The 144,179-nt window shown below is 41.6% G+C and overlaps 2 protein-coding genes across 4 annotated transcripts; both read left to right on the top strand.

Annotated features, from left to right (window-relative positions):
• Window positions 1-14,711: 14,711 nt before the first annotated feature.
• LOC311046889 (E3 ubiquitin-protein ligase TRIM39-like) lies at window positions 14,712-15,884 on the top strand (the record flags this gene model as incomplete). The annotated part of the gene is made up of 1 exon (XM_084059469.1): window positions 14,712-15,884. One exon carries the CDS (start codon window positions 14,712-14,714, stop codon window positions 15,882-15,884), a length of 1,173 nt encoding a protein of 390 aa, XP_083915595.1.
• A 12,426-nt stretch (window positions 15,885-28,310) lies between these two features.
• Window positions 28,311-94,108, top strand: ppip5k1b (diphosphoinositol pentakisphosphate kinase 1b). 3 transcript variants are annotated; one of them, XM_084060490.1, is made up of 29 exons: window positions 28,311-28,433; window positions 44,222-44,868; window positions 46,977-47,172; window positions 47,902-47,992; window positions 48,431-48,516; window positions 50,501-50,655; window positions 51,046-51,147; window positions 51,402-51,563; window positions 51,774-51,895; window positions 53,164-53,265; window positions 55,309-55,395; window positions 55,849-55,924; window positions 56,742-56,851; window positions 59,380-59,465; window positions 61,609-61,734; window positions 66,709-66,830; window positions 67,080-67,262; window positions 67,393-67,534; window positions 68,074-68,297; window positions 69,150-69,277; window positions 69,438-69,552; window positions 70,912-71,019; window positions 71,231-71,347; window positions 71,602-71,742; window positions 72,600-72,726; window positions 80,918-80,980; window positions 90,524-90,661; window positions 91,176-91,289; window positions 93,320-94,108. In XM_084060490.1, exons 2-29 carry the CDS (start codon window positions 44,686-44,688, stop codon window positions 93,409-93,411), a joined length of 3,498 nt encoding a protein of 1,165 aa, XP_083916616.1. In that variant the 5' UTR covers window positions 28,311-28,433; window positions 44,222-44,685; the 3' UTR covers window positions 93,412-94,108. The 3 variants fall into 3 exon arrangements, with proteins under 3 accessions (XP_083916616.1, XP_083916615.1, XP_083916617.1); XM_084060489.1 differs by lacking the exon at window positions 80,918-80,980 and adding an exon at window positions 76,564-76,716; XM_084060491.1 differs by lacking the exon at window positions 80,918-80,980.
• Window positions 94,109-144,179: the final 50,071 nt, after the last annotated feature.

The raw sequence follows: 144,179 nt of genomic DNA, 5'->3' as shown, positions 1-144,179 counted from the left end.
CTTTTTAATTATGGGTTTTACTTAATCTTAGCTTTTGCTCTTGCTTACACGTCCTTCCAGTATGGACAACGCAAGTGTTTCACTTGAAATCTCTTCTCTCTTTCAGTCTCTCAGTTTGGACTCAGTGATGCTTGCCCTCTTCCATCACCTTAGCAAAGATTTAACTAACTGAATGTTGAGGACCTGCAGTATACTGTAGTATGCACATTAGCCAAGTGACCTACTAGGTCAGTGTGAATGTTGGTGTGAATGTTGGTATAAACTGACTGTTAGATAACAAATGAATGTTGTCGTGCATGTTTAGTGTATCACAAGTGTCAGTCGAAAGTCATGTGATTTGACTATACGGGCTGGGAATGTGCAGCATATGTTGCCTGCTTTAAGTCAGCGACATCAAGACATATTAGGCGTGTGTGTGTGTGTGTGTGTGTGTGTGTGTGTGTGTGTGTGTGTGTGTGTGTGTGTGTGTGTGTGTGCGTGTGTGCGTGTGCGTGTGTGTGTGTGTGTGTGTGTGTGTGTGTGTGCGTGCGTGCGTGTGCGTGTGCGTGTGCGAGTGTGTGTGCGCGTGTACTGTGTGTGTGTGTGTGTGTGTGTGTGTGTGTGTGTGTGTGTGTGTGTGTGTGTGTGTGTGTGTGTGTGTGTGTGTGTGTGTGTGTGTGTGTGTGTGTGTGTGTGCGCGCGTGCGTGTGTGTGTGTGCATGAGATTTAAATTAGGCATGTATATTTTTGTGTGCAAAAGCTTTATCTGGAGTCGACAAACGCGTGTGAGTGCGTGCGTGCATGCACGTGTGTGTTTATGCTTGTGCATGCGTGTGTGTACGCACACATCTACCCTCTGTGTCTACGTGCGTTGAGTTCAGAGTTATGTGAACTAACATTGGGCTGAGGTTAAGGAAAACTCGCCGTTTCTAATGGTACCCACTCTGCTCTATTCACAAGCCTTCCATACTGGCTGTGTTCTCCTCTCTGACGCACACTTAACCTTCTGCATCTCTATAAGGAAGCTTGTTAAAAGTCCTGCCACACTAATTTGGTTCTTATTTACCGAGCTCGTAGCTCCACAGTGTTTGTCCAGTAGTTATTCCTGAGAGAAATAGCATCTCGATGGTTTACTCTCCGTCACATGGGTCAACAAACTGTTTCCTCATGTGACATCAAAGGTTTGAAGAAATAATAACCTTTATTTGCACAGGTTTGTCGTTTGATAGATACGTATATATACACGTATAAATGCAAGAATACCGATGTTGGACTATAAATATTACTTCCTCTGTTGAACTGCATTCTGGGTATTTGTGTATACGCGTGAGATGACCAGCACGGAATTTGGTCGGGAATGAGCATTTGGTGTGTATGATATATGAGAGCCATGCATGTCAGCCCATTCAGCAGACTTCCTCCGTGAATGTGAGAATGTACTGTGTACTGTGTGTGTGTGTGTGTGTGTGTGTGTGTGTGTGTGTGTGTGTGTGTGTGTGTGTGTGTGTGTGTGTGTGTGTGTGTGTGTGTGTGTGTGTGTGTGTGTGTGTGTGTGTGTGTGTGTGTGCGCGCGCGTGTGCGTGTGCACAGGAGCCACACAGGGTGGCTCCCTCACCCCACAGAGACGCAGATTACGTAAATAGAAGCTGAGGTCATCATCAGATACTGAAACATAGTCTGTCCTATGTCCATCACAGCACAATACACTGAATGTTGTACCAGTTCATACAGTATGTTTCTTTCAAATAGAACCCACACAGTGCATTATAATAGCACTGAGGTGTCCCATAGTGAACCTTTATGCATGCTAACCATAACCCCCCATGAGTGTCACCGGTATTATTATAGCAGTATTCACAGCAGACGTGTAAGTTAACTGAAACACTAATGTTCTTTGTCTGCAGGCAGAGAACTGAACATTATTACAGTGTTGAAGGCGAGACATTTCATTGAGGCAGTTAAAAGTGCAGAGTGGACGGGCTTTATGGGTGGGGGACGGTTTGTGTGTACTTATGTGTACTGCATAAGTGCATGTATATGTGTGTGTATGTGTATGGAGGTGTCAGTCTTATATACCTAGGCCCCTGGGAACCTAGACAGACAGACAGACAGGCAGTATTGTTCTCATAGTCTGCACTTTAAATAGAGGGTACTGTGTTAAAAATAAATCAATAAATGTCAAGGATGTTGTTTTATTGATTTGGTTTAGATGTTCAAGTGAGTTAGTTTGACAGTGAAGTTCTGTTAAAGACGTTGGAGCTGTCAACACATACTGTAGATAGTATGGTACTGTAGCATGTTCATTTGGATTTTGTTAATTAAGCGTGTGTGTCTGTGTGTGAGTGCATGCGTGTGTGCGTGAGTGTGTGCATTCGTGCGTGTGTGTTGTATGTAGAATTTCACCTCTGACCTATCTGCAATTCTCCATGAATCCAGTTAGAAACAGCCTGATAGCATTACACAACACAGACTCCACCCGAATGCGCTCTCAGAGTGGGCGAGAGAGGTAAACACAAAGCTACCTGTGTCTTCTCTCTCTCTCCCAGACTCTAAATTATCCAAATATAAGCAGCCGCATGCTGGAAACCAGCAGGAATACTGCTGAGTCTGCCGGCTGTTGGGATCAACAGGAACTACACACAGACACTGATTTTCTTCACTGGGACAAATTGCAAGCTGAAGAAAAAGTGCTGAGGCAACTTATGTTGTATGGGTGGATAAACACACACTTTAAATGCTTTATTTGAAATGTATGATTTAAAATAGCTAATCTGTTTGCATGATATTCAGATGTGAAAGAGGTTCATTCAAATATTGAGGTTAGTTAAATGTTTGGTAAGTTTACAGATACAGAGAGATACAGATACCTGTACGCACACACATACACACTAAGCAACATCCCTGCAGTCAGAATCAGCCCCAAGAGCCTTATGTAATAACCGGGCCGAGAGAGGGGTTATTAATAAAACTACTTCAATACGCTTTTATACCAACAAGCCAATTAAGGCTTAACTTTAAAAAGAAGGTTCATACTAGAACTTTAAGAAATGGGTAGGGGGTGCAGCAAAGACACGAGAGGTTGCAACATTTTTATTTCCCTTTAAAACCACAAACAATCATATTTTAGGCCACCTACTGTTACAGTTAATAGAATTATGCATGTCCTCCTCGATAGGATACCATACTAAAGATTTAACCCAGTAGACCATCAAAGAAAAGAAATTATACGCAGGACACAGAATGAGCTTTTCACCCATTACTAGTAAGTTAAAGAGTCACGTCGACTTCAAACGATTTTAAGAATTGTATAAGAAAATGAATAGAAGATTAAAACCTGTATGGAATAAAAGGAATGAAGGATGAGGGGATGAAGGGATGAAAGGGTGAGGTCAGGGTATATGAACAGAGGGAAGAATGATGAGGAAGAATGGAGGTGGGGTGAAGACAATAGCGATCATATATTATGACATTTTGCATAGAGGACTATTTCCAGACCTCAGTACCGGTATGTTAGACTGAAGAAGAATCATATGGCCTCAGACAGGTGCTCCATAAGGCACTCATATGTCTGTGTTTATTTACATTGCATACAGGTGAGTATAAGAATAGGGAGGAGTCCTGTTACTGACTCTGTCCTTACTGGCCTCATATCAAATGACAGTGACTCGGCTTATATAAGTCTGAGGTTGAGAACTTTGTCACATGGTGTTAAACCTTAACATTAAAACAAAGAAACTAGTCACCCCTGTTTTAATCAAAAGCCACCAGGTGTAGATTGACGACCAGTCCTTACAAGTGCCTGGGTGTTTAAGTGGATAAACTGAACTGGAAAGAGAATACAATTCAACATTTTTAAGAAGGCTCGGTAGGTTAATAATATTTTTCCTTGAATGTACGCCTTTTAACATGGGTAGGAAACTTTTTATCATATTTTGTGACTAGTGATTTATGTCCTCTGAAGTATACTCAGGGAAAGTGGTGTAGCCTCCTGAAATGGTTTCAGATGCTGAGCTTGTGGGAGAACAGACCAGATCTAACAGACCATGATGGATTGAGTGACATTGCAGTCCAGCCAGTTTCTAAGGTGGGGAGATGGGACTAGAGTGGTGGAAGAAGTACACAATGTAAAAACAGTAAAAGTCCTGTATACAACTTTTTACAAAAGTACAAAAGTATTTGTATCAAAATATGCTTACAGAACTAAAGGTAAAAGTACTCCTTATGACTGCCAGGCTCCTATACAGACGGGACTGTGATGCCTTTGCCAATGACGAAAATGAGCAAATGAGGCTACTCGCCTTCAAATCCCACAATGCACAGGGGGCCCCTGCAAATTCAAGAAAAACATGGAGCCGAAGAGAGGCCGTCCAAGCGGTGGAATTGAAGCTGGCAGTGAAAAAAAGACCTGAGCCTGAAAATAGCAAATTTACAAGCTCACAGTGCGTCACATGATCACATCGTGGCCCATTGTGAGCTTGTAGATCTACTATTTTTGATGTGTGACACTATCGTTCACCATAAACTGAACCATTATTTCATTTGACAAAGAAAAGACAAGAGAAATAAATTACGAAATTATTTAAAATATCATAATAACCATAATAAGTGTGAGATATTCTTTTAAAAAACAACAACTAAATATTAGAATTATGAGAAAACAGTATCGTCATCCCCGTATCGTGATTCGTATAGAATCATGAGTTGGTTGAATCGCTACATCCCTTGTGACTGTGAGTGTGAGTGTGTGTGCGTGCGTGTGCGTGCGTGCGTTTGAATGTGTGCGTGTGCGTGTGTATGCGTGCGTGCGTGTGTGTATGTCCATCCTGTCATAAGCCTCCTTTCACACATGCCTGGCTGACCATCTCCCCCTCCTCCAGGTGTACGTGTGTGTGTGTGTGTGTGTGTGTGTGTGTGTGTGCGTGCGTGCGTGCGTGCGTGCGTGCGTGCGTGCGTGCGTGCGTGCGTGCGCGTGTGTGTGCGCGTGTGTTTCTGCGTATTCTGTTGACACAACCTCTTACTGTCTATCAGGGGAAAGGGGCCTTTCTACAGCTCCTCTCCATATAAATGAAAGGGAGCTTTATGGCCACCAGTGGGCTAAATATGTTCCTGTATATCGGTGTACATGTGTATGCATATGTGTATGTATACTGTATAGTGTGATCCCAGCTAGCAGCACTGGGGAGTCTGGACAACCTGGATGTGCAGGACTCTCATCACTCTTGACAGACTTCAACTACAACACCATAAGCAGCTATTATGAATGTTTCTGTCCCAGTTGTTGCACAGTAGATAGTCCTGTACACTTCAAATCATTGTGAATATGGATATGAACACATGGCCCCCTGCAGACACATTGTTATAGCTGCACTAATATCGCAGCCTGGGGAGAATTCAAGTACAAGTACTTACAAGTACTTAATTGTCACATTTATGATACTAGCTGGTAGCAACATTGTAGGCAGTGGTATTCTTGAACATCAGCATTCCTCAAATGTGTGAAGTGAAGAAATAACTACTGTACAGCCTTGCGGCCATGGTTGAAGCATCTTCCTTATCAGGCATTGATGCAGCCAGTCAGGATACCTTCTGGTGCACCTGTAGAAGCTGCAGAGAATCCATGTTGAACCCCTTCAGTTTGTGGAGGAAGAAGAGCCATGGTCTCAGCGCCTTGACAGCGGTGCCCTTATTAGACCCTCCAGAAATGTGAATGGGTGCGTGTGTTGCCTACAGCCTCCTATTGTCCACGATCGTCTCGTTTGTTTTGCTGAAGCCCTTATCTTAGGCGTTGCCTTACCTTTATACCTAAACCTTTTAGAACGTTTAAAACGTCTAGGCCATACGTCATTACACACCGGCGACAAAATTCGGACTCGCTCCGAATAAATAAAGGACGCTTTTTCGCTTTGCTTTCTCGCTCCGTGGAAGCTTGCATTGACTTTATAAGGTTTTTTTTTTAAACGTATTATTTGCGTGAAAAAAACACCCCCGGTGTGTAAGGGCCTTTAGGGGTAAGGCGACTCACAAGAAGATAGGGCCCTAGTTCCTCCCTGCACTCTTCCTCATCCAAGCTGTCTGTAATCAAGTCGATTACAGTGATGATGTCATCAACAAACTTTGTGATAGGGTTGGAGCCGTGTTTGGCCACACAGTTGTGAGTTAACGGGGAATACAAGCAGAGGCAGAGCACCCATACTTGGGTGGCCCTGGTTGTCAGTGCAGGAGGTACTGGCGACAGTCTGTACCACCTGGGAACGGCCTGTCAGGAAGTCCATCATCAAGTTGCACAGGGTGCTGTTGAGTCCTACAAGTAGGTCTATCTGTGAGCTTGATGACAAGCTTTGAGGGCACAATAGTGAACTGCAGTCAATGAACGGCATTGACAGTGGACGGTGGATCTGAGAAGAGTTCTCAGTGGGACTTTTTTCTTTTCATCATCTCCGCTAGACTGAAGGCAGGGGGAGATTATGTTTTTGACCCTGTGTACCTGTGTGTCTGTCCATGGCTAATCTCACAAACCACTACACCGATCAGTGTTAGATTTCTTGTACACACTGCCAGTTTTCCTATACATGTAGGCAATCCTGAATATTTTTCACATCAGTCATCCATTTTTTTGTGTGAATATAAAATCTCAGATCCAAGCTTATGGTCAGTCGGGAGCCATAATTCATGTGGGACTCCATATTTAGGCATGACTGACTCCTAGCGGAGATTTACACTCCACTGAGTGCACCTTTACGGTAGTGCTTGTACATGTAGGTGAAAACCTACCTATACAAGGATTCTGAAATGATGGTGTTGAGGAATTCTGTATCAATTAGTAATTGTTGAGGCAAACAGAGTTGGAGAGGGAGACACTTCACGTTACAAGATAGACGTTTAATACATGAGCCCTAGGGAGGAGTACATTAAACATTCAGGGTGGTGGTAAAGTAGTTATTTGAGGAAAGCAGGAAGGAAGCCCAGTTGTATACAAAGATAAGCGAGGAACTCGCTTGTGTCACGCGACCAAGCTGTACCCAAAACTACCACACCAGTCCTCTGCCGTGGTATATGGACTCTATGATACTCAGATGACCAGAATATCAAGAGGCAAAAGGTGAACAACATACTGTAATAACAATTTGCGGTGTAATTCTACCATGATTATTGTATAATCCTTATATTTTTCATGTACTTTAGGCTGTTTGGTTTTAGCTCATGTGGATGCTGACTCACCAGTTTCATTCATTACTTTCACTGAGTGCTGCCAGTGTGTTTTCCTGACTCAGCAACCATAGTTGACTCACATTCATAACTCAGTACTTCTATGATCATTATGAACCTCAACCACAGTCACATAACAGACACGTCTATGTGCTGTAGTTAATGCATCATGGCAACTGATCACATTCTGCCCCTTTCTGGGCATCTCTCTCTCTTTCTTTCTCTCTCTCTCTCTCTCTCTCTCTCTCTCTCTCTCTCTCTCTCTCTCTCTCACACACACACACACACACACACACACACACACACACACACACACACACACACACACACACACACACACACACACACACACACACACACACACACACACACACACACACACACACACACACACACACACACACACACACACACACACACACGCACACACACACACACACACACACATTGAACATGCACTGCCCTTTTAATCCACCATTAGTGACTAAGTACACATCACTCCCATCAGTGGAAAGTCTGTGAGGGAAGTTTCCTGTTTAACGGTTTTTATTTGGCAATGAAGTTAATTTAGTAACAGGACACATTTTTTAACAGTCTTCACTACCGCCACACACACACACACACACACACACACACACACACACACACACACACACACACACACACACACACACACACACACACACACACACACACACACACACACACACACACACACACACACACGCACACACAGTCCTGTCTGTCATCTCTGTATTTTGTTGTGAGGCATATCAAGATTTTATATTTTTAAAGATGCTTTCTGCTAACAGCCGAATGAATGAACAAACCAAATAAAAATAGAAATACCGCATACAAACACAAATCTATCATTTACAAACATTTGCTAATAAATCAGTTGTATACAAAACTATTCACCCCGGGTTTCCTCTCTGCTTCTCGCTGTCGAGATTAGCACTATAAATCTCAGACAAAGGCCCGTTTTCTTCACAGACTGTCCAAATCCAAGACGGCTACTAACTCAATCTGCTGCCAAGGGTGCAGCACCATGGGAGCCACTTTTATTCATACTCATATTCATGGGTGAGACACAATTAATTTCAGTTGATGCTATATTGTACCCATCAATGGTTACTAGAGTTGTTAGAGTTGAATAGTATCTAATGCAAAAAAGCAACACACATTTTTATTTAACCAATCCACATGCAGGAAGGAGACACTTTGTCTGGTACAATGCCTTCTTAGATAAGACAAATCAATAAAGCTGATTAATTATCTATTCCAATGACATGTTAGTTGATTTAAGAACCCTGAGCCATATGGCTTGTCATCTTAAGACTTTTAAGAGAAAATGATTTCCAGCTTTGCAACTTCAATCAGTCGGTCTTACTGAGGAACCCGTCGACCCGACGAACTCTGAAGGAGAAGAAGAAAGAGCTTCTCAGAGATGTTTCATCACATTCATTTTTTTTTCAGTCACATTACATAATTTCTAATGAATCCTTAAAGAGGCTTGAATGTTGCCAGAGATGCTGTGTGTGTGTGTGTGTGTGTGTGTGTGTGTGTGTGTGTGTGTGTGTGTGTGTGTGTGTGTGCGTGTGCGTGCGTGTGTGCATGCGTGCGTGCGTGCGTGTGCGGGCGCGCGCGAGAGAGAGAGAGAGAGAGAGAGAGAGAGAGAGAGACAGACAGAGACAGACAGAGACAGACAGAGACAGACAGAAACAGACAGAGACAGACAGAGAGACAGACAGACAGACAGACAGACAGACAGACAGACAGACAGACAGACAGACAGACAGACAGACAGACAGACAGACAGACAGACAGAGTCAGGGAGAAGAGGAAGAAAAGAGGAAAGGAGCAGAACAGAAGAGCAGATGGATGGTGAAGAGATGAAAGGCAGGAGAGGGTGAGGAGGAGGAAGGAGGGGGAGTGGATATCAGGGAGAGAGACCGGATTAGAGTAAGAGAGGAAGTGAAGCTGGGGAGAGGAGAGAGAGAAGAGGAGAGAAGAGTCGCTTATTGGCTTTTAGGGAACACTAATTCCTTATGCCACTGCACAGACTGGGCACTCATTCCCCTGTTACATGATGGGATTGGGAGCCTCCTCTCCACATTCTCCTGTCAGACTGCCAGGCCCACATTAGCCACAGCAGCCAGTCCGTCTGGCTACCCAGCAGAGACCGACAACGGACATGGCCTTATAAGTTGCTGCAGACCGACTACAGACACAGCCTTTTAGCCGTCTATAAGCTCTGTTCCATCACAGACCGACTAAAGTCACGGCCTTATACGTTGCCATCTATAGGAGAATGGGAGTCCACTGCCACGCCTCAGCCACCTTATAAGTTGCCAATAGGCTCTGTGCCACCAGAGACCGACTTATAAGAGGCTGTTTATAGTCTCATGTTTAAAACCAGAGACCGACTATGGAGTGGACACAGCCTTATAAGAGGCTATAGACACTCTCTAGCCAGAGACTGACTAGTATGTACTGTACGTCTTATAGGGATAGGGAAATTCATGCGGCAGAGACAGCATAGCAGTTCAAGTTACAAGTATAGATACAGATACATGTAGTTCATAGTAGTTAATAAATAACAGCCTGACATATCCCCCATCCGTGTTGTATTCTAGGTGGGAGAGGGTGGCATGCAATACCTTGGAGATAGAGTCATCGGTAGCGACTGACAATGGACACAGCCTTATCAGAGGCTGTCTATAGATTCAGTCCCACCGGAGACTGTCTATGTGCAGTATGTTCCATCCTAGAGACTCAATGCAGCACCACTAGTATCAATTTGTTATAGAACACTTGTTATTGGACACTAGTACAAGTCTAGTATAGAACACTAGTAGAAATCGGTTATAGAACATTAGGAACAATTAGTACAATCTGTTATAACAGTAGTGCTACCGGTCTTGCATGGGATAAGGAGTGTGGAAATCAGACATGGGAGAAGACCTCAAGAGGCGGCTGTTCGTAGCTACAGTGGAGTCAAAGCAAAGCAAAGTTTGTTGTTTACCCAGGGTGTCGGACTAAGCACGAAGCTTGTTTCCAGCCGGACCCTGCATGGAAGCCTTGCTCAAGGGCTATTCAGCGGTGATTCATGATTGATGTGATGAATTGGGGAATCGAACTAGGGACCTTCCGGTATCAAGGCCGCCCCTCTAACCACTAGGCCACCGCTGCCACAGTACTGCTGTATGGGGCTGAGACGACATGGACCCTCACAGCAAAACAGGAATTGGATGGAGTCCACACAAGAATGCTACGAATGGCACTAGGTTGTGTCACATGGACGGAACACATTAGAAATGTGGTTCTCTACAGGGACTGTGACCTCGGGTCACAGACAAAGTCAGAGAGAGAAGGAGGAGGCTGGCAGGGCACTGCGTCAGGCACCCAGTGGCAAGCAAACCGAAACCAACCCAGGGCAAAGCCAGGAAAGGCAAGAAGCGCACCGCCTACGTAGATGCACTGCTGTGCGATATCTTAGCTAACAACACTGTAGAGCTCAAGACCCTGATGTTAGATAGGAGAGTGTGGAGGGCAGCTATTCAGGAGTCCCAAGATGGTGTTGGCTAGAACGCACTCTCACATCGTAGAGCATCACACTACCATTCTGTTATAGAAAACTAGTACAATCTGTTAAATAACAGTAGTACCAATGTGTTATAGAACACTAGTAACAGAGAACACTAGTACAAGTTAAACAGTATGTTTAATGCCAAGTTTAGTGCCAAACAGCTATACTAATAGGGAGGATACAGATTTAACTTGTGCCAATTGGTCAGTTGCCATATAACCCCTAGTGCAGTGTTTCCCAACCCTGGCTTCCGAGACCCCTTTGAGGGGGCGCCAAAGATCTCATCATAATAGAATTTTCTGAAAACATTTTAAATTTGTCAAATTAGCCCATCTACATCAATGCGTTGTGAACTTTGTAGATCGGTTATTTTCACTATTTTAAAATGTTTTCCAAAAATGTAAATAAAAGCCTAATAAGATTAGACATAAGGGATAAGGCCCGAGGTTTTCACCTATAGTGTATGCTTTCATTTCAGCACCTTGGTACAATGAACGATGAGTGGCTCCCTCATCTGGATGGTCAGGAATTACACAGAAATGTGAGGACATGCAGGTCATAAAACTAAAACTCTGTTTGTATTCAAAAGACCATTGAATTCTATTCTATTCTATTCTTCATCTTCACTGACCTTCTTGTTTTCTGGATGTCAGACAGTCGATTAGTTATTAGTTATTTGATGAGTTCATTAATTAGTAAACAGAGAGAAAGCAACACGATAGATGGCAGATGCAATCTTTGTGAAGATGTTTCATAGGGTAGGCCTATACATATCGAGGTTTGACACATCTGCTCCATGTTTATTTAGTGTGAGTTTATTTTTATCTGGGAAATATTCTGTTCTCATACCAGTGTTATTCCACAGACTGGAGGCACACACACACACACACACACACACACACACACACACACACACACACACACACACACACACACACACACACACACAGACACACACACACACACACACACACACACACACACACACACACACACACACACACACACACACACACACACACACACACACACACACACACACACACACACACACACACACCAGCTGACATTGTTTGATCTGATTAAGTGTGGTTGTTAATTCATTGCAAAGATTACATATTTTTCTCATTCCCAACAGTCTGTAAAGATTCTGAAATGTGGGAGCTATTAATGGACATTGATCACGAGGATGTCCCACACAAACGTACATGCATGGATATGCCACTGGAGGAGGGCTCGACCAATAGACTGTAAAAAGGAAAGACCCTGGAGAGTATCATTTGGGAAGGAAAAAATATGCAGAATTCTGAAACAGTGAAATCGTTCAATCGTACCGCCAGGTGGCAACGACAAATCACTTTCTGAACTTTAAACGGCTGTTTCCTGTTACACCAAACTTTGTGACTTACAGTACAGTATAAAATGGTGTTTGACTTTCAGATTATTTCAACCAAGTGTTGAATGCACAAAAAAACTTCAGTCATTTAGAAATAGTTGATTTGTTTTCCTCAGCATTCATATTGAATGTTATACTGTGATTCATGAAATGCAAGTGTACCAGAGATTATTTCAACATGTTGATGTCTGGGATATTAAATCCCTGACTTTATCCTGTCCTGTCCCTATAGACATATATAGTCTAGGTCCTAGAGGTCAATGACCGATTGGTTGCAGTTGCAGACCTGATGGATTACCCCCGGATGGGGCCGACACACATGTTGAGAACCAACAAACTAGTACATGAATCACACACACACACACACACACACACACACACACACACACACACACACACACACACACACACACACACACACACACACACACACACACACACACACACACACACACACACACACACACACACACACACACACACACACACACACACACACACACACACACACACACACACACACACACCTCACAATTACATCCCAGAATATTGAACAACATTGACATCTTGTGGTCATTCTGGCTAACTTCACCACACTACCACAGCCAAAGTTCTTCTCATGGGAAGGTAAACGCGCAGCTAAAAGTTAATTGTGGGTGTGTTTCATTTACATGTTCTGTGTGCCAGCAAGAAGATAACAGTACAGGAGCCATGCATGCTGGCACACATTAAAGGACGACTTCACCACTTTTCAACATATCTTCATATGATAGGTCCTCACTAATGCTCATCATAAAATGGTAAAACATTTTTCAAATCAGTCTCAGAGGAGGGCTGTAGACAGTTCAGAAATCCGTCTACCAGTGACATCATCGATGGGGAATCCAAGCTAATAGAAACTGCCGGCTTTGTATTCCTGGAAAGTTGCAATGCAATAATAGAAGCCATAGACCCCTTAACAGACGACGTCACACTGATAAGAACCAGTATGCGTGCAACCAGTATGCGCTAAATGAAACCCATTCTATCAGGTCTCGCCAGGACGTGCCACACTAGCCAACACACAAGAGGGGGTTGGGTTGTGCTGAAACTAGCGCACCCCGAAACAACAGGTTGGAAATTGATTGCGTGAAACAATCACCTGCGCATCCAGTCTCAATGTTAGTAAACAATTAATTGGTCTATTGTTCTCGCCTTAATACAAATCAGAATAAAAAAATTGTAATCTTTTTGGAAAAAAAAATCCTGCCTAACGATGATGTCACTGGTAGACGGGTTTCTGGACTGTCCACAGCCCTCCTATGAGACAGACCAAGTAGAAAAAAATTGTATCTTTTTTTCATGAGCATTAGTGAGGACCTATTATATGAAGATATGTTGAAAAGTGGTGAAGTTGTCCTTTAACACCTAAATGAAACACACCCGCAATTAATGTGATTACTTTCAGCTGTGTTTACTTGTCAAAAAGCTTAGAGAACTGTCCATAGGTTAGACTTCAACTACATCCACCCTGCCTGAACCCGCCTGTTGAGGGAATTCTTATTTTGAAACTTGCACCACAGTTCGAGGAAAGAGAAGGTATTCATTCATTCATTCATTAATAATCTAATGTCATTCTTCACTTGTTTACACTAAGTCTTTTCAAACTGTGTGCTATGGGAAAACGCATGTTAGATTAACCACTTGAAGCCTAGTGTTTCTCTTCTGGGGCAAACATTCTGCAAAACTAACAGATCTACAAGCTCACAAGGCATAGTTGCGAGTAGAACTGCTATTTTCAACAGAGGTTTAGTGCAGATGGAAATACTAGCCCTGGGGTACCCTGGTCCAGTGGTGGAAAAAGTACTCAAAGCAAAAGTATCAATACTGCAATGTAGAAATACTCTAAGTAAAAATCTGTTTCAAAATGTACTTAGTAAAAGTACTTAAGTACTTAAGTATTGGTATCAAAATGTACTTAAAGTAGAAAGTACTCCTGCAAAACGTCCTATTTCACCAGTTTAAAAAAATATGTTTTGAAAATGGCAGATCTACAAGCTCACAATACATGGCTTTGTGAGCTATCTAAATGGCCAAGTTTTATACAGGGCTGAAGTGGTTAATGTATGTTTTGTAATAATGGTAACTAAGTTTTCACATAATTGTAGTGCAGTAAAAGTACAATATTTGCCTCTGAGGTGTAGTGGAGTAGAAGTAAACTGTGAAAGTACTGAAAATTGGAAATGCTCCAGTAAAATAAAAACTACCAAAACATTGTACTTGAGTAAATTTACTTTACACCACCTGGTTTAACCACTTAAACCTTATACTTGGTTGACCAGATTCCAAAGGGCTCTGTACTAGATCCCCTCCTGTTTATTCTCTAAACTAAATATTGTTGCTGAAAATGGCCGATCTACAAGCTCTTAAAGTGTTGTGAGTTTTAGAGTGGCTATTTTCACTGAATGTTGGCCCCGTAATAGGGACACTAAAGGTAAATGAATAGAAATGGCTTTAAGATTCATATGACAAATGCTTTGTTTGTCTTTTCTCTTTCCAGATATGGCAACTGCCAGGTTTCTTGTATCAGACGAGCACCACACTGCTCCTGTATCAGGTCTTGAAGACAGTTTGTGCAAGAACCATCACAGGCTCCCTGACCTCTATTGTAAGACAGACCAGACTTGTGTTTGCATGAAAACGGACCACAAAGATCACCTTATTATACCACTTGAGAGAGAATATGAATCCAAACTTGCAGAAGTGCAGAGTGTGATAAATGCACGGTCACAGAGGATCAGTAAGATCAAACGCTCCACCAAGAGAGCACGACTCTTCAATGAGCAGCTGATCCACTCCAGGCCAGACCTGGTTGAGGTGATTGAGGACCGGTATAAAACAGCAGAGCGACAAGCGGAGGGTTTTATTAAAGAACTGAACATGGAAATCGCTGAGCTCAACAAGAAATGTGTTGACTTGGAGCATCACCATCGCCTTGATGATCACCATCACCTTGTCCTGTTCCTGTCAAGCCTGCCCGCTCTGCTAAACAAGGACCAGAAGAACACCATGGTTGACTTCAATCTGCCTGACACCACCTGCGTGAGAAGATGTGCAGCTCTTCTGGATAAGGAAATCCAGAAGAGCTGCAAAAGGCTGAAGGCTTATTCAGTGGATGTGACTCTTGACCCAGACACTGCACACTGTGACCTCATCGTGTCCCCGGATGGGAAATCGGTGATTCTTGGGGCAACGCCTCAGAATGTTCCTGATACTAAAAAGAGATTTAAACATCACGCAGTGTTGTCAAAGAAAGGGTTCTCATCAGGGTTTTACTCAAAGTTTTACTTTGAGGTTCAGGTAAAGGGAAAGACTAGTTGGGCTGTAGGAGTGGCAAGAGTGTCTGTTAACAGAAAGACTCCTGTCAGCATGTCTGTTAGGAACGGATGCTGGGTCATGGTGCTGGTTGCTGGCCAATATCGAGCATATGGCTCAGTGTCTTCTGAATTCAGTCTGTTTGTGAAGGAGAGACCACAGGCAGTGGGGTTTTTTGTAGACTTGAATGTGGGACAGGTCTCTTTTTATAATGTGGATGCGAACTCTCACATCTACACGTTCTTTGGCCAGTGCTTTAATCAGAGTCTGCATCCATACCTGTGCACTCGATCTGATCGCTCTCAATCTGATCTGAAGCCTCTGACTATCTCTCCTCTACGACTACGTCTCCCAAATTGACTCCAGTCAATGTGATTCCCAACCTCAACCTATTTTGGTGTTTCCCCTGCACACCAAAACACAAGAGACCCTAAAATTGTTGTCAGCTGACCTTGTGGCTTAGTGAGTTCTCCCTAACAAAATGATACTCAAAATGTAACTGACATTCAGTTTTGAGTATATTATGTTGACACTTTTAGAAAGTCTAGGTTTTAGTGCTGATTCTGTCTTTTAACTGAGTTTTTATCTTATAGTTGTCTTTTAATTGTATTTGGTGTTTTGTTGTGAGTGTTATAATAAATACTTTAACCCTAAACATGAGTGTTTTCCTTATTGAAACCACCACAGCTTACAAGGAGGAGTCAGCGGTTTCACACTATGGTCCTGGGTGCGCACTCGAGACCGCTTGGAAGGTTTCGCGCTAGTGTGAATGTTGCGCATCGTTCCCCGAAACGGATCGCCGTTCCGTACCCGAAACCACCTCGGGAGGTAGTCTCGGGTGCGATTCTTGCGTCCTCGGGGACGGTACACTGCAATGTGAAAGCAAGCGTATCGTTTGACGGAAGTGGCCCGCTATTTGTAAAAGGTGACGGTATATAAACTCGACAAAAACAGTCAACAAAAACACGTCGCAGATCAATCCACAGGGGTTCAACCATGGCCGGATCCCGCGGGTTAATTTCATCATTAAATTATAAAATGAACTCGCGGGATGATGAAAGATTTAGTATCATCCCGTGGGTTAATTTTATCATTAAATGACCAAATGAACCCGCGGGATGATGCGCTAAAACCCGCAATATTTATATATAAAACTTATTTATTTATTTATATAAAACATTACATACAGAAATAGAATGAGAGCGCGAGATAGAAAGAGAGGCCGTGTCATGGCCATATAATGACAGCAACAATATATATATATATATATAATAGTATATCTTGTGGATATCTTGTGGAGTTTCAACTACTATGCATCCCAGAAATATATAGCTTGTAAGGCTTTGTAATTTGAAATTTGTAAGTAAATATGGTAACTCATTTAGATGTAGGCCTACGTAGGTTTATGGTTTCCCATGGACTATAGCCGTTTCACTCATGATGCAATTTCTCTTTCATAACAGATACATACATGTGCCAGATAATCCCCACACAAAGAGAGTAAAAAAAGAAAAGATGTTACTTTATTTAGTAAGACATGAGAAACAGTACATGGAAGTACAATTCACAATACAAGGTTTCAGTCATTCAGTCCGACTTCACTGTATAGGCTAGTTGCCTTTTCATAAATGATATATTTTTGTACTTAAGCTGTCGTGAAATTTTATAATATTTAGAGAAATGTAAGGTTTCAAATACAAAAGTAGTAGTTGTTGTGAAGGTTAGCAAACTGGACATTTAGACTGAATGTTTCCTGTATCCTCATCTTGCGCGTTGTGTTTCACCAGGTTTTATTTGTGTTGTTTCTCATAAGCGTGTGTGACGGTGGCCAGGCTGTCACATGTAACTTTGCCACTTCTTTTCAGAATGCTGACCTTTTCCAATAAGTAATTTATCATCCACATTTAAGCTCACAACAATAAAATATAGAGTGCACAATAAAGTGCGGGGTGCGTAATTATTGTGAGGATAATAATGGTGATTCTACTGCAAGACTACGCCACCCTTTTATTTAAGAGGTAGGGTCCTCTATAACAATGTCTTAGGCTATTCACAGGTTCAGTTTTGCCCAGGTAAGAACAACACTTTGCAACATCCCACAAGAGAATTGGACGGACACAGGTTTGTATAAAAAGGTAACGGATTTTATTAAGCTAAAACATTGGCATCTATAAGCCTTAAAACTGAAAAACATAAACACAATATAACACTACACTAAAACCCTCAACCTCCTAATGCGCCCACTAACTAACTAAAATACAGGAATACAGACAATCACAAAATACTTAAAACAAACAGGGCTTGTGCAACCTATAGCAAATAAATAATGAATTTAGCGTTAAAGTGCCAACTATTACTGAAGCAGTAAAGTGCCAAGTGCCAATTCAAATGCTATATCATATACTCATCACGGTTCAATGCAAAAGGTGGGAATGTCCTTGTATGGGGTTTAACTGGAGCGGGGGTTTAGGCCAAGAATCACTGTCTCTTCTTGTCTTCGTGCGTATTGCCTGCAATCATAGAAACTAGAACCAGTTCATCTGTTCAGGTATATTTCACATATGGGGTTTAGGACCGTGGGTTTGTAAAGGTAACGTTGCATAGAAGAACACTTACTCGCAAGCCAGACAGGTGTCTGGCTATGAGTGTATGAAGCGCGCAACGTTATCGCCAACTGGACCTCTCCTCCGTTCCTGGGTTCGTCTGTCTGTCCTCCCCGTCTCTGCTGCTACTGCGCCGTCTGCTCACCGTCCGCTGCTGGTGGCTTGGTACGTGCCGCGATCGCTGTATTCTCCACCTCTGCTCCGTGGTATGTCTGCTCCTCCTGTGCACAACCGTCCCTTCTGGCTGTCACTTCCACACTGCCCCTGTGTGCCTGTCTCTCTCCTGTTCGAATGGCCCGCGCCTACTTTTGTATTTGTGGCGGCCACACCCTACTCCGCCCTCATTTGCTCTGCCACCAGCGTGACCTGGGGACATTGGCCGTCTGGAGTCACAAGGTCAATGTCACGCAGCCTATAGGGGAGTCCAATGTCAAGTGGCTCGGGGACCGGGGGGAAATACATTGTCAACCATAAAACATGCAGTGCAAAAATACATTTAAGAGAATGATGTTTTTAAGTGCATAATACAGGTTTTTCATCATCAATAAAAAATGTTACAAAATGGTTTCACCCCCCTGCTTTGACCCTGTCACATCCCCCCCCACTTTTCCGTTGCCAGTCCCTGCAACTGTCCCTAATCATGTCCATACCTCTGGGGTGGCTGGCCTATATTTGCTCTTCCCGAGCGCCGTGGCTCGTCTGGTGCTCTCGGGACGGAGAAAAACCCATAGTACTGCGGCGTTGTTGCTTCTACCTGCTCGGGCTGCACTACAGCTGGGGGGTCCTCGTGGGACGACCTGGGGGCTACACACACTTTCAACGCATTTCTATGTATGGTCTTTTCTCGCCCCCCCTTCTCGGGTCTAACTCGGTACACCAACCCCGTAGCTCCCACCTGTTCCATCACTGCGTAAGGCTCGGGGTCCCACCACGTACTCAATTTCCCCTGCCCGTCCCTCTTCCGATTCCTAATCCACACTCGTTCTCCTGGTAATAACGGCGTAATACCGGCCCTACGGTCATAAACCTGTTTTCTCCTCGTCGCTGCTTCCTCCATCCTCTCCCCTGCTGTCCTATAGGCGGTCGCCATTCGCTGCTGGTGGTCCCGTACCCAACCACCCACCTCCATGCGATTTTGCGCCGTCTGCACCCCTAACTGGACATCTACAGGGCGCCTCAAGTGTCGGCCAAACATCAAATAAGCGGGGGCATAACCCGTAGCGCTGTGGATCGTGTTGTTATATGCGTGAACTAGTTCGGGCAAGTGCTCATTCCATCTTCCCTGTTTATCAGTGTCTAGCGAGCGTAACATGTTCAATAACGTCTGATTAAACCGTTCCACCGCACCGTTCCCAGCCGGGTGGTACGGAGTGGTGCGACTTTTTGCAATACCATAAGTCTGACATAAATGGTGCATTAACTCGGACTCGAAGTTGGGGCCTCGATCCGAGTGGAACCGGGCCGGGCACCCGAACGGCTGGATGATGTGCGTCCATAACGCGCGGACAGTGGTTTGCGCAGTCTGGTCACGGGTGGCAATAGCCCAACTAAACCGGGTGAATAAGTCAGTAGCCACCAGAATATTCTGCCACGCATCAGCAGGCCTACCTAGTGTGAGGAAATCAATAGCTATTACTTCTAAGGGATATGAGACTTCAAAGGGTTGTAAGGGGGCCCGGGGCTCTGACCTGTTCCTCTGCAGGCTGCAGGCGACACAACCCTGTTGTAACTGACGCACCGCTCCCTCCATGCCTGGCCAATAGAACCGACGCCGCAGCTGGGCCAAGGTCCTCTCCAACCCAGCATGCGCCGCGGCCGCGTGGATCCCTTTCCACACCTCCTCTCTGCGTGAACCTGGACAAATGATCTGTGAGTATTGTTCTTTGGTATAGGGATCGGTCACTTTCCTATATAACACATGATTTTGTATGATCAATTTGTTCCACTGGCGTAACAGTTGCCGCGCTCCTCTAGTCCAATTCTTCCTCTCCACCATATTAGGAGCTCTCCCTCGTTCCACACACCTCTTCACTACGCGCACATCTGGATCCCGATCCTGCGTCTCTCTCCACTCATCCTCCCTCGCTGCTGGTGTCAGCTGTACAGCCGCCACGTCTACAGGCTGTATTGGGAACCGCGATAGGGCGTCAGCGTTTGCGTTGTTTTTGCCCGGTCGGTACTTAATGTCGAACGTGAAGGACGCAAGCTGAGCAGCCCACCGTTGTTCCACAGCTCCCAATCTAGCCGTTTGGAGATGCGCAACGGGGTTATTATCCGTGAATATAGTGAACTGCGCGCCAGTGAGGTAATCTTTAAACTTCTCGGTCACGGCCCACTTAAGGGCCAAAAGCTCCAGTTTGAAGGAGCTGTAGTTCGCATCGTTTTGCTCAGTTGGGTGTAAACTACGGCTCGCATACGCTATTACACGTTCATGACCATCTTGGACCTGCGCTAAAACCGCCCCCAATCCACGGCCACTTGCATCGGTGTAAACCACGAAAGGCTTGGTATAATCGGCATAGGCTAACACCGGAGCTTGTGTGAGGGCACTCTTTAACGCATCAAACGCCCGCTGGCACTCTAAAGTCCACTCTACTTTACACTGGTGTGATTTTACATCGTTCTGGATTCCTATCAATAGGTTGTTTAAGGGCCGTGCCATGGCGGCAAAAGAGGACACGAAACGCCTATAGTAGCCCGCTAAACCTAGAAAAGCGCGGACCTCGCGGACCGTAGAGGGGGGTGTCCAGTCTCGCACCGCTGCCACTTTCTCCGGATCAGGTCGCACTCCCTCTTGGTCTACTACATGGCCCAGGAACTTCACTTCCCTCCGCAGAAGTTTGCATTTGTCTAACCGCAGCTTCAGTCCATGTCTCCACAGGCGCTGGAATACGAGCTCGAGGTGCTGTAGGTGAGAAGAGAAGTCAGGTGAATATACTATAATGTCATCAAGATACACTAGCAAGGATTCCGTCACCTGACCACTCAAACACTGCTGCATCAGTCTCTGAAAGGTCGCGGGGGCATTACACAGCCCAAACGGCATACGCTGAAATTCGAATAGCCCCAGGGGGGTCGTAAAGGCGGTCTTCTCCCGGTCCCGGGGATCCATTCCTACTTGCCAGTAGCCACTGGCCAGGTCCAAAGTGGAGAACCACTGCGCTTTCGTCAGGCTGGTGAGCGTCTCTTCTATTCGGGGTAGGGGGAAGGCATCCTTGTGCGTCACGGCGTTCAGCTTTCTGTAGTCAACACAGAACCTCCAGCTGCCATCTTTCTTCTTAACCAGTACTATAGGTGCTGCCCACGGACTGCAACTCTCCTTGATGACTCCCTTCTCCAACATCTCGTTCAGCAGGGTCTTCATCTCCCGGTACATGGAGGGCGGCAGCGGCCGGTGCCTCTCTCGTATGGGCGCAGCGTCTCCGGTCGGTATCTGGTGCTGCACGGCATCCGTCTGTCCGAAGTCTTCATCATGGATGGCGAACACCTTCTTCCACCTGCATAACATCTCGTGCAGCTCCTTTTTCTGCGCCTCCGGCAGGTCATCACGCTCCGTCAACACCTCCATCTCTTCTGGCAGGGTCTTCGGTGGTCCATCATCCTCCACACTAATTACGGCCACTTCCACCTCTCCGTCGGTCCCCAGGGACAGGCTCAGGTCCCTGCCGCCTCGGACATCGGCTTCTTCTACTGGGTACAGCCTCCCCAGTTTCTGGTGGCGGTCCAGGACCAGACTATAGGCGTGTGGATTACATACTCGTATGGGAACGCGTCCGTGGCGCACCGTGACGAGGGCACGGGCCACTCCCAAATCCTTTCCATCTGGCAAGGCTTCCATCAAGGCCTCGTAGTCCGCTCCTTTTGGTCCTCTCCAAGCGCGGCCCCAGATCATCACTTCACTCTGCGCGGGGATTCGAATCCTCCGCCGGCCGACAGGCCATACGTAACCTATGGACCCATCTCCATTCGTCACTGCCTCCACCCTCCTACAGGTGGCGAATGCGTCCTTCCACAGCGTCCTTCCCTGCTGACATGAGGACACAGGCCTCCCAGGCCGTTTAAAGAGGGCATGCCATACAGCGTTCACGACATTCATCCCAATAATCAGTGGCTGCGTACAATGTTCATCTTTAACAATTACGACCCCTCTCCCTGGTATCTTCCTTCCTTCCAGTTCTAGGTCCAATATGGCATAGCCAGTGTAAGGTAAGTCAAGACCGTTAGCGGCGCGTAATTTAAATACAAGGGGTTCGTTCCCCAATGTCAGGTGCGAGAATCTTTTCTCAAATAAGCTCTGCTGCATTAAAGTAACTTGTGACCCAGTATCCAGTAACCCCCTTAATTGGACTCCTCCCATGGTGATCCCAATTGTCGGACAATCTCCGATAAATACATCATTAGCCCTTGATCTGGCGAGTGTGCGCTGTACCCCTGTCCCCCGGACCTCGGCGACAGGGTGTGCTAGTTTAAATGGTTGGAGTCGGATTTACAAAACCGGGCAATGTGCCCGGACTGCCTACAGTTCCTACATATCGGCCTACCTCCCTCATCCCACTCGTTGCGTTGGTAAGGCGCCCGGCGTCGTTCAGGTGGGGGTGAAGCGCGGGTTCGTGGATCGGTGGTGTCGGGTCGAAGGAGCGGTCGAATCTCCTTCATCAGCTCCTGCGTAAACCCCTGCATTTGTGATTTGACGTCCGCCATAATCTCCTGTTTCAGTTTTTCTCTCCATTCAGGTTCCTGTGAGGTGTGTGGGATAGAGACAGGTTTAACAGCATGGCACAAGATGTCAGTAGCTCCTTCTCGTCTATGTTCGGTGTCTAGTAGGAAGGCCTCGTCTTTTAGAGCTGCGAAGTCTTCGGTGGGGTTTCGACGGGCATATATTCTCAAGGCTTGGCCCAGAGGGCCTTCAGACAGCCCCACAAGCAACTGCTCTCGCAGAATGGCATCGGAGGGAGCGGTGTCTGGGTCGAGCCGCCGCAGCCCGCAGAACAACTCCCTAAGCCTCAGAATATAAGCCTGCACATTTTCGCCTGCGCGCTGCGCACAGCCATAAAACAAGGCACGAGCTTGGGAAGCAGAGATGGATGATTTATATAGGTTATCTAGACATTTGAAAACTTTAGCCACTGTGTTTCGGTCTTCCCTGTCAATCACACTAATTTGTCGTTTAGCTTCTTCCGTAAGGGTTTGCACTACAAAAGCAACTTTTTTCTCTTCCGTCAATTCTTGAGTGCCCAATAATCCTTTAATCTGTTCTTTCCAATCTCTATATTTCTCCTCACCTTCTGTGCCCGAAAATTTGGGTAACCACGGGGCCCCTGGATACACTGGCATCATCATCATTACTTTTCCCAAAAACAAAAACAAAAAGCAGCAAAACAGCAAAATATCAGTACAATTTCTCTTAGGGATTTGTTTGTGTTGTTCTCTACCCAGTCCTGCCGCGCTACGCCAAATATGTGACGGTGGCCAGGCTGTCACATGTAACTTTGCCACTTCTTTTCAGAATGCTGACCTTTTCCAATAAGTAATTTATCATCCACATTTAAGCTCACAACAATAAAATATAGAGTGCACAATAAAGTGCGGGGTGCGTAATTATTGTGAGGATAATAATGGTGATTCTACTGCAAGACTACGCCACCCTTTTATTTAAGAGGTAGGGTCCTCTATAACAATGTCTTAGGCTATTCACAGGTTCAGTTTTGCCCAGGTAAGAACAACACTTTGCAACATCCCACAAGAGAATTGGACGGACACAGGTTTGTATAAAAAGGTAACGGATTTTATTAAGCTAAAACATTGGCATCTATAAGCCTTAAAACTGAAAAACATAAACACAATATAACACTACACTAAAACCCTCAACCTCCTAATGCGCCCACTAACTAACTAAAATACAGGAATACAGACAATCACAAAATACTTAAAACAAACAGGGCTTGTGCAACCTATAGCAAATAAATAATGAATTTAGCGTTAAAGTGCCAACTATTACTGAAGCAGTAAAGTGCCAAGTGCCAATTCAAATGCTATATCATATACTCATCACGGTTCAATGCAAAAGGTGGGAATGTCCTTGTATGGGGTTTAACTGGAGCGGGGGTTTAGGCCAAGAATCACTGTCTCTTCTTGTCTTCGTGCGTATTGCCTGCAATCATAGAAACTAGAACCAGTTCATCTGTTCAGGTATATTTCACATATGGGGTTTAGGACCGTGGGTTTGTAAAGGTAACGTTGCATAGAAGAACACTTACTCGCAAGCCAGACAGGTGTCTGGCTATGAGTGTATGAAGCGCGCAACGTTATCGCCAACTGGACCTCTCCTCCGTTCCTGGGTTCGTCTGTCTGTCCTCCCCGTCTCTGCTGCTACTGCGCCGTCTGCTCACCGTCCGCTGCTGGTGGCTTGGTACGTGCCGCGATCGCTGTATTCTCCACCTCTGCTCCGTGGTATGTCTGCTCCTCCTGTGCACAACCGTCCCTTCTGGCTGTCACTTCCACACTGCCCCTGTGTGCCTGTCTCTCTCCTGTTCGAATGGCCCGCGCCTACTTTTGTATTTGTGGCGGCCACACCCTACTCCGCCCTCATTTGCTCTGCCACCAGCGTGACCTGGGGACATTGGCCGTCTGGAGTCACAAGGTCAATGTCACGCAGCCTATAGGGGAGTCCAATGTCAAGTGGCTCGGGGACCGGGGGGAAATACATTGTCAACCATAAAACATGCAGTGCAAAAATACATTTAAGAGAATGATGTTTTTAAGTGCATAATACAGGTTTTTCATCATCAATAAAAAATGTTACAAAATGGTTTCACCCCCCTGCTTTGACCCTGTCACACGTGCATCCGTTGTCTGTCAACAACACGCGCGCCAACAACACCGCAGTCTGTGCCTTGACTTCTGTGCGCTCAGTGCGCTCCTGACCTTCTCCTCAGCGGTAATATTTATGCGCGACCAGCACAAACATTGTCGCATAGTTGATGACGTCTGTGTCCACTGGCGAAGCACTATGTGCATGCCGCCACCTATAGGATCGGGGGTATATATGCAAGTGTTCTCGGGCGCGTTAGAGCCTTGGCCAGTGTGAATGCGGGCCAGCCAAGCGCACTCGGAAACGGACCGGTCTGGAGTGCGCACGCGAAACCATAGTGAGAAACGGCCCTTATTTACCTGAGTGTGGTCATTGCAACTACAGTACATTGCGACACCTACCAGCAGAGGGCATCAAATTTTGTTAACATCTTTACATGTACCTATACAATTTCTTATGGCTTCTCAGCTCATTGCAGCAGTAAACTGATAACATCACTATAAGAAATCGTAGGGCTGGGCAATTAACAAAATATATGACTATAACAACTGACTTTAAAAATAATATTCTTATATCTACGCAAATAGTTTTTGACTACTACATTGGTTAGTCTGGTTAACTGCTATTTATACTTTGTTGTGCAGTAATGGTGTGGGTGAAACGATGGCAAAATTGCTCATCTAAAAGCTCTCAACATGTGATGTATTGTGAGTTAATAGATCGACTATGTGTAATCTTTGAAATCAAGGCAGGTTTGAAATGACTTGATATTGATGCCCACCTCTGGGGGGGGGGGGTACAAACATGCACTATGAGTGTAGTAGCGACAGCAAATGGAGACTTAAGTGTCTGTCTGCACCTGTAAACATTGTCAGCCTCTGTACTTGACTGTGCATATAGTAGAGACATCTATACAATATACATGCATATTGTCAGTCAGTGTACAGCAGCTGCGACAAATGTCCAGGGGGGGGTGTACTTGTACATCAGGCCATCTCACGCTATAGAAACAGCAGACAGTCTCCTGCCCCTATGGGCTACTTGTGCATGTAAAAACAATTAGAATCAAACTTGATATACGTATATTCCTTGTAGTTGGCTCACAACGACAGTGATCACCCCACATGTTACTGTCACCTTTTTGTTCCTCATTTGGATATTCTTGTTTAATAAACCCATCCTTTGTCTTTTGAGGGTGGCTAGTAAAGGATAAAAGTGACAAATATATTTTCTTATCAAGTCATCTTCAGATGCGTAACATTAAGGCAGCACAAAGTTAGGAATGACTGAGGAAGTAAAGACATTAACTGCTAATGAAATCATTCACCCTCAAATAACCCTGCAACTTTATTTAGTCAGGCAAGTTTTAGCTTTAGTCTGACTGGAAACATTATTTCTCACTATTTATAAATACCAGCTCAGTGCAGTGGCCTTATGGTTAGAGTGTCCTTCCTGAGACTGGGAGTCATTCCAAAGTCTATAAAATGGTACCTAATGCCTCCCTGCTTGGCACTCAGCATCAAGGGTCGGACTGGGGGTAAGTCCCTGTGACATACTACAGTAGCGTCATGTCCAGGGTTGTGACATGGAAATCTTAAAGTAACGAGTAGTTTAATAAATGTGATTAGCTCTGTTAAAACCGTTTCCCAGTGGTTTTGCCTAAAAGTAGATGTGTCAAAAGATTATCCTATCTTATCAAAATTGGCTAATGGGAGGGCAGGCCTCACTATGGCCGGCCTGCGGGCGGGCGGATGGACCTCTGACGTCACTCTGACTCAGCCATATAAGGAGTTCCCAATGCAGCTACTGTACGCCCAAATAGTGTTGTCATGGCATCAGGTGCAACCAAATCAGTCAGCTCCATATATGGGCACAAAAGGGGGCAACGTAGGTGTGAGGGCCGAACTCTAGAACCTCTAGTAGAATCAAATTAAAGGATGCTAAATGCATGCAATGCATACACTGTGATGAGACATGACAATCAACCATGGTGCTACAGCCAACTGTGCCTCACTCAAATGACGGTGAGGCTCCCATTACCCAACAACAATGGTTAACTGAACACAATAATAACGTTGATTGTGTTCAGTTTACCATTATTTGTTGTACATATAGAAAAACGTACATATTGATATTTAGTTATGTCTCGCCATAAGTAAGTTAATAATTACACATATATTCAAACAATGAAAATTGTAAAACATGAACTGTCCTCATTTGTTATTCCTTTTATAACTACAACTCAATATTTAATCACAAGATTATCCTTGTTTTCATGTATTCGTTTGAATTTAAAAGAGGGAGCTTACAAATTGTACATTGTGCATAAGACTTATACGATACAGTATCACATACTGTTTCAGTATCAATCAATCAATCAATCAATAAATCAATTTTGATTGGAAGATAACATGCTGCATAAACACTGCTAGAATGAAAGGTAAAATGACTGGATCTATTTTTCAAAACTATGTATAGATGTAATAACATACTGTATAACCCTGTTGTAGACATAACAGGACAATACAATTTGTAGATCATGAACACTTAGGAAGGAAGTTTACAGTACTGGAAAGATATTTGGATGCCATTAAATTGCATTTCCCTTACTATCTTTCTCAAAGACACTGCTGATCTAATGTGACTGAATTGATCTAAAAAAGACTGAACACTGACTTACTGCATCACCGGGAACTGCGGGAAGGTCACGACTTTTTTGTTCACTCAAATCCTCCAGTGACCCTTTTATTTATGCATTCTGAAAATAAGGAACCATAGCGGTAGCGACCTCTGTAGTCACCCATTTGAATGGGGTCACCAAGTTCTTTTTAACACCCTCTAAGAGGAAGGAGAAACCATGGGAGAAAGTTGCTGCCAGGCGTGAACTTTGGCTCTGCGTCAAATAATGAAACACAGTAGTTTCGGAATTGGATCGTCTTATATCTTCGATTATTGCATTGTGTTAAATTTGGTGTCATACGTAAAGCTACTTTAAAACGGCATTTGGTTTAAAACATTATTCACGTATAGATTTTACTACAGGTGGTTGTACTGGTAACTGGAAGACTCGCCCCAAAACACACTCGCCCCCATTTATTTTATCGCGGACCGCTCGCCCCGGGCGCCCCGGAGGTTCTTGTACTCTTGTGTTCATTTTTACTGAGGTTAGGTTTAGGCATAGATTTACTGAGGTTACGTAATTTACGTTTTAGGAGTAGAAAAAGGTGGTGACCGTTCCGATGTCACCGGATTAGACCCGCGGTGAGCGTGTTTTGGGGCGAGCATACTTGTAATTCGTTGTGTGTACATTTTATTGTGAAACGTGCACCCGGAAGCCGTGTCTTTGTTTGTGACGATGCAATTGACAGCAGTAAGTTTGGTGTGTTGTACTCATGTGTGCCAGTCAGTCTGCCACAGACAGAGCTGCAGCCCACAGACACAGTATAGTAACAAAGCACAACGATAAGGAAGTTGACAGCTGATCGTATTCAGCCGGTGAGTTTAGCACACTTTCTAAGTTTTCACTGTCGTCTTGCTGGGGTTGTGTTGTGTTGCTTGAAAGTGACTTAAAAGTTGACTTCCTCAGGATATGAAGGAAGATGGTTTCAGTGTCAGAAAGAATAATATTTTGACAGGTTATAGGCCGACGAGATTTTATGTTTTAATTGTTTTGTTAGCTTTGTGTGGTCTGGGGCGTACACTTTACTACTTTGGGATGTGCCTTCCTTAAACAATCTGTAGTGTTGTGGCTTGATACATACATCATTTGATTGCTACACTCGCGCTTTGTTGATGATGCCACCTGTAGATCGTATAGATAGGGCATTATTCAATGTACCCAATTCAATTTGTCTGCTTTCCATCCTATGGACAAATACTTGTGTTAAACTCCCTCCCTACTGAGTTAGATAACTAGAATGTTTCATTCTGTGATAATAAAACGTACAGCTTGTCTCCGCAGTAAATGAATGGTCAACCAGCTAGTGGTCAAAGCGTCGTGCCTGCATGTCAGCAGTGGTGGGAAAAATAACTCAAATTTTTACTTAAGTCAAAGTATCAATACTGCAATATAGAAATACTCTGTTACAAGAGTCTGGATTTCAACATTTGCTTGAGTAAAAGTACAAAGGTATTGGTATCAAAATGTACTTAAAAGTACCAAAAGTATAAAGTACTACACTACACTAAGTATTGTGCAGAATGTCCCATGGGAATGTCCCATTTCAAATTTATAAAATGTATAACAATCTTTTGAAAATAGCAGATCTTCAAGCTCACATAGCTTAGATCGGCTATTTTCAAATGGCCGAAATGTATAGGGCTGAAGTGGTTAATGTATATTTTGTAATAATCTACAAAGTAACTAGTAACTAAAGTTTTCAAATAATTGTAGTGGAGTAAAAGTGCAATGTTTGCCTCTGAGATGTAGTGGAGTAGAAGTAAAAGTACAGCAAATTGGAAAAAGTAAAAATACCTCAAAATTGTACTTAAGTACAGTACTTGAGTAAATGTACTTGTTTCTTTACACCACTGTTAATGGTCAATGGTTGTGCCTGTCTTGTGCTGTCATATTATGTTCTAGTTCTGAATCTATAGGAGATATTACTTTGTAATGTAACTTTGTTTTTGCCAATTCTGCACGCACGGGGATTCGCATTGTCTCATTGTCATGTTCTCTTCTTTATGTGGACAGACAGAGGTATACGCATCGTCTTCTCCATGACTCACGTTTCACTGTTCACTCAGTCACAGTCATGCAGGGTGATTTATTGCTTTACTTACTGTTAGTGTTTCCTCTTTTAAGGCGGTGTCAGAATGTCTGAACAGCTGTGACCTGGGGAACCCTGCATGGTTCTCATCAGAATAGGCCAGTAACCTGGCATACAGACTTCTTAACCACTTAAAACCCCATATGGTTGACCAGAGTCCCTCAGCAGGGCTCTGTACTAGTGTCTTTTTATGCTTTCTGTTATTGTGGAGAAAGCTTTCGCTGAAAATAGCCGATTGACAAGCTCACAACGCGATCTGCTATTTTCTGCGAAAGCCTTCCCCACAATAAGGATGCTGGGGTTTAAGTGGTTTAAACAACAGAGGACAATATACCTGTACACTAGTGTGTGTGTGTGTGTGTGTGTGTGTGTGTGTGTGTGTGTGTGTGTGTGTGTGTGTGTGTGTGTGTGTGCACGCGCTGGCGTGGTAGAAGATCTCAGCAGCTTCAGTGATCACGTGACAGTGTCTGTATTTATCCATATATTTGTGGCCTCAAGACAAGTCTGTAATGTGTTGCATTCCCTTTCGCTAGAGGCTTATGAGATGTGCATGTTGTCTTAGCCAGTGCGACCAGTTCAAATTCCTGTACTGTAAATTCCCTGTTCTTTGTCAAAGTGGATTCTTATAGCACAAATATGCACTTGGCTTATCACTGTGGCCCTCTGGGGTAAAAGGTACACCTGTTGCCTAGTTACATACTGGTGAAGTATTGTCAACATTATTGGAAATAATGTCAGAGCAATGTACTGTCAGCATCATTAGTCTATTGACTATTGTAGTAGAAGTTGCATCTGTGGTGGGCTCGCATTTAGCTATCCAGCATCGCTTAAAATGAACTGAATAGTAAAGCTGGAATTCTTGCATACGATAGATCACCAACATTGTACACACTTTAAGTATTTAGTTAAATCTCATGATTATCCAGAGTGTCTTACAGTGAGTGCAACTTAGTGTGTTTTAACGTCATGAGTAACAGTTACTGTACAATTAGTAAGACAATAAGCTGTTGCTCTTACACAAAGCAGCTAGCTGTCAGTGGAATAATCTTCAACACCATAAACAATAACAACCAACCAAGGGCAAGGTCATAGGCCTCCTAATTCCTAGATTATTTTAGTACACTGACATCATCTTTGTCTTGATGTTTTACACTTGGAGCACCTAGAGTAGGCAGCTGTAATAAATTCCGGAATAGAGGGCCATGGTCAAAGTCACAGTAGGCAGACAAGTCCATGTAAAGTCCCTAGACATTTTCATTTATATTAGAGGTACATGGTACATGGTAAAGACAATATATTTTGTATATCCCGGTAGCTAATTTATTCTCCCATTTAGGCTATATTCTTCCTATTCTATATTCTGTATTTCTTTGGGCTGCAACTATCGATAATTGTATTTATTATATAGAAACTCTTATCGGCTGATTCGTTAACCGGATCCGAAGGCCACTATGAGAATATGCTTTAGGCTCTGTTAGTGGTTAACCTCTCTCGGAGTCGCTGCTGGGACTGATCTGAACCAAGGCATGCCGAGCCTTTTATACGTTTTAGCGGTGGCCCTAGTGTCCCTCTGATGATGTCAGGTAGTGTCAGACATCTCCGTTAATGGGTCGGCCCACGTCGGTTATGCCCGAATATGGGACTATGCTGTCAGTCCTGGACGTGACGTTTATCTCTATATATGGAGATCTGAGCAGAGGTTGCTGATGTCAGACTTCGTATATATGACACGCGTTCAGGTATCTATGACGACTTTGCAAGTTGATAATCTCCATTTATGGGGATCTCCATATATAGGCTAGTGCTGGCAAATATGCCCTGACTGTTTTCTACAGTATTGTTATTCTATCGATTCATTTTAATTAATTGAATAATCAAGAAGCACAAGAAGCAGTTTTTGATATTTTTATTAATGAATCAATGCCAACTAATCTTCTTTTTATCGAATATTCTGATTAACTGTGAAGTTTATGGGGCACCTGATAGCCGAATGGTTAGGGCCCGTACCACATAGGCTCTGATGCCTAATATTCTCTTATTTCCTTGAGTCTATTATATGAATCAGGGTGTACGTGCATTCCTACTCTATAGGGTGTCTTCTGCGACCCTATAAGGATTATTGAATCTAATCATTAACAGGTTTGTTAATGATTTGGACTCATGGCTCCTCATACTGCTTACATGGCGGTTAGATAAGGATTTCAGACCATTCAATTCTAATGACCTTAGACCATTTCACAATAAATGCTCCTTGTCATTCTATATTTTGATCTTGATCTGCTCCGTTGTATATGTGTTATTTATACCCGTGACTTTAGCATTTCGGTGGCTAAAACACTGAGTGTATACAGTCACTGTGCAGCAGGTGACGGCCTATTTATGAAGACATAACCCCAGTGTCTTCGATGACAGCTTAAGGAGGAGAGAGAGTCGAGTAGCATTTAAACAGCTTATCCATAGTTCAGACAGATCAAACTCCATAACTAAAACATTTGATTTGGGGGTTTATAGCAAAACATTTGCGGCCCTATGTAGTCCTGGAGGAATGCAGGATTTCTGCATTATTAAAGTGAGCTGAGCTTTCCGCTCTTCCTCTGACATTTCAGCAAATTATTATTATAACTATATAAACAGACATGTTTAGGAATTGTCAAGTAAACACGTATACTATACTTAAATAAAGCCTTGCATTTTTTCAACTTTGACTTGGAAACATGGCTTAGCAGAAAATTTCAAACATGATGGTGGCAGTTAAAGGGTAGGGTAAGTGATATTTGTTTGTTAAAATAAGAGTTAAATTGCTTTATATTCTGATAGTATTCATTGGTGTAGAGTGTTTGTTCAGTAACAAGGGTCTCCCTGTCCCTCCAGCTCTTGATTAAACGGAAAATGTATTTTCAGGTCAGGATAACAATTTCATCCAATCAGGAGAAAGAACTCACACAAAACACAGGATAGTGTTTGAAGTGAATTTGGAGGAGATGATGACACAAAGAAATGAGCAGACAAAATTGGAACTGGAACACTATAACATTGAAGCAGATAAATGGGTACTTTCTCCTGATTGGCTGAAGATTGGCCACCCACCTGAAAATGTATTTTCTGTTTATAAAGAGCTGGAGAGGTGCAGACCCCTGCTACTGAACAAACACTCTATAGACGACGAATCCACAGAAGCGCTGCCTGTAGGCAGCCATAGCTGCGGTGTCCGTACTGCGACACCGCAGCTATGGCTGTGTCTGTGGATTCGTGTATAGCAATGATTACTATCAAAATATAGTGCTTTAACCTTTTAACAAAAACATTTTCTTTTAACCTAGAAATATCACTTATCCTACCTTTTTTAATTGAAAATAAATGAATAATAAAACTATATTATTCTTGATACTGCCGTCAAATAATCAATCTGCAAAACCCTAATTGGTCACATATCTAGTCAGAATCATTAATTTCTGAAGACAGAAGTGACCATATTTGGCCAAGAGGGTGGAGCTGGGGATACGCATTGCTATGCTTCTATCCTGATCGCCGTCGTCTATTGTGGTGACAATCACAATGTAGCAATGTCCTAAGCATACCCTGCTTTGTCTGTTTTACTCTAAATGGGACCATCATTTACAAAATGGACATCATGTTGTATTGAAGAAGACTTGAAATTAGTGATTGAGAACATAAACCCATTAGGAGCATCTTTACTGAGTTAATAATTCTCGAATTGTTGTCATTTTCTCATAGACTTCTTTTTGCAGCCAGTGGAGTCGCCCCTTGCTGGTCTTTAGATAGAATGCAGGTTAAGGCACTTCCACAATTATTTTTCAGACCGGGAGCTCAGCATATAAAGATCATCAGTAACCTGGAGGCAGACTCACAAAATCGGCACAAAGGTGTGCTAGGGTTTAGTTCCCATTTATGTTCTTTTTGTTTTCCAATTAAAAAAAAGAAGAATGGGGGGGAATTTATTTTGATTTAACAGTTTAGATTGACAGGAAATGGGGAGAGAGTGTCGGGGAGTGACACGCGGCAAAGGTTCGTCAGGCTCGGGAAACGAACCCGGTACTCGGTGTCAGGCTGCATCAGAGCCTCAGCCTATATGTGGTATGCACCTTAACTACTCATCAGTGATCACCGTCCCTCATTTACGTCCTTTTTACAAGAAAAGCCCCAGATATTCCATACCTTGTGTAATCTGTAATTTCATAGAAAGATTACGATATAATTGAATTCATCCACACTGTTTAATCATTTCACAACAAAAGCACAATATCTTGCCTATATACATCTGTTTTAATGAACCAAAGGGACACTATGTGAACCTTTTTATGGTCAATAAAAAACCTATTTGCACTGCCACCCATCTCTCCTAATGGCTTTTGCTTTCAATGTAAACGGCAAAAAAAAAACACCTCACCAACCCAACTATCTGTTATAAAATGTCTGTTTTAAAGGCAGAAGAAGAAGTGAATAATAACAACCTTACTGACTGTATATCCTTTCATAAACCACAGTATATTAGTTAATATGTATGTTTTGACTGGAAGCTGTTTCACCCATCGACACTAATGACCATTATTGTCAAATGTCAATACGAAAGTCCCCAAAAACATTGCATCTAATTCACAAACGCCTCATATTGCAGCGTCCCTTACTTTTATTACTTCATCTTGTTGTCTTGTTTCAATGCATCTACAGATTAAGATTATACACCCTAATGGATAGATAGGCATTAGGCAAGCTAGCTTATCATTTGCACAGCGCTCCACAGCAGTTCTATTTTGCCATCTTATCAGTGACACAGCGATAGTGCGAAAAAGAGCTAATGACCTCTGTCATACAACCAGCAGACTTCCTACAGCAGACGGACTCAAAGGTTAAAAGCCTTTTTATAGGAGCTGTCGTGTTGATCTGTTTGGCTTGCATTTGTGACAGAGGTGACTCATTGAGGGCCGATGACATGGGAGGGGATGTTTTCAATCAGCCTCCTTTCATGTTATTTCAGGCAGTTAAGGAACTCCTTGTTGCTTGTGGATTGTTTGTGTCCTTGTTCTTTGTTCCAGATCAGCTCTAAGTACAGCTCATTTTACATTTTAGGCTGATGTTCTTCACCAAACCTTTTTTTATAATGAGCGCAACAGTAGAATATTGGCTTCAGTGTGCTGAGACAACACTACACATACATACAACATACATGTACTGACATGGATAAAAGCACATGCAGCGGTAGTGCAAGTGCAATCATTAACTATAATATCTCTTCATATTCAGCATTGAACACACACACACACACACACACACACACACACACACACACACACACACACACACACACACACACACACACACACACACACACACACACACACACACACACACACACACACAGTTTAACAATTTACACAAATATTTTAGATGCAGTAAAGGTTACATTCACAAACTCATGGATATGTCCTCATGATACAACACTCAGCAGTCCAAGTAGCGGCGGCTCCGCCACATATGGCAGCAGAGACAGCACAATACTTTGCCAGCCTTTCTGCCTCGTCTTTGGGCATCCCAAGTTGTTCGAAACCCTCCAACAACCAGTCCGTGGGTATAATGTCCTTGGCTGGATCACCAGAGGAAACAAACTGCTTAGTCTTGCACTGATGCTTGGTGTTAAAGCGCTCTCTGTAGTTGTTCTCATGGGCCTGGAGGTCCACCCGTTGCTATTCCGACAGCAGACGGACCCACCACGGGAAGGCCGCCGGGTCTGTTGCCTCTCTTCCCGGTAGCTGTTCACGGGAAGGAGGGGCCGTCAGGTAGCGTCGGCTGTTGGTAGAGTCCATCGGTGAGAAGTGCCTTCTTGTATGCAAGCTACATAGTCCACAGAAATTGCAAATGCATCCACTGCACCTACTACATTGATGGAGAAGATTCCGAAAATGATAATAGGCCAGTCATTCATCCATATGGTTCCCCAAAACATACATTGTAACGCCCCCTGACTTCAAATTCTCATCTTCTTTTTTTGTTTAAGTTATTTTTGGGGGCTTTTCTGCCTTTATTGATAGTACAGTGGCGATTATACAGGAAACAAGGCGGGAGACTAGGGAAGTGACATGCAGCAAATGGTCTCCCTCCTCCCGGCCCGGGAATCAAACCGGGGACTTGCTGTCAGGCATCAGAACCTGTGTGGTACACGCCTTAACCATTCAGCTATTGGCGCTCCAGCATCCTCGTTTTCAAATTAGTCCAAGGCTGTACTTTTTACTCAGGAGTTTGTTCAAGTATTTGTCGTTTTTAAATACAAATACATTATTTTGTAAAGTAGATAGAAGTAAATAGCTCTTTTTATTTAATTATTTCATATTACGTATTAAAAATAAAACCCTCCCCAACAAGGCAAGGAAAATGTATTCGTATAGCACAGTCAACAAGGGAATTAAATATTTGGATGTGTTGTCAGTTTTTTCAGGTCAGAATATGGGCTCATATTGTAAATCATCCCAAAAGAATAGCCAAGCCTCGTTGGTACTGGTTTTAAAATAAACAAAAAACACGAATGTTGAACTAGACTGAGATTGGGGTGTGGAGATAGCATTCATACTTGTGGTTTATTATAGTGTAGCGGAAAGATGATCTCCCTGACTCTACAGCACACTAAAAGTTTCACTTTCTTCTGCCAGTCCTATTAAAAACCTCAACAGCTCTTTCATAATACTACATTTTAGCTGATACAAACATACGAGAGATTTGTTTTTTCTGTAGCAGTCCTTCAAGTATCAGTGAGCTTTCTCTTTTTTATTTTTTTATTTAGATTAGGCAATTCTTTTTTACCCCTTTTTCTTCCCAATTTAGTCATTACGCCAATTGATTCCTCCCCACACACATTTCTGTGTTGTCACTGCTGTCGTATCCTACTGACTCACCTGCCAGTGAGGAGCCCCCACCGGGAGGACGTAGAGCCATCGTCCTACTCCTCCAGCCCAACACTCCCCGCTGACAGGTGCCGCCCCAGCCCGTAGGAGTATGTGCAATGACCATTATCGCCCTCCCCCGAACACGGGCCAATTGTGTTCGTGTAGACGCTCGACAAAGCCGGATGCACCACAGTGGATTCGAACCCACAACCTCCGTGGTGGTGGGCAGTGACTTTACCACTTCGCCACCCGAGCACCATCAGTGAGCTTTCAGTTACATTTGTATTATACATTACTGTAGAGAGTAAAAAGTCAGAGTGTTTATTGTATTGTTCTGGACAATATCCCCCAGCTTCTAGAAAGCATGGAAATGGCTCAGGCAGGGTTGTTGCATAACTGTTTTTTTTATGAGTTTGTTTATAAGTGTTGGTGTTACTGGGTGATCCCCCCCCCCAGCACCGAGAGAGGAGCTTCCTCTGGGTTTAGTGAGGCCTGTCAACACCTGCCGGGCTCAAAGCTGATGAGTTATCACTGGGTCACTACCGTAATTTTCGCACTATAAGCCGCACCTGAATATAAGCCGCAGCAGCTAAATTGAATGATTTGTACATATATAAGCCGCACTGGACTATAAGCCGCGGGTGTAAAATCCCTAGATTTAGGAGGTCCCCTAGTGGCCGTTAGCTATAAAAATCCATAGATAAACCGCACCGTTATATAAGCCGCAGGGTCGAAAAATTGGAAAAAAGTCGCGGCTTATAGTCCGAAATTTACGGTATATCCCCAGCAAACGATACCTGACACCTCAACCCCGGCTACCCTATGTTACACACACACACACACACACACACACACACACACACACACACACACACACACACACACACACACACACACACACACACACACACACACACACACACACACACACACACACACACACACACACACACACACACACACACACACACACACACACACACACACACACACTATCTCTTATGTTCACTGTGGGGGTGCCGGACAGGGCTATTCTAGGTTCCAAGATTACGTGAGGCCACAGTGAGACTGAGTTGAGATCTAAGTTGTCAGTAAGTGTCCGTGTTAAAGGAATACATCAAAGACTGCACTTTCAGCTTTACTTCTGAGACTGCGTAATGTTGTACGTACCGCTACCCATATACTGTATAGGGCTGGGATGGTATGGAATTTATTTTAGCTAAACCCCCTGTCTTTTTTGTATGTGCCTTGTGTATGTATATTCAATTAAATAATATCTGTAGAAGTACTCACGCCGAAACTTGATTAATTATTGGATACACACAAACCCGACCCCCATAACCTCTCCCCTTAGTGTGAAGTGACTTTTAAATGTTGTTTAATCCCAAAAGCCCTTGAACATATAGGATGAAAGACAGTGATGATAACTAATTTACATTTCATATCACACGCCATATGCACTCATGAAACCTTCATCTACAAAAAATAAATGCAAATAAAAGTGAAAAATTGCAGTAATGACTTCAACCCCTTGATATTGTGCGGTGCAGTATATGCATCACATAACTGTGGTAATGCAGTTATTGTCCCAGCGCTAGTCATATACTGTTCACCATTTTTTTCACAATTTCCACAATTAACAGTACGAATAGAATATTGGCAAATAATTAACATAGTTTATTTTATAATGTAGTAGTTAACCTACAGTACGCTGCTGAAACAACAATAAAGACTGATGCATTTGTATTTTTGTACATTGTGGCTAATAATCAGCATTACTAATAAAGGTAATGATATGTATGAGAAATGAATCATTCTGTTTTTGCATGTCGTCATGCACTCCTAGCCATGTGTGTTCTGTGTTTACCAGGAACGTTAGTTAACTGATCTCCAGCCAACTTGTTCATTTAATACCAGTGGTGCATAAGGGTATACAGTATCACGCTACTGTATGTCATAGTGGGAGTGGCCACCTTCCCACAGGCATTCAAACACTGCATGGAGTTCAGTATTTGGCTTGTAGAGGAAGAAACATGGGATTCGGTTGTAAGAAGAAGCATGGGTGTACAATTTATCTTGTATACCGTAGTTGTCATTTTAGTTATAGTTTTCTTTCCAACAATTGCCTAATACAGAAGTATTGTCAATACTATTAACATAGCCTATTTAATCAAAATGATTATTATAATAATTTATAATTATCTGTTATTTATGTGGTTGTGGTTTTGCAGTAAACACATTGATAAAACATTCCAAAAATATTCCAAGAGTAATCTTTTTTTTTACAAGAAAATGAATCCACTTTATCTGTAGATGTGTTTGAATACCACTTAATTTCCTAATGGCTTCACTACCAACACTAAAAGCGATAATCAACGAGTGCCCAGTATCTGCGTCTGTTGAAGAGCTGTTTAATGCATCATGCATGTCTTTTGGTGCGTGAGGAAACCGGAGCACACGGGTGAACATGCAACCTCTACATAGAAAGACCCCCTTCAGGTTTCAAACACTGAGCCACCCCAGAGCAGTGTTGCCATGTCTGCTTATTATAAGCGACTTTGGCCTTGTTTCTTTGTAAAGTTACTTGTAAAAATTGGTGCTAGTTTTTTTTGGGGCTTGTTTCTAAAGTGCATAGTTGCTTATTTGGCCTTGCTTCCTAATGTTGTTTAAACCAGTGGTTCTCAAACATTCTCATGTCAAGGACGCCCAATTTAACATGTATTTGTCCACACACTGCCATTTGAAAATATTTTGTGCCAGGGACCCACGTACCAGATTTGTGTTGTTACAATATAAAAAAAAAAAAATCCACATTTGTCACTTTTTTCAAGATTTTCTTTTGAAAATAGCAGATCTACAAGCTCACAATACGTCACATCGCAACATGTTGTGAGCTTGTAGATCGGCCATTAGCCTCGGAAACCCAGCCCTTTTTTTTGTAATCGGCCATTGGCTATAAATAGCCAATGTACTGTATATAGGTTTGTGCTCATGTGGCCTATAGTCGCTTATTTTGGGCTTGTTTTCATAGACCTGGTTGCTTATAATCTCTCCCAAAATCTGGCAACACCGCCGCAGAGTTTTGCAGTTGTGAAGCACCTCATGAACCTCTGCTATATCATGTTTAATGTGCAAACAAACAATATTGTGATTAAAAAAAAGTGTTTCTGATGTGTCCACTTGCTTTTCCAGGTGGCTGGTTAGCTACAAACATGATCCACATGAGCTAACTTTAGCTGTGTTGAACCGATGCCAAAGCATCCTAACACTAAACACTGTCAGATAGCATCGTTTTTTACAATGTCAATGTCATGCATCCAATCAGGAGATGTACTGTAACATTAGCTAATCAGATGTCATTATCTCTTTTTAATGTCCCTGTTACCAATTACCTACAGTGCAGTCCCTAGGGTCCAAATGTGCAACTCCTTGATCATATCTACTATGATCATGTGTGTAATTGATGACATTGAAACATCTGAAACCACAACTGAACTTGTGCCCAAATTCTTCTCCAATAATGATGCTGTGTGCTTAATTAAATGTGCACATGTCATATAATTAAATTAAAAGCACGGCCACAAGGGTAGTACAGAATCTCCTTGGAGGACACACAAATGGAGGACAGTAAAAACCTGGATGCTTTCATATATGCTGTAAGTTTGATCCACTGAATTTGAGAAATGCTCAGTTTAATTTGCCATCATTCTTTAGTTTTTTATTTGAGATATCTGATCATTTACAAAATGTTCCAATGTCTCACACTGCTGGACCATCAACACATCTGAAGGACATGCTTAAATTAACTCATGAATTGTTGTCTCAGTCCCCCCCTAATGTTCATCTGCGCCCTTGACCTAGATCGTGGACAGAAACACTGGTGGAGTGCCAGGCGTGAGAGTTGAGTCAAAGGCACTAATGGTGTGTATATGAAAGACACTGTTCTGTATGTGACAGCAGGGGAAGCGCACAAACGCTTTTTTTCCGGCTTTGTTATTTAAAAAAAATATTTTTTTACTTCCGTTCGGTTGATTCGGTTAATTCGGTACAAAAAAAATGTACTCCATGAAGCGTAGATGTCGGAGGTTTTTTCTTTTTCTTTTTTCTTCATCCCAAAAGTGGGGGGAACCCCCCCCCCCAATGGAACTGAGTATGTTCAAACCCCCCCGCCCCCCCCCTCCTGCGTCCCTGCTTCAGCATCCCAGCATCCCAGGACTGCTTGGACTGTGCGTTTGGCTTATAGGACTGTGTTAGCTGTCATATGAGCTTGTGTCTCTTTCTGGAGACTTTCCTCTGAAGTCAGCTGTTTGGATTGAGGATCAGGACACACTGCTGAGCTGACACACTCTGTTTGTGTGGGGGTGGGGTGTGTGTGTATACTATACACGTGTATGTGAGAGATGTGTGTCTGTGTTCGTATGAGGATGTGAGAGAGAACCTGACTGTGTGCATATATGCATACGCAGTTACGCACGCACCCAAGTTTATACTGTAGACTGTGTGTGCATCTGTGCATGCATCTGTGTTATGTGTTTACTACTTTGTGTGTGTGCTTGACATGTCTGTGTACAACTACTTTATTGTCACATCACAGGTTTACAGGTGTAAGTGGATCCATTCGCAGTTTTGGGAATGGGTAGACGAGTAGAGATACGGGTCAGATAGTCAAAATATTCCTGACATGAGTAGACTAAAATATACATACATACATAAGGTGCATGGTTACAAGAAATGGAAATGGAATGAGGCAGTTAAAATAGCAGCAGGTATACACTACGGTATGGTAACAGCCTTTGACCTTTGCTTTCTGCATATAGTCTCACATGCAGGCTAGACATCATTTAGCAGCATATATCAGACATGTCAGTGTAAACCTAGGTGAAAGTTTGAGTATGTGTCAATACGTCTTACTGTCAATGTGTGTCACTCAGACTGCAGTGCACATGTGTCCGTGTTCTTTCACATCCGTGTTTTTTTGCTTGCGCGTGCGCGACATGTCTGTGTGTACAACATGTGTTATACTGTGTGTGCTCTTTCACGTCCATGTTCTTTCGCTTTCATGTGTGTACTGTACGTACTGTATGTACAGTATGTGGCTATATTGCATTGGTACTTAGAAAACCTCCCTCAGAGCAGCACCCTGCCAGCTGCCATGCTATGCCATATCACAGCAAATTCAGCAAATTCAGCAAATCCAGCCAATAGTTATGAAAAAATGTTGTTCAGGAGTCAGGACGAGTATTGCATTGAACGGATGGTCTGACATTGCCATCCCTTTAGCCCCACTGCCAGCAAGGCTAAATATACTGTTGTTGTGTTTGGACGTGGTTAAATTTAAGTTATGTGGTTATGGTCTGGTTAAGGATCGGGGAGGGCATCTGAGAGCTGCAGTTCTACTAATGTGACTGCTAGTGAGTCTATCCTGTATCCTGTTTGGCTGCAGTTTGTTCAGTCCCTGTATTGCTGTTGGGCTGGTCTGAGAGGGAACAGCATTGTTAATGGTGATGCTTAGGCTATGTGCTTCTGTATTATGTGGAAGCAGACCATATTCAAGATTTTATTCACATGCTCACAAGTGTGTGTGCAGTCAAATGTTGGCTACAAGTAATGACGGTGCTGTCCAACATAATAGTACACAAGATATAGACTAATACAAGTAAGGTAATAACACACATAATATAGGCTAATACAAGTAAGGTAATAACACATAATATAGACTAATACAAGTAAGGTAATAACACACATAATATAGACTAATACAAGTAAGGTAATAACACACATAATATAGACTAATACAAGTAAGGTAATAACACACATAATATAGGCAAATACAAGTAAGGTAATAACACACATAATATATAGACTAATACAAGTAAGGAGTAATAACACACACACAAGTATACGCGGGCGCGCAAGCAGCCACGCATGAATACACACACACACACACACACACACACACACACACACACACACACACACACACACACACACACACACCTCTTTCAGGCAGGTCGTAACCAAACACACCCAGTTTATTGTTAAAGGATGTAATTATGCACACAAAGGAACACGAAAACAATAATATTCCAATATGAAAGGGAGCCACAAGATCGTGAGAAAGTTTAGAAATTCAACAACACTGATTGTTACCTTAAACACTGGGCTTCAAATGTTTTGAGTAAATATTCTGTAGCTCACGCTTGGGACTACAGCTGTTTCAAGTCCTTTTTTAAAAATATTTTTTATCCCACGATTTTGTAACCCATTTTTTCACCCAGTATAAATTGATTGCCTATGTAATCCTGGGCACTACTCTCCCTCTGCCAGCCTAGGGAGAGCCCAGAACTGACCAGGGGGAGGCAGTATAGAGACCAGGATTACTGTGTTTTTTGTGAGGGTACCTATCCTAGGGGACACGGGGAGCACATGCAAACTCCACACAGGAAGCTAAATATTCTATAATGTGTTTTTGTCAAGATTTATCAGCCGGACTCAGAACAGTGGTTCACAAATACTTTAATGTCAAACACCTCCAAATTGATATGTATTAGGCCGCAGACCCCCATTTGAAGACCTTTTATTTTTATTATTTGAATAGATTTAACCTATTAGATAATTCTACAACTGTCTGTACTGTATGTATGGAGATAATAGTGAAGAGTGTGAAACCTATGATCTGAATAGTTATTCTTAAAGACATAGTACAGTATGTAACTTTGCCCTGTGTTAGTTAACAAAACGATACATATTTATTTTGCCAATCATTTCCCACTATACCAGCAGTTATGAACTACTGGAATAGTGCGGTCAGTGGTGTTTACCTGCAGAAACAAGCCCTCTGGCCTTTTCTGGTGAAAACACCAAAATACAGTGAGAGGGCAATGTGTTTCTGCAGGCAAACACCACCACACTACTCCAGTGACTGATAACTGCTGATATAGAGGGAAATGATGAATAAAAATGTTTTTTATTGTTTTGTTATGTAAATACAGGGAAAAGTTACATACTATGCCTTTAAACATTTTCTCATTGGGCTAACTTCAAGCATATTATGAAATAATAGTGAAATCAAACTGTTTTTTTTTGCAAACCACTGAGATAGTACAGAGTGAGGAAAGTGTCAGCCAACAGGAGAGATGATTTGCAGCTTACAGATTGGCTATATTCACTACTTTCTTAAAAGTGTATTTTCTTTTCTAATTTATGGAATTATATTTGAAAAATGTTTGAATTCATTTTAAATTAGTTTTTGAACATTTTTGAAAAATCTTTTGAAATAATAATAATTAAAAACAAAATGTAAGAAACCAGAAATGAATGGATATTTACTTGCGTCCCATAAAAATGGGTCCTTGACCCAAACTTGGGTCCCGACCCAGTGTTTGGGAAACACTGACACAGACCCTCGTTGATTGATTACTTCCTCTTTTTTGTACTTTTCTAAGACTCCAACTCTGACATTCTGGCTATGTTATGGCCTGTAGTTGGAATATGTTTAACTGTCCTCTTCCTTGCTTGTTTTCACAGGAGATAAGAAACACAAGACATCTCACCTGCAATCACTTTACCCCTTTCATCAACAGAATTAAACGCTTTTTTCTTTTTTAATCTCTTTCAGGGCCTATACTTTCAAGTCAGATCCTGGCTTTGATTCTCCTCTCTGCTTGGACCATGTCGGCCTGGAGGACTAGAAAAACCCTACCCTGATACTGACTACCTCAAAACAAACACGCACTCTCTCTCTCTTTAGTGGGAGTGTGTGTGTGGTTGCTATTCTACCTCTCAGGACATTATCATATGTTGTGCTACCTCAGCGCACACACACATTCAAGTGTCTAGTGTCTACCCCCTGCAGTGTAACCAAACACAGCCTGAATCAGCCAGCTTAATTACACTCTCCATCGCCACCCACCACGACCAGCTAGCATAGCATCGTCCAGTCAGTCAGTAAGCCAGCCACCCGACCAGTAAGTGGTCCCCGGAGTGAGAGTCCCACCATAGACTAGAGTATAGTCTGCGTTCCTCTGTACCACTTGTTGGGAGGAGCCAGTCTGCAGCAGCCATGTGCCCGAGAGCCTGGTGATGTCAGAGGCGCTCGCAGGAGGAGGAGGCACACGGGGGCGGAATCCGAGAGACCTTCCAAGGTTTGTGATTGGCAGTGAGGATGAGGACCATCATCACACAGGACCAATGGAGGACAACATGAAGAACGAGGTGTTCCGAGAAGACGACGACGATGTGGAGGATGACGACGACGACTACTCGGTGAGGGTTAAGATTGAAATGAATAGTTTATTGATGATGTGCTTAATAGTTGTTGTACTTAGGATATTTACCTATTTAACTATTTTTTAACAACACCCGGGGAGCAGTTCGGGGTTAAGTGTCTCACTTAGGGTCACTTAACTTGGGATCAAACCGCGACCTCACGATTCCCTCTCACGATTCCCTCTCTACCTTTACGGCCGTCCAGCTTGACCCCAGGAAGAGTAGCTACTGCTTAGCTAGTAGCTAATGGGGATCCAAATAAACAATAAACAAGAGCTGAAAATAAATGAATAGATAGCAATTGCTTTAGTTTCTGAAATCACCAGGCCGTGATTTCTTAAATAGATGGACAATTCAGATGACAGCAAACTATATTGTCTGACCTACAGATCAGAAGTTTAAAGTTGGAGAACATTCAACATTTCTTTCGGTGGTTCTACGGTCATTGTTGTTGATGTTATTTATTGTTTTACGTTTTTTTATTAACCTTTTTAAGATCCATTAATGTGAAGAGGGGTGAGGGGAGGAGTTGGAGAGCAGATTCCCTGAATCTGAATCACTAGATCAAGGAAGTACGTTCAGCTGATCATCTGACTGGATGGAATGAAGAGACAGAAATGAGAATCATACCGAGAGAGTTGAAGGGGGTGAAGAACGATTAGAGGAAGAGAAAAACGGGCGTGGAATGAGGAAAGTTGCTAAAGTCTCTGGTTAGATCACAGTGTCTGTGCAATAAGGAAGTCATGTTTGAGGTTACACTTAAAGACTGAGGCCATCTTCAGGGTTTGTCTCGGCACTAAAGAGATCACAGGGAAGTACAGATATATAAATAGGTATTTATTAAAAACGACAGGATTGCAGTAGGGACACTCAGATCCTCAGGCTAACAGAGGGAAGTACAGTTATTGGTATGATGGTATGTATGATACATTAATATGGTTCTGTAGAGCTACTACAGTCTTCCACAGTTGAAATAGCATTTTAAAAGGCTTAACCTGGTGGTTTAGAGTTAAGTCTGTATTTGTCTGCATTACCTGACATTCATTCAGGTAATGAATGTCAACCTGACTTTGAACTTGGTTCTTGGTGGGTTTCTTGTCTGTTTATGTCGTGTTTTTTTTCCAGACTGAGGTTTAGGAGCTGGGAAGAGAAGAATTGGTGTTTTAGGTCTGTTGGAAATTAGGAGATTTGAAAGCTATAGATAAATGGATGGAGGATGGTGTGTTGGAGGTAATAGATAAAGAATGTGATGTTGTTTCTATGTTTGATACAATGTGATTGATTATAATATTGGCATTAAATTGAGCCCATACTGGACACACAATAGACAAATAGTCTATAGCCTACATATCAGTCAACAAGGCTTTATTCATAAATCACTTAATGACATAACAATAGACCGCCACGATAGTGGGAGTCCATATCATGAACCTTCTTTATGCAAGAATAATCTTAATCCATTTAATTTACAGAATTACCGTACATTAAATGTTATAATAGTAGACTTCCTGGGTGACATTATTGTGTTTGTGAACACTGTACATACTAGTTCAGGTAATAACTAGTAGTTAGGTACTTCTATGGTCATTAACAACTTTCAGGTGTAATTCCTTACCAAGAAAATACATGCTGTAAATTCCCTACAGTCATATCACCATGTCCCATAGTGACATACTTGTATGTAAAGACGTCTCAGTGGTCTGTCCATACTGTCACATCAGTACAAGGAGGAGAGTGTAGGATTACAATAGAGAGCAGTTGCTTTATTATCCCCGGCGAGGGATTATGTTTTCACTCCTGTGAGTCTGTCTTTCTGTCCATCTGTCTGTCAGTCTCCAAGCAGCTAACGGAAGCTAGCCCTCTCATAGATCCTCTCAGCTTTTTTACTGTCTGTCTCTTCTACGCCATCTCTCTCTCAGCTTTCGTACTGTCTGTCTCTCCTGCAGTACACTGCAGCACACTATCTCCCTCTCAGCCATCCTACTGTCTCTCTCCTAGACTGTCTACCTCTCTACTATCCTACTGTCTGTGGGAATTGAAATGCAGTGTACTGTAAATGCTAAAACTATGCATGCAACCACGTCTAACGACTTCCCGTCCTGCAGCCGGCAGAGCGTCAGATCGTTGTGGGAATCTGCTGCATGATGAAGAAGTCCAAGTCCAAACCCATGACTCAGATCCTGGAGCGTCTGTGTCGCTTTGACTACATTGATGTGGTGATCTTCCCTGAGGAGGTGATCCTGGAGGAACCCGTGGAGAACTGGCCTCTCTGCCACTGCCTCATCTCCTTTCACTCCAAAGGTACAGCAACATCTATAGTCAGACAAAGGTCTGAAGAACAACAATAGAATAGCAATAGAACAACATTGAAACAATGTAGCATCAGAACACACACACACACACACACACACACACACACACACACACACACACACACACACACACACACACACACACACACACACACACACACATTTATTTCTTGTTTTTAGTTAGATTATAGTGATTGTAAAGTTGACGTTATTAATGTTTTTGGTACAATGTTTCTCTGTGTTGGACCCCAGGAAGACTTTTCCTAATAAACAATAAAACAATAAATAAAACACACTTACAGTATGTGTTCAGATGTTCAGTGAGTTAGGCTTACGTAGCATTAAGCTGTTACTTCTTGACAAGGATTCTTAGTGGTGTAATTCAGCAAATCTCAAACATGAGTGAAATGAAAATATGCATTCACATGTGATGGCCATATAATGGGATTCTAAACATGTTCTATAAATGTGTCTAAATATGTACGTATCAGAAGTATTCATTCATATTCTTATTCTCTTGCATTGTTTTGCTCTTCACTCATGTGTCTCTCACACATAATGTGTTTGTTACCCAGACTTCATTGTGATGTGTTTTCAGAAAGGTTCAACTGTGATTACTCCACATTGTATCTGTGTATGGATACAGTACTGACTATACTTTATGTTTGTGTGAACTGTGTGTACTGAATACCTTCAAACATTGATGGTTGTATTTCAGGGTTTCCTCTGGATAAAGCTGCAGAGTATGTCAAACTAAGAAACCCTTTGCTCATCAACGACCTCAACATGCAGTACTTCATACAGGACAGGTACCATACAACACGCACACACACAAATGCATGCTGCTATGCACTCATACCTGTACATTCATTTTTTTAATTGTATTCACATGTTTTTGAATACAATACATGTTTTTATAATGTGTTTCTTTTGCACTTAATGCTCTGTGTCTTAATGTCTCTAATATGCTTAATGTTTTGTGTAAAGCCTTTTAATTTGCCTTATTGTAGAAATGTTCTGTACAAATAAGCTTGCCTTGCCTTACATACACACATGCTGGATTCCCCTCCCTGTTATGACATACGTGTGTGTGTGTGTGTGTGTGTGTGTGTGTGTGTGTGTGTGTGTGTGTGTGTGTGTGTGTGTGTGTGTGTGTGTGTGTGTGTGTGTGTGTGTGTGTGTGTGTGTGTGTGTGTGTGTGTGTGTGTGTGTGTGTGTGTGTGTGTGCACATGTGATTTCCTGTCAGGAGGGAAGTGTATCGTATCCTGAAGGAAGAGGGCATTGACCTACCTCGTTACGGCATTTTGAACAGAGACCCTGATAGACCTGAGGGTCAGTTCTACTCTCCTACTGTCTGTCTCTCCTACACTGTCTCCCTCTCAGCTGTCCTACTGTCTGTCTCTCCTACAGTGTCTCCCTCTCAGCTGTCGTACTGTCTGTCTCTCCTACACTGTCTGTCTCCTACACTGTCTCCCTCTCAGCTGTCCTACTGTCTGTCTCTCCTACACTGTCTTCCTCACAGCTTTCCTACTGTCTGTCTCTTACACTGTCTCCCTCTCAGCTGTCCTACTGTCTGTCTCTCCTACACTGTCTCCCTCTCAGCTGTCCTACTGTCTGTCTCTCCTACACTGTCTTCCTCACAGCTTTCCTACTGTCTGTCACTCTCTCAGCTTTCCTAATGTCTGTCTCCTACACTGTCTCCCTCTCAGCTTTCCTACCATCTGTCTCTCTCTCAGCTTTCCTAATGTCTGTCTCTCCTACACTGTCTCCCTCTCAGCTTTCCTACTGTCAGTCTCTCATACACTGTCTCCCTCTCAGCTTTCCTACTGTCTGTCCCTCGTACACTGTCTTGCTCCCAGCTTCCCTACTGTCTGTCTCCTCCACTGTGTCCCTCCCAGCTTCCTTACTGTCTGTCTCCTCCACTGTGTCCCTCCCAGCTTCCCTACTGTCTGTCTCCTCCACTGTGTCCCTCCCAGCTTTCCTACTGTCTCTTTCCTACACTCTCCCTCTCAGCTTTCCTACTGTCTGTCTCTTCTACACTGTCTTCATCTCAGCTTTCCTACTGTCTGTCTCTCCTACTCTGACTCCCTCTAAGATTGTCCTACTGTCTGTCTCTCCTACTCTGACTCCCTCTAAGATTGTCTGTCACTTCTACACGTCATAATTACATACAAAGTCAACTTCCTCATCTTCACGCAAGTTGAAATATTTCAACATAAGCATCAAAACAGCCTTTTCAGATGTATTGATTTTGACACACCAATAATGAAATTGCAACTCACTGAAGACATATAGACAAGCGCTCCGCAGCTGGGATCGCCGACCTTAGCCAATAGCCCACCGAACTTGTTTGCCTTTGTGCTGAGTCTTGGTAGACTACAGTTACAACAGGTGCTATAACATGGTTGATGGCGGAAAAGAAGGGGCTTGGTACTTTCTTGAAGTAAAGGGTGAGAGTTAGGGGCAGGGGGAGAGTTAAATAGTAACTGGTAAATGAACGCTGGAGGGGTCCTGTGTATAGTTTCTCTCTGCTTTTATGTGCCTGCAAACAAAACAAGCCCCTGAGTAGTCTTTGAGTCAACAAACCGCTTTGTATTTACTCCCGACATCCGACATCTCACCTAGCAGGAGCTCCACAATCAGTCGTTCTGCGTAGGAGAGCTGACGGTTGGAGGAGAAAAACACACACTTGGTGTGCGTCTTTGACAGCTTCACTGTAAGCTTCATGGCTGCGGTGGGGTAACTAGTAGCTACTGCAGTAGACGTTTATGTTTAATTTGGGCTTCTCACAGTACTGTCTAGTGTCTACTCTGTATTAAATGATTAATAAGTTGTGTTCACGCGGATGGGGAACTGTATATCGAAGAAATAATTAATTTGTGTGGATGGTGGAAGGATGATTTATGTGTACATGCATATTCGAGTCACATCAGTGCCGATCCATGCATCTTTATTGCCTAGTACTAGGAAGACCCTACTCTATTCTGTGTCTCCTCGTAGCTTTCCTACTGTCTGTCTCTCTCCTACGCCTTACTTGTGTGTTTCCCACAAACAATGAATAAAAACAACAAATAAAAGCAAAAACATTAAATAATACATACATACAAAAGTATTAATGATAATACAACTAATATAAGCCAGTGACTATTACACAAGTGAATAGACAAGCAAGTGACTATTCCAGTTGATAGTAATGTATGTAAATACCATGGATGTATTGAAAATAGAATTCAAGTGCATCATGCTGTATAATGACAGATGATGAAGAAAACATCTCGTAAGTGTTATCTGATTGGCTGTCTCTGCTGTCACTCAGACTGTAGTCTGGTGGAAGGGGAGGACCATGTTGAGGTGAATGGAGTGGCCTTTCCCAAACCATTTGTGGAGAAACCTGTGTGCGCTGAAGACCACAATGTGTACATCTACTACCCTACCTCAGCTGGAGGAGGCAGCCAGAGACTCTTCAGGAAGGTAGGATTCCCAAACCATAAAGGTCATGTTAATTATTAAAATGCTTTATTTGTACACTCCTACGGACTGGGGCAGCACCTAAATGTTGAACGGGAGGAGTAGGACGAAGGCTCTATGTCCTCCCGATGGGGGCTCCTCACTGGCAGGTGTGCCAGTAGGATACAGCAGCAGTGGGAGGAATTAATTGGTATAATGACTAAATTGGGGATAAATAATTGGTTACCTCAAAAAAACATTAATACACACACTGTTAAATTAACACTGTGTATTCTACCGGAGGGAGCAGTTTGAGGCTCTTTAGAAAGATTTCCCAAACCCATTTCTGCACAGAAACAATAAGTTTCTCTCTCGCTCTCTCCCCCTCCATATTTTCTTCTCTCTCTGCTGTAGATAGGAAGTCGTAGCAGTGTTTATTCTCCAGAGAGCAACGTGAGGAAGACAGGATCCTACATCTACGAGGAGTTCATGCCTACAGACGGTACTGACGTCAAGGTACTGTGTTTACTAGTTGTTTAGTGCTGGTCTTTTATCGTCTCTCGCTGCCAAGGCGAACGGCCGAAGGCCGGAGACTGTTTTTGCCCCTGTCCGTTTGTCTGTTTGTCTATCTGTCTGCGAACATTTAATCTCCAAAACCACAGAATCGATCGGAATGAAATTTGGAGCAACTAATCCGATCTGCCCCAAATTTTTATCCCACATTGAGGGGCCTCTAAATGTGTGTGTCTGGTGGTTGTTTTGGGCACCAGGTATACACGGTGGGTCCAGATTATGCCCATGCTGAGGCACGGAAATCCCCGGCTCTGGATGGGAAGGTTGAGCGGGACAGCGAGGGGAAGGAGATCCGGTACCCCGTCATGCTCACAGCCATGGAGAAGCTTGTAGCACGCAAGGTCTGCCTCGCCTTTAAGGTAACTTCATCAGCTTTGCCATATGACATGATTCATGCACTGTTTGAACAGATCAAAAGCTCAGCCAGTAAAAGTCGTATTGAAAATAGGGTACCAAACTGTAGATATAACCTTTTTATTATTTTCACGAAGCATTGATTTACACTTAGCAAATATCATGAAGCATTGATTAACATTTAGCAAATATCATTATTTTCTGTCTTCCTGCAGCAAACGGTGTGTGGCTTTGACCTTCTCAGAGCTAATGGACACTCGTTCGTCTGTGACGTCAATGGCTTCTCCTTTGTCAAAAACTCCATGAAATACTATGATGACTGTGCCAAAGTACTAGGGTGGGTGTTGAGTTTATTCATTTAGGTACAAAATGGTAGGCAGGGAGGAAATAGAAAATAATAAAATGGAGATAAAAAATTACATAATCTTTGCTTTGAAAAATCTGATTTCCTGAGGTAAGCATTGTTTTTTTTTTTACAGTAATACAGTAGGATGCTATAAAATTGCATAGAACAACAGACCCATTGTCTGCAGGTTATGGTTAGGTTATTACACACTTGATAAGAACATTGTTTCTTTTGCACTAGATGGATTGATTAAAAGATAATACAGTTGGTAATCTTTCTTCACAAATTAAATGGGAATTTTACTTTGGCCTGAAATTTTGGCATAATTTTGCCCAGCTATTCCTTGTATCTTTATAAACTCTCAGCTTTCCAAGAGCTTCTCTTCACGGTTTCGTTTAGTCAACATCATGTCAAATATGTTGTTGTACTTAGGATGAGTACTAGCATAGCTGTAATTTAGCCTTGTATCACTTTGAAGTGTAAGGATAGAGATATCACCGTAACATCTCAATTAGCCCCATGATTTATCTCCCGTACCACAGAGTAACTGAACCTTTACGACCTCAGCTCTCAGTCTCTCTACACACTAATGCAAACCAAGTGAAAACTTAGCTGTTCCTGTGCATGCAGTTATGGATATTAATAAACTAGTTCATGATACTCTTGTCCATGATGACTTGTCACATACTGAGAACATGCATGTGTTTCAACATATATAAAGCATGACCAAATTATGAATTGAAAAACGTTTTGAGATGTTTTGCTGTTTTTCTTTTACTTTTTTTGTGGTTTTTTTCTCACTCATTTTCTCCCCAATCTACTTTGTCGACTATCCCTTGTGTGTAACGTGGTCCCTTGTCTCTGCCAATGCCACTCACAGTCCATTTGTTTTTAATTCATGAACAATTGGGGGAATTTGTTTTTTTAATGTTTTAAATAATAATAATAAAAGACGAAATGTAGGAAACAAAAAATAAAGGGATATTTACTCTACGCCCTTAAATGGGTCCCGACCCATTTGATCCTTTCTGAACGGTTGCCCCAAGAAGTGAAAATGTTATGATCCCTCGCTCCCCGGTCAAGCCAGAGGCACTGATGCCGGGAATTGAACCTGAGTCTCTGGTGTGAATTTGTTTTTTTCTTTCTCTACGCCTCCCGCATCTCTCAAAAAAATGTATCATCGAAGCTGGTTAGCATTCCTTTTTGACTGTTTATAATTCAAGGATTGTGAGTATGTTGTTGTTGTACTATCCTACCAGGAACATGGTGATGAGAGAATTGGCTCCTCAGTTCCATATCCCCTGGTCCATCCCCATGGAGGCTGAAGACATCCCCATTGTCCCCACAACCTCAGGAACCATGTAAGTACCTTTCCATCAGGAATCAATGTGCTGAGGCTACCTTAAGTTAGCATAATACAGCATTGTAATAACAATTTACAATTCAGGCATTTAGCAGATGGTAAACATGTGGTAAACATGTGGTAATGCATCCAATGCATAGAAAATTAGAAATGGTAATAGCTACGGCAAATGCTACGGGCTAAGTTTAAGGTGAGTCTTCAAATTACGGTGGAAGATTGGGAGTGAGTCTGCAGTTCTAACTGCAATGGGGAGTTCGTTCCACAGTTTGGGAGCCAGAAGGTAGAAGAGTCGTGTGGAGCAATGTTTTAGGGAAGGTTCTAATAGCTTCCCTATGTTAGCTGATCTGAGTGAGCAGGAGGGGTTGTAGGGTTGGAGCCAATGGAGGGAGCGTAGAAGGGGGGAGACGTGTGAAAGATTTTGTCTGGTTGAAGACCAAGCGTGCTGCAGCTTTCATTCGGGGATCATTTGGAGGGAATTAAGTGCTCATGCCGGGAGGCCAGTAAGAAGTGAGTTACAGTAGTCAAGTTTTGATTATGACTGAGGTCTGGATAAGGAGCTGGGCTGACTCCTGGGTGAGGAAGGGTCTGATCCTTCAAATGTTATAGTGTGTAAACCTACAGGATCGAGTGACCGCTGCAATGTGTGCCTTGAATAAGAGCTGACTGTCCAGGACAACACCAAGGTTCTTGGCTGTTGGAACCGAAGTCACCGGGGCATTGTCTATGGAAATAGTTAGATCCTGCATGGGGCAGGACTTACCTGGGAAGAAGAGAAGCTCTGTCTTGTCTGGGTTCAGCTTGAGGTATTGAGAACTGAGAAGAGTCAGAGAGGGGGGGGTGTCATCGGCATAGCAGTGATAAGATAGATTGAGAGCAGAGATAACGGAGCCAAGAGATTTTGTGTGCTGGGAGAAAAGGTGGGGGCCAAGTACAGATCCCTGGGGGATCCCGATCAGGAGGGTGCGGGCGGATGAAAGCAAACCTTTCCACAAGAAACCTGGTACAGTAGGTGCGGTCAGTCCGGTAGGAGGAGAAACACTTTAGTGCCGTCCCAGCGATGCCTAGGTCAGCAAGGGTGTCCAGGAGTAGCTGGTGGTGCGTCAAATGCTGCTGATATATCCAGAAGAATTAGGACTGCAGAGTGGGAGGCAGCATGTACAGTAGTGCTTCTGTGACTGCAAGGAGTGCAGTTTCTGTGGAGTGGGCCGGTTCAAATCCTGACTGGTTAGGATCCAGCAGGTTGTTCTGTGAGAGATGGAGAGAAAGCTGATTGGAAACGATACGTTCAAGAATTTGGAAAGAAAGGAAAGGAGTAATACCAGTCTGTAGTTCTTGACGTTCGAGGAGTCAAGAGTTGGTTTCTTTAGCAGCGGCGTGACTTTGGCTGATGGGACACAGCCTGAAGTTACAGATATGTTTATGATGAAGGTAATGAAGGGAAGCAGATCATGTGCAATGGTCTACAATAGTTATACAGTATACTTACATTTATTTTAACTTGGTTGAAGCCATAGTGTGTAACAAAAGTTAGTTGTTACAATTTCAGGAAGAGGAAAGTTCCCATTGCCATTGGTCATGTCATGCAACCTTGGATTGTCGCACAAGATATGTCCCAGCAAAATGTCTTAAAATGTGCTGTCTAGGGAAGGGCACTAAGAGTGGTGTCATATTCTCATGACTTTAGAACTCCAGCTCATGGCTGTAGCAACAGCTGACATGTTGTTAGGTAGTAGGATGGTTTGGAATTGTTAGTCCAGATTTAGTTATTTAAGGCTGTTCTGTCTTTTCCTCACCTTCTCCTTCTGGCTCTTCCTCTACTTGATCCACCTTGTATTTGTATTACATAGTTTGATTGTGTTTATTAGATGTATATTAGCTAGTCGTGTTTTACCACTAGCTTACCAACCTTATGCCTAGGACATTTTATTCTGCCGTGAGTTCTGTTCTGTTATATTCTACTATGTTTTATGATTTTACGTTACACACATAACATAACGTTACAGGTAACGTTATGTTCCGCTCCGTTCCTCCCCTCCTTCAGGATGGAGCTGCGTTGTGTCATCGCTGTCATGCGTCATGGCGACCGCACACCCAAGCAGAAGATGAAAATGGAAGTCAGACACCCTTTGTAAGTCCAATTCCTTGTTACTCTTTTTATTTTATTACTATTTGATTTATTTGTTTTGTGTTTAGCTGTTGTACAGTGTTATAGCTGTTGTATTGATCTGCTGTCTTGGCACCATTTCGTTTTTGATGGATTTTTCATCTCAGCATAACAGGTGGTTTCAAGGAGGTTGTTTTTCTTGGAACAGACTGCCGAGGATTGTCCCTCCTCAACCATCTTAGCCCAATAAGTCACTATTAGTTTAGTTTTGTGACTTAAATTTTTGCTTTGATGATGAAGTCATGACCACATGTATTAATGCCTTTGACCTGGACAGAACATCTTAATGAACCTTTAGGTCTTTAGGTCAAGATCTGGTTGTGGAGAAACACTGATCTGTCCTTGTGGATTCATAATGCTGCTGTGTCTCTGTCATATGTGTCTGTCTGTCTGTCCCTGTCTCTGTGTGTTGTCCAGATTCTTTGAGTTGTTTGAGAAGTGTGGAGGCTACAAGTCAGGAAAGCTAAAGCTTAAAAAACCAAAACAACTACAGGTCTGTTTCCGTCCGTTTCTCCCTGTCCGTGTTTTTCAGTGTCATCTTTCACTTCGAATCTATTTGATCATATATCTGTTCAAACTGTATAGTAAAGTGATTTAGATTATCTTCCTTTTTGACCTTCTGCTCTTATTATTAAATATTTGCAGTCCAGAATCAGAAATAGTTTAGAGATTCATACAAGATTAGACACAGGATCACAGACTGAAACTGTGCAGCAGACATACTGTAGACTCAATGACATGGGAACATTTTATCCAACGTTGGTAAAAGTTTGTGAAAATGTACCTCAATAATTGAGTCCATGTAATGGACATCTGAATTTTTTTCAAAATAATTATGATATAATAATTATAATAAATGTGTTAAAATGCAACGTTAACTTAAATATCTGCACTGAAGTTGAGTGTATTACATTACCTATCTCAAGCAAGTTTTCCTATCTCAAGCAAGTTAATCATAGTGTACTGAAAGGAATGGAATGCAATGGCTTCCTCAAAATTATTTAGTATACAGTGAGTCATAGTCAAACAGACTAAACATGCAAGACCATCAGTGTGGTCCTTCAACATTTAAAAGTAGGTTCCATGGACAGCTATCAGCTGTAGGTTTACTAATAACACACTAGTGCCAGTTAATGCTGCCATGAAAATAGTGAGTTGTTGCAGGCAGAGGAACACAGATAGACAAAAATAGACATACTGTATACACAGTGATTAAAATACGCTAAATCTACTGAAATCTATTCCCCAAACGTCAGTGTCATTATTCTGTCTGCTCATGCAGTTGCATGGTAACTTCCTGTGTGTTTCAGGAAGTGCTGGACATTGCCCGTCTGTTATTGGTGGAGCTGGTTCAACACAACGACTGTGAGATCGAAGAGAAGAAATCGAAACTGGAACAACTCAAGACTGTCCTGGAGATGTAAGACAACACACATGCACAATTATGCACACAATGATTCACACATGCACACACACACACACACACACACACACACACACACACACACACACACACACACACACACACACACACACACACACACACACACACACACACACACACTTCTTTAAAACGCTGCTTTTCTCCAGAGTCTAACTCCCTTTTTTATTTTCTGTTTTCTCTATCCCTCTCTTTTCCTACTTCTTCCTCTCCATTCCTCCATACATTTCTCTCCATCATCCCCCTTTCTTCCTCTGACTCTCTCTCCCTCGTCTATTGTCTGGTCCCTCACACGTCTCTTTCAACTCCACTCACACTGATTTCTCTTCTACCTCCATCCATCTCTTCCTGTTCTCTCTCTCTCTCTCTCCCCCTTCTCTGTCTCTCTTGAAGGGAGTCCAGTTTGAATGACACTCAGTGAGTCAGTGACTCAGTCAGTCTGTGTATAAATAATGCGGTTACACTCTGTACCAGACATTAGGAACATTTCACTCACTTCACAGTGACTTATGAGTGAGCAGGATTGTAGGGTACAGTGTCTTGCTCAAGGACACTTTGACAGGATTCAAAGACTAGGGTTCAGACTTGGGAATGTTCCTTTACTGGGCAGCCTCGACCACTTGATGCAACTAGTCTTCTCTATTAAACAGAAAGACCGGGCAAGAAGTGTTCAGTCATGAGAGAGGTACTTTTTAACGTTTCAGATGTATTTTATAGATTTATATTAAGCCTATTTTTAAGTCAGTTGAGACATTAGATTTGCAAAAAAGATTTACAACGTTCGCAAAGTGTTCCTAATGTTTAGTACGCTGTGTATTAGTCCCATTAACAACAGTAGTCATTAACCTAGCTGTACACACAGGGGAAAATGATTACATGACTTATGTTTCTGCTGCGTGCGTGCGTGTGCGTGCGTGCGTGGCTGTTTTTGCCACTTTATAGCCATGATTACTTTGCATGTCATTCTTACCACTCAGTAACTGACTGTCTTTCTCACCTTACCTCCCTCTGTTATATTCTGTTCCCTCCACCTGTTACTGTAAGAACCCATCAACTATACTGAAATATTTAGTATTGACCATCATTCTGACAATAACCTGTGTTATTCACAACTCTGAATCCACTAAATAAGCACAGAAACATAGAGGTGCATTGTGGTTCCAGCAGTAAATGCTGTACTGGACTTCCTTATTTTTTGTTTTATCACACTAGAGATACAAAATCCTGAGTCTATATTTAACTCTGAGAATGTACAAATGGAACAAAATGGGCATACGCGTGTGTCTTTACTGTATATAGAACACAATAAAATTATGTGAAACTAATATTTACTGTTTATTAGTTGTCACAGACAAATCAAAAATCTATCTGATATCTGTGGCAAACACCCCCTGTCTAGTTCTCCAAGTAGGCCTGTCATAATTATTATATAATCACCTGAACACAATTATTGGAGATTATCACAATTCTTTTTTCATAATTGTCCTAATCGTCATTATAGTTTCCATGTTGAATAAAAGGTTCATACATGTTCAAGCATTTTCAAAAGAATCGTGGAAATAGCCAATCTACAAGCCAATCGACACATTGTGAGCTTGTACGACAATTAATCGTCCAATAAAATGTTGTGATCGTGACAGCCCTAACTCCAAGTAGTATTAAACCAACACTTTTCCTAATGCCACTTAATCCAGGTCTTGCAATGTGAGGGTTGATGTAGGGTCATGAACCTTCACAGGGCTTCGTGTGTTTTTAATGAGGGGTCCATCATCAGGTAGTTTCTCTGAACAGATGTCTGTTCTATTACAGAATTCTATGTGGTCATTAAACGGAGGCCAAATGTGCCAAATAATTACCATATTGGCTATCAAAAGGTCCTTAGAGTGTTGTGTGTGTGTGTGTGTGTGTGTGTGTGTGTGTGTGTGTGTGTGTGTGTGTGTGTGTGTGTGTGTGTGTGTGTGTGTGTGTGTGTGTGTGTGTGTGTGTGTGTGTGTGTGTGTGTGTGTGTGTGTGTGTGTGTGTGTGTGTGTGTGCGCGCGCTGTGCACTTTGTGACCGTGCATACTGTTGATGTCATAACCTCTTACAAAGTAAAGGGCAAGCCCTCAAACAATGGGCATTAACGCACGCACACACTCACACACACACACACACACACACACACACACACACACACACACACACACACACACACACACACACACACGCACACACGCACACACACACACACAGAAAGCATACTTTGTCAACTCTTGTAGTTAACGTACTATAGCTCTAAAGCACTGAACTGAATGACTGACTCCTAGACAAACACCTGTTATCCTGCATTTGTTTGTGTGAAACCTTATGTGTGTGTGTGTGTGTGTATTTCTAGTTCCATTCTGCTTATTGTCATGGACACAGAATGGAACAGAAGTGTGATGGTGTTGCCAAACATGACATGTTTGATTCATTGTTAGAAGACAACAATGATACATGGCCTGTATGTCTGGTGTGTGCACGGTGTAGGTACGGTCACTTCTCTGGCATCAACAGGAAGGTTCAGATGACCTACCTTCCCAACGGACAACTTAAAGCCTCCAGCGAAGAGGAAGGTATACACATACACACACACACACACACACACAGCTGAACACGTACTATAGGGCTAGCTGGCATCGTTGTTTATATATCTATATACAGTAGCTCTTTTTTGTGTGTTTAAGTGTGTTGTAGAAGCACAACCCGTGTGTGTGTGTGTGTGTGTGTGTGTACAGTACACACACATATCCACTTCACACTGTGGGAATGAGCTTTAAGGGCCATTCACACTGAGCAGTGAGCACTATAACTATAACTATAAAAATATTGTTTTAACGTTTTTCAAAAGTGGTCAAGTGGATGGCGGAGTTCACACCAACTATAAAACTAATACGATGGTGAACAACATAGTTAATGTGCTCAGTGTGAAAGGCCCTTAACTGTGTATCTTGTGTGTGTGTGTAAATAATAAACATACAGTTAACATTCATCACATTACACATAGTTTTAGAAAATAATTCCACCCAACACTTTGGTCACTCACAAACAACATATATCAAAAACTACTGGACGGATGGCCATGAAACTTGCGCTGCACTAAAGCCCTGTATTGGGATCAGATTAATGACAGCCTAATTGAAAGTCTTGTGGAGGAGAATGTAATTTTTTTAATTTTTGTTACTGACGGGTCATGGGTACATGTATTCATGTATCATTCATTCATTCATATATATATATATATTATATATATACTGATCAGCAGTTAGTCCAGCTCACTGTGTCTCTGTCCAAGTGCTGAAATTGTCAAAGCCTGTGACCCCCCCCCCCTCTCCTCATTCTATCTTTCCGTTTGTATTTGGGTCCCAATTAAAATGTCGCGGGAGCTGGCGGCACTTAAACTTTGCTGTGGGCAGGGCAGGACAGGTTGAAACCATTGGCGGTAATGGTAACAGAAATCCAGCTGGAGTGGGCGGGTGTGGGATTAGGTTAACAGTCCCGGAGAGGGCTCTACTGTGCACCTTCATGCTCCCTGGAAGATGAAGTCTACATTTTTTGGTTACCCCATGGCATTTCCACAAGTGCCGGAACAGGAATGACGGTAGCTTGCCAGGTTTAAACCTTCACTTATTTCTGACATTTTGAGGGCTATTTTATTATACAGTTTTGTAGGTCGACAGGTGTACGTCAATATATGTGCTGCCAACAAAATTGTGTTTACTTACCTTTTGTTACTAAATCCATTTTGTATTGTATTAGTAATAAGCAATATGAAAACGTGATTAACATGATTATGTTTTGTTTACAAACGATAAAACGTAGCATTGCACTGTGGGTGGTTCTGCAGTGTAGGCGACTCATTCGTGGTAGTGCATGTTGTGTTTATAGTACATTGTCTGAGGACGACCTACAGACACAACACACATTTATTACAGCAGCTTGTGGCTGCTATAGTTGTACACACCAAACGCAAAGACACAATGCAAGAACTATCAGAAGAAGGGAATGGCTGAGCCAACTGGGTAAAAGATGAGAGATTACACAGACACCCAGTGCGTTATTTACAAAGTCTTACATATCTAAACAGCTGACAAAACGTCTGACTCCACCAGCTGCTGTTAATTGTCAAGGTTTCTCTGATCCAGTGTCCATGAACCTGTTACATGAAATGATAAATGAACAAGCTTGTCTTTGTCAACCATGCGGAATTGAGGACTGCTTGTGTCACACAACAATCAGTGTCAGTGACCTATCTAATGTAACCAGTAGCCTGTGTTGGTCTAAATAAAATAAACAGTGCCAATATGGCAACATTATGAATTTGAAACCAGTGAAAGACGGGAGCTGAAAGTTCGTATTACCGGTTTGGATCTGTGTTTGTCCAATTCAAAAGTTTTGTCACACTTTTTGGGCACATTTGTGGCCAAAATGATGGAGCCCTGGCGCAGTATATGGCGCAAGTATAACTCAGATTGACATGACCTCTTACAGTATGTAGTTACTTTGAGTCACCATTGTGTCTATATGAATTGTGTGTGTGTGTGTGTGTGCGTGTGTGTGCGTGTGTGTGTGTGTGTGTGTGTGTGTGTGTGTGTGTGTGTGTGTGTGTGTGTGTGTGTGTGTGTGTGTGTGTGTGTGTGTGTGTGTGTGTGTGTGTGTGTGTGTGTGTGTGTGTGTGTGTGTGTGTGTGTGTGTGTGTGTGTATGTGTGTGTGCGCAGACAGTCACAGGGAGGGTCCTTCTCTGCTGCTGGTTTTGAAGTGGGGTGGAGAGCTGACGCCAGCAGGCAGGGTGCAGGCAGAGGAGCTGGGTAGAGCCTTCCGATGCATGTATCCTGGAGGACAAGGTATCGCGTATCACACACACACAATGTACAGTGTCACATACACCTGCTGAATACAGAAAACACACACATGCTTGTGGACATACCGTACAGGAACTCACATGTAGACACACACACGTACTGTATACATACAGAACACATTCTGTGTGTATACAGCAAGCATGTTTATGTACACATATGCTCTCTCACACACACACACACACACACACACACACACACACACACACACACAGACACAGACACAGACACAGACTCACACACACACTCACACCCCTATCTTTGTTACAGCCAATCATTTCCTTTACTAAAAACACTCCATCAGTCACATGTCGACAGTATGTACTGAATGTAGAGCAGAGAGTAGAGGTCTACACACTCTGCATCCACCCACCACCTGTTTGTTTACAACAGACATTACCTGTCGTGTATGTTTAAATATAACAAAAGGAAGTGATCAACTCCTTGGTGTTCTTTATCAAAGATGATCTGAAATGAAGAATATGTCTTTCACCCTTTTAGAGCGTATCATTCTGCGGTCGTAATTAGGGCTGACACTATTATGAAATGTAATTGTCGCTCAAATAATTGCGATTAACGATTTAATTGTGTTTCTGTCATTGAACGCTGGAACATTACGAATAACAAATTACATTTCTGTTTTGCTCTCAGGCTTCCTAAACAAAAATGTATAACTTTATACAAAAAAAATAAAACAACATGAATAGTGGAAATGACCAATCTACAAGCTCAAAATGCGTGCTTGTAGATCTGCTATATCTGCTATTTTTGAAAATACGGTAAGGTCTCGAAACGACATGTCCAATGGTGTAAAGGAGCCAATACATTTTAAACTTTGGACAGATATGATCCAGTGTGCAGACTTTCTTGTTTTTGGATTCTGACCTCTGCCCAGCACCTGGTCTTTAGTGAGTGGATGACGTGCGTGCTTTATTGTTTGTTTCTACATATTCAGGTTACCAACCAATTTCAACCAATGTCATGATATCCATACGTCAGTCCACACAGAGCTGATCTAGCATGCAGCGGTGCTGCATGTTGAATGTAAACAAACATACAACGATCTAAACACTAAAATATGTTTCTGAAAACATTACATAGGCCATGCAGTAACAGGAACTTGATACGGCACTTTTCTTTGTTTTGATATTGTTTTTACTTGTGGTCTGATATGGCCTCCAGACAGGTCATGGTGCTGTACTGATATTTTTTTAAATTGTGGTCTGATATGACCTCCAGGCAGGTCATGGTACTGTACATGTCCAAAATGAGTCCTCATAGCTGGTTAAAAGGCAAGCATGTGCACAGTAGGGGTGGGACGATGTGGATATCTCACGATACGATATCTGTGGCGATATTAGGCCCTCGATATCACGATATTCGATATATTGCGATATCACAATATATTGCATGAAATTTCACCAACGATATATCACGATAGTCCTTGTATTCAATTCATAAACACATAAAATAGCACCAAACAGTTAAAAATCATCATCACACAAATACAGAGTCGGAAAAAAACGTATCACAGTAGTATGCAGTATATCGATTATTTATCGCGGGAGGAAGTATCGCGATATCGATATATCGTCCCACCCCTAGTGCACAGTGTCTGGTCTGGAGGTTTAGAAACTTGGTGCGTTACAGTGGTACTGACCAAACGTGTTGATCATCTACCCGGACATAGGATTTTCCTCTCATTTAAAAAAAATCCATCGGCTACTGTCAGTTTGTTAAAGGTCTACTGTTTTTCAACCTTATCTCCATGTCTTTATTGGTAGGAGTGATGATCAATATATGGTGTTGTTAACACATTCACTGCCAGGGGCTGTCTAATGCTGGCAGGTAGCTTTCTGCCAGCATTTTTAAGCATTCTGACAAATTTTTCAAGAACCACAGAATATTTATCTCCAGTATGATCGATCCCCTGATGGTTGCTAATCACGGAGGAAATCACTGTGCTTCTGTGAAAAAAGAATTATCACTGTGACCTCCCGTTCTCTTGTTATACCCAGTTGAAAATAACATGTTTCGCCAAAAATACATAGTAAAAAAAAAGTACACAGGAGCCCCCCCCCACGGATATGTCCGTGAATGGCTACATTCTGGCAGTGAATGTGTTAAGTGTGTTAATGCTCATTAGGATTGTCCTCACAATCAGACATCCTTGCACATATTCTCCTCATTTGGTCCTCTTCTAGCAGAGTAATGTCAACTCCACAGACAAAGGAAAAACTGAAAAAGTACCAAATTCATGGCACTGACCCTTTAAGAGAGACACTGAGTTGTGCAGTCCTGTTTGAGTTTCAACCTGTAACCATGTTTTTGTAAAATATTTAACTGAACTATCACTGTACTCTGTATCTCTTAAAAGATACACTTCTAGAGCAATGCTTTATGCTTCCTATAGTGCATGACATGCAAACAATTAATTTAAAACAACTGGATGTGCATTTACTTCACCTCCTACTTCCTCCTCCTTTGAAACAAAGGACAGTTTCTTTTCCTCCTCTGTTGTGATGCACCTTCTCTCCAGCATCGGTTTTGGTCTATTAACTCTGCTCTTCTCTTCTTACCTGTTGTTGTTGCTCTGTGTAAACTGCTATAGCCGCTAACCGGCGCTCCCTGGGCTGTGAATCTCCTATGGGTAAGAGAAGGACTTACTGGGTGAAACCAAGGAATCTTTTAATGCAGGAAGGGACAGCAGGTCACTGTGCGGTACAGGAGAGTCCGTGGGAGCTCTGAATACAGCTAGCATTGTGGTTACGTTGAAATTGATCACCGCTTCCTCTTTGAATCCCTTAGTTTTCCACGTCCATTAGTTTCCATTAGTCCAGCTAATAACATTTTGTTCAACATTTATAGAGGCAGACGATTATTGTTTCATGTATTTTCCAAATACATTGTTTGACAGTTATCCTCTGGGGTTTCGAAAGAACAATGTATACTGTATGTATGTATGTTGGTTCCTTGGGGTTATTTAGATATGGCGTCATTGCTAGCCTGACCAAATCTTCGTTTGACATAACATAAAGCTTGTATAGGCCCACTCCTTGGCTTAAAAACATAACATAAAATCTAATTAATCCCAGATAACTATCCCATACAGAAAGGATATATATTTCCTATGTTTCAAAGTGTACCAAACAAATGGCCAGACATACTTATATATGCAATACATTTCATATATAATGTGTATGGGAGAAAATATATTTGGTCCCTTGAAAACATATTTTCACCATACATTTTAGCCAGTATTTGTAGATTTTGAAACATAAATATATGTGAAGTATTTACATATAGTTATGGGAATAAATGACAGCAGAATCCACTAATAACTGCTGTATTTACATATAGTTATGGGAATAAATGACAGCAGAATCCACTAATAACTGCTGGCTGACCTGTGAATCCGGCAGGTCATTAGGAATGTGTGTCTCTCATTTTGACTCCCTTGTGATGTAAGCTCAGACGCCTCACAGCGACAGTCCTGGCCCTTCCTTAGGTTCCTTGGACGTTCTCACACCCCGACCTTCGCTTCCTTCATCGTCGGCCTCCATTCAGCTTTCCATCTGCTAGCTAACTTTCTTCTCGTGTAAATGTTATCTAACTTCATCTTCATCTTGGGGCCCGCACACTGCGCACAGTGGTCTCTATATCACGTTGCAGTGGGTTGTGTGTCCTGGTTGGCGTGTTCTCATCCAGAGAGTCTTAGATGTACAATTTACACGTAGGCTGAGCTGAGTACAAGCTCAGCATAAACTTAAATTCAGTTCACCAACATACCAACATACCAGTGAATACCCAGCTTCAGAACAGGGAATGACAAGCAAAGGAGATTAGAATGTGTTTATTTTTCGTAAAGAGTAGAAGAATCACTTTATTGACAATTAAAACATTGAGTCTTTCGGCATAAGCTTGTACACACAGTAACACAATTAATCAGAGAGTTCAGCTGCAGTGCAGTAGCATCCCTGAAGCATTTTTGGCATCCAGTGCCTTGCTCAAGGGCATTTTGGATTTGGTGTCCACTATAGATGTACTGTAGTATCAGCCACCCAGCTTGGACCAGTTACTGGTTGGTCGCTCTGAGATGTAGAGTCTACAGTACAGTATGTCAAGGCCTATGACCAACCAGTTAGTAGTACAAGGTTCAGAGCCATAGTGTACAAACAGTCCTGTGGACCAGGGACAGACACTTTGACGATTGAAGTATAGACTGTACATTCTCTTATTGCTAACATTACTGTACATGCAGACAATAAGTGTATTAAATGTATTTTGGCCACCTGCTCGAAGGAGCTATAGCGTGACTGTGTGAAACTGAGCTAACAGCGACCATCGCACTAATTTCATAGCTGTTGTTGAGTGGCAAACTTACAGTATACTGATCCTTGGCTGGGAATGGAGACGGCTTGTCTCGATGTCAAAGCATGATAATCCAATATTAAAGCCATTTACAACCACAGTCTACCTACCTAAGAAATATGACAGACAGATAGCTATACAGTAGATACTGTAGATTCTGTACTGTAACATAAATCCATGTGGTTTGATGTTCAGAGCTGTGTAAGCATAACTGACTGAATACAGAACAGATTGACACATTACTATACGTTTCACTTTCTTTGAGACTAGGGCTGCTGATGTCTTAAATGATTTGGGCTTTAACCTAATAACAAATGCATTACCTCACTTTCAATTCAGCCTGCTCATAAAGCTGACCAAAATATAAATAAATATGTGCCATTTTGAAAGACCAAGAAACACTATATTTTGAAGAAAACAGGCATGGAATTGAAAGTGACTTTGTGCCACTCCAAGAGCCATCAGAATCTATGGTCCATGTGGGTTCAATCTTTCCTGACATCCTCTCCTCCCAGAGAGGAGATGATGTGACTGTACTGCTACATTGTGTCTTCAGTGATGGTCCTGTGTCCCTCTGGTGTACTGTAGGTGACTATGCAGGATTCCCAGGCTGTGGTCTCCTACGTCTCCACAGCACCTACAGACATGATCTGAAGATCTATGCCTCAGACGAGGGCAGAGTGCAGATGACTGCGGCTGCTTTTGCTAAGGTAACTGTGTGTGTGTGTGTGTGTGTGTGTGTGTGTGTGTGTGTGTGTGTGTGTGTGTGTGTAAACTACACAGCCCTATGCATCTCTTACCAAGGTTGCAATGATTCCGTCTACACTATTCTTTCCTCAATGCATTTTCTTACCAATAACATAGTCTGTAATGTGTTTTTCATTGTCATTTAATGTCTCATGCATAGTACATACCATAAATCTATAATGAAGTAATCTTGACCATGTGTTTCTCCCCAGGGCCTGCTGGCTCTGGAAGGTGAGTTGACCCCCATCCTGGTTCAGATGGTAAAGAGTGCCAACATGAATGGCCTTCTAGACAGTGACAGTGACTCTCTGACCGACTGTCAGCAGAAAGTCAAAACCAGACTGCATGATATCATGCAGAAACCCAAGGACTTCACCCATGATGACTACCAGAAGGTACTGTACAGTAGGTCCAATGTAGTGCTTCTGACTGGATAGTGTCTAGGAATTCAAATGGAAAAGATTGTGTATATTCATGCATTGTACAGGACGTGATGTAATGGTGACTGTGTCCTCGTGGTTTCAGTTGGCCCCGACCGACAGCCCATCTCTGGTCAACTCCATGAAACTCATTGAGAACCCAGTCACGACCTGTGACAAGGTCTACACCCTGATCCAGTCTCTCACCTCTCAGATACGCAAGAGACTGGAGGACCCCAAGTCTGCAGGTAAGACGACCATATATTGCTCAGTATATGACCCAGCGGTGAGAAAAGGGGGGGGGGGCATAGCGTCTATTCAGATTTTGGTGAATCATTTGTTAAACACAAGATTTACAATCTTCAAGTGCTTAAAACTGAAATTGTAAAATATTAAGGTCAGGCTTATGTCAAATTTGTTGAGTTTGTAGGGTGGGTCGAGTACATCTTGTTCTCTCTAGTTGTAATCCAAACAGAAGTTTGGAAGGTTATATTATCTCTTGCCGGTGATGAGAGGCCAGACAAATACACATTTGGTCCTGGCTTGATATGGGAACATTCGCAAATACCATCTCTACAGCAGCAAGGACCCTGAGGATATCAGCTGTTATGTTTCCCATTAATATCAGCAGTGCCTTGGTGACACATGTGACACAAGGTGAAGGCAACCCTGTCCGAGCCACACAGTGCCATGCAGGTCCCCCTGACTCTTTCTAGTTTCAGTATGTGAATGCGGGTATGTATCTGTGTTTTTGTGTGTGTTAAATAGTTGTTTTTATTCAACACAGACCTGCAATTGTACCACAGTGAGACTCTGGAGTTGATGTTACAACGCTGGTCAAAGTTAGAAAGAGACTTCCGCATGAAGAATGGCCGCTATGACATCAGTAAGATCCCTGATATCTACGATTGTGTGAAATATGACACACAACATAACGCCTCGCTGGGTCTGGACGATACACTGGAGCTGTTTACACTGTCCCGTGCACTGGCTGACATAGTCATACCACAGGTATATATGCACGCACACAGTCACACACTCACTCACTCATATTCTCTCTCTCTCTCTCTCTCCTCTCTCCTCTCCACTCTCTCTTCTCTCTCTCTAACACATAAGCTTACCTACAGAAGGTCTTCTGTATCCTAGTTTTGCTGATCTAATTATTCCATAAATGTAAAAATGTCTACAATACAATAATAAATGACTAAAGGGAAGAATAAATGAATAGGTGGATGAATTGTAGGCATGATAAGATATCTTATACCTGTATTTGCCCTGGGTATGGGGAGTGATTAAAGAACCGAGAGAGCAATTTGCTTTATTAGCCATAAGACTGATGCGGTAGTAGCTGACCAATCAGCATGCGTAAAAGTTCAACCACATACTGTGCTGTCACCACTAAAGTATTACATTTTCAAACTGTAATGATGTGTTCACTATCAAAAGCACAGCAGGATGTTGGAAGTGGATCCTGTACCTCTGGCTCCATTGTCTATTGGCTAATCCACTAGTTCTCAAGGTAGGGTCTGGGGACCCCCAGGTTGTCCTTGAGGGGGTTCCAGGGGGGCCCCCAGCTAAATGAGGAACAGTTCTTAAAGCCCCATTTTATATTTTGGCCATTCGAAAATAGCTGAAATGGTGACCATGTAGATCAGCTATTTTTGAAAAATGTTCTCTTATGGGTGTCCCTGCCACAACATATTTTCTAATGGGGGTCCGCAGCCAATACCAATTTTGGGGGCCTTGACATAAAAATGTTTGAGCACCACTGGGCTAAGCTATCTGTTTCTTTCCATCAGTGAAGCTTGTCAGGCAGCAACTGAGAATGTATTATTGTTTTCAGCCTCCCTCTCTGTTCCCCAGGAGTATGGGATCACTAAAGCAGAGAAGCTGGACATCGCCCAGGCTTACTGTGTTCCTCTGATGAAGAAGATCCAACTGGATCTGCAGAGGACACATGAAGATGAGGCTGTCAACAAACTGCACCCACTGTGAGTCTGAGAACACACACACACACACACACACACACACACACACACACACACACACACACACACACACACACACACACACACACACACGGAAACATGTCTGGTCAGACCTCCGCACCTTCCAGGGGTAAGAAACAGTCCTATATGTGTTGTGTTTCAGTTACTCTCGTGGTGTGATGTCTCCTGGTCGCCATGTCAGGACCCGCCTGTACTTCACCAGTGAGAGTCACGTCCATTCTCTGCTTAGCATCTTCAGATACGGAGGACTGTTAAACGTACGTAACATAGAATGTTTCATCCTTTTTTTCCCACGACTCATGATCTGACATCCGTGATCTCTCTGCTATTCCCCTTAACATTCGTAATGAGGTTATAATCAGATGGCACTAAATCAAATCAAAGCAAATCCCCAAGGAGTGACATCATAGTACTGACATCAGTGCATGTTACGTTTGTGACGTCCTCCGTCGACGTCATTGGACGTTATCATTGGAAAGCCTGTCCATTTAGTTTAAACAGTTGTGTTATGAGCTGGTCTGCTGATTATGGGGGGGGGGGGGAGTGTGGGTCCCAAGTGTAATGTGTCAAATTACTCTGCCAAAGTCAAAGAGGGTATTGTACTGTTGGTATTGACTCCATTGACAGCTGGTTTGTGCTGTACGTGTTACAGTATGTGAGTAGCTTAACTCATTGAGTGCCAGAATTGCCAGAATTATTTCAGAATGATGTTGTCCCATTGCCAGAGTTTTTTTCACAGAAAACAAAAAATGCTTAGGAAGCGAGATACAGCCTTTTTCATTTCTAAGTTAAACAAGGAGCTGCAAATCTTCAGATGATGATATCTTGGGTTCTGGACATGTTTTTCAAAAAAAACAAAAAAACATTTATTTATTTATTTATTTTTTAACTATTTTTTTCAAAAACACGTCAAACACGTCATTGGCACGTTGAGCCATAGCGGTAAAAACGCGTGAAACACGTTAATGGCACTCAATGAGTTAACAATTGCATCCACGTTGGCTGACCTGCAATGAATCCTGGTTGAGGAATGGAACGCCATCCCACAGCAACGTGTGACTAGACTGGTAAAATTGCCAGTGTATTGCCTGTTACTAGAGAGTTCATAGTTGTTTTTCGCGCAGATAATGAACATTTTGGCACATTTCACTTGGGGCATCCTACTGTACCACCACCACCACATATAATCAGCTGTGCTGCCCACAAATGGATGATCATTACAAATGGGACATGATTCTAAAGGGAAATGGGTGGGCATACTACTAGTACTTGTACGGTAACGACAGAGTTATGATTGACTAAATACGTATTTCCAAGCATTTTTTAGGAGCTTATATTGAAGGAAATAAACAGACACAATCATGACATTAGTAATGGAACACAATAGTATGTTACAAGTTTGAAGGAAGTTGTGAATGCAGATCACTGAACTCACGACTTCCTTGTAATATTATATGTGTACATTTACAGAAATGGTCCGGATATGAGATGAGATGATGGTTGCATCTCTTAAAGAGGCCATTGAGATGTTCCAGTTCCAGGTGCAAACCTGTCCCCAATATTAGTTAGATTATGAATGTTTTTTTTGTTGCTCACATTGTATGTGTGTGTGTCAGGAGGAGAAGGACCAGCAATGGCAGCAGGCTATGGACTACCTGAGTGCCGTGTCTGAACTCAACTACATGACTCAGGTAGTCATCATGCTGTATGAAGACAACAACCAGGTAAATTGACCAGATTGACTGCTAGATGAACCAGTAGACTAACCAACAGACCATCCTGTAGATTACAATTAAGTGTGTGTGTGTGTGTGTGTGTGTGTGTGTGTGTGTGTGTGTGTGTGTGTGTGTGTGTGTGTGTGTGTGTGTGTGTGTGTGTGTGTGTGTGTGTGTGTGTGTGTGTGTGTGTGTGTGTGTGTGTGTGTGTGTGTTTCAGGACCCCCTCTCAGAGGAACGTTTCCATGTTGAGCTTCATTTCAGTCCAGGTGTCAAAGTTTGCGAGGAGGAGGAGAATGCTCCACTAGGCTTTGGCTTCAGGCCTGCCTCCTCTGAGGTTTGTGTGTGTGCAGGTTGAGGGTTAAGTGTCTTGCTCAAGGAGACTGGTGCCACATGCCAGATACATTTGCTGTTATGGGAGTCAATACTGTGAATTCCTGGTCACAAGACCGAAGGCTCTCCAATCACCAAGCCATTCTGCCACTATAATGTATTTACATTTATCGTTTGGATACTAAAATGTATTCTGTACCTCACTTCCTTATTTTTCATTTTGGCATAACTTCCATCATGTGTCCTCTGGCCAATCAGAACGATGCCAAGCAGACCAATCAGGGCAGTTGTGAGGATCTGTCCCAAGACCAGCTGGACCAGGCACTTCCTCTATCTGAGCCAATCAGCATCCAGAAGAAATCTCCCATGATCCGCAACCGAAAGACTGGTTCCATGGAGGTACTGTACCCAGGGGACAGATTCAGCACTGGTTCATGTGCTTCAGTCCACTCACTCAGAACAGGATAGCAGGGTAGTGAAGGGGCTTCTGGGTAACTTTTGAACACCTTAAACCACAGAAGCAGATTCTTACAGGTGCAAAGATGTTTTCGTTACCGTGTCTTCATCAAAGTCAAAGAAAATGCCCTGCATGTGTTTCAAAAGGCTGTTGCTTATCGTTGCTGTCGGTTGGTAAACTCTTATGTCCAAAGCTATTACTTTTCAGGAGTCAAATAGCAGATTGGCTATTTTTGCTACTTTTGTGTAGCAAAAATGTTAGTTTTCTGCTCGGCAGCGACGTTAAGCCATATTATGACAGCAGACTCTTTGATAAGTACATCAGTCACACGCATTAAACACTCTCTTCAGGGACCATACAAGTGAAATCTGAACACGGAGTGATAAACTCAACTCAAATGTATAGTCATATCGCAAGGTTTACAGGTGTGAGAAGCAGTTGGTGATATTGTTTGTCGTACAAGCTCCATCATTGCATCAAGAAAGGAGAAAGAAGAATTTCATTTCATACCCATAAATACCCATATACAGTACATGCCTGTGGGACATGGGTACTGTATGTACTGAGATCGCCAGTCAGTGCTTCCTGTTGTGATTTCCTGAGAATGTTCTGTCTCCAGCCTAGTCTCGCGTAGCCAGACAACTATTTCACAATCTCCGAATGCTATATAGTCTGGAACTGTCTGTATGACGGAAGCATTCGGAAATTGTGGGAGACAACAGTCTGGCTCGCAAGTCTATCTCCACCCTGTCATCCCCCCCTCCCTTTTTTTCTCCTCGGTGTCCCTGGCCTCACTCAGGTCCTCTCTGAGACGTCTCCCACTCACTCCTCCAAGGGCTCCTCCTGCTCCTCCACTTCCTCCTACAGACTCTTCACTACTTCCTGTTCCAGACAGTCGCCTGAGATCAAACCTGCCAGTGGCCTAGGTGTGTCTGAGTGTGTGTGTGTGTGTGTGTGTGTCCGTCCTCTACACACATTTATCATCAGCCATCATCAATGAGGTTCCACCTCTCGATCTCCTTCCCTGTCGTCTCTCTCTTTTTCATCTTTCATCTTTCGTCTTTCTCGCTCATGCCTTCCTTGTCATACCCTACCGTATTCCCCCTCCCTTTCATGTTCCATCATTTATTTTCCTTTCCTGTCTTAATCTCCTGTCCTCCTCTCACCACTGTATCTCTACTCCTTTCTCTCTTTCATCTCTCTGTATCTATCTGTGTCTCTGTCAGTAGCGGAAAGTAACTAAGTACATACTGTACTTCACTACAATTTTGAGGTATTTTTTACTTGAGTATTTCCATTTAAAAATATATATATATATTCCACTACATCTCAGAGGCAATTATCGTACTTTTTTTACTCCACTACAATTATTTGAAAACTTAAGTTTCTAGTTACTTTGTAGATTTAGATTATTATTACAAAACATACATTGACCACTTCAGTCCTATACTCTATGTACTTTGGCTATTTGAAAAAATCCAGTCTGTAAGCTCACAACACGTTGCGACTCAAGCTTATAGATCTGCTATTTTCAAAAGATTTGTATACGTTTTGAAAACAGGACATGCTGCATAGTGAGTCCTTTTACTTTTAGTACTTTTAAGAATATTTGAAAACGGGACATTCTGAATAATGAGGACTCTTACTTTAGGTACCGGTACTTTAAATATATTTTGATGACAATACTTTTGTGCTTACATTTTTTATATATATATTTTTTATTGTAACATAGTATTTCTATATTGTGATATTGCTACTTTTACTTACAGTAAGTACAAATTGTTTAGTACAACTTCCACCACTGGTCTCTGTATCTGTATCTCTCTATCCCTCCCACTCTGTGTCCCTCTGTATGTCTCTCTGCCCCCCCCCCCCTCTCTCTGTCTCTCTGCTGCTTGTATATTATCTACCATGACAGTGTTCAGAGAGGTGAATGTGTATATACTCAGACCTGACAGACAGGAAGTGAGATTTGAGGTAACTTCAGTGTTGCAATGATTTATTGGGTGATAACATGGGGATATTAGTTTATGTACAGTACTGTAGCACACTTATTACAATGACAAACGCAAGACCTGTTCTATAATAATCTGTCTGCAATTACCAATGTCCACCGGGCTAAGCAACGTTAACATTCAGACAACAATAACCAAGTATCAAATCTAGAGGGATGATGATAATAATAATAATAATAAGATGCCTCGTGCAGTCACAGGATTGATGACAGTATTAATCAACTGTAATACAAGTATTTTGCATCACACTGAAATGTACACTATCAGAACTGTTTAATAGTTTGCCATATATGTTTCCAGCATGAGATGAATACATTGGATAAAAGACCAGGCTTCATTGGGTTCATTCAGCTTTGATTATTGAGCTGCTTGACTTACAAAAGTCGCAGAAACATTTAATTGTTAGACATTAACGTCATACATACTGTATAATGGATGGATAGAAGGGCAATTGTGTTGTTACATAAAGTCAGTACAGCCATATGCAGAATAGATGCAGTCAGACCCCTGTGTTGTGTACCAAAGGCTTCTAACCCCCCCCCCCCCCCCCAACACACACACACACACACACACACACACACACACACACACACACATGCCCCCTCCCCCAGTCTAAATGGAGAATAGTGGAGTAGACAATAACATGGTTAAAGTTAAGCCTGATTTATATTCAGTTGCGTGCCGGTGCCCCAAAAATAGCAAATATTTTTTGGTGCCCAACAGGATGCATAACTAAGTATAACTCGGGCTTTAGACTGGGAACAATCCTCACTGACTGGAATAACTCTGTGGAAAGAATGTCGCCGTCTGAACTCCAGTCTGTGTAAGCTGCCACTATATTTGGTTGCACTGACACTGCTCCACTACTACTAACGCAGTATCACTTCGATTACTGTGTGTTCACATTCAATATTGTAACCCAATATCCATCAACATTAAACGTTACTTTTTTGAGTATTTTGGATTGGCAATGCAATAGATGCTAAATTGGACATTTTCCCTAAAATGTAAACTGTTCTATCCATTTAGCCAAAGTACCGTAAGGTTTAGAACTGAGCCCTCAAACTATGGTAGAAGATCTTCTCTCAGTGTGCACTGCACTCCTACTGCACTTCTACCTCAAAACACATTTATTTATTGTCCTACTATAATATATGACAATATTACACTCAATAACTTAGAATAAGTGGGTGAAATGTGGGCATTGCAACTTTAGCAGTGACTTTCCAAGGCTACGTGACATCAGCCACATTACACCAGGGGTCATTTTGACCTACTTGTGCTGTCACTGTCCCACAGCACACTGGCCAGCCTGTGACTCCTTATATGAATGTGTTCAGTCCTTCAATCATAAGGACTCTGTGTTCGCACAGCTTCAAAGGCTCTGAAGTGGCTGGTGTCCTCTTAGAGGAGCCTGGCAGGTGATAAAGGACAGAGTGTAATGTCCTCGTAAAGAGGTTGCTACTGAGTCACCCACATTCACATGTTCACAGCTGTTCCACCAGATACTTGACCTCTTTCAGCCTGGCTTCCCTATTTTGGGCATGTCGTTAGGTAAAAATCATAACAAAAATCATGCAACTTAGCTAAAATAGCTGATCCCCAAGCTCACAGCACACGTCGCAGAAAATGTATTAACATTTTTTAACAACAGGGCCTAAGTGGTTAAGCAATATTACATGAGAGGGGGTGCTTTACCCTACTTATTGGCCTGAGAGTGATCTGGTAGGACCAAGGGCTTGCACCCAGTTCCCTACGCATAACTGAATGTGATATGACAACCTATGATACTGGACCCCCAATATGTGTTACAAAGCTGTCTATAAACCTTTGAGGGCCCTCGGAACCTTAGACCCCAATTTGGTGCACTTGATTGGCAGTTGACTGAACCAATCAGGCATACTGACCCTGGTTGGTTCAGTCAGGGAAACGAGCAATACAGTTTTTATGTCTTTATACAAAGTTAAAGTTCATAGTGATAGTGCTCACCACTAGCATGCACATTATGTTGAGAATAGCACACATTCAACACCTACACTTGTTTAGTGGAGGTTAACGGTTGTGAGTGCAACAGGAGGAGAATAATGACATCACATTTTTTGCATAACTATTCAAAATGACAAAACAAAACATAAGCAGCTCGACAGATTGGATTACAACTAGCTGACAACCTGACCAGGCTGTTTATCCAGCTGGAAACTCAATGAAACTGTAATCCCAAAGGATTACAGGAGATGAACAGAGAAGTGCCAAAGTCATAGTGTTACTGAAATGCAGTAGCATTGTCACCAGCATAGTTTTAATGGACTTCTAAATGCACTCATACCGTGTGCTTACACTCTCATACTCTGGCATGCACGGAAATACACACACAGATACTGTAATGCACACACACATGCGCACACACTCATACACGCACAGGCATACACAACCAGGGGCATGATGTGCATGCATACATAATACCCTTCCACACACATACTTTATGCATAGTAAGAATGTGGGTTTGTTATTTATAATAACTGCATGGTGACAAAATAACTAATCCCTCCCCTCCCCTCCCCTCTCATTCCCCTCTCATTCCCCTTCACCCTTCACACAATTCTCCTCTACCTCCATCACTCTCTCTCTCCATGCACATGGACCATTGCCCCACCGTCTCTCTCTCTCTCTCTTTCCCCTCTCCTCCCCCCCAACACATCCTCCCCTCTCATCCAACCGTTCCGTCTCTCCAATCCTTCCCCTACACAGGCTCCTGTTCAGGTCTCTTCAGTGCTTCTGTGCTGGGGGTGTCCTCTAGTGCCCCCAACCTGCGGGACTATGTGCGCTCGCACCACCACCACCATCACCACCGCAAACCACCCTTGTCCCCTGGCAGTCTGCCCTGCCACAGCGGCTCCTTTGGTACGTCTGCTCCTCCTCCTCCTCGCTGTCCTCTTCATCCTCAGACTGACCTGTTGTCTTGCGGACTTTTCCCTTTTACTCAGTTGTCGGCTGTCGGAACGGTCGACCCAGCTGTCTCTGAACTCCTTCCAGACTCGTTTCTTGGTCTGTCATGTGTTCTTTCTTGTATCGTTCTACAGTACGTTCCACACCACAGTATGTCCTACTATACCCTCTGACCTTCTCCCAGCTCAGTGTGGGTTTGTTTCAAGGGATTTTTGAATATATTTTTTTCTCTTTCCTTATTTTTCCTTTCTCTGCAATTTAATTAAAGGAAATTATCACTTTCAGAGAAGCCTGGTGGCTGAACCAGGTACTGCGTGAGCCACAGAATGGTTTTAATTTAACTGTGTCATAATGTCACCTCCTCTCCCTGTCTCTCTTTATCTAAATCGAATCATTCCACCAAACCTGTCTGTGTAATCTGCCTTCCCCAAAATCCCGTTTGAATCAGCTGTTGGAAACCAGTGCCTGGTGTTTTTGGAGTGATTTACTGAGCACTGTGACACTGGAATGATTGTCTGTCTAGTTTATACTGAGCTCACATGCTTGTCTTGGATTATGTGATGGATCAGGGCAATTAATGATCAATACTCTCACATCCTGCTTGATTGGGCATGTTTCTGATCCCACCAATGTCTGAATGTGTTTTGTGAATTTGTTTCCTCTGTGCAGTGTGCGTGTTATTGCTGTGTGATTATTAAATCACGTCGCTCTTAGAGAAAGCAATTTGATAATCAATTGTAAATTGGGTTGGCTGTCTGGCTGTCTTGTCGCTAATCACACATTAATCCTGATGTTGAGAAATGTGTGTTCGGCAAACAATCTTTGATTACATAATTATACACGTCAGTTTCATACTCAGCCCCACCTATTTCCTGGGTGTCGCAATCCTCACTGTTAATTTAACTACATGAATCGTAGCATCCCTATTCTGGAGTGAACATTTGGTGAAAATAGCAGATCTACAAGCTCACAATGCGTCACAACAGGACACATTGTGAGCTTACGGATTGGCTATTTTTGGCAAGGAGATTTGCTGTAGAGGGGAAAAAAGGAGCAGACCAAGTATAAAGCCCTGTCAATTAAGTATACAGCAGGATTTGCCTTTCACACTAGGCAAATCAGGCACAACAAGGGGGAAAAAAGGCCTTTCGGGTTTCAACGTTTCTTTGTAAAGGAAGGTGATAGAACAACAAATTTACGTCATTCCAAGCTTCGGAAAGTAGAGTAGAGTACCGATCCAATACCGGTGTGCAATTTTAAAATAATCTAGGACAGTGGTTCTCAAAGTATATCTGCTATTTTTGAATAACCAACGCAAACAAATCCCGGTTTTAATGGGTTAAACTCCTCATGCCTTATGCTTCACCTGTCTTCAAAGCTACCTCTGATAAAAGTAGCTCATTGTCTTAATATTGTGATTTATATAGTCGATATGTTGGTAAAACAAAGTAGGTAGACCAAATCCTACTCCGGTCCGCAAGACCTAAATCAAAGGTTGCTTTAAAGAGTGTTATTGAGTTTTGACCACATAATCGTAACATGCCGTGTTAAATTCTCACTTAGCTCCTCTCTACCCTGGCTGTCTTGTCACTAATGCGCTGTAATTTTGACTGAACTTGTACTTCTTTATTGATATGTTTGTGTTTTTATAGCCACTAGGGGGCTCATAGAGATCCTGCATGATCACAACCTCAACATGCTCTCAAGTCTTAACAGTGTGACCCAAAAGTACACATACACACCATCAGTAAGAGAGTATATCAAATTGCTGTGGTCTGACCATATAATATTTATGAACCTAAACAGTAAACATACAATATGGAGTTGAGTTGAGAAAGCGTAATAGCTATAGAATAGGGCCTACAGATGTTGGGAGTTTAAACGGCATACATTTTGCAACTCCACAGAATCATGCACCAATTCATTTTTTATGCTGAGGTTGATTCACCAAATACTCAATTAACATTACCTCTTGACAGGTTAGCATCTAACAGTACCAGCTAGCAGGTTAGCATCTAACATTACCAGTTAGCATGTTAGCAATTGGCAGTATCAGTTAGCAGGTTAGCAGTTAACAGTATCAGTTAGCAGGTTAGTTTCTTTCAGTTAACAGGAAACAGTATCTTCACTTCCACTGCATTAATTCAATTTCACCACTAGGTGTCACTGTGGCTGCAAGGCTAGACAACACACTTCCCTTAGGGAGCAGATGCATGTACCCCCCCCCCCTCTCTCTCTCTCTCTCTCTCTCTCTCTCTCTCTCTCTCTCTCTCTCTCTCTCTCTCTCTCTCTCTCTCTCTGCAGTTACATCATGTTTTGTTCTGTAGTCTGGGAGACAGGTGTGGGTCTGAGCTGACGTCAACGCTGTTCATTTCAGAAAAGGGTTCAGTGTGGATCTCTGTATCTCCTGGGTCACTTTTACAGGAAGCCCCTAGCTGGCTTAGTGCTGTAACATCAAGCATAATTATCTGTAGGCTTCAAATTGCAAGGTGTTGCCCACATTTCATGCATTCATTTCATTTGGCTAGATTCACATTTTTTTTATCTTTCAGTTTATTGAGCACATGGCAATAACTGGTGGCAAAACTCTAGACACAAGTGAGTAGGCGGTGATTCTGTACGCTCTCCAGTCATTAACTTTGTTCATCACTGTGCTAACGCTACTGAGGGAAGATATTAAAGAAGGAAGGGATATAGGAAATAACCATGCAGGGGAGAAAAGGATGGTGAGAAAATAAAGCGTGGGAATGAGGATAGAGGAAAGTAAGCCTGGAAAGAAGAACAAAGGTTAGAAGTGAAGTTGGAGTCTCTGTATACATGACATCACCTCAGTGGCAGTCCTCTGCATGCCTCCATTCATCCAAAACATCCATCTACTCTCTCCTCTCCCTTTCTTCTCTCTCTACCTCCTCTGTCCTCCAGGCTGGCAAATAAACAAACACACTGATGATCTGACAGAACTAGCTACTCTCTCTCTCCATCTGACAATGTTTTCATTCTCATTCTCATTCTCTATCTCTCTCTCTCTCTCTCGCACGCACGCATGCACGCACACACCCACACACACACACACACACACACACACACACAGATGATGTGTGTGTCAGGGATTTGTCCATCTGATGGTTTGGCTAACCACATCACATCAACATTTTTCTAAATTCACTGCAGGGTGCCATATTTGGAAAGCTGTCATACACACACACACACACACACACACACACACACACACACACACACACACACACACACACACACACACACACACACACACACACACACACACACACACACACACACACACACACACACACACAGGCAGCATTGCTGTTTGTATCATTTAACAGCTTCAATAGATTCAGTACTAACTGATGGTAAAAGTACCTGCTGATGCGGATAATAGGGTTTTCCATTACCTTTCCTGCAGGCCAAGTAATCACACACAAACACACACACACACACACACACACACACACACACACAACACACGTGCACCCTCAACCATCCAATAGTCAGATGGGATACAGGATAGGTGGGCACTAGGAACATCTGGGCACCTTGATGTAAAATTGGCTAAATTGTCCAAAATGTAAAAAAAGAAAATAGTTCAAAAATGGTTTTAACTCTTTCACTGCCAGATATAAATGAATAAATAAATCACCCACTGCCAGCGATTTTTGGTTTTCCTTACCTTTTCAACTAGTCACAGAATATTTATATCCAGTATGATCGATCCCCCAACGGTTGCTAAACACGGAGGGTTTCACTGTGCTTCCGCGAGAAAAAAAAAAGTCATTGTGACCCCCCGTTTGCTTGTTATAGGCCGTTGAATATAGCATGTCTCGTTAAAAATGCAGGAAGAAAAAAAGATACTGCCGTCTCCCCAAATTCCAAAGGCCCTGACTACCAAGGACGACTTATGACAACTTTTTCGCATCCATGTGATGTTTTTCTTGGTAATCTTGTATACTTTACTTGACTTAAAAACATTATCCAAATATTTTTATTTTGTAACATTTTGGAAAACATAGTCAATTTAACATCGAGGTGCCCACTCTTCCATGGTGCCCACCTATCCTGTTACCGTCAGATGTACACATGGTGAACCCTGAAGCCTACCTGCCCAGTAACACAGTTGCCTCTCTTATCTCCTCAGAGCTGCTCTCTATGCCACCAGTAAAGAGATTTTCTGTGTCGTTTGCCAGGCATCCGACTAATGGTATGTCTGTCTTTATTCAAGTATTCATCACTCCTCCAGTTCTCCTCTCATCTTGCATGCTCCTCTCTTACTAGAGGGAAAGAGGGACGTTCTGAGTGTACCGTCGTTTTGGGGGAGTTTGTCGTTGGTTTGCGTAATTCCTATTAAATGTGCCGTATTCCAGATCATGGTTTGAATCTCTCCAGAGTTTTCCTTTTTATTAAATTGTTTTTACAACACGTCTTTTGTGTTTGTATGTTGTGTTGGTGTCAACACTCACCTCTAACGCTGATCTACCCGTTCCTCTTGATTCATACAGAAAAAAAAATACATTTCACCTGTGCTTAAAAATATATTCATATATATGATTCCTAAGATGCAAAAAATGTATTAAGTTCATTTTTTAGAGGCAAAAATATACCACAAATCTGTTTAGAGTATATTTGTAGTAATTATAAGAAGATCTGGGTAGGAAACAAATAGCCCACAGAATTATTTGACCAGTTCCCAAAATACTGCCTCAGACACATTACTGTCTGATTCTTGTATGTTTAGGAACATATCTTTGAGCATATTCATAAATGTATAAGAAATGTGCTATTTTTCTGTATGGGAATATGTCTGACCTTTGACTTCAGTCTCTCCACAGGATATACTGTATGTATGTATAAGGAATCCTTTAATATATTCCCACGTGTGGCTTTACATCATCACATGTCCTCCAATCCAACCCGTTCCCTGAAGTGATGCTTTCATTCTGTTGGGTTTGAAATGTGCACATGTTCATACATAGTGTCTTTGCGAGACGGAGATATTGTGTTCAGCCCTGTGCACGTGTGCGTGTGTGTGTGCGTGTATGTGTGCCTGCGTGCGTCCCCACAGCTAATCTCGCAAATGACTAGGCCGGTCAGCGTCATATTTCTTATGCACCCTACCAGCTGGCCAAGGGCCCTGAATATTTTTCAAACCAGTCAATGACAACTGTCAATTTTGTGAATGAATAATCACAGAGCAATCACCCCTCCAGGCTATGGGATATGCGTCCCACGAGGCTATGGACTGGAATTTGCCCATCGGTACATTGTATGTACCGGTACCATGCAATACGCTGGCACAAGCCAAGGCTCCAAACTGAAATGCCAACTTATCAATGTTGCAATGTAGTTGATCATTTATGCATGTAAAAACAAATGTCCCATAGTCGTTAGTCACACCAACATTGTTCTTGTGAAGTAGAACGCTAGGCACTGTGCAGTCACAACAATTGCGCTTTGCATGGACATTCCCAGTCAGACGTATGCTGAGGTCCGCTATTGTCTTTAATTTTAGTCCACACGAACCGCAGTGGAGTCAGAGCATGTATGTTACACATAGATTAAAGTTCTCAGTTGCCACAACTGATTTCAGTCATTTGGATTCCATAGCAGTCAGCATGTCTTTTATGGAAGCGCGTAATGCACCGAAAATAGCTGATCTACAAGCTCACAACACGTTGCAGCGCGACGTGTTGTGAGCTTGTAGATCAGCTATTTTCGGTTATCATTTATTTTAAGATGAAAGAGTATTTGAAGTGGTCAAACTACTAGCAATGGAATACATCTTCCATAAACATGAATTGGTCTCAGAAATGTCATAAAATCAGCAACGGTTAAAGCCTCAATCTCTGATTTGTTCGACTGTTTGGCTGTACAAGTAGGTGGCCAGTGACTTTGGCCAGTTTCACTTTCAAAACCTTTGCATCATGCATGTCACACAAACAGAATGCGATGCGTTTTGTTGATATAACAGTTTTGTGTGTTCATATATCCACAAATCCACCATTTAACTTCCACAATCCACATTATCAAAACCATTGGTGTTGTGTGCTGGATTCCAACATCATTTCGGGTCACGCGCTCCGTGCAGGAGGTGTGGAAGGAAAATGGCCAAAGTCACTGGCCACCTACTGTATGTAGAATAGCAGCAACATTTATTTTGCTTTATTCCATGGTTACATCTGGATGTTTGTTCTAGTGATGGCAACATGCCACACCACTTTTTGATCCAGTTCACTTTCCAAAGCCTTTCATACAGTCTGTCACCGTGGTTTTAATGATGTAATGTTGTGTAACAGTCCTTTATTAAATCAAGGCTGTCCTGTGCGGCCGTACAGAATGAGTTGGTCTCACTTGGATGAAATCGTCAATACCAGTTTGAATGGTCTCTGAGAAGGAGGAAAGGAGCAGATGAAAATTGAGCGTGAAGGCTTGAAGCTCTGTGTGTGTATTGTCTCTTTTTTTATGCTTTTACTGTTTTACATTGTATTGCTTCACATCAATTGTCCTGAAACAGCCTGTCAATGTGACAGTCTGTTCAGAGCCAGAATGAATAAGTCTGAAGTTGAATTGACTTTTGAGTGGTTGTGTTCTGTAACTCATTGACGGTTCAGTGGTTAAGTATTCCGTCTTGGACCTTCTTCACGTTGGAAGGGCCTTTATGGCCTAGGATTGAATCTCATAACTGAACATAGTACGGAATAAGGATTTGTGCACCACCCTAGATAGAAGTTAGGTTTGAATCCCAGCAGAGCTGCCTACTGTATATGTCTGTCTCTCTCTCCAAGTGACAAACAGTGGAACAGAATAAATAGAAACGTGTGTGTGTGTGTGTGTGTGTGTGTGTGTGTGTGTGTGTGTGTGTGTGTGTGTGTGTGTGTGTGTGTGTGTGTGTGTGTGTGTGTGTGTGTGTGTGTGTGAGTGTGAGTGTGTTGTACCAGATGGAGAAGCAGAAGTCTGTGTAAATATGTTGCGCTACTAACAGATTTGAATGAATGACTGGTGTTCCACAGAGTCTGGTTACGTGAATTGACCGCAAAGTACATTTATATATAGACAGAATGAGTCCTCTGTATTGAAGCCATCCTAACCATTAGGAGCAGTGGACAGCCTGGGACCAGCTGCGTTTGTAATCAAGGGCAGTGGCACGGTCATGTACCTACAGTACTGTAACATGCATGTCTTTTGGTGGTTGAAAACCCACATGGACACGGGGAGAACATGCCAACTGTACACAGACCCCAGTCGACACCCAGTAGCATTCATACATATAGCATTCATATGACATTAATACAGCATTCATACAGCCATTCATACATTAATATAGCATTCATACGGTCACAGCCATATCAGAATTCATACAGCCATTCGTATACAACATTAATACAGTGTAGCAGAGTGGCTCAGATCTTCTGCCTGATGACAAAAAGCCTAACCCCCGCCAATGGGGAATTCCCATTCAGGCGAGTGGATAAGATGTCGGCTTTCCACAAGGGAGATCAGCATTCATACAACAATTTTCATATCATTCAATCATTCATACATACAACATTCACATAACCATTTATACTGTATATCATTCACCCATCCATAAAAGATTCAAACGTCACTTCATGCAGTATTGATACACCGTTCATAAAACATTCATTCTGTAAAGCTTCCATACAACATTCAAGCATCATTCATACAACATTCATAGTTACCACCCCAGTCACACTGCAGTATGACTGGATGATACTGGTCGAGGTTCATTCTGTTTCAGAGAGGTCAATGAGCCAATTGGCAGCAGAATCCCAGATGAATGAGGCATCATGCAGCATGTGGCCGGCTGGGCCCACCAGAGGGTTCATAACCACGCTGTTGCTTTGTTATCATCCATTAAGTTTCAGTTTCACCTCATGTTTTGAATTAAGTGAACTATGTCTATCGATCATTTTATTATTTTGTCGTCCAATTTCACAATTTAGGCATTTACCGTAGCAGACACTCTTATCCAGAGCAACTTAAAATAAAGCATTGTTCTAGTTATCATTCTACTGTTCCATCTGTTAATTTGCAAATGCCATTTTTGAATAATCCTCTCGAAAAGCTGCAGGTTCATATCTTCAGATGTACTGTTATCAAATCAAACTTCATCAAACTTCATTTTTACAACATGTATTAATATATTATGTATATTATACACAGTGAAAGTCAAATTTACGAGATTATAAATGCCAACACATGACATAAAATATCATTAACATTTGACCCCGGCATCAGCTACTCCTTTCTCATCGTTTGAACAACCCTGTTTAAACAAGCATCCCTATAAACTAAAGCCTTAGGTATCGGGTAAAGGTTGAATTGTTGTTGCGTTTCTGATGGTATTGATGCTTTTTAGCCAAGCGGTTCACATGTTGATGAGATGAAGGGTTATTGATATCTGAGAGGGAATCTGGTATCTGTATTCCCCCGGTGGCTCTGTAGCCCTTTTATTGTTTGATTCATTGATTCCTTTTATTTTACTACTGTAACTTGGCTTTGATGTCTACTGCTGTTGTCTATTTGACCTGAAGGTTGTCCCTTTTTTGCTTAGTTAGCTTTTCAATCAAAAGGGAGTTGCTTCTAAAATGCAATATGTGCAGTATAGAACTTTGTCTTAGAGGCTTTGTCTTTGTCGAGATGCGCTCCATCTCAGTCCTCATGTAAAGTATTTATGTTCAATGCAGTATTCTATAGCTGTGTGTAGGGGAGTCACAATATACCAATGTCACGATACGCTGTTGGGCTCACAATAACAATATGATGCAATTTCTCTTTTTTTTAAAAATATAATTATAATCAACATTGCCTATCTTCAGTTTGCTGTGGTGGAATCTGAGATTTTATTTGTAAAGCACTTTTCCATGATACTAGAGAGGGTGCTTGTGAATCCTTTGATGCAGTCATATCTATTTGATGGGGTAGAAATTGCCTCTTGCTGGACTTTACATTAAAGTAGGTCAACGAGGCTCGTTGAACAAGGGCAGCTGTGACTAGTCAGTTGTCAACTTAACAATGATTAATGTAAGCTTTAATTTCATATTGCACAGTATCCACTCCTGTAAATGTCACCAGCAATACCGTAATATTTCTTGGCCGGTTATATTGTGACACACCTAGCTGTGTGTGATTGAAACATTAGGTTATTATTAACAGAAAAAAGGCTGACACAATCCCAACTTATGTGATTTTATCGGAAAAATTCCCTCCTCTCTGACTCAGTTTTTCTCCTCTATACATTTATCTGGCATCCATCACTTCAACCACAACCGTCAGCACAGCTCCTCCCTATCATACCACCTCCTCTCCTTTTCTCCTACTATGCTTTCTCTTTTTCTCCTCCTCCTCTTCATCCCTTCTTCCCCAGAGCCCACAGAGGAGCAGTCTGTGGTCCAGTTGTCCTCTGAGCCAGCGCCCCCAGACTGCCCCTCTTTGTGTGTGGACAGGGTGCTGGCCCAGTACCCCCATCGCTGCCCATACCACCTGCTACTCCTTGGGAGCCTGTCGTCATCCAGCCGGGAACATCCTGAGTGTCTCTACGGTCAGACGCTGTAGAACCCCGCTGCCGCCTCCTTCTTTTTCTTCTCCTTTCTACCCCCTCTCTCCTGCTCCTCTAAGCTGTGTTCTGTCAGTGTTCAGACCTTCAGTGAATCCTGAGCCTTTCACAGCACTCTTTGCTACTCCTCCCATCAGTCACTTGAATGCCAGAGTTTAACTTCGTCGCTCGGTTTCTCTGAATGTCTTTTTTGCTGTTTGTCACTTTGAATGCCTGTCACAGTATGCATCAGTTGCATCCGGTCTATTTCATGACAAAGATCCCATTCTCTGTTTTGCGGCTGGCCTTAACTTGCACACCATTCAATGTACGAGTTAAAGGTGTAGTTTTGGCTTGTTTGCAAGTGGGTCATACGCTCCATTTGTTTGAATGATGATACTGTGTTATAACACAGTATTGTGTGAAATCTGTACATTAGAGAGTGCAAAAGAAGACCGCATGCAGCGTGAACAGAAGGTGCTGACCAACCACGCCTCTCCGCCAGAAGGGTTTGAAGCGTGCATGCAGTGTTCCATATGCATGCACTGTCTTCAAGACCCAATTCCTAACTGCAGTATGGCGCCCCGTGGTGAAACGGTATTGCTGCACTGCCTAGTGATTCAGTGAATTGAAGATGTTCAGTTTCCTTCGTTTCACACTTTGAAGCTTTAAAATGTTTGTTTAGATTAATGTTTGCATGCACACACCAGTGAAAAGACCTACATTTTGGATATGGATAGTAAAAAAACAACAACAAAAATACATTTTCCCAAATTCATCAGTAAATTATTCAGTGTAATGGAGTCCAGGTTGTATTCTGGACTCCAGTACTACTGCCATCTGGAGCATACAGCTTGTCAAGGTCTTGGAACCAGAGATGTTCTGGCAGGAGTTGATGTAATTGATTTGGCTAAAATTCTCCGGGAACCACTAAAGCACTTAGTTTCGCACTGGTGTTGCGCACCGATAATATAATGGCATATCCACAAGCTCACAGTGCATCGAGCTGTGACGTGTGGTAAGCTTGTAGATCGGATATTTCCGGTGCGTGACACTTATGCACTAGTATAAGTCGGAGCCTTCCTCGGCACACAGACAAAGACGTTTCTGACTTCTTGACCAGATGACGGATATTTGCGATTAAAATCCTGTACTGTCATTAGCTTCTTTTGGTTTGTGCGGGCTGCTCATAAACTGCTGATGTTCATGGATAATTATTTATGGGACACGTTTTGATGCTGCTTGTCAATCCTCACGTTCTTCCGAGTCATCAGAGAAGAACGGAATCACTGCCAGAGGTTTTGATTTGTTCACACCTGGTTCACACTTTCTATTGGGTAGACCAGTGAGATTTTGGCATGATGCATTTGTTTATGCATGTATGATGTGTGTTCATGTGGACTGCGATTTACTAGTTGTCTACATGTGTTATTTGAAGAGACCTGAGCTGTTTCTTGGCTTAGTTCCTCCTCTCTGTTCGCCATTCTGTGTGCGTGCCTGTGTGCAAGAGAGAGAGAGAGAGTGTGAGATAAGTGTTGAGTGAATGGTGCAGTGTAGTATCACATAGTTATTTGGATGTATGAGCTGAATGTGAACGATATAGAGAGGACAGGGAGAGAGAGTTAGTTATTTGGATGTATGAGCTGAATGTGAAGGATATAGAGAGGACAGGGAGAGAGAGTTAGAACAAGGTGGGGTAGATGGAGATAGAAAGAGAGGGATGTGGAGACAGAGGAAGAGGAAAACGGCAGACATGACTCGATACAAGACACTTACTGAGGTTGTTTTTTATGGCTTTTTGCATTATTAATAAGGGCAGGTGTAGTTCTGAATGAAACTCCTACCACTGACAGTATTATCACAGATATATATTATCCCAGGGGTGATAAAAGGACCAAGAGGGTGACAATAAGCTTGTTCTGATTCTGTACAGTAGGTCAGCTGCCATATCAGTCCTAGGGGTAATACCGCCAATCGGCACAAGCTGAGCTCTCACTGCGAACGTCCTCACTGCTGAAGGAACTCACCATGTCAAACACGGTTGCTGTAGATGTTGTGTTAAAATTCACAGCTGAGGAGACACTGGAGTTTATCCGAGTGCAATGAAACGCATGAGCGGGAACCGGTGACCTTTCGCCAGTTCATATAATGTGGCTCAATAGCAAGACTGGCAGCACCTGCTGTATTTTTAGCCAACTCCCTCGTTTGGGGAATCGCCCGGGCAGTTCATTGCTGACAATAACTGTAATGTTGAATTAAAGTATTAATAATCAATGCTTTCTTGTTAGTCAATGGGTATGTGGTAAACAAATTATCGCCAGCATTCGTCATTGCACTCATTATCCAACCTCGGGCGCGGCTACAGTACATCAGACTAGCCTACACCTTGCGTACTGAAGATACGCAGGCCTTCGGTTTCAATAAGCTTGGGAAAAGGCAAATACCAGTGGGTGTGGCATTTGTTTAGTGGGTTTATTTTTTCTGCTGTGCCAGACAGTAGGGGTGTGCCGATATATCGTCCCGCGATATATCGCGATCCGTTTTCGTGACAATATGTATCGTTTTGGGGGGAAAAAATATCGTTTTGAATTATTTATTTTTTTATTTTATTTTTTCAATCATAATAATCAGGCATGCAAACAGCCCCGAGGTGAAAAGGGTGACAACATGTTGTTGTTTTTTTGGGTCAGGTGTCACACTATTGCCCTATTTGGATTCAAAACGGCTATCGTAGCTGAAAAGCTACAAGTTTGCATGTCTGAATAAAGCAAAAACAGAATTATTTGTTTGCATTTGCTTTTTTTCTCCCCCATATATTTTCATAATTAAAAAAGTGCGTATCGTATCGAAATCGTATCGAAGTTGTGAGCCAAATATCGTATCGTATCGTTTGGTGAAATTAGTGTATCGGCACACCCCTACCAGACAGTATACATACATTGGAGAGGGACAGAGTAAAAATGGCCACCACACCACTCATCCAAGCCCATGGAATGTTATCCATCCATAACATAATTTAACATCCTGCTGGTGGTGCTTGAACTCAGGGTATTGTCTCTAACCTCTAGTACCCACTATTGGGTATTGATTATCACACCGCGATACACAGCCTATATGATATACAGTAAATATTGACAGATCATTACTTGCTGTTTGGATGAATTAATTGATGGCATGTAACATGCAAAGCGGGTCAGATTTGCCATGTTTTTGTGATGTGCTTCCTTTCAATTACTTGTTACTTCTATTACTTGTATGTTTATTTATAGAAACTTTATATTTTATAGAAACCCACACTGAAGATCCTTTGAATGTAACTACTGCACAAATGCCACCCTTTAGGCCTGCAGCTCGTTTTCTCTGTTCCCACTTCCCAGACATGCTGTGTAGCTTTTTCACTTGTTCACCTGTTATAATTCTGTAGATTACTGATGGAGGAATGCAAGGCTGATGGCTGATTGTTTCTACGGGGAGAGGTGGAACTGAAGCATCCTCTTTCCTCTCAATTCCGCTTCGCCAAGATACCGGTTTATCATTGTGTCCTTTGGTCGGGCTACACTGAATGCCACTGGACTGGATTGGCTGCGCATGTGTTTATATGTGTCAGCTTGCTGTAGTGCAGTTGCTGCAGTGGTTTTCATTTTACAGTACACAATTTTATGATGAAATGCTTAAAAGGGAACTAAAGACTTGGCTTCTTTTGTGCCATCTACGGGTTAAATGGTTAAAATGATTGAATTTGATATGGTCCTTTATTATGGTGCCTTATGGGACACCCCATGTCTTTAATGGTGTATGCACCTAATAATATATTACAGGGCTGGGTCGAGTCATTTTCTATTCAATGAGTTAAGGAAGTGGCTTTTGGCACTTACAGATTCTCATATCCAACTTATACAGAAATGTTTTTAATCAATGTCTACTTTTGTTTTTGTTTATGTTTGAATCGAAAGTGATTTGATCCTATCCCTTATATACATTTCATTATCCTGTATGGTCAGAACTGCTCTGCACCATTAGACAAACCCACATTGAAGTCAATGTGGTCTAATCACCAGAGAATGGGCGGCTGCTTGGACATGTGCACACACAGGACTGTAGTATTGGTACAGCATACTGTAGTACTGTTTGTTGTGTCAGGTCCGAGAGAGGTGAGGTTTGATTGGCTGGTCTGTCTCACTGTGTGTGTAGGCTTTGAAGGCTGTTCCATGGTGCCCTCCATATACCCCCTGGAGACCCTCCACAACTCCCTGTCTCTGAAGCAGGTGGATGAGTTCCTTGGCACCATGTGTGAGAGCAGCAGTGAGGCCCACGCCAAGACCATGAAGGGTACGTATGTCTGAAGAATATGAGAGCTTACCAATCAATGATACTACTGAAGTGTAAATGTACTTTATATACTATATGTATGTACTGTATAGAGCAGGGGTCTTCAACAGGGGGTCCTCAGAGTTACAGAGGGTCCGCCAAATATTTGTGTGGTGGGGAACATTAGCCGAAAATAGCAGATCTACAAGCGAGGCGTTGTGAGCTGGTTGATCGGCTATTTTTGGAGAGTCGTGTAGAGGAAAAAAGAGCAGACCAAGTACAGAGCCAACGGTCAGGTTGACTAAATATTGAGGGTTTAAAGGTTAACTATCTGGAAAATACACATTAGCATGAATCCAGCTATCTATGAAATCATCTCTCTCTCAGCTAAGGGGTCCTTGGCTTGAAAAACGTTGAAGACCCCTGGTATAGAGTATACACTTTACGATGTATGTATTACTGTTGCATACATGTATAAAGTGTGTGTAAGAGACTGCAGATATAAATCTCATTTTTCCCTGATTGTGTCCCCTAGCCCTGTCTGCCCTGTTTGACTCCCAGAGCCAGACGTCTCTCTACAGCCCTCCGCAGCCGCTGTCCTCCTCGGGGTCTGAGGCGTCCCTGCTTCCCACCAGCAGACCTACATGGTGTAAGTTAACTCACTCTAACTCTATACTATATATTATACTTACGCAGGTGTAGCATTGTGAGCTTATAGATATGATATTTTCCGTTCACCATACGGCGCACAGATGAATTGATAAGCTATCTAGATCAGGGTTCCTCGGAGTTACTACCGCCAGGCTGCCAAAACTTTGTGTGATAGGAACCTTTTTTTTTCTTTTTCTGGGGGGATCATTTGCCAATAATAGCAGATCTATAAGTTCCCAAGCTCGACACAGTGTGAGCTTATAGATCGGCTATTTTCGGCAAAGAGATTTGCCGAACTTTACTAAGTATTGAGGGTTTAAGTGGTTAAATGTCTGAAATTACACATGAACAAAAAACATTAATTTACAGTACACAACACTGATGATAGTGCTGTCAAACAAGTCTGTGAAGCTATCTATGAAATCTATGAAAAAGTTTAATCTGCAACACAATTTTATACAATATGTAGTAGGGGTTGGTCCTTGGTCTGAAAAACGTTGATCTAGACGATGAACGCTCTGGGGAAGAGGACTTTCTTTTTTATTCAGGGTGAACTACCCTTTAAGGATGTTTTTAACAGCCCAACTAGATAACAGGGTTGAGTGTGAACCGCTGTGCCAGTGCTCATGGATAATACCCACCCCCCACCCCCGCATCCTAACCGTCAGCTGAGCTAAATTAAAACAAACCCTGTGTAGAAGAAGATAACAATTAAGAGCAGAGAAAAGTAGGTCTGGAAGAACAACACGACCCCTTTACATTTACTGTCAACTCTCCCTTCACTCCATCCCTCTCTTATCCTTTCATCTCTTCTCAAGGCCGTGGCTTGTCTTTTCCTCTTGGTGGAGTCATTTATTTTGAACTTCATGCGTGTTGTCAATTAGTGGAACCGCTACTTTGACATGTCCCTATCTCTCTCTTACCGTTTTCATTTCTTTTGTATTGACCTTTTCTGTGTTCTTCTTCTTTCTTGCCTCACTCCCTTTATCTCTTTCCCTTTTTTTCCCCCTAGCGGTTTAATCATTGTTTGGTCTCCTCCTTTTCTTGTCTTTTCTTGCATGTCAATATAGGCTCATATTTGATTAACAATTACAAAAATTGCAGATCTACAAGCTCACAGCGCATCACAATGTCTATTTTAGAAAATAGGGCTTGTAAGTGGTTACCTAAATAATACCTAAATAAGTATTCTGTATGAATATAACTGTACATGGTCTGACTTTGCCAAGGTGTGTGTGGGCAGAAGAGAGAGAGAGAGATTCTATTAAAAAAGATGAATGGAAAAGAGAAAGGTTAACAAAGTCATTCCACTAGGATCAAACTGCGGCTTTATTCGCATCACATAATCTGAAGACAAGACCAGACAGAGAGAGACGGATAGAGAGATGGACGGATGGATAGAGGAAGGAAAGTATGAGTCAGCATTAGAGCCACATCATCTTAAGACAGAAGACCAGGCATTGATATAAATGTATACAGTGTATATATAGAGGGATGAATGGAAGAAGGGAGGGATGAGTCAGCATTACAGCAAGATATTGACCACCAGAGGAACCAGTGATGGAAGAAGTACTCACATTGTTTACTTAAGTAAAAGTATCAATAGTGCAATGTAGAAATATTCTGTTACAAGTAAAAGTCTGTTAATTTACTTGAGTAAAAGTACAAAAGTTAGCATCAAAATATACAAAAAGTACCAAAAGTAAAAGTCCTCATTATGCAGAATGTACCCTTTCACAAGTTATATGTTTAAAATGTATAAAAATCTTTTGAAAATAGCCGAAGTATATATAGGGCTGAAGTTTAGTAAAATTACAATATTTGAGTGGAGTAAAAGTATTGAAAACTGGAAATACTCCATTAAAGTAAAAGAAAATACCTCAAAATTGTACTTTAGTAAATGTATTTAGTTACTTAACACCACTGACAGGAAGTGATGTTCATGCTGTTAGGATGCCGTATGTGTTCATATGATGACATTGTACAACAGTACAGCAGTAACACAAAATTGTATGTGTGTGTGTGCAGACTGCAGTGTTCCCTCCAGTGCTGTGTCCAGTGCTGGCCCCTCCTCTCCCGTCGCAGAGAGCCCTGCCCTGCACTTCGACCTAAGTGATTGAACACCTGTACCTACACCTGAAAACCTGGATCTCTACCTGATCTAAACCCATTCTACACCAAGAGACATGAGGATTTACTTTTACAATTTACTCACGCATCCATCCTTCGCCCTCTCCCTCCCAGCAACCATTTTATTTTGAGGAGGTAGTCTGTCTATGTTGTCCTCAGGCGAGACCCCACCAAGACAAGTATACGTCGTTCTTTTCATCTCTCTCCCTCTCTCTCTCCCCCTCTCCCCAATGAACACCAAGGACTAAATACAATAAGACACAGGGCTGTTCGTCTGTCTGTCCAGCCATCTGTCTCAGACTGTGTGCCTATCCACATCTTCTACATTTGAGCGCAAACAAATAATATAAACCAAGGCTCCAATCTAAGCCAGGACAACAGGACATCATTAAACCTGCCTGTCCATCCATTCTTAAAGCATTTTATTCTATGTACTTGCAGTATGTCCTCACCACGAAAAACCCAAAGACAAAACCTGCTCAGAGTGGGACATTCATTTACCTGCCTGTCAGTCGGACTGTCTGTCCAATTCACAGCTGGTCCCATGCCACTCCGTCAGTCTCACATCCTGAATCCACTGCTGGAAACACTGTACATGTTCATACACACACACACACACACACACACACACACACACACACACACACACACACACACACACACACACACACACGCACACGCACACACCTACATAAATGCATGTGTGTAGATACAGATGCGCATGCATGCACTCACACCTGGGGCCTCATTCCTGAAACCATCATTTAACATTTTGTAGCTACATGAACCTAATATTATGGCACTGCAATCCTGTTAGGATCGTGGTTGAATGAGTTTAATTTACAGGTTAGACTTCATCCTTATTAGTGGGGCTGCTTACTGTGCATTTCTATTTTAGGCATTTTCTTACACAGAGACTTGCACTGAGCAGGTAGCGTGTTCGGTGTCGTTGCTCAAGGGCAATCCACTGCGGACTGTGAGTGCAGGTCTGGGTTTGGACCATCCACCCCGCCAAAACCCTTTGTACTGTCCAGTACATGTTTCTACAAATTATTTCTACTGCTGTTTTTAAAATACCACACTGCCTCTGTTTTTCTGACTCTGATTGTTTGGAGATGCAGGGTTTAAATGCTGAGCCACATGGATCAATCATCTCTCAGTTCACTCTGTATGGTTGACTGTATTCACATTTACACACGGGTGACTTCTGAGAGAAAGAAGCACCCACCAATGCAACTCAGTACACTCATTTACACATAGTTGCAACCAAACATCTCCCAAAGCGCTGGAGACCCAATGCTGTTCTGTACTTGTTTTTTGTCTCTTTGGGTTAACCCAGAACTGCTCCATATGTACATGTGGTATTAATGAACTGTATTTGTCTGTATCTACAGTAATCATACAACATGATGATCAGGCTGTACATGTGTGTGTTAGCTGTCTGCTCTCAAACCTCTGGTTGAAGTGAAAACATCTCTGCTGATGTGTTTCTCATGGTGAAAGTATATCAGCACATGGCTGGCAAAGTGTCGTTGGATATAATATGGGTTATCTGTCTTGTTGCTACAGTAGGTGCCTTATTTCACACAATGAGGTTGTGATAGTTCCAATCAAACATACAACTGAAGAGAAGTGTGAAATATGTCATCAAGTTTAGAAAAGCTCATTTACATGAATAAGTGTCTTATGATTGTCTAAGAATTCAGGGTTATTTGGTCAAAACTGTAACTGGGCATCAATTCATTTTCATTTCAGCTGATTCAACAAATTGATTATGTAATATTCAAAATAAAGAACAGGGAAAGTAAAACATTTTTGATTTTCTTTTTTTGTGACGAATCCTTTGGGGGTAAATAAAATAATCAAAATTCTAAATGTTGAGCATATTTTATACAGGCAAGTAAATACATTAATTAGTGCTTTGTTGCTAAGCATCAAATTGCATTTGAACTTCCTTCCCGAAAGTTGATTGACCCCAGTTCCAGTTAAACCATAATGGATGTTTGATCTCTTGTCAGCTGTTGTGAAACAAAACCTGCATATTTTCATTCTTTTAAAACAAAAGGTTTTAGATCGAAGGTAAATTGTTTATTTAATATTTGAAGATGCTTTGGTAATATAGGTGAATTTTAGGACTGTATTTATGTAATTATTTCATACTGTATTTAAAGAGACTGCATCTCTGTGAAGCTGAACTCAAATAAAAGATGAAAGAAATTACATTACATTACATTAAAAAGATATGTACTTTAAACAAGTCCTCTGGGAACTATGGTGTCTGTCCATAGGTGGGTATTTGTACTGCTATTGTTGTGAGAACCTAGTGTCCTTAGGAGGATATAAAGATTAGGATTATGTTGAGGTCAGGCATGCAGGGTGCTGGTTAGAACTACAGTAGTTAGGTTAAAGGAGTAGTTCACTGAAATAATTACTTATTTTCTATCAATTACACACCCCATGAAGCCTTGAATTCATGGACTTGTTTTTGTTTTGTCACTGAATGGCAGGTAACATGTTACCGGCTCTGTGACACGGCCTGACATCTTTGTCACAGTGCTGTGGGTGCGGCCTGATGCGACAGGGCCTGACATCGTTGTGACAGCCCTGTGACACAATACTGACATGATACTGACCATGAAATCTGACATGATACTGACCATGATATCTGACACAATACTGACCATGATACTGACCATGATATGCTGATGATACTGACCATGCTACTGGCATGATATACTGATGACACTGACCATTATACTGACATTACTGACATGATATTAACCATGATACTGATATGATAATGTGCACTTGAATATAGAATACCTCAGCGACCCCCTTTAAAAAATATTGCTTCCAGCACCCCCCAAACTTCTCTGTACTTCCCCTGGGGGGCTGCACCGCCCCCCCCCCCCCCCCCCCCGAGAAACACTATAATAAATGGAAATCATTTGAAAGTTCCCCCCAGTATATCTGTGTGTGTGTGTGTGTGTGTGTGTGTGTGTGTGTGTGTGTGTGTGTGTGTGTGTGTGTGTGTGTGTGTGTGTGTGTGCGCGCGTGCATGTGACTGTGTGTTTTATTACACTGGTCCAGACACCTCATTGTTCTATAATGACTCCTGTCTGACAGCTAAGTACCAAGGTACCACCTCTCTCTGCCTCTCTCTCTCTCTCTCTCTCTCTCTCTCTCTCTCTCTCTCTCTCTCTCTCTCTCTCTCTCTCTCTCTCTGTCTCTCTCTCCCCCTGTCTCTCTGTTTAACTCTCTCCTGTTTCTCTCAGCTCTCATTTGGCTGTCCTCCTTTTCTCTCATCTAGATCTTATTTCACTTCTCTTTTTCTCCTTTACCTGTTCATGTACTCTCCTTTCCATTCGTCTGATCTCTTCTGCTCTCCTTGACTCTCCTGTCTCCTCTCCTCTATTACCCTCCCCCCTCTCCTTGATTCTCCTCTCCTCTCCTTTTTCGTCACCGGAATGATGACTCATGCCTGTGCTCTCCTACTCGAAGGCGTTGCTATGGCAACGCCCACAGATGCAATTGACTGAGCGATGGAGGCTGAATGGAGCCACAGAGAGAGAAAGAAAGAGTGTGTGTGTGTGTGTGTGTGTGTGTGTGTGTGTGTGTGTGTGTGTGTGTGTGTGTGTGTGTGTGTGTGTGTGTGTGTGTGTGTGTGTGTGTGTGTGTGTGTGTGTGTGTGTGTGTGTGTGTGTGTGTGTGTGTGTGTGCGTGCGTGCGTGTGTGTGTTGTGGGGAGGTGGGGGTTATAGTGACACTTCGGATTTCAAGGAGCCAAAAGCTGATCTCATTCATCCCTGTTTCACAGTACATCCCTCTCTCCACTCTCTCTTCTCTCTTTCAAACTCACAATATGTTCACTTGTTTACACAAGCTGCCATTCATTCTGTCATTAACATTTCAGTCAAATACATATCGTACACACACACAAACACACACATTTGACACTTTTTTTTTTCCAGGAAGACGACTGTTTAGGGTAACATTAATTTCCTCCACATTAGTATGAACGTTGTTTTCTTTCATCCTGATATAATCCTGTGTGTAAACCGCAAACTCACAGTACGGGAGACTGGGGTCAAAAGTAACACTATTCACAGGCTACTTGAAATATACTAGTTGTCTTTTGATAAAAGAGACCTATACTGTACAGTATGTGCCTTAATTAATAATACCATTTATAAATGTATCTGTAACTCACAGCTTGGACAATCAATATGTTTATGTATTGTATTTGTGGACACCTGGGTAATTGTGAAAGGTGAGTTAACTATTACATTCCCAATTTCATCTCCTATGGTGTCTGCGTGGCTCAATAGGTGAATCAGGGGCATATAATCCAAAGGTTCTGGGTTCAAAGCTCCCAAAGAGCATTTTTCACTTTCCATCTAAATTGTGAAAGGTGAGTTAACTATTACATTCCCCATTGCATATCCTATGTCTGTGTGGCTCAATAGGTGAATCAGGGGTTTATAATCCAAAGGTTCTGGGTTCAAAGCTCCCAAAGAGCATTTTTCACTTTCCATCTAAATTGTGAAAGGTAAGTTAAGTATTACATTCCCAATTGCTTCTTCCATGCTAGCATGGCTCAAATGATAAATCAGGGGTTTGTAATCCAAAGGTTCTGGTTTCAAAGCTCCCAAAGAGCATTTTTCACTTTCCATCTAAATTGTGAAAGGTGAGCTAAGTATTACATTCCCAATTGCTTCTTCCATGCTAGCATGGCTCAAATGATAAATCAGGGGTTTGTAATCCAATGGTTCTGGGTTCAAAGCTCCCAAAGAGCATTTTTCACTTTCCATCTAAATTGTGAAAGGTGAGTCAAGTATTACATTCCCGATTACATCTCCTATGCCAGCGTGGGTCAATAGATGAATCGGAGGTTTATAAACCAAAGGTTCAGGGTTCAAAGCTCTACCAGGAAGGCTGTACTTGTCAGCCATCTGTTAGCTCAATGGGTTGAGACGCAGTATTCATGATCCAGAGGCCATGAGTTCAAATCCCACTGATGTCATTCCTATGATTCTTTCCTTTGCAAACTGGCTTCCAGAAGATCAACTGAAAACTACCAGGAAGGCTATATTTGTCATCCAACTGTTAGCTCAATGGGTTGAGACGCAGTATACATGATCCAGAGGCCATGAGTTCAAATCCCATTGATGTCTTTCCTATGATTCTTTCCTTTGCAGACTGGCTTCCAGAAGATCAACTGAAAACTACCAGGAAGGCTGTACTTGTCAGCCATCTGTTAGCTCAATGGGTTGAGACGCAGTATTCATGATCCAGAGGCCATGAGTTCAAATCCCATTGATGTCTTTCCTTGAGTGGGTTCGATTCCCACTCCGAGTCATGTGTCCCCGGTAACTTGGGGCAACGGATAAATTGACTGATATTCTTCGTGATGCTTCCCTTTGCAGAATAACTTCTAGAAAAACAAGTTAAAACCACCAGGAAACCTGTAACTCTACAAGTTATTCTACGGATATCAGTCAATTTATCCGTTGCCCCAAGTTACCTGGCACACTTGACTCGAGTGGGAATCGAACCCACTCAAGTCAAGTCAAGTCGTGTTATTGGACAGACGCTCTACCAGTCGAGCTATGCTGTTGGCTGAGAGTTACAGGTTTCCTGGTGGTTTTAACTTGTTTTCTAGAAGTTAGTCTGCAAAGGGAAGCATCACTAAGGATATCAGTCAATTTATCCGTTGCCCCAAGATACCGGGGACACTTGACTCGAGTGGGAATCGAACCCACTCAAGTCAAGTCATGTTATTGGACAGACGCTCTACCAGTCGAGCTATGCTGTTGGCTGAGAGTTACAGGTTTCCTGGTGGTTTTAACTTGTTTTTCTAGAAGTTAGTCTGCAAACGGAAGCATCACTAAGGATATCAGTCAATTTATCCATTGCCCCAAGTTACCGGGGACACTTGACTCGAGTGGGAATCGAACCCACTCAAGTCAAGTCAAGTCAAGTCATGTTATTGGACAGACGCTCTACCAGTTGAGCTATGCTGTTGGCTGAGAGTTACAGGTTTCCTGGTGGTTTTAACTTGTTTTTCTAGAAGTTATTCTGCAAAGGGAAGCATCACGAAGGATATTAGTCAATTTATCCGTTGCCCCAAGTTACCGGGGACACATGACTCGGAGTGGGAATCTAACCCACTCAAGTCAGGTCAAGTCAAGTCATGTTATTGGACAGACGCTCTACCAGTTGAGCTAAGCTGTTGGCTGAGAGTTACAGGTTTCCTGGTGGTTTTAACTTGTTTTTCTAGAAGTTAGTCTGCAAAGGGAAGCATCACTAAGGATATCAGTCAATTTATCCGTTGCCTCAAGTTACCGGGGACACTTGACTCGAGTGGGAATCGAACCCACTCAAGTCAAGTCAAGTCTTGTTATTGGACAGACGCTCTACCAGTTGAGCTAAGCTGTTGGCTGAGAGTTACAGGTTTCCTGGTGGTTTTAACTTGTTTTTCTAGAAGTTAGTCTGCAAAGGAAAGCATCACAGTAAAGACACCAGTGGGATTTGAACTCATGGCCTCTGGATCATGTATACTGCGTCTCAATCCATTGAGCTAACAGATGGCTGACAAGTACAGCCTTCCTGGTAGTTTTCAGTTGATCTTCTGGAAGCCAGTCTGCAAAGGAAAGAATCATAGGAAAGACATCAATGGGATTTGAACTCATGGCCTCTGGATCATGAATACTGCGTCTCAACCCATTGAGCTAACAGATGGCTGACAAGTACAGCCTTCCTGGTAGTTTTCAGTTGATCCTCTGGAAGCCAGTCTGCAAAGGAAAGAATCATAGGAAAGACATCAATGGGATTTGAACTCATGGCCTCTGGATCATGAATACTGCGTCTCAACCCATTGAGCTAACAGATGGCTGACAAGTACAGCCATCCTGGTAGTTTTCAGTTGATCTTCTGGAAGCCAGTCTGCAAAGGAAAGACATCAATGGGATTTGAACTCATGGCCTCTGGATCATGTATACTGCGTCTCAACCCATTGAGCTAACAGTTGGATGACAAATATAGCCTTCCTGGTAGTTTTCAGTTGATCTTCTGGAAGCCAGTCTGCAAAGGAAAGAATCATAGGAAAGATATCAATGGGATTTGAACTCATGGCCTCTGGATCATGAATACCGCGTCTCAACCCATTGAGCTAACAGATGGCTGACAAGTACAGCCTTCCTGGTGCTTTGACTTGAACAACAAACAAGACAAATAACTTTAAAAAAATGTGTTACAGCATAAATATAAATCTTTTTCATGGGGGAGCCTGACACTACATCTTTTCACATTGGGGTCCACTGCCCAAATACATGTCAATTTGGGGGGTTGACAACAAAACGTTTCAGAACCACAGATTCCAAGGAAATAGCTGTAGGTGAATGGATAGAGTCACTGACTAGTGAGCCGCAGGTAACAGGTTCAAGCCTCAGCTACAGCAGCAAGTCAGGATGTCAAATCAAATAGGTATTATTAGGAGTGAAATGGTTGTGTTTCTTCACCCCAACTGCACATGACAGCAGTTTTATATCAGTTTACATGTACGTTGTTTTCAGTGATGAAGACAAACCGCACAGACGTTCACTGTACTTTAGTACATTTTGTAAACTTATGACTCTGAGTAGAGTATAGCCTGACTTAAACAAACAAATAACAACTTAGTATAGTCAGATTATTTTTTACACAACTTACATTTTGTAATCAAACTACCGGAACGAAAGTTGGTCACCACCGAAACGAAAGTTAAATCCGAAAAAATCACTAAGTGTGGAGGCCAAAATCGTCCCCCCGAAAAGCTGTTAAGAGTACGTTTCAGGCAATTTAGAGTTGATTGGTAGTACTTTGTAGTGACTTTTTTGGTCCCTAACATTCATCGAGCTCTGGACTTAGTAAATTTATTTTTTCACCATTGTGTCACTACCGAAACGAAAGTTTGTCACTACCGAAACGAAAGTTAAATCCGAAAAAATCACTAAGTGTGGAGGCCAAAATCGTCCCCCCAAAAACCTGTTAGGAGTACGTTTCAGGCAATTTAGAGTTGATTGGTTATTTTCGTTTCGGTAAAATTTATTTTACAGAAATGAAAGTTAAATCCTAAAAAATCACTAAGTGTGGAGGCCAAAATCGTCCCCCCAAAAAACTGTTAGGAGTACGTTTCAGGCAATTTAAAGTTGATTGGTAGTGACTTTTTTTTTGGTCCCTGACATTCATCGAGCTCTGGACTTAGTACTTTTTTTTCCGTTTCGGTAGTGACACTACCGAAACGAAAAAAAAAATGTTCCCCCAAAAACCTGTTTGGAGTACGTTTCAGGCAATTTAAAGTTGATTGGTAGTGACTTTTTTTTTGGTCCCTAACATTCATCGAGCTCTGGACTTAGTACAATTTTTTCCGTTTCGGTAGTGACACTACCGAAACGAAAAAGAAAATTGTTCCACCAAAAACCTGTTAGGAGTACGTTTCAGGCAATTTAGAGTTGATTGGTAGTACTTTTTAGTGGCTTTTTTTTTCGTCCCTAACATTCATCGAGCTCTGGATTATGTAAATTTTCTTTTTACCGAAACGTTTTGCCGAAACGAAAGTTTTGGAAAATCGTCCCCTCAAAAACCTGTTAGGAGTACGTTTCAGGCAATTTAGAGTTGATTGGTAGTACTTTTTAGTGACTTTTTTTTTCGTCCCTAACATTCATCGAGCTCTGGACTTGGTAAATTTTCTTTTTACCGAAACGTTTGCCGAAACGAAAGTTTTGGAAAATCGTCCCCCCAAAAACCTGTTAGGAGTACGTTTCAGGCAATTTAGAGTTGATTGGTAGTACTTTTTTTTCGTCCCTAACATTCATCGAGCTCTGGTATATGTAAATTTTCTTTTTACCGAAACGTTTTGCCGAAACGAAAGTTTTGGAAAATCGTCCCCCCAAAAACCTGTTAGGAGTACGTTTCAGGCAATTTAGAGTTGATTGGTAGTACTTTTTTTTCGTCCCTAACATTCATCGAGCTCTGGTATATGTAAATTTTCTTTTTACCGAAACGTTTTGCCGAAACGAAAGTTTTGGAAAATCGTCCCCCCAAAAACCTGTTAGGAGTACGTTTCAGGCAATTTAGAGTTGATTGGTAGTACTTTTTAGTGACTTTTTTTTTCGTCCCTAACATTCATTGAGCTTTGGACTGTAAATTTTCTTTTTACCGAAACGTTTTGCCGAAACGAAAGTTTTGGAAAATCGTCCCCCCAAAAACCTGTTAGGAGTACGTTTCAGGCAATTTAGAGTTGATTGGTAGTACTTTATAGTGACTTTTTTCCCGTCCCTAACATTTATCGAGCTCTGGACTTAGTAAATTTTCTTTTTACCGAAACGTTTTGCCGAAACGAAAGTTTTGGAAAATCGTCCCCCCAAAAACCTGTTAGGAGTACGTTTCAGGCAATTTAGAGTTGATTGGTAGTACTTTTTAGTGACTTTTTTTTTCGTCCCTAACATTCATCGAGCTCTGGACTGGAAAAATTCTGGTGACGAAAAATGACGAAAAATGCTGGTGACGAAAAAATGCTGGTGACGAAAAATGCTGGTGACGAAAAATGACGAAAAATGCTGGTGACGAAAAAATGCTGGTGAAAAAATGCTGGTGACGAAAAATGACGAAAAATGCTGGTGACGAAAAATGTCGAAAAATGCTGGTGACGAAAAAATGCTGGTGACGAAAAATGACGAAAAATGCTGGTGACGAAAAAATGCTGGTGACGAAAAATGACGAAAAATGACGAAAAATGCTGGTGACGAAGAAATGCTGGTGACGAAAAATGACGAAAAATGCTGGTGACGAAAAAATGCTGGTGACGAAAAATGACGAAAAATGCAGGTGATGAAACATTACGAAAAATGCTGGTGACAAAAAATGACGAAAAATGCTGGTGACGAAAAAATGCTGGTGACGAAAAATGACGAAAAATGCTGGTGACGAAAAAATGCTGGTGACGAAAAATGACGAAAAATGCTGGTGACGCATTCAATGCTGGTGACGAAAAATGACGAAAAATGCTGGTGACGCATTCAATGCTGGTGACGCATTCATCACCTGACAAAAAATGACGAAAAATGCTGGTGACGAAAAAATGCTGGTGACGAAAAATGACGAAAAATGCTGGTGACGAAAAAATGCTGGTGACGAAAGATGACGAAAAATGCTGGTGACGCATTCAATGCTGGTGACGCATTCATCACCTGACGAAAAATGACGAAAAATGATGGTGACGAAAAATGACGAAAAATGCTGGTGACGAAAAAATGCTGGTGACGAAAAATGACGAAAAATGCTGGTGACGAAAAATGCTGGTGACGAAAAATGACGAAAAATGCTGGTGACGAAAAAATGCTGGTGACGAAAAATGACGAAAAATGCTGGTGACGAAAAAATGCTGGTGACGAAAAATGACGAAAAATGCTGGTGACGAAAAAATGCTGGTGACGAAAAATGACGAAAAATGCTGGTGACGAAAAAATGCTGGTGACGAAAAATGACGAAAAATGCTGGTGACGCATTCAATGCTGGTGACGCATTCATCACCTGACGAAAAATGACGAAAAATGCTGGTGACGAAAAAATGCTGGTGACGAAAAATGACGAAAAATGCTGGCGACGAAAAATGACGAAAAATGAAAATGCTGGTGACGAAAAATGACGAAAAATGCTGGTGACGAAAAAATGCTGGTGACGAAAAATGACGAAAAATGCTGGTGACGATAAAATGTTGGTGCCGAAAAATGACGAAAAATGCTGGTGACGAAAAAATGCTGGTGACGAAAAATGACGAAAAATGCTGGTGACGAAAAAATGCTGGTGACGAAAAATGACGAAAAATGCTGGTGACGAAAAAATGCTGGTGACGAAAAATGACGAAAAATGCTGGTGACGCATTCAATGCTGGTGACGCATTCATCACCTGACGAAAAATGACGAAAAATGCTGGTGACGAAAAATGACGAAAAATGCTGGTGACGAAAAAATGCTGGTGACGAAAAATGCTGGTGACGAAAAATGCTGGTGACGAAAAATGCTGGTGACGAAAAATGACGAAAAATGCTGGTGACGAAAAAATGCTGGTGACGAAAAATGACGAAAAATTCTGGTGACGAAAAAATGCTGGTGACGAAAAATGACAAAAAATGCTGGTGACGAAAAAATGCTGGTGACGAAAAATGACGAAAAATGCTGGTGACGAAAAATGACGAAAAATGCTGGTGGCTAAAAAATGCTGGTGACGAAAAATGACGAAAAATGCTGGTGACGAAAAATGACGAAAAATGCTGGTGACGAAAAATGACGAAAAATGCTGGTGACGAAAAAATGCTGGTGACGAAAAATGCTGGTGACGAAAAAATGCTGGTGACGAAAAATGACGAAAAATGCTGGTGACGCATTCAATGCTGGTGACGCATTCATCACCTGACGAAAAATGACGAAAAATGCTGGTGACGAAAAAATGCTGGTGACGAAAAATGCTGGTGACGAAAAATGACGAAAAATGCTGGTGACGAAAAATGACGAAAAATGCTGGTGACGAAAAATTACGAAAAAATGCTGGTGACGAAAAATGACGAAAAATGCTGGTGACGAAAAATGACGAAAAATGCTGGTGATGAAAAAATGCTGGTGACGAAAAATGACGAAAATGCTGGTGACGAAAAAATGCTGGTGACGAAAAATGACGAAAAATGCTGGTGACGAAAAATGCTGGTGACGAAAAAATGCTGATGACGAAAAAATGCTGGTGACGAAAAATGACGAAAAATGCTGGTGACGCATTCAATGCTGGTGACGCATTCATCACCTGACGAAAAATGACGAAAAATGCTGGTGACGAAAAATGACGAAAAAATGCTGGTGACGAAAAATGACGAAAAATGCTGGTGACGAAAAATGCTGGTGACAAAAAAATGCTGATGACGAAAAATGACGGAAAATGCTGGTGACGAAGAAATGCTGGTGACGAAAAATGACGAAAAATGCTGGTGACGAAAAATGACGAAAAATGCTGGTGACGAAAAATGACGAAAAATGCTGGTGACGAAAAAATGCTGGTGACGAAAAATGACGAAAAATGCTGGCGACGAAAAATGACGAAAAATGAAAATGCTGGTGACGAAAAATGATGAAAAATGCTGGTGACGAAAAAATGCTGGTGACGAAAAATGACGAAAAATGCTGGTGACGATAAAATGTTGGTGCCGAAAAATGACGAAAAATGCTGGTGACGAAAAAATGCTGGTGACGAAAAATGACGAAAAATGCTGGTGACGAAAAATGACGAAAAATGCTGGTGACGAAAAATTACGAAAAATGCTGGTGACGAAAAAATCCCGTTTGACGAAAAATGACGAAAAATGCTGGTGACGAAAAATGACGAAAAATGCTGGTGGCGGAAAAATGCTGGTGACGAAAAATGACGAAAAATGCTGGTGACGAAAAAATGCTGGTGACGAAAAATGACGAAAAATGCTGGTGACGAAAAAATGCTGGTGACGAAAAATGACGAAAAATGCTGGTGACGCATTCAATGCTGGTGACGCATTCATCACCTGACGAAAAATGACGAAAAATGCTGGTGACGAAAAAATGCTGGTGACGAAAAATGACGAAAAATGCTGGTGACGAAAAAATGCTGGTGACGAAAAATGACGAAAAATGCTGGTGACGCATTCAATGCTGGTGACGCATTCATCACCTGACGAAAAATGACGAAAAATGCTGGTGACGAAAAATGACGAAAAAATGCTGGTGACGAAAAATGACGAAAAATGCTGGTGACGAAAAATGCTGGTGACGAAAAAATGCTGATGACGAAAAATGACGGAAAATGCTGGTGACGAAGAAATGCTGGTGACGAAAAATGACGAAAAATGCTGGTGACGAAAAATGACGAAAAATGCTGGTGACGAAAAATGACGAAAAATGCTGGTGACGAAAAAATGCTGGTGACGAAAAATGACGAAAAATGCTGGCGACGAAAAATGCCGAAAAATGAAAATGCTGGTGACGAAAAATGACGAAAAATGCTGGTGACGAAAAAATGCTGGTGACGAAAAATGACGAAAAATGCTGGTGACGATAAAATGTTGGTGCCGAAAAATGACGAAAAATGCTGGTGACGAAAAAATGCTGGTGACGAAAAACGACGAAAAATGCTGGTGACGAAAAATGACGAAAAATGCTGGTGACGAAAAATGACGAAAAATGCTGGTGACGATAAAATGCTGTTGACGAAAAATGACGAAAAATGCTGGTGACGAAAAATGACGAAAAATGCTGGTGGCGGAAAAATGCTGGTGACGAAAAATGACGAAAAATGCTGGTGACGAAAAATGCTGGTGACGAAAAAATGCTGATGACGAAAAATGACGGAAAATGCTGGTGACGAAGAAATGCTGGTGACGAAAAATGACGAAAAATGCTGGTGACGAAAAATGACGAAAAATGCTGGTGACGAAAAATGACGAAAAATGCTGGTGACGAAAAAATGCTGGTGACGAAAAATGACGAAAAATGCTGGCGACGAAAAATGCCGAAAAATGAAAATGCTGGTGACGAAAAATGACGAAAAATGCTGGTGACGAAAAAATGCTGGTGACGAAAAATGACGAAAAATGCTGGTGACGATAAAATGTTGGTGCCGAAAAATGACGAAAAATGCTGGTGACGAAAAAATGCTGGTGACGAAAAACGACGAAAAATGCTGGTGACGAAAAATGACGAAAAATGCTGGTGACGAAAAATGACGAAAAATGCTGGTGACGATAAAATGCTGTTGACGAAAAATGACGAAAAATGCTGGTGACGAAAAATGACGAAAAATGCTGGTGGCGGAAAAATGCTGGTGACGAAAAATGACGAAAAATGCTGGTGACGAAAAAATGCTGGTGACGAAAAATGACGAAAAATGCTGGTGACGAAAAAATGCTGGTGACGAAAAATGACGAAAAATGACGGAAAATGCTGGTGACGAAAAATGCTGGTGACGAAAAATGACGAAAAATGCTGGTGACGAAAAAATGCTGATGACGACAAATGACGAAAAATGCTGGTGACGAAAAAATGCTGGTGACGAAAAATGACGAAAAATGCTGGTGACGAAAAAATGCTGGTGCCGAAAAATGACGAAAAATGCTGGTGACGAAAAAATGACGAAAAATGCTGGTGACGAAAAATGATGAAAAATGCTGGTGGCTAAAAAATGCTGGTGACGAAAAATGACGAAAAATGCTGGTGACGAAAAATGACGAAAAATGCTGGTGACGAAAAATGACGAAAAATGCTGGTGACGAAAAAATGCTGGTGACGAAAAATGACGAAAAATGCTGGTGACGAAAAAATGCTGGTGACGAAAAATGACGAAAAATGCTGGTGACGCATTCAATGCTGGTGACGCATTCATCACCTGACGAAAAATGCTGGTGACGAAAAAATGCTGGTGACGAAAAATGCTGGTGACGAAAAATGACGAAAAATGCTGGTGACGAAAAATGACGAAAAATGCTGGTGACGAAAAATTACGAAAAAATGCTGGTGACGAAAAATGACGAAAAATGCTGGTGACGAAAAATGACGAAAAATGCTGGTGATGAAAAAATGCTGGTGACGAAAAATGACGGAAAATGCTGGTGACGAAAAAATGCTGGTGACGAAAAATGACGAAAAATGCTGGTGACGAAAAATGCTGGTGACGAAAAAATGCTGATGACGAAAAAATGCTGGTGACGAAAAATGACGAAAAATGCTGGTGACGCATTCAATGCTGGTGACGCATTCATCACCTGACGAAAAATGACGAAAAATGTTGGTGACGAAAAATGACGAAAAAATGCTGGTGACGAAAAATGACGAAAAATGCTGGTGACGAAAAATGCTGGTGACAAAAAAATGCTGATGACGAAAAATGACGGAAAATGCTGGTGACGAAGAAATGCTGGTGACGAAAAATGACGAAAAATGCTGGTGACGAAAAATGACGAAAAATGCTGGTGACGAAAAATGACGAAAAATGCTGGTGACGAAAAAATGCTGGTGACGAAAAATGACGAAAAATGCTGGCGACGAAAAATGACGAAAAATGAAAATGCTGGTGACGAAAAATGATGAAAAATGCCGGTGACGAAAAAATGCTGGTGACGAAAAATGACGAAAAATGCTGGTGACGATAAAATGTTGGTGCCGAAAAATGACGAAAAATGCTGGTGACGAAAAAATGCTGGTGACGAAAAATGACGAAAAATGCTGGTGACGAAAAATGACGAAAAATGCTGGTGACGAAAAATGACGAAAAATGCTGGTGACGAAAAAATGCTGTTGACGAAAAATGACGAAAAATGCTGGTGGCGGAAAAATGCTGGTGACGAAAAATGACGAAAAATGCTGGTGACGAAAAAATGCTGGTGACGAAAAATGACGAAAAATGCTGGTGACGAAAAAATGCTGGTGACGAAAAATGACGAAAAATGCTGGTGACGCATTCAATGCTGGTGACGCATTCATCACCTGACGAAAAATGACGAAAAATGCTGGTGACGAAAAATGACGAAAAATGCTGGTGACGAAAAAATGCTGGTGACGAAAAATGACGAAAAATGCTGGTGACGCATTCAATGCTGGTGACGCATTCATCACCTGACGAAAAATGACGAAAAATGTTGGTGACGAAAAATGACGAAAAAATGCTGGTGACGAAAAATTACGAAAAATGCTGGTGACGAAAAATGCTGGTGACGAAAAAATGCTGATGAGGAAAAATGACGGAAAATGCTGGTGACGAAGAAATGCTGGTGACGAAAAATGACGAAAAATGCTGGTGACGAAAAATGACGAAAAATGCTGGTGACGAAAAATGACGAAAAATGCTGGTGACGAAAAAATGCTGGTGACGAAAAATGACGAAAAATGCTGGCGACGAAAAATGCCGAAAAATGAAAATGCTGGTGACGAAAAATGACGAAAAATGCTGGTGACGAAAAAATGCTGGTGACGAAAAATGACGAAAAATGCTGGTGACGATAAAATGTTGGTGCCGAAAAATGACGAAAAATGCTGGTGACGAAAAAATGCTGGTGACGAAAAATGACGAAAAATGCTGGTGACGAAAAATGACGAAAAATGCTGGTGACGAAAAATGACGAAAAATGCTGGTGACGATAAAATGCTGTTGACGAAAAATGACGAAAAATGCTGGTGACGAAAAATGACGAAAAATGCTGGTGGCGGAAAAATGCTGGTGACGAAAAATGACGAAAAATGCTGGTGACGAAAGAATGCTGGTGACGAAAAATGACGAAAAATGCTGGTGACGAAAAAATGCTGGTGACGAAAAATGACGAAAAATGACGGAAAATGCTGGTGACGAAAAATGACGAAAAATGCTGGTGACGAAAAAATGCTGATGACGACAAATGACAAAAAATGCTGGTGACGAAAAAATGCTGGTGACGAAAAATGACGAAAAATGCTGGTGACGAAAAAATGCTGGTGCCGAAAAATGACGAAAAATGCTGGTGACGAAAAAATGCTGGTGACGAAAAATGACGAAAAATGCTGGTGACGAAAAAATGCTGATGACGAAAAATGACGGAAAATGCTGGTGACGAAGAAATGCTGGTGACGAAAAATGACGAAAAATGCTGGTGACGAAAAAATGCTGGTGACGAAAAATGACGAAAAATGCTGGCGACGAAAAATGACGAAAAATGAAAATGCTGGTGACGAAAAATGACGAAAAATGCTGGTGACGAAAAAATGCTGGTGACGAAAAATGACGAAAAATGCTGGTGACGCATTCAATGCTGGTGACGCATTCATCACCTGACGAAAAATGACGAAAAATGCTGGTGACGCATTCAATGCTGGTGACGCATTCATCACCTGACGAAAAATGACGAAAAATGCTGGTGACGAAAAAATGCTGGTGACGAAAAATGACGAAAAATGCTGGCGACGAAAAATGACGAAAAATGAAAATGCTGGTGACGAAAAATGACGAAAAATGCTGGTGACGAAAAAATGCTGGTGACGAAAAATGACGAAAAATGCTGGTGACGATAAAATGTTGGTGCCGAAAAATGACGAAAAATGCTGGTGACGAAAAAATGCTGGTGACGAAAAATGACGAAAAATGCTGGTGACGAAAAAATGCTGGTGACGAAAAATGACGAAAAATGCTGGTGACGAAAAAATGCTGGTGACGAAAAATGACGAAAAATGCTGGTGACGCATTCAATGCTGGTGACGCATTCATCACCTGACGAAAAATTACGAAAAATGCTGGTGACGAAAAATGACGAAAAATGCTGGTGACGAAAAAATGCTGGTGACGAAAAATGCTGGTGACGAAAAATGCTGGTGACGAAAAATGCTGGTGACGAAAAATGACGAAAAATGCTGGTGACGAAAAAATGCTGGTGACGAAAAATGACGAAAAATTCTGGTGACGAAAAAATGCTGGTGACGAAAAATGACAAAAAATGCTGGTGACGAAAAAATGCTGGTGACGAAAAATGACGAAAAATGCTGGTGACGAAAAATGACGAAAAATGCTGGTGGCTAAAAAATGCTGGTGACGAAAAATGACGAAAAATGCTGGTGACGAAAAATGACGAAAAATGCTGGTGACGAAAAATGACGAAAAATGCTGGTGACGAAAAAATGCTGGTGACGAAAAATGACGAAAAATGCTGGTGACGAAAAAATGCTGGTGACGAAAAATGACGAAAAATGCTGGTGACGCATTCAATGCTGGTGACGCATTCATCACCTGACGAAAAATGACGAAAAATGCTGGTGACGAAAAAATGCTGGTGACGAAAAATGCTGGTGACGAAAAATGACGAAAAATGCTGGTGACGAAAAATGACGAAAAATGCTGGTGACGAAAAATTACGAAGAAATGCTGGTGACGAAAAATGACGAAAAATGCTGGTGACGAAAAATGACGAAAAATGCTGGTGACGAAAAAATGCTGGTGACGAAAAATGACGGAAAATGCTGGTGACGAAAAAATGCTGGTGACGAAAAATGACGAAAAATGCTGGTGACGAAAAATGCTGGTGACGAAAAAATGCTGATGACGAAAAAATGCTGGTGACGAAAAATGACGAAAAATGCTGGTGACGCATTCAATGCTGGTGACGCATTCATCACCTGACGAAAAATGACGAAAAATGCTGGTGACGAAAAATGACGAAAAAATGCTGGTGACGAAAAATGACGAAAAATGCTGGTGACGAAAAATGCTGGTGACAAAAAAATGCTGATGACGAAAAATGACGGAAAATGCTGGTGACGAAGAAATGCTGGTGACGAAAAATGACGAAAAATGCTGGTGACGAAAAATGACGAAAAATGCTGGTGACGAAAAATGACGAAAAATGCTGGTGACGAAAAAATGCTGGTGACGAAAAATGACGAAAAATGCTGGCGACGAAAAATGACGAAAAATGAAAATGCTGGTGACGAAAAATGACGAAAAATGCTGGTGACGAAAAAATGCTGGTGACGAAAAATGACGAAAAATGCTGGTGACGATAAAATGTTGGTGCCGAAAAATGACGAAAAATGCTGGTGACGAAAAAATGCTGGTGACGAAAAATGACGAAAAATGCTGGTGACGAAAAATGACGAAAAATGCTGGTGACGAAAAATGACGAAAAATGCTGGTGACGAAAAAATGCTGTTGACGAAAAATGACGAAAAATGCTGGTGACGAAAAATGACGAAAAATGCTGGTGGCGGATAAATGCTGGTGACGAAAAATGACGAAAAATGCTGGTGACGAAAAAATGCTGGTGACGAAAAATGACGAAAAATGACGGAAAATGCTGGTGACGAAAAATGCTGGTGACGAAAAATGACGAAAAATGCTGGTGACGAAAAAATGCTGATGACGAAAAATGACGAAAAATGCTGGTGACGAAAAAATGCTGGTGACGAAAAATGCTGGTGACGAAAAATGCTGGTGACGAAAAATGACGAAAAATGCTGGTGACGAAAAAATGCTGGTGACGAAAAATGACGAAAAATTCTGGTGACGAAAAAATGCTGGTGACGAAAAATGACAAAAAATGCTGGTGATGAAAAAATGCTGGTGACGAAAAATGACGAAAAATGCTGGTGACGAAAAATGACGAAAAATGCTGGTGGCGAAAAAATGCTGGTGACGAAAAATGACGAAAAATGCTGGTGACGAAAAATGACGAAAAATGCTGGTGACGAAAAATGACGAAAAATGCTGGTGACGAAAAAATGCTGGTGACGAAAAATGACGAAAAATGCTGGTGACGAAAAAATGCTGGTGACGAAAAATGACGAAAAATGCTGGTGACGCATTCAATGCTGGTGACGCATTCATCACCTGACGAAAAATGACGAAAAATGCTGGTGACGAAAAAATGCTGGTGACGAAAAATGCTGGTGACGAAAAATGACGAAAAATGCTGGTGACGAAAAATGACGAAAAATGCTGGTGACGAAAAATTACGAAAAAATGCTGGTGACGAAAAATGACGAAAAATGCTGGTGACGAAAAATGACGAAAAATGCTGGTGACGAAAAAATGCTGGTGACGAAAAATGACGGAAAATGCTGGTGACGAAAAATGCTGGTGACGAAAAATGACGAAAAATGCTGGTGACGAAAAATGACGAAAAATGCTGGTGACGAAAAAATGCTGGTGACGAAAAATGACGAAAAATGCTGGTGACGAAAAATGACGAAAAATGAAAATGCTGGTGACGAAAAATGACGAAAAATGCTGGTGACGAAAAAATGCTGGTGACGAAAAATGACGAAAAATGCTGGTGACGATAAAATGTTGGTGCCGAAAAATGACGAAAAATGCTGGTGACGAAAAAATGCTGGTGACGAAAAATGACGAAAAATGCTGGTGACGAAAAATGACGAAAAATGCTGGTGACGAAAAATGACGAAAAATGACGAAAAATGCTGGTGACGAAAAATGACGAAAAATGCTGGTGACGAAAAAATGCTGTTGACGAAAAATGACGAAAAATGCTGGTGACGAAAAATGACGAAAAATGCTGGTGGCGGAAAAATGCTGGTGACGAAAAATGACGAAAAATGCTGGTGACGAAAAAATGCTGGTGACGAAAAATGACGAAAAATGCTGGTGACGAAAAAATGCTGGTGACGAAAAATGACGAAAAATGACGGAAAATGCTGGTGACGAAAAATGCTGGTGACGAAAAATGACAAAAAATGCTGGTGACGAAAAAATGCTGATGACGAAAAATGACGAAAAATGCTGGTGACGAAAAAATGCTGGTGACGAAAAATGACGAAAAATGCTGGTGACGAAAAATGACGAAAAAATGCTGGTGACGAAAAATGGCGAAAAATGCTGGTGACGAAAAATGCTGGTGACAAAAAAATGCTGATGACGAAAAATGACGGAAAATGCTGGTGACGAAGAAATGCTGGTGACGAAAAATGACGAAAAATGCTGGTGACGAAAAATGACGAAAAATGCTGGTGACGAAAAATGACGAAAAATGCTGGTGACGAAAAAATGCTGGTGACGAAAAATGACGAAAAATGCTGGCGACGAAAAATGACGAAAAATGAAAATGCTGGTGACGAAAAATGACGAAAAATGCTGGTGACGAAAAAATGCTGGTGACGAAAAATGACGAAAAATGCTGGTGACGATAAAATGTTGGTGCCGAAAAATGACGAAAAATGCTGGTGACGAAAAAATGCTGGTGACGAAAAATGACGAAAAATGCTGGTGACGAAAAATGACGAAAAATGCTGGTGACGAAAAATGACGAAAAATGCTGGTGACGAAAAAATGCTGTTGACGAAAAATGACGAAAAATGCTGGTGACGAAAAATGACGAAAAATGCTGGTGGCGGAAAAATGCTGGTGACGAAAAATGACGAAAAATGCTGGTGACGAAAAAATGCTGGTGACGAAAAATGACGAAAAATGCTGGTGACGAAAAAATGCTGGTGACGAAAAATGACGAAAAATGACGGAAAATGCTGGTGACGAAAAATGCTGGTGACGAAAAATGACGAAAAATGCTGGTGACGAAAAAATGCTGATGACGAAAAATGACGAAAAATGCTGGTGACGAAAAAATGCTGGTGACGAAAAATGACGAAAAATGCTGGTGACGAAAAAATGCTGGTGCCGAAAAATGACGAAAAATGCTGGTGACGAAAAAATGCTGGTGACGAAAAATGACGAAAAATGCTGGTGACGAAAAAATGCTGATGACGAAAAATGACGGAAAATGCTGGTGACGAAGAAATGCTGGTGACGAAAAATGACGAAAAATGCTGGTGACGAAAAAATGCTGGTGACGAAAAATGACGAAAAATGCTGGCGACGAAAAATGACGAAAAATGAAAATGCTGGTGACGAAAAATGACGAAAAATGCTGGTGACGCATTCAATGCTGGTGACGCATTCATCACCTGACGAAAAATGACGAAAAATGCTGGTGACGAAAAAATGCTGGTGACGAAAAATGACGAAAAATGCTGGCGACGAAAAATGACGAAAAATGAAAATGCTGGTGACGAAAAATGACGAAAAATGCTGGTGACGAAAAAATGCTGGTGACGAAAAATGACGAAAAATGCTGGTGACGAAAAAATGCTGGTGACGAAAAATGACGAAAAATGCTGGTGACGAAAAAATGCTGGTGACGAAAAATGACGAAAAATGCTGGTGACGAAAAATGACGAAAAATGCTGGTGACGAAAAAATGCTGGTGACGAAAAATGACGAAAAATTCTGGTGACGAAAAAATGCTGGTGACGAAAAATGACAAAAAATGCTGGTGACGAAAAAATGCTGGTGACGAAAAATGACGAAAAATGCTGGTGGCGAAAAAATGCTGGTGACGAAAAATGACGAAAAATGCTGGTGACGAAAAATGACGAAAAATGCTGGTGACGAAAAATGACGAAAAATGCTGGTGACGAAAAAATGCTGGTGACGAAAAATGACGAAAAATGCTGGTGACGAAAAAATGCTGGTGACGAAAAATGACGAAAAATGCTGGTGACGCATTCAATGCTGGTGACGCATTCATCACCTGACGAAAAATGACGAAAAATGCTGGTGACGAAAAAATGCTGGTGACGAAAAATGCTGGTGACGAAAAATGACGAAAAATGCTGGTGACGAAAAATGACGAAAAATGCTGGTGACGAAAAAATACTGGTGACGAAAAATGACGAAAAATCCTGGTGACGAAAAAATGCTGGTGCCGAAAAATGACGAAAAATGCTGGTGACGAAAAAATGCTGGTGACGAAAAATGACGAAAAATGCTGGTGACGAAAAAATGCTGATGACGAAAAATGACGGAAAATGCTGGTGACGAAGAAATGCTGGTGACGAAAAATGACGAAAAATGCTGGTGACGAAAAAATGCTGGTGACGAAAAATGACGAAAAATGCTGGCGACGAAAAATGACGAAAAATGAAAATGCTGGTGACGAAAAATGACGAAAAATGCTGGTGACGCATTCAATGCTGGTGACGCATTCATCACCTGACGAAAAATGACGAAAAATGCTGGTGACGAAAAAATGCTGGTGACGAAAAATGACGAAAAATGCTGGCGACGAAAAATGACGAAAAATGAAAATGCTGGTGACGAAAAATGACGAAAAATGCTGGTGACGAAAAAATGCTGGTGACGAAAAATGACGAAAAATGCTGGTGACGAAAAAATGCTGGTGACGAAAAATGACGAAAAATGCTGGTGACGAAAAAATGCTGGTGACGAAAAATGACGAAAAATGCTGGTGACGAAAAATGACGAAAAATGCTGGTGACGAAAAAATGCTGGTGACGAAAAATGACGAAAAATTCTGGTGACGAAAAAATGCTGGTGACGAAAAATGACAAAAAATGCTGGTGACGAAAAAATGCTGGTGACGAAAAATGACGAAAAATGCTGGTGGCGAAAAAATGCTGGTGACGAAAAATGACGAAAAATGCTGGTGACGAAAAATGACGAAAAATGCTGGTGACGAAAAATGACGAAAAATGCTGGTGACGAAAAAATGCTGGTGACGAAAAATGACGAAAAATGCTGGTGACGAAAAAATGCTGGTGACGAAAAATGACGAAAAATGCTGGTGACGCATTCAATGCTGGTGACGCATTCATCACCTGACGAAAAATGACGAAAAATGCTGGTGACGAAAAAATGCTGGTGACGAAAAATGCTGGTGACGAAAAATGACGAAAAATGCTGGTGACGAAAAATGACGAAAAATGCTGGTGACGAAAAATTACGAAAAAATGCTGGTGACGAAAAATGACGAAAAATGCTGGTGACGAAAAATGACGAAAAATGCTGGTGACGAAAAAATGCTGGTGACGAAAAATGACGGAAAATGCTGGTGACGAAAAATGCTGGTGACGAAAAAATGCTGATGACGAAAAAATGCTGGTGACGAAAAAATGCTGATGACGAAAAAATGCTGGTGACGAAAAATGACGAAAAATGCTGGTGACGCATTCAATGCTGGTGACGCATTCATCACCTGACGAAAAATGACGAAAAATGCTGGTGACGAAAAATGACGAAAAAATGCTGGTGACGAAAAATGACGAAAAATGCTGGTGACGAAAAATGCTGGTGACAAAAAAATGCTGATGACGAAAAATGACGGAAAATGCTGGTGACGAAGAAATGCTGGTGACGAAAAATGACGAAAAATGCTGGTGACGAAAAATGACGAAAAATGCTGGTGACGAAAAATGACGAAAAATGCTGGTGACGAAAAAATGCTGGTGACGAAAAATGACGAAAAATGCTGGCGATGAAAAATGACGAAAAATGAAAATGCTGGTGACGAAAAATGACGAAAAATGCTGGTGACGAAAAAATGCTGGTGACGAAAAATGACGAAAAATGCTGGTGACGATAAAATGTTGGTGCCGAAAAATGACGAAAAATGCTGGTGACGAAAAAATGCTGGTGACGAAAAATGACGAAAAATGCTGGTGACGAAAAATGACGAAAAATGCTGGTGACGAAAAATGACGAAAAATGACGAAAAATGCTGGTGACGAAAAATGACGAAAAATGCTGGTGACGAAAAAATGCTGTTGACGAAAAATGACGAAAAATGCTGGTGACGAAAAATGACGATTAATGCTGGTGGCGGAAAAATGCTGGTGACGAAAAATGACGAAAAATGCTGGTGACGAAAAAATGCTGGTGACGAAAAATGACGAAAAATGCTGGTGACGAAAAAATGCTGGTGACGAAAAAATGCTGGTGACGAAAAATGACGAAAAATGACGGAAAATGCTGGTGACGAAAAATGCTGGTGACGAAAAATGACGAAAAATGCTGGTGACGAAAAAATGCTGATGACGAAAAATGACGAAAAATGCTGGTGACGAAAAAATGCTGGTGACGAAAAATGACGAAAAATGCTGGTGACGAAAAATGACAAAAAAATGCTGGTGACGAAAAATGACGAAAAATGCTGGTGACGAAAAATGCTGGTGACAAAAAAATGCTGATGACGAAAAATGACGGAAAATGCTGGTGACGAAGAAATGCTGGTGACGAAAAATGACGAAAAATGCTGGTGACGAAAAATGACGAAAAATGCTGGTGACGAAAAATGACGAAAAATGCTGGTGACGAAAAAATGCTGGTGACGAAAAATGACGAAAAATGCTGGCGACGAAAAATGACGAAAAATGAAAATGCTGGTGACGAAAAATGACGAAAAATGCTGGTGACGAAAAAATGCTGGTGACGAAAAATGACGAAAAATGCTGGTGACGATAAAATGTTGGTGCCGAAAAATGACGAAAAATGCTGGTGACGAAAAAATGCTGGTGACGAAAGATGACGAAAAATGCTGGTGACGAAAAATGACGAAAAATGCTGGTGACGAAAAATGACGAAAAATGCTGGTGACGAAAAAATGCTGTTGACGAAAAATGACGAAAAATGCTGGTGACGAAAAATGACGAAAAATGCTGGTGACGAAAAAATGCTGGTGCCGAAAAATGACGAAAAATGCTGGTGACGAAAAAATGCTGGTGACGAAAAATGACGAAAAATGCTGGTGACGAAAAAATGCTGATGACGAAAAATGACGGAAAATGCTGGTGACGAAGAAATGCTGGTGACGAAAAATGACGAAAAATGCTGGTGACGAAAAAATGCTGGTGACGAAAAATGACGAAAAATGCTGGCGACGAAAAATGACGAAAAATGAAAATGCTGGTGACGAAAAATGACGAAAAATGCTGGTGACGCATTCAATGCTGGTGACGCATTCATCACCTGACGAAAAATGACGAAAAATGCTGGTGACGAAAAAATGCTGGTGACGAAAAATGACGAAAAATGCTGGCGACGAAAAATGACGAAAAATGAAAATGCTGGTGACGAAAAATGACGAAAAATGCTGGTGACGAAAAAATGCTGGTGACGAAAAATGACGAAAAATGCTGGTGACGAAAAAATGCTGGTGACGAAAAATGACGAAAAATGCTGGTGACGAAAAAATGCTGGTGACGAAAAATGACGAAAAATGCTGGTGACGCATTCAATGCTGGTGACGCATTCATCACCTGACGAAAAATGACGAAAAATGCTGGTGACGAAAAATGACGAAAAATGCTGGTGACGAAAAAATGCTGGTGACGAAAAATGCTGGTGACGAAAAATGCTGGTGACGAAAAATGACGAAAAATGCTGGTGACGAAAAATGACGAAAAATGCTGGTGACGAAAAAATGCTGGTAACGAAAAATGACGAAAAATGCTGGTGACGAAAAAATGCTGGTGACGAAAAATGACGAAAAATTCTGGTGACGCATTCAATGCTGGTGACGCATTCATCACCTGACGAAAAATGACGAAAAATGCTGGTGACGAAAAAATGCTGGTGACGAAAAATGCTGGTGACGAAAAATGACGAAAAATGCTGGTGACGAAAAATGACGAAAAATGCTGGTGACGAAAAATTACGAAAAAATGCTGGTGACGAAAAATGACGAAAAATGCTGGTGACGAAAAATGACGAAACATGCTGGTGACGAAAAAATGCTGGTGACGAAAAATGACGGAAAATGCTGGTGACGAAAAAATGCTGGTGACGAAAAATGACGAAAAATGCTGGTGACGAAAAATGACGAAAAATGCTGGTGACGAAAAATGACGAAAAATGCTGGTGACGAAAAATGACGAAAAATGCTGGTGACGAAAAAATGCTGGTGACGAAAAATGACGAAAAATGCTGGTGACGAAAAAATGCTGGTGACGAAAAATGACGAAAATTGCTGGTGACACATTCAATGCTGGTGACGCATTCATCACCTGACGAAAAATGACGAAAAATGCTGGTGACGAAAAAATGATGATGACGAAAAATGCTGGTGACGAAAAAATGCTGGTGACGAAAAATGACGAAAAATGCTGGTGACGAAAAATGACGAAAAATGCTGGTGACGAAAAAATGCTGGTGACGAAGAAATGCTGGTGACGAAAAATGACGAAAAATGCTGGTGACGAAAAATTACGAAAAAATGCTGGTGACGAAAAATGACGAAAAATGCTGGTGACAAAAAATGACGAAAAATGCTGGTGACGAAAAAATGCTGGTGACGAAAAATGACGGAAAATGCTGGTGACGAAAAAATGCTGGTGACGAAAAATGGCGAAAGATGCTGGTGACGAAAAATGACGAAAAAATGCTGGTGACGAAAAATGACGAAAAATGCTGGTGACGCATTCATCACCTGACGAAAAATGACGAAAAATGCTAGTGACGAAAAATGGCGAAAAAATGCTGGTGACGAAAAATGACGAAAAATGCTGGTGACGAAAAAATGCTGGTGACGAAAAATGACGAAAAATGCTGGTGACGCATTCAATGCTGGTGACGCATTCATCACCTGACGAAAAATGACGAAAAATGCTAGTGACGAAAAATGACGAAAAAATGCTGGTGACGAAAAATGACGAAAAATGCTGGTGACGAAAAATTCTGGTGACGAAAAAATGCTGATGACGAAAAATGACGGAAAATGCTGGTGACGAAGAAATGCTGGTGACGAAAAATGACGAAAAATGCTGGTGACGAAAAATGACGAAAAATGCTGGTGACGAAAAATGACGAAAAATGCTGGTGACGAAAAAATGCTGGTGACGAAAAATGACAAAAAATGCTGGCGACGAAAAATGACGAAAAATGAAAATGCTGGTGCCGAAAAATGACGAAAAATGCTGGTGACGAAAAAATGCTGGTGACGAAAAATGACGAAAAATGCTGGTGACGAAAAAATGCTGGTGACGAAAAATGCTGGTGACGAAAAAATGCTGGTGACGAAAAATGACGAAAAATGCTGGTGACGCATTCAATGCTGGTGACGCATTCATCACCTGACGAAAAATTACGAAAAATGCTGGTGACGAAAAAATGCTGGTGACGAAAAATGACGAAAAATGCTGGTGACGAAAAAATGCTTGTGACGAAAAATGACGAAAAATGCTGGTGACGCATTCAATGCTGGTGACGCATTCATCACCTGACGAAAAATGACGAAAAATGCTGGTGACGAAAAATGACGAAAAATGCTGGTGACGAAAAAATGCTGTTGACGAAAAATGCTGGTGACGAAAAATGCTGGTGACAAAAAATGCTGGTGACGAAAAAATGCTGGTGACGAAAAATGACGAAAAATGCTGGTGGCGAAAAAATGCTGGTGACGAAAAATGACGAAAAATGCTGGTGACGAAAAATGACGAAAAATGCTGGTGACGAAAAATGACGAAAAATGCTGGTGACGAAAAAATGCTGGTGACGAAAAATGACGAAAAATGCTGGTGACGAAAAAATGCTGGTGACGAAAAATGACGAAAAATGCTGGTGACGCATTCAATGCTGGTGACGCATTCATCACCTGACGAAAAATGACGAAAAATGCTGGTGACGAAAAAATGCTGGTGACGAAAAATGCTGGTGACGAAAAATGACGAAAAATGCTGGTGACGAAAAATGACGAAAAATGCTGGTGACGAAAAATTACGAAAAAATGCTGGTGACGAAAAATGACGAAAAATGCTGGTGACGAAAAATGACGAAAAATGCTGGTGACGAAAAAATGCTGGTGACGAAAAATGACGGAAAATGCTGGTGACGAAAAATGCTGGTGACGAAAAAATGCTGATGACGAAAAAATGCTGGTGACGAAAAAATGCTGATGACGAAAAAATGCTGGTGACGAAAAATGACGAAAAATGCTGGTGACGCATTCAATGCTGGTGACGCATTCATCACCTGACGAAAAATGACGAAAAATGCTGGTGACGAAAAATGACGAAAAAATGCTGGTGACGAAAAATGACGAAAAATGCTGGTGACGAAAAATGCTGGTGACAAAAAAATGCTGATGACGAAAAATGACGGAAAATGCTGGTGACGAAGAAATGCTGGTGACGAAAAATGACGAAAAATGCTGGTGACGAAAAATGACGAAAAATGCTGGTGACGAAAAATGACGAAAAATGCTGGTGACGAAAAAATGCTGGTGACGAAAAATGACGAAAAATGCTGGCGATGAAAAATGACGAAAAATGAAAATGCTGGTGACGAAAAATGACGAAAAATGCTGGTGACGAAAAAATGCTGGTGACGAAAAATGACGAAAAATGCTGGTGACGATAAAATGTTGGTGCCGAAAAATGACGAAAAATGCTGGTGACGAAAAAATGCTGGTGACGAAAAATGACGAAAAATGCTGGTGACGAAAAATGACGAAAAATGCTGGTGACGAAAAATGACGAAAAATGACGAAAAATGCTGGTGACGAAAAATGACGAAAAATGCTGGTGACGAAAAAATGCTGTTGACGAAAAATGACGAAAAATGCTGGTGACGAAAAATGACGAAAAATGCTGGTGGCGGAAAAATGCTGGTGACGAAAAATGACGAAAAATGCTGGTGACGAAAAAATGCTGGTGACGAAAAATGACGAAAAATGCTGGTGACGAAAAAATGCTGGTGACGAAAAATGACGAAAAATGACGGAAAATGCTGGTGACGAAAAATGCTGGTGACGAAAAATGACGAAAAATGCTGGTGACGAAAAAATGCTGATGACGAAAAATGACGAAAAATGCTGGTGACGAAAAAATGCTGGTGACGAAAAATGACGAAAAATGCTGGTGACGAAAAATGACGAAAAAATGCTGGTGACGAAAAATGACGAAAAATGCTGGTGACGAAAAATGCTGGTGACAAAAAAATGCTGATGACGAAAAATGACGGAAAATGCTGGTGACGAAGAAATGCTGGTGACGAAAAATGACGAAAAATGCTGGTGACGAAAAATGACGAAAAATGCTGGTGACGAAAAATGACGAAAAATGCTGGTGACGAAAAAATGCTGGTGACGAAAAATGACGAAAAATGCTGGCGACGAAAAATGACGAAAAATGAAAATGCTGGTGACGAAAAATGACGAAAAATGCTGGTGACGAAAAAATGCTGGTGACGAAAAATGACGAAAAATGCTGGTGACGATAAAATGTTGGTGCCGAAAAATGACGAAAAATGCTGGTGACGAAAAAATGCTGGTGACGAAAGATGACGAAAAATGCTGGTGACGAAAAATGACGAAAAATGCTGGTGACGAAAAATGACGAAAAATGCTGGTGACGAAAAAATGCTGTTGACGAAAAATGACGAAAAATGCTGGTGACGAAAAATGACGAAAAATGCTGGTGGCGGAAAAATGCTGGTGACGAAAAATGACGAAAAATGCTGGTGACGAAAAAATGCTGGTGACGAAAAATGACGAAAAATGCTGGTGACGAAAAAATGCTGGTGACGAAAAATGACGAAAAATTCTGGTGACGAAAAAATGCTGGTGACGAAAAATGACAAAAAATGCTGGTGACGAAAAAATGCTGGTGACGAAAAATGACGAAAAATGCTGGTGGCGAAAAAATGCTGGTGACGAAAAATGACGAAAAATGCTGGTGACGAAAAATGACGAAAAATGCTGGTGACGAAAAATGACGAAAAATGCTGGTGACGAAAAAATGCTGGTGACGAAAAATGACGAAAAATGCTGGTGACGAAAAAATGCTGGTGACGAAAAATGACGAAAAATGCTGGTGACGCATTCAATGCTGGTGACGCATTCATCACCTGACGAAAAATGACGAAAAATGCTGGTGACGAAAAAATGCTGGTGACGAAAAATGCTGGTGACGAAAAATGACGAAAAATGCTGGTGACGAAAAATGACGAAAAATGCTGGTGACGAAAAATTACGAAAAAATGCTGGTGACGAAAAATGACGAAAAATGCTGGTGACGAAAAATGACGAAAAATGCTGGTGACGAAAAAATGCTGGTGACGAAAAATGACGGAAAATGCTGGTGACGAAAAATGCTGGTGACGAAAAAATGCTGATGACGAAAAAATGCTGGTGACGAAAAAATGCTGATGACGAAAAAATGCTGGTGACGAAAAATGACGAAAAATGCTGGTGACGCATTCAATGCTGGTGACGCATTCATCACCTGACGAAAAATGACGAAAAATGCTGGTGACGAAAAATGACGAAAAAATGCTGGTGACGAAAAATGACGAAAAATGCTGGTGACGAAAAATGCTGGTGACAAAAAAATGCTGATGACGAAAAATGACGAAAAATGCTGGTGACGAAAAATGACGAAAAATGCTGGTGACGAAAAATGACGAAAAATGCTGGTGACGAAAAAATGCTGGTGACGAAAAATGACGAAAAATGCTGGCGATGAAAAATGACGAAAAATGAAAATGCTGGTGACGAAAAATGACGAAAAATGCTGGTGACGAAAAAATGCTGGTGACGAAAAATGACGAAAAATGCTGGTGACGATAAAATGTTGGTGCCGAAAAATGACGAAAAATGCTGGTGACGAAAAAATGCTGGTGACGAAAAATGACGAAAAATGCTGGTGACGAAAAATGACGAAAAATGACGAAAAATGACGAAAAATGCTGGTGACGAAAAATGACGAAAAATGCTGGTGACGAAAAAATGCTGTTGACGAAAAATGACGAAAAATGCTGGTGACGAAAAATGACGAAAAATGCTGGTGGCGGAAAAATGCTGGTGACGAAAAATGACGAAAAATGCTGGTGACGAAAAAATGCTGGTGACGAAAAATGACGGAAAATGCTGGTGACGAAAAATGCTGGTGACGAAAAAATGCTGATGACGAAAAAATGCTGGTGACGAAAAAATGCTGATGACGAAAAAATGCTGGTGACGAAAAATGACGAAAAATGCTGGTGACGCATTCAATGCTGGTGACGCATTCATCACCTGACGAAAAATGACGAAAAATGCTGGTGACGAAAAATGACGAAAAAATGCTGGTGACGAAAAATGACGAAAAATGCTGGTGACGAAAAATGCTGGTGACAAAAAAATGCTGATGACGAAAAATGACGAAAAATGCTGGTGACGAAAAATGACGAAAAATGCTGGTGACGAAAAATGACGAAAAATGCTGGTGACGAAAAAATGCTGGTGACGAAAAATGACGAAAAATGCTGGCGATGAAAAATGACGAAAAATGAAAATGCTGGTGACGAAAAATGACGAAAAATGCTGGTGACGAAAAAATGCTGGTGACGAAAAATGACGAAAAATGCTGGTGACGATAAAATGTTGGTGCCGAAAAATGACGAAAAATGCTGGTGACGAAAAAATGCTGGTGACGAAAAATGACGAAAAATGCTGGTGACGAAAAATGACGAAAAATGCTGGTGACGAAAAATGACGAAAAATGACGAAAAATGCTGGTGACGAAAAATGACGAAAAATGCTGGTGACGAAAAAATGCTGTTGACGAAAAATGACGAAAAATGCTGGTGACGAAAAATGACGAAAAATGCTGGTGGCGGAAAAATGCTGGTGACGAAAAATGACGAAAAATGCTGGTGACGAAAAAATGCTGGTGACGAAAAATGACGAAAAATGCTGGTGACGAAAAAATGCTGGTGACGAAAAATGACGAAAAATGACGGAAAATGCTGGTGACGAAAAATGCTGGTGACGAAAAATGACGAAAAATGCTGGTGACGAAAAAATGCTGATGACGAAAAATGACGAAAAATGCTGGTGACGAAAAAATGCTGGTGACGAAAAATGACGAAAAATGCTGGTGACGAAAAATGACGAAAAAATGCTGGTGACGAAAAATGACGAAAAATGCTGGTGACGAAAAATGCTGGTGACAAAAAAATGCTGATGACGAAAAATGACGGAAAATGCTGGTGACGAAGAAATGCTGGTGACGAAAAATGACGAAAAATGCTGGTGACGAAAAATGACGAAAAATGCTGGTGACGAAAAATGACGAAAAATGCTGGTGACGAAAAAATGCTGGTGACGAAAAATGACGAAAAATGCTGGCGACGAAAAATGACGAAAAATGAAAATGCTGGTGACGAAAAATGACGAAAAATGCTGGTGACGAAAAAATGCTGGTGACGAAAAATGACGAAAAATGCTGGTGACGATAAAATGTTGGTGCCGAAAAATGACGAAAAATGCTGGTGACGAAAAAATGCTGGTGACGAAAGATGACGAAAAATGCTGGTGACGAAAAATGACGAAAAATGCTGGTGACGAAAAATGACGAAAAATGCTGGTGACGAAAAAATGCTGTTGACGAAAAATGACGAAAAATGCTGGTGACGAAAAATGACGAAAAATGCTGGTGGCGGAAAAATGCTGGTGACGAAAAATGACGAAAAATGCTGGTGACGAAAAAATGCTGGTGACGAAAAATGACGAAAAATGCTGGTGACGAAAAAATGCTGGTGACGAAAAATGACGAAAAATGACGGAAAATGCTGGTGACGAAAAATGCTGGTGACGAAAAATGACGAAAAATGCTGGTGACGAAAAAATGCTGATGACGAAAAATGACGAAAAATGCTGGTGACGAAAAAATGCTGGTGACGAAAAATGACGAAAAATGCTGGTGACGAAAAAATGCTGGTGCCGAAAAATGACGAAAAATGCTGGTGACGAAAAAATGCTGGTGACGAAAAATGACGAAAAATGCTGGTGACGAAAAAATGCTGATGACGAAAAATGACGGAAAATGCTGGTGACGAAGAAATGCTGGTGACGAAAAATGACGAAAAATGCTGGTGACGAAAAAATGCTGGTGACGAAAAATGACGAAAAATGCTGGCGACGAAAAATGACGAAAAATGAAAATGCTGGTGACGAAAAATGACGAAAAATGCTGGTGACGCATTCAATGCTGGTGACGCATTCATCACCTGACGAAAAATGACGAAAAATGCTGGTGACGAAAAAATGCTGGTGACGAAAAATGACGAAAAATGCTGGCGACGAAAAATGACGAAAAATGAAAATGCTGGTGACGAAAAATGACGAAAAATGCTGGTGACGAAAAAATGCTGGTGACGAAAAATGACGAAAAATGCTGGTGACGAAAAAATGCTGGTGACGAAAAATGACGAAAAATGCTGGTGACGAAAAAATGCTGGTGACGAAAAATGACGAAAAATGCTGGTGACGAAAAAATGCTGGTGACGAAAAATGACGAAAAATGCTGGTGACGCATTCAATGCTGGTGACGCATTCATCACCTGACGAAAAATTACGAAAAATGCTGGTGACGAAAAATGACGAAAAATGCTGGTGACGAAAAAATGCTGGTGACGAAAAATGCTGGTGACGAAAAATACTGGTGACGAAAAATGACGAAAAATGCTGGTGACGAAAAATGACGAAAAATGCTGGTGACGAAAAAATGCTGGTAACGAAAAATGACGAAAAATGCTGGTGACGAAAAAATGCTGGTGACGAAAAATGACGAAAAATGCTGGTGACGCATTCAATGCTGGTGACGCATTCATCACCTGACGAAAAATGACGAAAAATGCTGGTGACGAAAAAATGCTGGTGACGAAAAATGCTGGTGACGAAAAATGACGAAAAATGCTGGTGACGAAAAATGACGAAAAATGCTGGTGACGAAAAATTACGAAAAAATGCTGGTGACGAAAAATGACGAAAAATGCTGGTGACGAAAAATGACGAAACATGCTGGTGACGAAAAAATGCTGGTGACGAAAAATGACGGAAAATGCTGGTGACGAAAAAATGCTGGTGACGAAAAATGACGAAAAATGCTGGTGACGAAAAATGACGAAAAATGCTGGTGACGAAAAATGACGAAAAATGCTGGTGACGAAAAATGACGAAAAATGCTGGTGACGAAAAAATGCTGGTGACGAAAAATGACGAAAAATGCTGGTGACGAAAAAATGCTGGTGACGAAAAATGACGAAAATTGCTGGTGACACATTCAATGCTGGTGACGCATTCATCACCTGACGAAAAATGCTGGTGACGAAAAAATGATGATGACGAAAAATGCTGGTGACGAAAAAATGCTGGTGACGAAAAATGACGAAAAATGCTGGTGACAAAAAATGACGAAAAATGCTGGTGACGAAAAAATGCTGGTGACGAAAAATGACGGAAAATGCTGGTGACGAAAAAATGCTGGTGACGAAAAATGACGAAAGATGCTGGTGACGAAAAATGACGAAAAAATGCTGGTGACGAAAAATGACGAAAAATGCTGGTGACGCATTCATCACCTGACGAAAAATGACGAAAAATGCTGGTGACGAAAAATGACGAAAAATGCTGGTGACGCATTCATCACCTGACGAAAAATGACGAAAAATGCTGGTGACGAAAAATGACGAAAAATGCTGGTGACGAAAAAATGCTGGTGACGAAAAATGACGAAAAATGCTGGTGACGCATTCAATGCTGGTGACGCATTCATCACCTGACGAAAAATGACGAAAAATGCTAGTGACGAAAAATGACGAAAAAATGCTGGTGACGAAAAATGACGAAAAATGCTGGTGACGAAAAATTCTGGTGACGAAAAAATGCTGATGACGAAAAATGACGGAAAATGCTGGTGACGAAGAAATGCTGGTGACGAAAAATGACGAAAAATGCTGGTGACGAAAAATGACGAAAAATGCTGGTGACGAAAAATGACGAAAAATGCTGGTGACGAAAAAATGCTGGTGACGAAAAATGACAAAAAATGCTGGCGACGAAAAATGACGAAAAATGAAAATGCTGGTGCCGAAAAATGACGAAAAATGCTGGTGACGAAAAAATGCTGGTGACGAAAAATGACGAAAAATGCTGGTGACGAAAAAATGCTGGTGACGAAAAATGCTGGTGACGAAAAAATGCTGGTGACGAAAAATGACGAAAAATGCTGGTGACGCATTCAATGCTGGTGACGCATTCATCACCTGACGAAAAATTACGAAAAATGCTGGTGACGAAAAAATGCTGGTGACGAAAAATGACGAAAAATGCTGGTGACGAAAAAATGCTGGTGACGAAAAATGACGAAAAATGCTGGTGACGCATTCAATGCTGGTGACGCATTCATCACCTGACGAAAAATGACGAAAAATGCTGGTGACGAAAAATGACGAAAAATGCTGGTGACGAAAAAATGCTGTTGACGAAAAATGCTGGTGACGAAAAATGCTGGTGACGAAAAATGCTGGTGACGAAAAATGACGAAAAATGCTGGTGACGAAAAAATGCTGGTGACGAAAAATGACGAAAAATTCTGGTGACGAAAAAATGCTGGTGACGAAAAATGACAAAAAATGCTGGTGACGAAAAAATGCTGGTGACGAAAAATGACGAAAAATGCTGGTGGCGAAAAAATGCTGGTGACGAAAAATGACGAAAAATGCTGGTGACGAAAAATGACGAAAAATGCTGGTGACGAAAAATGACGAAAAATGCTGGTGACGAAAAAATGCTGGTGACGAAAAATGACGAAAAATGCTGGTGACGAAAAAATGCTGGTGACGAAAAATGACGAAAAATGCTGGTGACGCATTCAATGCTGGTGACGCATTCATCACCTGACGAAAAATGACGAAAAATGCTGGTGACGAAAAAATGCTGGTGACGAAAAATGCTGGTGACGAAAAATGACGAAAAATGCTGGTGACGAAAAATGACGAAAAATGCTGGTGACGAAAAATTACGAAAAAATGCTGGTGACGAAAAATGACGAAAAATGCTGGTGACGAAAAATGACGAAAAATGCTGGTGACGAAAAAATGCTGGTGACGAAAAATGACGGAAAATGCTGGTGACGAAAAATGCTGGTGACGAAAAAATGCTGATGACGAAAAAATGCTGGTGACGAAAAAATGCTGATGACGAAAAAATGCTGGTGACGAAAAATGACGAAAAATGCTGGTGACGCATTCAATGCTGGTGACGCATTCATCACCTGACGAAAAATGACGAAAAATGCTGGTGACGAAAAATGACGAAAAAATGCTGGTGACGAAAAATGACAAAAAATGCTGGCGACGAAAAATGACGAAAAATGAAAATGCTGGTGCCGAAAAATGACGAAAAATGCTGGTGACGAAAAAATGCTGGTGACGAAAAATGACGAAAAATGCTGGTGACGAAAAAATGCTGGTGACGAAAAATGCTGGTGACGAAAAAATGCTGGTGACGAAAAATGACGAAAAATGCTGGTGACGCATTCAATGCTGGTGACGCATTCATCACCTGACGAAAAATTACGAAAAATGCTGGTGACGAAAAAATGCTGGTGACGAAAAATGACGAAAAATGCTGGTGACGAAAAAATGCTGGTGACGAAAAATGACGAAAAATGCTGGTGACGCATTCAATGCTGGTGACGCATTCATCACCTGACGAAAAATGACGAAAAATGCTGGTGACGAAAAATGACGAAAAATGCTGGTGACGAAAAAATGCTGTTGACGAAAAATGCTGGTGACGAAAAATGCTGGTGACGAAAAATGCTGGTGACGAAAAATGACGAAAAATGCTGGTGACGAAAAAATGCTGGTGACGAAAAATGACGAAAAATTCTGGTGACGAAAAAATGCTGGTGACGAAAAATGACAAAAAATGCTGGTGACGAAAAAATGCTGGTGACGAAAAATGACGAAAAATGCTGGTGGCGAAAAAATGCTGGTGACGAAAAATGACGAAAAATGCTGGTGACGAAAAATGACGAAAAATGCTGGTGACGAAAAATGACGAAAAATGCTGGTGACGAAAAAATGCTGGTGACGAAAAATGACGAAAAATGCTGGTGACGAAAAAATGCTGGTGACGAAAAATGACGAAAAATGCTGGTGACGCATTCAATGCTGGTGACGCATTCATCACCTGACGAAAAATGACGAAAAATGCTGGTGACGAAAAAATGCTGGTGACGAAAAATGCTGGTGACGAAAAATGACGAAAAATGCTGGTGACGAAAAATGACGAAAAATGCTGGTGACGAAAAATTACGAAAAAATGCTGGTGACGAAAAATGACGAAAAATGCTGGTGACGAAAAATGACGAAAAATGCTGGTGACGAAAAAATGCTGGTGACGAAAAATGACGGAAAATGCTGGTGACGAAAAATGCTGGTGACGAAAAAATGCTGATGACGAAAAAATGCTGGTGACGAAAAAATGCTGATGACGAAAAAATGCTGGTGACGAAAAATGACGAAAAATGCTGGTGACGCATTCAATGCTGGTGACGCATTCATCACCTGACGAAAAATGACGAAAAATGCTGGTGACGAAAAATGACGAAAAAATGCTGGTGACGAAAAATGACGAAAAATGCTGGTGACGAAAAATGCTGGTGACAAAAAAATGCTGATGACGAAAAATGACGGAAAATGCTGGTGACGAAGAAATGCTGGTGACGAAAAATGACGAAAAATGCTGGTGACGAAAAATGACGAAAAATGCTGGTGACGAAAAATGACGAAAAATGCTGGTGACGAAAAAATGCTGGTGACGAAAAATGACGAAAAATGCTGGCGATGAAAAATGACGAAAAATGAAAATGCTGGTGACGAAAAATGACGAAAAATGCTGGTGACGAAAAAATGCTGGTGACGAAAAATGACGAAAAATGCTGGTGACGATAAAATGTTGGTGCCGAAAAATGACGAAAAATGCTGGTGACGAAAAAATGCTGGTGACGAAAAATGACGAAAAATGCTGGTGACGAAAAATGACGAAAAATGCTGGTGACGAAAAATGACGAAAAATGACGAAAAATGCTGGTGACGAAAAATGACGAAAAATGCTGGTGACGAAAAAATGCTGTTGACGAAAAATGACGAAAAATGCTGGTGACGAAAAATGACGAAAAATGCTGGTGGCGGAAAAATGCTGGTGACGAAAAATGACGAAAAATGCTGGTGACGAAAAAATGCTGGTGACGAAAAATGACGAAAAATGCTGGTGACGCATTCAATGCTGGTGACGCATTCATCACCTGACGAAAAATGACGAAAAATGCTGGTGACGAAAAATGACGAAAAATGCTGGTGACGAAAAAATGCTGTTGACGAAAAATGCTGGTGACGAAAAATGCTGGTGACGAAAAATGACGAAAAATGCTGGTGACGCATTCAATGCTGGTGACGCATTCATCACCTGACGAAAAATTACGAAAAATGCTGGTGACGAAAAAATGCTGGTGACGAAAAATGACGAAAAATGCTGGTGACGAAAAAATGCTGGTGACGAAAAATGACGAAAAATGCTGGTGACGCATTCAATGCTGGTGACGCATTCATCACCTGACGAAAAATGACGAAAAATGCTGGTGACGAAAAATGACGAAAAATGCTGGTGACGAAAAAATGCTGTTGACGAAAAATGCTGGTGACGAAAAATGCTGGTGACGAAAAATGACGAAAAATGCTGGTGACGAAAAAATGCTGGTGACGAAAAATGACGAAAAATTCTGGTGACGAAAAAATGCTGGTGACGAAAAATGACAAAAAATGCTGGTGACGAAAAAATGCTGGTGACGAAAAATGACGAAAAATGCTGGTGGCGAAAAAATGCTGGTGACGAAAAATGACGAAAAATGCTGGTGACGAAAAATGACGAAAAATGCTGGTGACGAAAAATGACGAAAAATGCTGGTGACGAAAAAATGCTGGTGACGAAAAATGACGAAAAATGCTGGTGACGAAAAAATGCTGGTGACGAAAAATGACGAAAAATGCTGGTGACGCATTCAATGCTGGTGACGCATTCATCACCTGACGAAAAATGACGAAAAATGCTGGTGACGAAAAAATGCTGGTGACGAAAAATGCTGGTGACGAAAAATGACGAAAAATGCTGGTGACGAAAAATGACGAAAAATGCTGGTGACGAAAAATTACGAAAAAATGCTGGTGACGAAAAATGACGAAAAATGCTGGTGACGAAAAATGACGAAAAATGCTGGTGACGAAAAAATGCTGGTGACGAAAAATGACGGAAAATGCTGGTGACGAAAAATGCTGGTGACGAAAAAATGCTGATGACGAAAAAATGCTGTTGACGAAAAAATGCTGATGACGAAAAAATGCTGGTGACGAAAAATGACGAAAAATGCTGGTGACGCATTCAATGCTGGTGACGCATTCATCACCTGACGAAAAATGACGAAAAATGCTGGTGACGAAAAATGACGAAAAAATGCTGGTGACGAAAAATGACGAAAAATGCTGGTGACGAAAAATGCTGGTGACAAAAAAATGCTGATGACGAAAAATGACGGAAAATGCTGGTGACGAAGAAATGCTGGTGACGAAAAATGACGAAAAATGCTGGTGACGAAAAATGACGAAAAATGCTGGTGACGAAAAATGACGAAAAATGCTGGTGACGAAAAAATGCTGGTGACGAAAAATGACGAAAAATGCTGGCGACGAAAAATGACGAAAAATGAAAATGCTGGTGACGAAAAATGACGAAAAATGCTGGTGACGAAAAAATGCTGGTGACGAAAAATGACGAAAAATGCTGGTGACGATAAAATGTTGGTGCCGAAAAATGACGAAAAATGCTGGTGACGAAAAAATGCTGGTGACGAAAAATGACGAAAAATGCTGGTGACGAAAAATGACGAAAAATGCTGGTGACGAAAAATGACGAAAAATGCTGGTGACGAAAAAATGCTGTTGACGAAAAATGACGAAAAATGCTGGTGACGAAAAATGACGAAAAATGCTGGTGGCGGAAAAATGCTGGTGACGAAAAATGACGAAAAATGCTGGTGACGAAAAAATGCTGGTGACGAAAAATGACGAAAAATGCTGGTGACGAAAAATTACGAAAAAATGCTGGTGACGAAAAATGACGAAAAATGCTGGTGACGAAAAATGACGAAACATGCTGGTGACGAAAAAATGCTGGTGACGAAAAATGACGGAAAATGCTGGTGACGAAAAAATGCTGGTGACGAAAAATGACGAAAAATGCTGGTGACGAAAAATGACGAAAAATGCTGGTGACGAAAAATGACGAAAAATGCTGGTGACGAAAAATGACGAAAAATGCTGGTGACGAAAAAATGCTGGTGACGAAAAATGACGAAAAATGCTGGTGACGAAAAAATGCTGGTGACGAAAAATGACGAAAATTGCTGGTGACACATTCAATGCTGGTGACGCATTCATCACCTGACGAAAAATGCTGGTGACGAAAAAATGATGATGACGAAAAATGCTGGTGACGAAAAAATGCTGGTGACGAAAAATGACGAAAAATGCTGGTGACGAAAAATGACGAAAAATGCTGGTGACGAAAAAATGCTGGTGACGAAGAAATGCTGGTGACGAAAAATGACGAAAAATGCTGGTGACGAAAAATTACGAAAAAATGCTGGTGACGAAAAATGACGAAAAATGCTGGTGACAAAAAATGACGAAAAATGCTGGTGACGAAAAAATGCTGGTGACGAAAAATGACGGAAAATGCTGGTGACGAAAAAATGCTGGTGACGAAAAATGACGAAAGATGCTGGTGACGAAAAATGACGAAAAAATGCTGGTGACGAAAAATGACGAAAAATGCTGGTGACGCATTCATCACCTGACGAAAAATGACGAAAAATGCTGGTGACGAAAAATGACGAAAAAATGCTGGTGACGAAAAATGACGAAAAATGCTGGTGACGAAAAAATGCTGGTGACGAAAAATGACGAAAAATGCTGGTGACGCATTCAATGCTGGTGACGCATTCATCACCTGACGAAAAATGACGAAAAATGCTAGTGACGAAAAATGACGAAAAAATGCTGGTGACGAAAAATGACGAAAAATGCTGGTGACGAAAAATTCTGGTGACGAAAAAATGCTGATGACGAAAAATGACGGAAAATGCTGGTGACGAAGAAATGCTGGTGACGAAAAATGACGAAAAATGCTGGTGACGAAAAATGACGAAAAATGCTGGTGACGAAAAATGACGAAAAATGCTGGTGACGAAAAAATGCTGGTGACGAAAAATGACAAAAAATGCTGGCGACGAAAAATGACGAAAAATGAAAATGCTGGTGCCGAAAAATGACGAAAAATGCTGGTGACGAAAAAATGCTGGTGACGAAAAATGACGAAAAATGCTGGTGACGAAAAAATGCTGGTGACGAAAAATGCTGGTGACGAAAAAATGCTGGTGACGAAAAATGACGAAAAATGCTGGTGACGCATTCAATGCTGGTGACGCATTCATCACCTGACGAAAAATTACGAAAAATGCTGGTGACGAAAAAATGCTGGTGACGAAAAATGACGAAAAATGCTGGTGACGAAAAAATGCTGGTGACGAAAAATGACGAAAAATGCTGGTGACGCATTCAATGCTGGTGACGCATTCATCACCTGACGAAAAATGACGAAAAATGCTGGTGACGAAAAATGACGAAAAATGCTGGTGACGAAAAAATGCTGTTGACGAAAAATGCTGGTGACGAAAAATGCTGGTGACGAAAAATGCTGGTGACGAAAAATGACGAAAAATGCTGGTGACGAAAAAATGCTGGTGACGAAAAATGACGAAAAATTCTGGTGACGAAAAAATGCTGGTGACGAAAAATGACAAAAAATGCTGGTGACGAAAAAATGCTGGTGACGAAAAATGACGAAAAATGCTGGTGGCGAAAAAATGCTGGTGACGAAAAATGACGAAAAATGCTGGTGACGAAAAATGACGAAAAATGCTGGTGACGAAAAATGACGAAAAATGCTGGTGACGAAAAAATGCTGGTGACGAAAAATGACGAAAAATGCTGGTGACGAAAAAATGCTGGTGACGAAAAATGACGAAAAATGCTGGTGACGCATTCAATGCTGGTGACGCATTCATCACCTGACGAAACATGACGAAAAATGCTGGTGACGAAAAAATGCTGGTGACGAAAAATGCTGGTGACGAAAAATGACGAAAAATGCTGGTGATGAAAAATGCTGGTGACGAAAAATGACGAAAAATGCTGGTGACGCATTCAATGCTGGTGAGTGGTGACGCATTCATCACCTGACGAAAAATGACGAAAAATGCTGGTGACGAAAAAATGATGATGACGAAAAATGCTGGTGACGAAAAAATGCTGGTGACGAAAAATGACGAAAAATGCTGGTGACGAAAAATGACGAAAAATGCTGGTGACGAAGAAATGCTGGTGACGAAAAATGACGAAAAATGCTGGTGACGAAAAATGACGAAAAAATGCTGGTGACGAAAAATGACGAAAAATGCTGGTGACGAAAAATGACGAAAAATGCTGGTGACGAAAAAATGCTGGTGACGAAAAATGACGGAAAATGCTGGTGACGAAAAAATGCTGGTGACGAAAAATGACGAAAAATGCTGGTGACGAAAAATGACGAAAAATGCTGGTGACGAAAAATGACGAAAAATGCTGGTGACGAAAAATGACGAAAAATGCTGGTGACGAAAAAATGCTGGTGACGAAAAATGACGAAAAATGCTGGTGACGAAAAAATGCTGGTGACGAAAAATGACGAAAATTGCTGGTGACACATTCAATGCTGGTGACGCATTCATCACCTGACGAAAAATGACGAAAAATGCTGGTGACGAAAAAATGATGATGACGAAAAATGCTGGTGACGAAAAAATGCTGGTGACGAAAAATGCTGGTGACGAAAAATGACGAAAAATGCTGGTGACGAAAAATGCTGGTGACGAAAAATGACGAAAAATGCTGGTGACGCATTCAATGCTGGTGAGTGGTGACGCATTCATCACCTGACGAAAAATGACGAAAAATGCTGGTGACGAAAAAATGATGATGACGAAAAATGCTGGTGACGAAAAAATGCTGGTGACGAAAAATGACGAAAAATGCTGGTGACGAAAAATGACGAAAAATGCTGGTGACGAAGAAATGCTGGTGACGAAAAATGACGAAAAATGCTGGTGACGAAAAATGACGAAAAAATGCTGGTGACGAAAAATGACGAAAAATGCTGGTGACGAAAAATGACGAAAAATGCTGGTGACGAAAAAATGCTGGTGACGAAAAATGACGGAAAATGCTGGTGACGAAAAAATGCTGGTGACGAAAAATGACGAAAAATGCTGGTGACGAAAAATGACGAAAAATGCTGGTGACGAAAAATGACGAAAAATGCTGGTGACGAAAAATGACGAAAAATGCTGGTGACGAAAAAATGCTGGTGACGAAAAATGACGAAAAATGCTGGTGACGAAAAAATGCTGGTGACGAAAAATGACGAAAATTGCTGGTGACACATTCAATGCTGGTGACGCATTCATCACCTGACGAAAAATGACGAAAAATGCTGGTGACGAAAAAATGATGATGACGAAAAATGCTGGTGACGAAAAAATGCTGGTGACGAAAAATGACGAAAAATGCTGGTGACGAAAAATGACGAAAAATGCTGGTGACGAAAAAATGCTGGTGACGAAGAAATGCTGGTGACGAAAAATGACGAAAATTGCTGGTGACGAAAAAATGCTGGTGACGAAAAATGACGGAAAATGCTGGTGACGAAAAAATGCTGGTGACGAAAAATGACGAAAAATGCTGGTGACGAAAAATGACGAAAAAATGCTGGTGACGAAAAATGACGAAAAATGCTGGTGACGCATTCATCACCTGACGAAAAATGACAAAAAATGCTGGTGACGAAAAATGACGAAAAAATGCTGGTGACGAAAAATGACGAAAAATGCTGGTGACGAAAAATGCTGGTGACGAAAAAATGCTGATGACTAAAAATGACGGAAAATGCTGGTGACGAAGAAATGCTGGTGACGAAAAATGCTGGTGACGAAAAATGACGAAAAATGCTGGTGACGAAAAATGACGAAAAATGCTGGTGACGAAAAAATGCTGGTGACGAAAAATGACGAAAAATGCTGGCGACGAAAAATGACGAAAAATGAAAATGCTGGTGACGAAAAATGACGAAAAATGCTGGTGACGAAAAAATGCTGGTGACGAAAAATGACGAAAAATGCTGGTGACGATAAAATGTTGGTGCCGAAAAATGCTGGTGACGAAAAAATGCTGGTGACGAAAAATGACGAAAAATGCTGGTGACGAAAAAATGCTGGTGACGAAAAATGACGAAAAATGCTGGTGACGAAAAAATGCTGGTGACGAAAAATGACGAAAAATGCTGGTGACGCATTCAATGCTGGTGACGCATTCATCACCTGACGAAAAATGACGAAAAATGCTGGTGACGAAAAAATGCTGGTGACGAAAAATGCTGGTGACGAAAAATGCTGGTGACGAAAAATGCTGGTGACGAAAAATGACGAAAAATGCTGGTGACGAAAAAATGCTGGTGACGAAAAATGACGAAAAATTCTGGTGACGAAAAAATGCTGGTGACGAAAAATGACAAAAAATGCTGGTGACGAAAAAATGCTGGTGACGAAAAATGACGAAAAATGCTGGTGACGAAAAATGACGAAAAATGCTGGTGGCGAAAAAATGCTGGTGACGAAAAATGACGAAAAATGCTGGTGACGAAAAATGACGAAAAATGCTGGTGACGAAAAATGACGAAAAATGCTGGTGATGAAAAAATGCTGGTGACGAAAAATGACGGAAAATGTTGGTGACGAAAAAATGCTGGTGACGAAAAATGACGAAAAATGCTGGTGACGCATTCAATGCTGGTGACGCATTCATCACCTGACGAAAAATGACGAAAAATGCTGGTGACGAAAAAATGCTGGTGACGAAAAATGCTGGTGACGAAAAATGACGAAAAATGCTGGTGACGCATTCAATGCTGGTGACGCATTCATCACCTGACGAAAAATGACGAAAAATGCTGGTGACGAAAAAATGATGATGACGAAAAATGCTGGTGACGAAAAAATGCTGGTGACGAAAAATGACGAAAAATGCTGGTGACGAAAAATGACGAAAAATGCTGGTGACGAAAAAATGCTGGTGACGAAGAAATGCTGGTGACGAAAAATGACGAAAAATGCTGGTGACGAAAAATGACGAAAAATGCTGGTGACGCATTCAATGCTGGTGACGCATTCATCACCTGACGAAAAATGACGAAAAATGCTGGTGACGAAAAATGACGAAAAAATGCTGGTGACGAAAAATGACGAAAAATGCTGGTGACGAAAAATGCTGGTGACAAAAAAATGCTGATGACGAAAAATGACGGAAAATGCTGGTGACGAAGAAATGCTGGTGACGAAAAATGACGAAAAATGCTGGTGACGAAAAATGACGAAAAATGCTGGTGACGAAAAATGACGAAAAATGCTGGTGACGAAAAAATGCTGGTGACGAAAAATGACGAAAAATGCTGGCGACGAAAAATGACGAAAAATGAAAATGCTGGTGACGAAAAATGACGAAAAATGCTGGTGACGAAAAAATGCTGGTGACGAAAAATGACGAAAAATGCTGGTGACGATAAAATGTTGGTGCCGAAAAATGACGAAAAATGCTGGTGACGAAAAAATGCTGGTGACGAAAAATGACGAAAAATGCTGGTGACGAAAAATGACGAAAAATGCTGGTGACGAAAAATGACGAAAAATGCTGGTGACGAAAAAATGCTGGTGACGAAAAATGACGAAAATTGCTGGTGACACATTCAATGCTGGTGACGCATTCATCACCTGACGAAAAATGCTGGTGACGAAAAAATGATGATGACGAAAAATGCTGGTGACGAAAAAATGCTGGTGACGAAAAATGACGAAAAATGCTGGTGACGAAAAATGACGAAAAATGCTGGTGACGAAAAAATGCTGGTGACGAAGAAATGCTGGTGACGAAAAATGACGAAAAATGCTGGTGACGAAAAATTACGAAAAAATGCTGGTGACGAAAAATGACGAAAAATGCTGGTGACAAAAAATGACGAAAAATGCTGGTGACGAAAAAATGCTGGTGACGAAAAATGACGGAAAATGCTGGTGACGAAAAAATGCTGGTGACGAAAAATGACGAAAGATGCTGGTGACGAAAAATGACGAAAAAATGCTGGTGACGAAAAATGACGAAAAATGCTGGTGACGCATTCATCACCTGACGAAAAATGACGAAAAATGCTGGTGACGAAAAATGACGAAAAAATGCTGGTGACGAAAAATGACGAAAAATGCTGGTGACGAAAAAATGCTGGTGACGAAAAATGACGAAAAATGCTGGTGACGCATTCAATGCTGGTGACGCATTCATCACCTGACGAAAAATGACGAAAAATGCTAGTGACGAAAAATGACGAAAAAATGCTGGTGACGAAAAATGACGAAAAATGCTGGTGACGAAAAATTCTGGTGACGAAAAAATGCTGATGACGAAAAATGACGGAAAATGCTGGTGACGAAGAAATGCTGGTGACGAAAAATGACGAAAAATGCTGGTGACGAAAAATGACGAAAAATGCTGGTGACGAAAAATGACGAAAAATGCTGGTGACGAAAAAATGCTGGTGACGAAAAATGACAAAAAATGCTGGCGACGAAAAATTACGAAAAAATGCTGGTGACGAAAAATGACGAAAAATGCTGGTGACGAAAAATGACGAAAAATGCTGGTGACGAAAAAATGCTGGTGACGAAAAATGACGGAAAATGCTGGTGACGAAAAATGCTGGTGACGAAAAAATGCTGATGACGAAAAAATGCTGGTGACGAAAAAATGCTGATGACGAAAAAATGCTGGTGACGAAAAATGACGAAAAATGCTGGTGACGCATTCAATGCTGGTGACGCATTCATCACCTGACGAAAAATGACGAAAAATGCTGGTGACGAAAAATGACGAAAAAATGCTGGTGACGAAAAATGACGAAAAATGCTGGTGACGAAAAATGCTGGTGACAAAAAAATGCTGATGACGAAAAATGACGGAAAATGCTGGTGACGAAGAAATGCTGGTGACGAAAAATGACGAAAAATGCTGGTGACGAAAAATGACGAAAAATGCTGGTGACGAAAAATGACGAAAAATGCTGGTGACGAAAAAATGCTGGTGACGAAAAATGACGAAAAATGCTGGCGATGAAAAATGACGAAAAATGAAAATGCTGGTGACGAAAAATGACGAAAAATGCTGGTGACGAAAAAATGCTGGTGACGAAAAATGACGAAAAATGCTGGTGACGATAAAATGTTGGTGCCGAAAAATGACGAAAAATGCTGGTGACGAAAAAATGCTGGTGACGAAAAATGACGAAAAATGCTGGTGACGAAAAATGACGAAAAATGCTGGTGACGAAAAATGACGAAAAATGACGAAAAATGCTGGTGACGAAAAATGACGAAAAATGCTGGTGACGAAAAAATGCTGTTGACGAAAAATGACGAAAAATGCTGGTGACGAAAAATGACGAAAAATGCTGGTGGCGGAAAAATGCTGGTGACGAAAAATGACGAAAAATGCTGGTGACGAAAAAATGCTGGTGACGAAAAATGACGAAAAATGCTGGTGACGAAAAAATGCTGGTGACGAAAAATGACGAAAAATGACGGAAAATGCTGGTGACGAAAAATGCTGGTGACGAAAAATGACGAAAAATGCTGGTGACGAAAAAATGCTGATGACGAAAAATGACGAAAAATGCTGGTGACGAAAAAATGCTGGTGACGAAAAATGACGAAAAATGCTGGTGACGAAAAATGACGAAAAAATGCTGGTGACGAAAAATGACGAAAAATGCTGGTGACGAAAAATGCTGGTGACAAAAAAATGCTGATGACGAAAAATGACGGAAAATGCTGGTGACGAAGAAATGCTGGTGACGAAAAATGACGAAAAATGCTGGTGACGAAAAATGACGAAAAATGCTGGTGACGAAAAATGACGAAAAATGCTGGTGACGAAAAAATGCTGGTGACGAAAAATGACGAAAAATGCTGGCGACGAAAAATGACGAAAAATGAAAATGCTGGTGACGAAAAATGACGAAAAATGCTGGTGACGAAAAAATGCTGGTGACGAAAAATGACGAAAAATGCTGGTGACGATAAAATGTTGGTGCCGAAAAATGACGAAAAATGCTGGTGACGAAAAAATGCTGGTGACGAAAGATGACGAAAAATGCTGGTGACGAAAAATGACGAAAAATGCTGGTGACGAAAAATGACGAAAAATGCTGGTGACGAAAAAATGCTGTTGACGAAAAATGACGAAAAATGCTGGTGACGAAAAATGACGAAAAATGCTGGTGGCGGAAAAATGCTGGTGACGAAAAATGACGAAAAATGCTGGTGACGAAAAAATGCTGGTGACGAAAAATGACGAAAAATGCTGGTGACGAAAAAATGCTGGTGACGAAAAATGACGAAAAATTCTGGTGACGAAAAAATGCTGGTGACGAAAAATGACAAAAAATGCTGGTGACGAAAAAATGCTGGTGACGAAAAATGACGAAAAATGCTGGTGGCGAAAAAATGCTGGTGACGAAAAATGACGAAAAATGCTGGTGACGAAAAATGACGAAAAATGCTGGTGACGAAAAATGACGAAAAATGCTGGTGACGAAAAAATGCTGGTGACGAAAAATGACGAAAAATGCTGGTGACGAAAAAATGCTGGTGACGAAAAATGACGAAAAATGCTGGTGACGCATTCAATGCTGGTGACGCATTCATCACCTGACGAAAAATGACGAAAAATGCTGGTGACGAAAAAATGCTGGTGACGAAAAATGCTGGTGACGAAAAATGACGAAAAATGCTGGTGACGAAAAATGACGAAAAATGCTGGTGACGAAAAATTACGAAAAAATGCTGGTGACGAAAAATGACGAAAAATGCTGGTGACGAAAAATGACGAAAAATGCTGGTGACGAAAAAATGCTGGTGACGAAAAATGACGGAAAATGCTGGTGACGAAAAATGCTGGTGACGAAAAAATGCTGATGACGAAAAAATGCTGGTGACGAAAAAATGCTGATGACGAAAAAATGCTGGTGACGAAAAATGACGAAAAATGCTGGTGACGCATTCAATGCTGGTGACGCATTCATCACCTGACGAAAAATGACGAAAAATGCTGGTGACGAAAAATGACGAAAAAATGCTGGTGACGAAAAATGACGAAAAATGCTGGTGACGAAAAATGCTGGTGACAAAAAAATGCTGATGACGAAAAATGACGAAAAATGCTGGTGACGAAAAATGACGAAAAATGCTGGTGACGAAAAATGACGAAAAATGCTGGTGACGAAAAAATGCTGGTGACGAAAAATGACGAAAAATGCTGGCGATGAAAAATGACGAAAAATGAAAATGCTGGTGACGAAAAATGACGAAAAATGCTGGTGACGAAAAAATGCTGGTGACGAAAAATGACGAAAAATGCTGGTGACGATAAAATGTTGGTGCCGAAAAATGACGAAAAATGCTGGTGACGAAAAAATGCTGGTGACGAAAAATGACGAAAAATGCTGGTGACGAAAAATGACGAAAAATGCTGGTGACGAAAAATGACGAAAAATGACGAAAAATGCTGGTGACGAAAAATGACGAAAAATGCTGGTGACGAAAAAATGCTGTTGACGAAAAATGACGAAAAATGCTGGTGACGAAAAATGACGAAAAATGCTGGTGGCGGAAAAATGCTGGTGACGAAAAATGACGAAAAATGCTGGTGACGAAAAAATGCTGGTGACGAAAAATGACGGAAAATGCTGGTGACGAAAAATGCTGGTGACGAAAAAATGCTGATGACGAAAAAATGCTGGTGACGAAAAAATGCTGATGACGAAAAAATGCTGGTGACGAAAAATGACGAAAAATGCTGGTGACGCATTCAATGCTGGTGACGCATTCATCACCTGACGAAAAATGACGAAAAATGCTGGTGACGAAAAATGACGAAAAAATGCTGGTGACGAAAAATGACGAAAAATGCTGGTGACGAAAAATGCTGGTGACAAAAAAATGCTGATGACGAAAAATGACGAAAAATGCTGGTGACGAAAAATGACGAAAAATGCTGGTGACGAAAAATGACGAAAAATGCTGGTGACGAAAAAATGCTGGTGACGAAAAATGACGAAAAATGCTGGCGATGAAAAATGACGAAAAATGAAAATGCTGGTGACGAAAAATGACGAAAAATGCTGGTGACGAAAAAATGCTGGTGACGAAAAATGACGAAAAATGCTGGTGACGATAAAATGTTGGTGCCGAAAAATGACGAAAAATGCTGGTGACGAAAAAATGCTGGTGACGAAAAATGACGAAAAATGCTGGTGACGAAAAATGACGAAAAATGCTGGTGACGAAAAATGACGAAAAATGACGAAAAA

The sequence above is a fragment of the Gymnoscopelus microlampas genome (assembly GCF_963454915.1).
Source record: "Gymnoscopelus microlampas genome assembly, chromosome: 6".
NCBI lineage: Eukaryota > Metazoa > Chordata > Actinopteri > Myctophiformes > Myctophidae > Gymnoscopelus > Gymnoscopelus microlampas.
Note: the sequence above shows the minus strand (reverse complement) of the source record. Positions and strands in the feature narration are given on the sequence as shown.

Bases quoted from the DNA above. Each gene is read 5' to 3' on its own strand.
- ppip5k1b (XM_084060489.1), top strand. From the start codon at position 44,686: ATGTCAGAGGCGCTCGCAGGAGGAGGAGGCACACGGGGGCGGAATCCG. The intron at 44,869-46,976 runs GTGAGGGTTAAG...CCCGTCCTGCAG, and splicing joins ATGACGACGACGACTACTCG to CCGGCAGAGCGTCAGATCGT. The intron at 56,852-59,379 runs GTAAGACAACAC...TGCACGGTGTAG, and splicing joins CTCAAGACTGTCCTGGAGAT to GTACGGTCACTTCTCTGGCA.